Source organism: Nannobrachium achirus (assembly GCF_963921795.1).
Source record: "Nannobrachium achirus genome assembly, chromosome: 14".
Lineage (NCBI taxonomy): Eukaryota > Metazoa > Chordata > Actinopteri > Myctophiformes > Myctophidae > Nannobrachium > Nannobrachium achirus.
The window spans coordinates 42,087,778-42,195,921 of record NC_137821.1 but is presented as its reverse complement, the minus strand read 5'-3'; the positions used below and the strand labels follow the sequence as shown (position 1 = coordinate 42,195,921).

Below are 108,144 nucleotides of genomic sequence, written 5' to 3'. Positions count from 1 at the left end.
ATGTCCATATATGGGCATAAAATGGACGCAAAAAGACAGATATAGATATCTCCATATACTAAACTTTGAGAAAAAAAAGGCAAACAGATGGTCAAACGGGTCCTACAGAGATCTCCATATATGGACATAAAATGGACGTAAACAGACAGATATCCCCATATATGGGCATAAATGGACACACGCAAACAGATGGTCAAAACAGATCCTATGACAACAGGTATAATGGGGTTTGCATTAAAGGGCGGGGCATTCATCCCCTATTTACATTGTTCCCGAGTTGGCCAGGGCGCCGACTAGACGCTCGGCCGAGACAGATAACTCCATATATGGGCATAAATGGACACAGGCAAACAGATGGTCAAAACGGGTCCTACAGAGATCTCCATATATGGACATAAAATGGACGTAGACAGACAGATATCCCCATATATGGGCATAAATGGACACACGCAAACAGATGGTCAAAACAGATGGTCAAAACAGATCCTATGACAACAGGTATAATGGGGTTTGCATTAAAGGGCGGGGCATTCATCCCCTATTTACATTGTTCCCGAGTTGGCCAGGGTGCCGACTAGACGCTCGGCCGAGACAGATAACTCCATATATGGGCATAAATGGACACAGGCAAACAGATGGTCAAAATGGGTCCTACAGAGATCTCCATATATGGACATAAAATGGACGTAGACAGACAGATATCCCCATATATAGGCATAAATGGACACACGCAAACAGATGGTCAAAACAGATCCTATGACAACAGGTATAATGGGGTTTGCATTAAAGGGCGGGGCATTCATCCCCTATTTACATTGTTCCCGAGTTGGCCAGGGCGGGCGGCCGAGCTTCTAGTAAAATAAATTAAGTATATATTTGAAGCGGTGAAAGCCGCTTCCAAGGAGTGGCTTTGTCTGTCCCGTACATGTTTTTTTTTTTTTGAGGATTCCCATAGATTCTCAAGGAGTGGCTTTGTCTGTCCCATACATGTCCCGTGCATGCAGAATTGAGGATTGGTCAAGCTTCACATGACAATTTGGCCCTCCAGACAAAATCATTCATTCAGTCAGAATTCATAAAAATATAGAACTAAAGCACATAGAAGGTATAGATCTAGAACACAGAATGTATCCACGAGTTCCCAACGCCCCATAGTGCATTGCGCAGACGTCTGTACCGAGCTTACGGCGCCGATTTACAAGCTCACAACGGGTTGCATCTGCAACGCGACGTGGGCTTGTATGTCTGCTGTTAAACCCGGAAGTTTGGTCCCGATAGTCTCCAGTAAACTCCCGCGGAAACTTGTGGATAGATCTAGAACACAGATTTCATAGCTCTAGAACACATAGAATAAAAATTCACCGCTTCACTTCGAACCGAGGTTTGATTTTTATTTACTTTATTCTTATTCACACAGAATAATTAATTGTGCTTAAAAATAATTATACTTAGTCCTAAAGAAAATAGACAAGTCTAAATGAAGTGAGCAGAGAATTACTTGATTACTTTATTTAAATGCTACTAAACTTTGAGAAAAAAAAGAAGAAAAAAAAAAGTGTCAAACTATAATCTCTCACTCACCTCCTATATGACCCGGGCCTCCTAGAAAAGGAAAGGAAAGGGAAAACACAGAACTCTCATTATGTTTAGTTTTATATTTGTTTATTTGTGCTTTTGTTGTACACGTCTCAAAGGGAATACTGGTGGATGATTTAGGACGTTGTTTATGCTTTGTCTCTTCACTGTGTTGAGGAGACCAATGGGGTGATATTGGATAAACGTGAGTGTTCTGACAAGAGCATTGTGGGTAGAGAGAGGCCAAAGACATCTGCAGGGGAATTCAGTACAAACATTTCCCCTTACATTCCATGTTGATTTCTATTCATCCTGGTTTTCTGTCAGTGACTTGAGTCCACTCCTCCACAGCAGCACAACACCCCAATAAATAGCAGCAACTATGAATTTACCAAGGTGACAATAAACCTAGGAGCGCAACTCCCCGCCAGAGAGCATTCTGATAAAAGGTTCCCATGTGAATCTTAAAACTATACCATTCAACAAATATAAAACAACTGTTAAAGAAATGTAGACAAGCACTAAGTCTGCCTATACTGGCCATGTGCACAATACATATGGAAAGATCAGCCCAGCAAGACACACATTAGATTCACAAAGACATGCAGACCGACAAGGCTGACAGACAGACTGACCCTCTTACAGATAGATGTCCTCCTACAGTGCCACGTCATCTTACGCTGTATGACGTAACATCACACTGCCTTTATATCCCCCGCTCTTTGTCCCTCTCTAGCTCTGAGGCAACCGTATTTTCAAGGATAAAGCGGTTTTCCATTTGGAATGCATATAACTCAAGTAGATGAATATCTGTCTGGACTCTTCATGATCTGAAGTACTGTAGGACAAAGCCAAACATTGTGTCCAGAAGGTGCTACTTCTTATGTTTCCTATCCTAGTAGAGCCCAGCCAGTGGGCAACCACCAAGATGTCTCCCCCCTCGGTCTCTCTTGTCTATATATGGTTATATGACATCACACATGATGTATACCCAGGAATGGGTGACAACCAAAAACAGACTGGTGACAGTTGGCAGCCTGGACAGACAACAACTTGGGCAGGATGGTGAACACCCGAACAGACTTAAATACGCCCAGGAGAGCCAGAGGTTGGAACGATGAACTCCCCAATAGGACAAACCTACCAATGACGACTGTGGCAAATGGATTACAAGCTACGACAACTGAAAGATGCATTTGCTACAACCAAGTCCGAAGAGATCCACCAATTGTGGCAAGAGCCACAGATGGCGACTGAGGAGAAGCCAACACCTGGCTGAGCTTCATCCATAACATTGTCAACTCATGACCCTGAGAAAATGGTTGTAAATATTTGCTTACTTTACTTTTGTGAATCCCCTCCCAACGATGGTCAGGCCTAAAAGTGATTCCCTGAAATAAAAACAAATGGAGAATTAGAGCCCCTCTGGCTTAGCACTGGCTAGAGGTGTCATCCTTCAATTTTATCATCTCTTAGATGGTGCTGGAAGGCATTAGGAAGCCTCCTCAGCTGCTGCCACCCGTCTTCATAGCAGCTCAGTTGTTTTCCTCGTCACTGTCGTCAGAGCCTTCAGGACTAGTAGGTGAGTATGTTGGGGAAGTGGGGGAATAATTGGGGGAGGAGGGGTAGTACCTGGGTGACTCCGGGCTGTAGGAGGGCAGGATGGGGTTGTAGGAAGTAGGAGAGTAGGAGGGTGAGCTTGGACTATAGGTGGGTGACTGGGAGGTGTGCTCTGGACCAGAGGGGGAGTAGCTAGGGCTGACATTGAGCCTAGTGGGGGAGTTGGAGGTAGGGCAGTAAGTGGGCGAATAGGATGGCGAGGAGGGTGAGTAGCTAGGGCTGACATTGAGCCTAGTGGGGGAGTTGGAGGTAGGGCAGTAAGTGGGCGAATAGGATGGCGAGGAGGGTGAGTAGTTGGGGCTCGTGGGGGAGTAAGAGTGGGAGGTCGGGACTTCACCTGGGGAGGGGTTGTACGGGCTGATTGGGCCAGATGACTCCTCGGGAGATCCAGCAGTAGGCGACCACGCCGGCGAGTAGCCCGGAGAAAAGACACTCACATCCGATCCTGCGCCGGGTGAAAAGCCTGCTGCCTCCGGGGTTACTCCGACACTGGGAGACCACGCGCCGTACGCTGGGCTCACTCCCGTGCGCCACAGATTCGTCATGGGGCTGGGCGTCGAGCCGAGGAACATTCCAGTGGTTTTGGCCACACCAGGGATGTTTGTGGGGATCTCCATGCCATACTTACACTTCTCAGCATCCAGCAGCAGGTCGAAGCAGCCAGTCCCGGCTGCAGCCAGCTGACCAAGCATGATGTTCTCGGACACACCCTTCATCGGGTCATTCTCTCCGTGGTATGCTGCTTCCATCAGCACGTCCACCATCTCCTCGAACGAGCACTTCATGAGGGGTCCCGTGTCCTGCCGGTTGATGCCGTGACGTGTTATAGGCATCAGATGTCCTCTGCATGTCATGGTGTCACAGAGCAGGGCCAGGTGGCGGTAGTTGACGTAGGAACCGTCGAATGAGATAACGTGGTTCAACTCACGTTCCAGAGCCTTGCGTGCAGCCTCGATACCCAGCACCTGGAAGATCTCCACAATGTCATTGGAGGTGGTCCTGACAGGGTCCACGTCCTTCTCACTGAGGACCTTCATGAGTCCCCCTCCATCCGTTTCAAGTATCCACTCCTGCTGGGCTTTGAACTCACCCTCGTCCGTAATGATGATCTTTTTCTTGTTATCCGTCTGGGGCAAGTGCATGTACACCTTGCTGATATGCTCAATGCCCTGTAGTGTTAACTCAGCCAGGTTGTTTTCGATGACCCTCAGTAAAACATCATCAGACATCTTCTCCGCCTCGCCCTCCTGAAACTTGTTATCGTCGCTGTTTACTATACGGATTTGCAGAACCAGCTTCTCTGCATTGTCGTCGTTGAAGATACAGTTTAGGTCATCTTTGAAAGCCTCGTTGATCTTTTCAGTGATCTGCTCCATGGTGAGCTTACGGTCATTCATGTGCTTGCGGTCCAGCTCAATACGGAGAAGCCAAGGAGAGATGCGCGTAACGTCTAAGCCCTCGATGTCATAGAACATGCTCACCCACTCCTGGTCCTCCGTCACCACTGTGGCCTGGGGGTCCGGATCGTAATAGATGGCAGTGTTGGCTGTTACCTTGCGTAGAGTGGTGTGCTCCAGTCTAAACAGGATGTCCTTGGCCCTCTCTGCATCCTTTGCAGCCTGGCCCAAAAGGAAAACTGTCAGTGAGGGTGTCTTGGGGCTCTTGGATATGTTGATCAGCTCTTTCAGACGCGGCACACCCAGCGTGACGTTCTTGGCCGATACACCGGCGTAGTGGAATGTGTTGAGGGTCATCTGGGTGGCAGGCTCTCCCAGTGATTGGGCAGCCAGGGCCCCCACCATCTCACCTGGGTGGGCGATGGACTGGTTAAACTTGGTCTCAATTTCTCCTAACAGCCATTTGAAGGCCTCTGTGGAAAGACGGAACTCTTCCGTCATACGTCTGGAGCAAAGGGTGGAGCGCAGGTGGATGTTGAAGAGCAGCGTGGCATTTTGCTGCGCCTGCTGACTCAGAGGGTTGTCACCATGCACAATCACCAGCCTCTTACTCAGTTCCTCGACATCGTCGACCACTTGAAGAGGATGGAGATCTGTGGGGGTGCGAGTGTTGATTTTGAAGGTCTTCTGAGAATTCCAGATCATTCTGGCAAGATTGCAAGGCAGTGCCACGTTACTGTCCCCAGTGGGGAAGATAGCCCTGAGGGTCTCTCTATCCTCCTTCATCTTCTCAAATTCGTTATCTAAGGCGGCCTGTACATGAGCGTTTGTTGTCACATCCTTCACCACATCCTCCTGCAGGAAGTGCCTCAGCGACTTTTCATTGGTATAGGAAAACTTGAACCTCTTCTCAAAGACCGCATTTGAGGGTTTAAGTGTGGCCATGTTTTGGAACTCCACAGCCTCTCCAGCCAGACCGTCCTCTCCGTAGCGCAGTTGGACCACCTGGTTTACAGAGTTACGTACCGTGGCGTCATACTTCACCATCACTGACTCCATAGATTTGATCAGACGACGTTGGATGTAACCAGTCTCAGCGGTCTTGATCGCTGTGTCGATCAGACCTTCTCTGCCGGCCATGGCATGGAAAAAGAACTCAGTGGGTGACAGGCCGACCATGTATGAGTTCTCTACAAAGCCTCTGCTCTCGGGACCATAGTCATCCTTAACAAAGTGGGGCAACGTGCGGTGCTTGAAGCCAAAAGGGATGCGCTTACCCTCAACATTCTGCTGCCCCACCATTGCAATAACCTGTGATATGTTGATCTTGGATCCCTTGGACCCAGCCACCACCATGGTCTTAAAGTTGTTGTATTCAGACAGGGACTTCTGAGCAGAGGATCCTGTCTTGTCACGGGCATCATTGAGGATACGGTTGACGTGGTTCTCAAAGGTCTGCCTCAGCGTGCATCCTGGGATCGGCTCCAACTGGTTGTTATGGGCTTTTTTGAGGACTTCTATCACGTCCTGCTTGGCTTTCTTGATGGTATTCTGGATGTCAAGGTAAGTGTTATCATGAGCAATAATGTCATCAATACCGATGGAGAGACCCTCAATGAGCAGCCAGTTGTTGACCACAGTCTGTATGTTGGAGAGGAAGAGCCTGGTGATGTCGTGGCCCATCTCCAAGTAGGAGATGTGGACCAGAGAGCCAGCTGATGTTCCAAGAGACTTCTTACACATGATGCCCATGATCAGCTCGCCATTCTCCACTATGACCTTGGTGTCCCCTGGAGAGATGTGCTTGTCAGGCCCTCTGTCCTCCTCGTCGGGGTGGGTGCTGTGCGTTCGGATGATATTTATGTGTCCGGGAATGATGAGGCTGAATATTTGCTTGCCCGTCCATAGGGGGCGGGGCTTGAGGATGGCCGGCTGGGGCATCCTCCTGTCCCACGTGGAGAGGTACATGAGAAGGTTCATCATCTCGCCTCTCTCCAAGAAGACGTCCCTCTTGGTGAACTTGTGCACGGCCGTGAGTGTGTCCTGCACGATTCCCATGACGGGCCGGTTCGACTGGGGCGTGACGATCATGCGCGGCACCATGGCCAGCTCATGTATCTCTGCCTTGGCCTCGAGGGACTGTGGCAGGTGGAGGTTCATCTCGTCACCGTCAAAGTCGGCGTTGTACGGTGTGGTCACGCTGAGGTTAAGTCGGAAGGTGGACCAGGGAAGTATTCGAACCCTGTGCCCCATCATGGACATTTTATGTAACGTGGGCTGTCTGTTGAAGATGACAATGTCACCGTCGCACATGTGTCTCTCCACCTTGTAGCCAAACTGCAGATTTATGTCACTTGGGTTGGGGTGGAATCGCAGGTCAATTCTGTCCCCATTGTCACGGATAATATATTTGGCTCCAGGGTAGTTGCTGTGCCCTCTTCGGACCAGCTCTTGTAACCTGAGAAAGTTAAATGGTGTGACAATTTCTGGGAAGGTCATGTTAGCTGCGATGGATTGTGGAACACCCACTTCGTCAAGTGATAGGTTGGGGTCAGGGGTGATGACAGTTCGGGCAGAGAAGTCCACACGTTTCCCCATCAGGTTGCCACGGATTCGCCCCTCCTTACCCTTTAGACGCTGTTTGATGGATTTGAGTGGGCGGCCCGACTTTTGCATTGCCCTGGGCATGCCTGGAAGCTCATTGTCCACCATTGTGGCTACATGGAACTGAAGGAGCTTGAAGTCATCAGCGATGACATGAGCCGGGGCACCATTCTGCTCGTTTCGTCTTAACTGGTTGTTAATCCTGATTATGTCGGCCAGTTTGTGGGTCAAGTCATCCTGGTTACGGGCGGAGCCCTGCATGACTACAGCAGGCCTGACGGCCAGTGGAGACACAGGTAAAACAGTGACTATCATCCACTCCGGCCGGGAGAACTTAGGGTCCATAGCCAGAATGATGTCATCCTCATCTGAGATGCGCTTGAAGATCTCAAGCACACGCTCAGGGCTCAACAGGATCTTCTTCTCTTGAGAGTCCTCGTTGACTTCCTGCCACTCAGCGTATAGCTCAAGGCCAGAGCGCCGAATACGGGGCTGGAAGCACCCACAGCCACCATGGCCTTTCTCCCTGCGTTTGTCATCCTCTGTCTCCCCCTGCTTGGCCCCAGATTCCATATCAAAATCCGTCTGCTCTCCTCCTTCACAGCTTTTTTTGCCTTTGCACAACTCGTACACGTGTGCCAATCGCCTTCTGGGTTGCCCTTTAGATTTGGAAAGGATGTCTTTGATCTTTGGATTATTCGAATCCACCAATAGCTTGGAGCAATAGTAGCAAACGCAACGGAGAACCGTCTTAATATGTGCCATGAAGCCGACGTGGAAGACAGGTTTTGCCAGCTCTATGTGTCCAAAATGGCCTGGACATTCTGTCATGTTACCGGCACATGTTTTACACCTTCCAGATCGTTCCATGACCCCTTGCCTTGGGTCCATGAGGCCGCCGAGTTTCGGACGGCCTCCTTCTGTGATTACGGGGTGTTCAAGTCCACCTTCCGTGACAGACATGCGTCTGATCTCATCTGGGCTGAGGATGCCAAATTGTACTCTCTTGATGAGGCGCAGTGAGCATGCACTGTCACCAGAGGGTGGTCCATGCATCCTGTCTATTCAATGATACGTGCCCTCCCTCGGCACACTGCTATGTGAGAATGAACTTTTAAATCTCTATTTGTCTTTCTCTTATCTATTTTCTATCTATCTTATATATTATCTATATTTATCTCTGATAAATATATGTATCAACAGTGACTCTCCTTGCTATATCTTTCCGAGTCGACATCTAAAGAGATAAGACACCCAGCACACAGCACACCCCCTTATATAGGCTGGACTGAGCTCTGGGCTGACATCGTCATCAACACACCCCGTTGTGACATCAACACACCCCGTTGCCTAGCAACTAGACACGTAGCCACTTCCTCCAGTTTTGGGAAGAAGTTGCTACGTGTTGCTGAAGGCTGCTAAATGAGATTTTGTTCGTTCGAAAGTTAACTTTATAGGACAGTTGTGATGATATTATGTGATGTCATCATCATGTGATGTAACGTGTCGTGATGTCACACCATATGTGAGAATAGTCTGTTGCCTATTAGTGGAATCACCGACGTCACGAAATGGGCGTTACCGCGAGGCGCAGCCATCATGGCGATACTCTCTTTTGTAAACAAACCAACGTGGGATAATACTAGCATTGGAATGCGGTGATAACGTTTAATTTACGACTTTGAGACAATGCCATTATGTCAAACCCACGGAAAAGCTCCGAAAATCGTGTGGAAGATGCTACCAGCTACAAAGAAGGACTTGGTCTGCAGGAAAGGGCACGCTATTTAGAGAAATTAAGCTTAATATGTGGCAAAGATCCATATGAGCTGGCCCCATCGTCTTGGATCAATGATGACCCAAATATTCTACCTTCTATCAAATATCCAGACATTGTTAACTACCTTATTTTTTCGCCAAGCCCATACACATCTGAAGACCTTAACGCCTACAAAGGTTTGGAAGCTTATAACCAGATGGTGTGTGGATGGGTGAGAGAGATACAGTAGCTCCTCAATGACAGATGCATCGTGAAAGCTAAGGTAGGTAACGTTTTTAGATCAACCTGTCTTTGCCATTTAGACATTGTATATAGTCTTATTACATTTTTGATCATCAGTTTGATATGCATTAGTCCACTCCACAGTCCCAAACTACACTGTTAACTGCAGATTACAATTACTTTAAAATGTTTTAACACTTACAATGTACAAATGGATCTGTAAGAGTCCATTTGGTTCCATTTGTGTACACTATCAGACTTACAAACTGTAAGGGTCCATTTGGTTCAGAGTTCAAATTGCACACACTGAGAGTTACATACCTGTAAGGGTTCATTTGGTTCCAATGGTGTACTGTACACTATGACAGTTACAGACCTGTAAGGGTTCCTTTGTTTTCAGAGTTAAGTTAAGGCCCATTTCCCACTTGGCAAGATAAAGACAAAAAATATATTTTTCTCAATCGAAGTGGATGGTAGCCTACTCTCATCCACTTCAATGGATAAAGATATTTGTTTTCTTTATCTTTTATCTTGCTCACTGGGAATGGGCCTTTAGAGACCTGTCAATTTGGTTCCATTAGTACACTAACTAACAGTTACAGACCTATAACTCCTCAAATATTGAGAGCCATTGGTATAAGCCTACATGATGTCATTTATTTTAAAATTAAATTGATGATTGATTATTCTTAGCTTATATTTGGTTTGTCTTGTCTTTTATTCAGGTCCTCCATTCCCAGTCAATCCGAAATACACCACTTGAACCCTGGATAATTGCAGAGAAGTCAGGCCGGATTCTTGGAGGCCACTGCACGTGTGTGGCTGGCCTTGGAGAAGTGTGCACACATGCTGCATTGCTGTTTCTGATCCAAGAAACTGTGAACTTGAGGGACTCAAAGACAGTGACACAGGAAAAGGCTTATTGGATGTTACCTACTGAGTTGTCAAAGGTGGAGTACAAAGGAATGCCAAAAGATAGACTTCACTGCAGCAAAGAGATATAAAGTAAAATAGCAGAGAGCAGCTGTGCTGGTCATGAGAAAAAAAGTGCTAGTGACCGCTCTACTCTTAGAAAAGTTAGAAAAACACCACAGCCAACCATTACTGAATTAACCAAATTTTTCAGTGCTCTTAGCACAAGTGGATCTGCTATTTTGTCACTGATTGCACCTCATTCAGACAGTTTTGTTCCCAAAGCGATGGGTGAAAACTTTCCTCTGGTGTTGACTGAATTACGAAACAATAATGCAGTTCACATGGACTATAGTGATGTATTGTCTATTTGCAATGATGTTGAGATTTCTGTATCTGAGGAGCAAGCAAAGGCAGTTGAGGCAGCTACAAGGGATCAAGCTGATTCTAAACTGTGGTTTCGATTTCGTGCTGGTCGAATCACAGCATCTAAAATGAAAACTGCATGCTGCACTAATCCGGACCAACCAGCACAGAGCCTCATCAAAAGTGTATGCTATCCTGAGGCATACAAATTTACTTCAAGCGCCACTACCTGGGGATGTACTCATAAGAAATTTGCACGTGATATGTTCATAGATGAACATAAGAAATCTCATGAAAATGTGAAAATGCACAACACAGGTTTCTTCATTAATCCAAGTGTGCCATTCTTGGGCGCTTCCCCAGACGGCCTTGTTTCTTGTGATTGTTGTGGTGTCAATGTAATTGAAGTTAAATGTCCTTTCTGTGTCAAAGGTGAAATGGTAGACAGTGTAACCTACTTGCAGAAGGATGATGATGATGGGAAACTAAAACTAAATAGAAACCATCAGTATTTCTACCAGGTGCAAACTCAACTTGGGGTGTGTAGACTGGAATCTGCTTTTTTTGTTGTTTGGACAGAGAAGGATCTGCACGTTGAGAGACCATTTCATTTGATGAAGAGTTCTGGGGCATGATATGCCAGAAGAGTAAGCACATTTTTGACACAGCCATTATGCCAGAGTTGGTTGGAAAGTTCTACACTAGGATTTCATCTACACACACACTCACTGAGTCCTCACAGCCTGGAGTATCTGTCTCTGCTGAGTCACATGGTTCTGATCTTGCTGCAAGTGCCAGCGGGCTAGAACAAGCATTTTGTTCCTGTGGCCAGGTTGAATTTGGTAAAATGATATGTTGTGACAATGACAAATGTCATATTCAGTGGTTTCACTATGCATGTGTTAATGTTCAGGTTGCACCAAGAGGGAAATGGTATTGTCCCAATTGCCGTAAGCTACCTCAGTTTCTGCCAAAAAGGGCTAAGAAAAGTACAAAAAATTAAAAGGTAAATTTAAAAAAGGTGAGCATTCAGGCACTGTAATTTGATGTTGGTGTTCAAAACTATTTGAATAACTGTTGAGTACTTGTTAATCACTTAGCATTTTGGAATGCTTTTGACAAATAAAGCTGTGAAACTCATGTTATATACTACACTGTGGGTACAGTTATTCAAGTGTTTTGTTAATGGTGTACTGTGCCATTGTTCTCATAATGATATGTTGTGTGTTGTTACACTGAGAGTTACTACAGGGGGTCCTCCAAATCTTCCAATCCTTTTTATATTAACAACTTGAACCCTAGTGTCCATATTCTGAGAACTGTAGCCAAAAATGGCAGATCTACAAGCTCACAACGCCTCACACTGCGAGGTGTTGTGAGCTTGTAGATCAGCTATTTGACCAACAGGTTTGGTGTAGAGGGGAAAAAGAGCAGACTTAAGTACAGAGTAAAAGGTCAAGTGTATTAGGTAATGACAGCATAAGTGGTTAAATATCCAACACAAATTGACATGAATCCAAAATACACTGATTGTGCTGTCAAACGATGAAATTATGGAATCTATTAAAAGGTTGTGGGGGCACCTGCTTCATCTCTCTCTCAACTAAGGGGTCCTTAGCCTGAAAACGTTGAAGACCCCTGCTTTAGGCTATAGAAATAGTCTGTCTTTATTGACATCCTTACAAATTAACCATTTAGTCAAAATCAACAATTGTTGGGCAAAGGTTCACCAGAGCACAACAGACCAGCGCAATCTTGTCTATGGTACAATAACCATCACTATCCTTGCATGATAAGAATTCAATTGGCAATATCCCCCCCAAAATACAATATTTCTGGCGCACAGAACCGATCACACGCTCAACATGAATCCTAACTTGAGCAATTTTCCTTGTGGTCTCCAAGTCAACAGGAGCTAACTGTGACTTCCCCCGAGTGAATGCTGGAATTTGTAACTGTGCCATCATGCAACCTAATGTGGCATGAATATTAAAGCCCCGGTCAGCTAAAACTAAATCACCAGGAAGAATCTTGTCCAAAAAGCCACAGTTTTCAGTTAGATGCTTATCACCAGTAAGGCTCCCTAATCGGGAGATAAGCGACCGTAGGTCACTTATCTCCACAAATAGGGCAAAAATGTGTTTTGCCAAAATCTTCCTGATCCATGTTGATGACATGAGTGTAGACATACTGTGTAGTGATTTTCGTGATTTTAGGGCAAAATCTGTAGGAGCAGTGTCCAAAAATGTGTTTTGCAAGAATCGGCCTCATGGTGGCGCTAGAAGAGGGCCATGTGAGAAATGAGGGGTGGGGTCTCCGCGCCGGCAAGGCGGACGAACAGGTACCGGCCCCGGCTGTCCCGGTCGCTCCTAGCCGGAGTTACGGCATTTTATGTGAGCTGCAGTGTAGGGGGTCCTCCACTGGGGGCGCCACCACTTTTGCATCCGTTCTGGAGCACCAGGAGTCGGTGGTCCCCGGGAATTCCCCGTGAGCAGCCCCGTTGGGGTGGTCATTTGGTCATGTTTGCGCATTTGGTCATTTTTTACATCTGGGGGTCCCTGGAGCTCCGGGGGTCCTTGGAGGTTGTAGTTTGGCAGCCAAGGAACGTGTGTGCAAAATTTGGCATGGATCGGGGCAACGGTTGCGGAGATTAAAGCAGGGAAAAAGTGTGACTTGTGAGGTGTGACAGACAGACTGACAGACAGACGGAGGGACGGAGTTACTTACACTTTGTGGTGGTTTTGATAGTAAAGTGCGACCTACGGTCGCAACTAACTCTTCCTCCCCATGCATTTGATATATGAGACTGTGCCCTGTGGTGTAATTCCAATCAAAAAATGTACAGTGTTATGATGCTTGTAGGAAGACCATGTCTGTGCTCTGGCTCTAAGGTTAGATGGACGGTCAATGAAAACCTCAAAGCAGTCAATAATAACAACACATTTTTTACCAAAATGTTTCCGGAATTGCATTGGCATAGTTTTTTGCAAATCTTCTCTTTCTGGCCATCTAATCAGAGGTTTCATGCAAATAAACATGACATCAGTAACATCAGTGAATATCCTAGAAGCAGTGGATAATGACACATTGAAAAGATAGGCCAAGAAGGTTGTAGAAACATTAAGTCTTAGTCGCATTAATGTCAGCATTAACTGTTGGAATTTACCAAGTGACTTCTTCACAGGGAGGTATGGACAAAGGTATGTGTAGAGTACCAACAGAAGCTGCCAAGTACAGTAGGTAGACCAGTGTGAAATAAAACCTTGTCATCCTTGTCTACAAAAGCACTTTGGTCATAATAGGAGGACAAACGCTCCACATCAGAACGCAACTGAATGTTTTCTGTTCTAAGATTTTGAAGTTCACTGTACAATGAATCAAATAAATCTCCAGTCATTTCAGTTTGAGTCTCTACACTGCACATATTGTCACTGATATGATCACTTGTGGTAGCATCTTCAACAGAGGCAGCAGCATCATCATCATCATCAGCATCAGCAGCAGCCGCCGTAAGCTGGAGTCCTCTCTGGGTTCTGTTCAAACTGCGTTGGTAGCGTGATGACACTGTTTCTTTTGGTGGCTGAAGAGAAGGTTCCAGCGGTCCTGTCATACCAACTGATGGAACCCAATCTGGGTCATCTTTGTAGTACAGCTCTGCCCTTTTACCTGCATGTGATGAGATACAGTATGGCAGATTCTTAAATCTAATATTACATGTGTTCATACTGTACTGTCTCACAAAGCCAAAGTGAAATAATAAGCTTTCAGTTGGCTAGCCAAATGGGTGATAAGTATATATTGACTATGATATTTCAATAATTGATCAATGATCAGTATGTTTAATACGAGGTAATAGTTTTTCCCATAATCATTTAGTTTTACCTTTGAGACCAAAAACAGTGATAACACTATCACTATTTATAATTATATTTTTCTCAAAGGATTTTTGTTTTTACATTGTGGATAATCTAGTGTTTTCAGTAACAATCCTAGTTTACATAATTTCTCAAACCGATTTTAAGTAGAAAAACAAAACATAAAATAACCTCTATGGGTATTATATATTTTAGAACCAAATGGACCTGTACAGGTCTCTTAACTCTTAGTCTCTGAACCTAATGGACCATTACAGGTCTAACTCTGAGTCTCTGAACCAACTAACTCTGAGTCTCTGAACCAAATGGACCCTTACAGCCAGGTCTGTAACTCTCATAGTGTACACAAATGGAACCAAATGAACCCTTAAACAACTCTTTTGTGTCCAAAAACGTTATTGCATTTTGGCTTTGTAGGGCAGTGTAGTAGGCTATGAAATTAGATAATGCACAGATACTGAGCAATAACACTGTATACAGTACATGCGCAGAACAAACTCGAATGTTGTCAAGATTCTTCCCCTTGAAATCTTGATTCAGTTTGGCCAGCCACAAACGTCTCCTTTCTTCTGACAATGTTTTGCAAGCTTCTCCCTGATTTGTAATAACTCTTGGTAATCTGTAATACTCTAAATTCTTTTCACGGTCAGACCGATTAGTGCACCCATAAACACGGCAATAATTAACCATTTTCAGTTGTTCAGAGGTTTATAAGGATACGAATAAGTACTATGCACGCTGGCTAGTAGTAGGCTCTTTGTTTACATCAAGGCAGTGTCGCCGATATGGCCGACGGGATTTGATGACGCGTTTGATGACGCGTCATGAGATCACTATATACGTGATGTCACGTGATGTTATCTGATGTCAAGCTTGCACCGATCCTCCATTGAACTCAGTGGTGACTGATGTCAGACCGGAGCTTGGTCAAACCTAAATATGGTAAATATGTTGTTGTCACTCAAGTCTGTGTATTTAATACTCTTTTCATACACACCTAACGTTTTTGACAGTCCGTTTTTCTTGCTCTTTAATATTGACTGAGGTTTAGCCTGATCAGCTGCCGTCAGTTGTCTTGTTTCTTTTGGTTTTTAAAGGGGACTTTGACAAAGACATTACAAATGAGTGTGCCTCTGGTCGTTATCCGTCTGGAATTAGCAGACCAATCGCTCTGTCCACAAGGTTTCCAGTATTCTGCAGGGGAGGGGACGGCAGAAGAGGAGATGCACGAGAAAGCTCTGGGCCTTGCCAAGGCCACTTTGACTGGGAAGACAGACCTGGAACGATCAACCGTTCTTCACAAAAACATTGGTAGTAGAGCCATGGGAGATCTGGTCATTGAGACTTTTGAACTAAATCCAGGAACGGTTGAAGACGCACTTCAGAACATCCCTGGAAGTCAGTGCCTGAAGCCTGAAACTGATTGTAAGGAGGGCTGTGAGGGGATCAAGTCTCGATACTCAGCATTCAAGCAACTATCAGACCAGGACCAGATCTCCTTCTTCAGTGGAAACCCCTCGGTGGAAATTGTCCACGGTATCATGCACCTCTACAAGACCAATAAAATGACGTCACTTACTGAGGATGTGAGACGTAGTGCCATGCTGTGCCTACTGGCCGTTCCAGCTACCATGACCAGCCATGACCTTATGAAGCTTGTGGCACCTTATAACGATGTAATGGAACACATGAAGATTATACGTGATTCCACCCCTAACCAGTTTATGGTGCTACTCAACTTCAGTACACAGGCAGATGCAGACCGTTTCTACACTGCAACTAATGGCCGCCAGTTCAACGCGATAGAGGATGCAGTGTGCCATCTAGTTTATGTGGAAAGGGCAGAAGCCATCAAGTCGGAACAGGGAGCAAGTCTGCCAGTGATGGAGTTGACCGAGCTGCCTAAGTGTATCGTCTGCCTAGAGGGAATGGATGAGTCTGTTAATGGCGTTCTCACCACCCTCTGCAACCACAGCTTTCACATCCAGTGTCTCCAGCGCTGGGAGGATGCCTCGTGTCCTGTATGTAGGCACCGTCAAACACCGGAATCCGTTGAGGAGAACAAGTGCTTTGAGTGTGGCGTGCAGGAGAATGTGTGGATTTGTTTGATCTGTGGGCACGTCGGCTGTTCCCGTTACGACAGTGTGCATGCTCTCAAGCACTTTGAGGAAACACAGCATACTTATGCCATGCACCTCACCAACCAACGTGTCTGGGACTATGCAGGAGATAACTACGTCCATCGACTTGTGGCAAGTAAGACCGATGGAAAGATGGTGCAGTATGAAAGTAAATTTGATGGAGACATATGCCATGCTGAGAAAATAGAAGCACTGCACTTAGAGTATACCTACTTGCTGACAAGTCAACTGGAGTCCCAAAGGATTTACTGGGAGAATAAGATTTTTCGTCTGGAAAAAGACATAGCCGACGAGATAATCAACACGAAGGCTAAGTTTAAGGAGACGCTAGAGCGTTGTGATAGCTTGGAGCGACGGCTGGCAGAGCTAACCAAGGGGAGACAGGGAATTGACAAAAAATATGCCCAGGTGAACAGTCGTGTGACGAAGCTGAGCCGGGAGCTGACGGAGGAGCAGGAGATGAACCGCTGTCTGAGAGCCAATCAGTTGCAGCTCCAGGCCCAGTTGGCAGAAGAGGAACGCAAGGGAAGGGAGACTGCAAAGCATAAGGATGGGACGATAGCAGAGCTGCAAGAGCAACTGAGAGACTTGATGTTCTCCCTGGAGACTCAGCAGCAGATTGAACGCCTGCCTTCAGACGTTCGTAGTGAAATTCAAGGTGGACAAATTAACGTTTCTGCAAACCCTTCAGACAGCACCTTAGGGGCAGGTCACTCCTCTGTCGGAGGCAAGAAGGCCCATGCCAAGAAAAGGAAATAGTCAGCAATTAAATAAGAACTGACTTACGTCGATGCCCCCTGCATGGACATGCATGTTATGGTGTAGGCGTGCTCACGTTGTGCTCACTTGTTATTGAAATGGTTGTTTAAACATTTCAGATTGTATTCGAAGGGGTCACATATGGCCCACCTGTGCGCCAGCAGAGCGCATAAGTACTGCAATCGGTGCTGTTCGATGCTGTCTGCATGTGGCGGGGAAAGGTGGCACTCTGTTGAGGTGCCAACTTGCGCTCAGGGTTCCAGATCAGAGCACTGAGCAGTAGTACAAAACCATGCTTTACGACTACGGTACGAGGAATTTAGTGTAGTGAGTGTCCGCCAAATGCTATTTTTTTCCAACCCAATGAGTCTTAAAAAAATCCCAAAAAGGGGGCGGAAAAACAATGCTCTGCTTTCATGAACCAGATGAATAACAAAATAGAACAATTCAGTAACAGGAACCATCCTATATGGGAGGGCTGGCCGGCCGGACAGGCAGACCACAATCACATCATCGCGCTCATGTCGTGGAGGAGTTCCCAATGCAGTGTGCCCATATATGTGTGTGTTGCCCAACCTCAATGTGTCGCCATGGCATCAGGTGCAAACAAATCAGTCAACTCCATATATAGAGCCCTAGACCAAACACTACCATAATGGAGTTTGGGTTGAGGCAGCGAAGCGACCCGAATGCATAAATAGGTGCAAGTCCAGACCTCTATATAGTATTGTCTTAAGAATGCATACCCTATAGACACACTTACACATTTAGTAGACAATTGTATAAACACAAGTAGTGTATACCCCTTTGAGCTGGTGTTTCTCAATCCTCTTTTTTTTCTCCAGTTGTATTATCTGCCACCAGGCAGGCCGGGGATGGCAAGTGTCCATGAGTCCGGAAACTACTGAACTGATCAGTTGGGATGATATGAAATTTCATATCACGATTATTGTGACAAAAGAAATCTCAATTTACGATATTATCACGATAATCAAAATCCATTATCCTGGGGCGGAACATTTGCCCAAAAATAGCAGATCTATATTTTGATAGGGTGAAAAAAAGGCTGTACCAAGTACGTATATTATAACTACCTTTTAGCAATTGAGGGTTTAAGTGGTACTGGATATGTAGCTTGGCAAATAAAAGGTGAATTGATCCCAGTGCATGACGAAGGACGATATCACGATAAATTAAATCTCCACCATACGATTATCGTGAGTGTTTTTTATCGCGATAAACGAGAATATTGCGTATCGTCCCATCCCTAGATTGCTCATGCAGGTTACAGGTAGGCCAAAGACGTCCGTCCACCACAACCATTTCAAATTGAACTCTTTTGGTGGTGCTATGCTATACCAGCTCGCTTTACTTTCTGGCACAATAACTAGTCAAACTCGCACCTGTGCCAAGTGAGCCGTGCAAACACTACACACGTGTACGTATATCTCCTTGTATGGGCCGTTCTGTCCGTGACATCAGTTAGGTCTACTTTAGGTCACTGATGTCACGGAACTTGCTTTATGTGTGTGAGCACGGATCTACATAATTATCCCTACTGATACATTTTGGTGAATACATTTTGGCTATCCATACATGGAGATCCGTACTAATACACACAAAATGAAATGTAGGCCCGGTCAAAAGACCGGGCCTAATAATTATATGGCTACCTTGTGGATATTTGACATCATCTACAGTATCTATAAATGCGACAAATCTCTGTCTGCGTGTCTGTCTGTCTGTATGTAATCCACGTATCTCGAGAACTGTTCGTCCCATCGGCTTCAGATTCGGCACGCGCGTTCCCCGCCGCGGCGCGGAGTGCAGTGCCGGGCCTCGACCCGACGCGCAGTTTTTCCAAACCACCGCAAAACGTTCGGAATCTCCTTATGCCGAGCTGATTGTTGACATCAGGCTGTTCCGGAGGAAATCGGCGCAAGTGCTGACTCATTGTGACATCACTTCATAAAAGGCTCTGACATCACGTACGCCACATGAGTCAACAAAAAATGCCATGGTTAAGTATTGAATGTCATCAGTATGACGTGTTCTGATGTTCATATATGGGCTTAAATGGACACAGGCAAACATATGGCCTGTGTCCATAATACTGTATGACAACAGGTATAATGGGGTTCGCATTAAAGGGGGAACCGGCACTGTGTCTGCAACACAGTCGGAGGCACAGACAGATAAAGAGATCTCCATAATGGGAATAAAGGGGCACAGGCAAACAGATACAGAGATCTCCATATATGGGCATAAAATGGATGCAGACAGACAGATACAGATATCTCCATATATGAGCATAAATGGACACAGGCAAACAGATGGTCAATACGGGTCCTACAGAGATCTCCATATATGGGCATAAAATGGACGCTTAGAGACAGTTATCTCCATATATGGGCATAAATGGACACAGGCAAACAGATGGTCAAAACGGGGTCCTACAGAGATCTCCATATATGGGCATAAAATGAACGTAGACAGACAGATATCTCCATATATGGGCATAAATGGACAGACGCAAACAGATGGTCAAAACGGATCCTATGACAACAGGTATAATGGGGTTTGCATTAAAGGGCGGGGCATTCATTCCCTATTTACATTGTTCCCGGGTTGGCCAGATTTGGGCGGCCGAGCTTCTAGTACTGATAATATGGGGAGACAAGAGGGTACGGTCATGAGATCTCAAAATTTGGGCAATGTTTCAGCCGGAGCCAAACCTCATTGACTTCTATCATAAATGTAAAGATATGAAATATTACAAGAAATGACAGTCCTTTTATACCAGCTTGCGCCTTGTGGACTAACCCTGCAGAGGTGGTGACGTCACCGAGAATGCCGCTCCCTCATTGGCCAGAGGGAGATGATGAGGGAGAGCGTTCTCAGTGACGTTACCACCAACAAGTTGCAACCTTAAATAACAAGTCGCAAGTTGGCACCTCGACAGAGTGCACTTTAGAGAAAAGTAACGCAGAACTTCCTGAATTTCTACTATGGGGCCAGCAGCCAATGAGGAGAAAGTAACGCAAAATGACCAAATGGCGGCTAGGTTGGCTGACGACTTTGCAAGCTCGTAAAAATATAAATGATATAAAAATATGTCGTAATTTGGCTTTCCGTGGATCTGATACGACAGAACACAAATCTTTACCTGTTCAAACATATGTTCTCCCACTCACATTGTATGTCTGGTTGTGTGGTACTGTAAAAGAGTTCGTTTGGTGAGGGCAAGGTGTTCAGAACATGACAAAACAAAGTTCCAAAAATGAGGATTTTTATTTTCTGCTTGCAAGATAATAGTTCCAAAAACTACAAAAATGTAAACTTGAAATTGAAATTAGACAAAAAATAAATAAATGAAAACCAATGCCTATAGCACTAAGACACCTCAAAGCAGGCGTGCAGTATAAGTTCTTACAGACTTCAATACTGTTTTCAGAGACAGAGCTCTCCCCGAGCATTGTGCCTCCTCCTCCCTAGTGCAGAGACCATCACTAAATGCCAGAAAGTTTCCAGAGCATAAGTAGTGTGGGCCTTGCCCCAATTGGTCCAAACCAATCATCCCTGATCAGGGAACACTACCTAAACACCTGGCAATGCCTGTGACAAATAAGAAAACATTTCACAGACATAATAAAGCTTAATCGAAATTAAGTATAAAGGTAAGTATTCATATTCTTAACTCAACCCTTTATGACAAACAAACACTTCCTTCATTGAAACACCCCTTCAAAATGGTCTGCTCCAATCACTCCAATCAGGCTCCTCACTATAAATTGAGCAATGGAAACACCTGTGATTCTTTTAAAGCACCATCAGAAGTAAGTGTATTAGACCAAGAATAATCAGTTGAAGAAATACATATTTAACACACTTTTCATTTGTCATATTGGTGAACTGAATGAAAATATACTGCAACATAAAAATAAGCAGTGCATAACCTGGAAATGCTACAATAACCAGATTAAAAGTATAATCAGAAAAACACAACTGAAAATGTGGGCCTTAAAAGTTAGAAGTGGGAATGGCAGTATCTGTCATTGTCACACATCCCCCCCTTCAAGTCCTGTCCCTCACATCTCATGTTGGGACAGCATAATACTCAAAGTGAACTTATATGGCTACAGAGAAAACCACCATGCCATTCAGCCATTTGTGTCACAGCAGGGCATTCAGGTGCAAAAAGGCTGCTTTCACCTGGTTGAACTGCATTGCATCTTCAAGCTCCATGGCCAGGTAGACTGCCCTGGCCTTGCCGGTCAGGAGGGGAACAAGATGAAGAGCCCAGTTGTCCTGGGGCCACCGACAAGCCAGTGCGAATGACTCGAAAGTAGATATGTAGTGTTCGATATCTTCATCCTCCCAGTAGGGCTGCAACCTCGACCCTTTCCAGTTAGTCGATGTTATTGCAGTAGATGCACGGCCTGATGACAGAGACTCCACCCCCTGATCATCAGGACCACCAGGGGAACCAGCCGCCATGCTGCTTTCTCTGAGATCTCCAGGGGCCTCGAGTTGAATCTGGCCGTCTTGGTGTAGAAGGCTCAGCATTCGGTGCTCCCGGGCCTGCTGTTCCACCTGATACACGTGTTATCATATCCTATGGATGGGACTGTTATCAAAATTGTCATACCTTAGCCAAGGCTCAGTAGTCAGACTACCAACTACCAGTAGCTGGGTAGTCCCAATATCAACCTTAATATCAGCCTTGAGAAAGAAAAAAAAAATTGTTCCCGAAGCGGGATTCGATACCGCTATGAGGTGGTTACCAGCCACCCGACGCTACCGTTCACGCCACTATAAACGACGGAGCCGCGCCGTCTCAGGCGCCGATGAGCCCCGAGAGCCGCCGCCGAGGGAGCGGTAGCGACCGAGTCGCCGCGGCGAACGGTGCGAACGGCGCATGAGCCGACTCAGCGGCGTTACCGAATTATGTGCCGTTATGGACAGAATAGTAAATTTTGACCAGGGGACTGCTCCCGTTACCGAGTCATGTGTAAAACCAAGCAAAAAACAAAAGTCCGCCAGCTGCCTTGGTTAGCTCAGTCGGTAGCGTCGGGGACTAGTAATCCGACGGCCGGGGTTCGATTCTCACTGACGGAGCGACCAGTATACTGTTCCTGTGAACGTGCATTGGCGCATGCGCATTGCAATGACAAGTCTATGGGCGATAACGGATCTACCAGCTCCTGGTAGTTGGTAGTCCGACTACTGAGCCTTGGCCAAGGCATGACAGGGGTGAAAACAGACCCATACCAAGGGAGGATAACACGGAGATCGGCTGGCTGTTCACACTCCCCCTTCTCAGCTCTCTGTTGGTGGTTGATGAGGAAGGCTTGTAGGGTCCGGCTCAGGCTTCCCACCATCTCCACCAGTACCCCACCGATGGCTCCTTCCTCCTCCTCAACCTCCTCTACCAAAGAGGTCTGGTTTTCGCCATCGCGGCACATTCTTGGTTTGTGAGGGTTTTTGTTTGTCACTCGGGTTCTGTCAACTTTTAGCTGCCGCTCATCCCACCACTGCCACCATGTGTAAAAGAGTTCGTTTGGTGAGGGCAAGGTGTTCAGAACATGACAAAACAAAGTTCCAAAAATGAGGATTTTTATTTTCTGCTTGCAAGATAATAGTTCCAAAAACTACAAAAATGTAAACTTGAAATTGAAATTAGACAAAAAATAAATAAATGAAAACCAATGCCTATAGCACTAAGACACCTCAAAGCAGGCGTGCAGTATAAGTTCTTACAGACTTCAATACTGTTTTCAGAGACAGAGCTCTCCCCGAGCATTGTGCCTCCTCCTCCCTAGTGCAGAGACCATCACTAAATGCCAGAAAGTTTCCAGAGCATAAGTAGTGTGGGCCTTGCCCCAATTGGTCCAAACCAATCATCCCTGATCAGGGAACACTACCTAAACACCTGGCAATGCCTGTGACAAATAAGAAAACATTTCACAGACATAATAAAGCTTAATCGAAATTAAGTATAAAGGTAAGTATTCATATTCTTAACTCAACCCTTTATGACAAACAAACACTTCCTTCATTGAAACACCCCTTCAAAATGGTCTGCTCCAATCACTCCAATCAGGCTCCTCACTATAAATTGAGCAATGGAAACACCTGTGATTCTTTTAAAGCACCATCAGAAGTAAGTGTATTAGACCAAGAATAATCAGTTGAAGAAATACATATTTAACACACTTTTCATTTGTCATATTGGTGAACTGAATGAAAATATACTGCAACATAAAAATAAGCAGTGCATAACCTGGAAATGCTACAATAACCAGATTAAAAGTATAATCAGAAAAACACAACTGAAAATGTGGGCCTTAAAAGTTAGAAGTGGGAATGGCAGTATCTGTCATTGTCACAGGTACCATGTGTGGTTGCCTATTATGGATAGCCAAATGTGAAGTTTGAATGTGCAGCAACAGAGATTGATACAAATAACACTGGGAAAACAGATATGCCGAATGCTGTACTTACGCACTGTGCTGGCGCAAGTAATAAAATGTATTACATGTATGCTACTACATGTACTAGCCTATATGTCACTATATATTACATGTGACATAACCAATTTGTTTAAACATCAACTGTCACAGAATGCTCAATATGCCATTGTTCAAGCGCCATATAACTTCATACTGAGAGTTTATTGGTATGTTCTGCTTGATTGATGATGATTGATTGTGATTGATTGATTGTTCATTACTGTTTAGTATTTGATGTCAAGTTCTGATGTTTGCTCTGCACGTAAGCAATGGAAAATGACTGAACTATTATTGTGATTCTAAAACAGACATGTCAGAGTCAGACCTCTCAAAATAAATTAGTCGGGTTGATCAATTAGCTCCATCCCAGAAAACTCATCTAACTAGCTACCAATTTCAGTAGCTGTGTAGGCTATAGTTCACTTAACATTGTATTGTATAATAAACAATCAGGCTCAGTCCCAAATAATTGTCATGTATGCAATTATTTTCCAGGGAAAGTGAATTGACTTGACTTGACTAATACTGTAGAGGCATTCAACTGGTTCAAGCCAGGAGAGGGAGCTAAAAGCCAATTGATGGGTATTGTTGCTGAACAGTGTTTTTGTTGATGAATGAAACCCATTGGTCAAAATAATAGTCAAATGGTTTTGGACATGGAGGGCCCTATTATGAACCAGGTCTTATGCCTTAACTTCTTTGCCTTTTTTTTTTACTATTTTGTTTTTGTTTTTTAAATATTTCAAATAGCTGATCTGCATTGATTGATTGATTGATTGATTGATTGAAGACTTTATTAGAAGTTTGCATAGGAAAAGGTACAGTTTCATGACGGTACAGTTCACTGGTACAAGGTCTACTAAAAGGAGATCCATGAAAAGACTAAGCTTATTTCCACTGGAAACCATTGAAGTATCTCATATAACATTGAATGACAGACAAATAGAACACAGTACTATGCAGTAGATATGTAAAGAAAAACAAAAAAGAAAACAGTAAGTCTAAACAAACAGTATAAGGGGCAGGGGAGGGTAGGGTTGGGCTAGGTTAGTTTTTTACCAGTTGCGAACGGCTGCTGCCTGTAAGTGATTTTTCGGTGTCAGGAATATTCGCCTATAACATATTCGCCTACACGCATTTCGTCCTTTCGCCTGGCATTTTCGCCTTGGAGGAGAGTCTTTTCACCTGTCTGAGCCATTTCGCCTACCCTCAATTCTGCTGTCAGACTGTCCATGTTTGCAAATTATCTCTTTGTCATTTAAATATTATAGTGACTGTGACAGTGGTGTCAAGTGAATCTAACAGTTTATTTGACATTTTATTATTTACATCACATTTTATTCCTAAAAAATGGCAAAATAGTTTTTTATGCCTGTTGACAGGCAAGGTTGATTCTATAGGCTATTTAGGTGTAGCATATATCCTATATAGACCTATATAGGCTAATAGCCTACATATATATTTTGTATAGCCTAGTGTTAAAACAATATAGGCCTACAATAGGCTACTGTTCATTTAACAATACTGTTCAATACTGCACCAAAGAATGTATAGTATCGGGACATGGATTAATTAATTATTTGGGCGCACCTGATTCCAATAGCTCTGTATTTATGTGATTACTATGGAGTGCATAGGATAGCAGTGTGTAGGTTTGACATGTAACACCACTGTCACAGTCACTATAATATTTAAATGACAAAGAGATAATATGAAAACATGGACAGTCTGACAGCACAGCAGAATTGAGGGTAGGCGAAATGGCTCAGACAGGTAAGTGAAAAGACTCTCTTCCAAGGCGAAAATGCCAGGCGAAAGGACCAAATGCGTGTAGGCGAATATGTTATAGGCGAAAGTGCTGGTGACCGATTTTTCAGGGCAATTTTAAAGGATGCTAGTGATCCACACTCCTTTATGACCTTCGGTAAGGCTTTCCACATTTTGGTGGTATAGCAGAAAAAAGAGTTTGACCCTTTGTTGGTTTTGACTCTGGGTTGAAAGTGATCTGTGGCGCTGCCTCTGGTGTTGTAATTATGGACATCCTTAATGTTTATAAAGTATTTTGACAGGTACTTGGGTATCATAGTGGTGTAGTGTATCTTGTACACCAGGCCCATTGGAAGTTGCTGCAAGTTCACAACGTGCAGATGTAGATCAGCATTTGAAGTATTTAAAAATGTTTATCAAAATAGTGAAAAAAGGTAAAGAGGTTAAGGCATAAGGCATAAGACCTGGATCATAATAGGGCCCGGAGTGTAGGCTACTGTATAACGTCATGGCTCTAGTAACGATGGGATGAAGTGTGTGGGGGCCGGGGACCACGGACACCAGAGCATTTCTCTGCGGTGACATGCACCCGCATCCAGCAATGCATGGCGTTACTGAGGTGTGTCTGTCTGTCTTGTCTGCTTCTGCCGCCTGCCTGCTTTCCTGGTGTAAACCCATAGCCTGCAGGAATGGGTTGGCTGTGATTGGCTAGTCGTTTTAAGTAGTTATAAGTAGGCTACACTTTAGAGGCATTTGTACTATGTATAAAAACTTTCACTTCTACTCGCACTACACTGGCTGTATCTCGGATCCAAATGTTGTTTACTTTTTCTCTCTGCTACATTTTGAAAACTAGTTACTTAGGGCGGCCCTACTGCTAGTTACATTGTAGATTTTGACAAAACATGTATAAACCGTCTTCGGCCCTAGATATAGGCATTCAAGAGCCTTTTAAATACAAGTTGTATTGTTCTTTGTTTTGTTTTTTAAGGTAGATGTTTTTATGTTATCTAAAAAATAAAATAAAAACATAACACTATGGACCAGAGCTACTCAAGTAACAAATGTGAGTACCTTTTCCACCACTGGCTGGCTGTGTGTGTGTGTGTGTGTGTGTCTCCCCCGGTCTCCCCCAGCTATGGGATGGTATCCGCACTCGATCCGCAGACAGACCGCGTAGTGTAGTGTCGGGGTGCAGGCATGTGCACACATAGACATCAAAGGGGGCTCGAGTCCCTGCCCTTTTTGTCTGTAAAAAGTGCCCTATCCAGATCATAAATGCAGTTTTTACTATGGTGAAAGAAATGCAAATTTCCTCTTTCCATGCCATATAGTGTGGTTGCTTAACCCTGGTTCTTGACATTATCGAAACGAAGCGGATAAAAGCGCCAAACTTTTTTGAGGCTTTTTTAGGACCCTAAAATAATAAACATTAATTTATTAGAAACATATGGACTAACACATGCCAACGAGTGTGCCGGCCGGTAGATAACGCTGTTTTGACAACTCGGTGAGCAACTTATTGATTTGTACATGTTTTGAGCCGAATGTGGACGTTGGGGCTCAACCAGCGAGAGCCATATGACTCTGCCTTATAACTCCAGGAGAGACATAACGTCCGAATATTAGCGCCCTCTCCTGGAAGTTATAATTTATACTTTAATTTAGATTAATAGAGGAGGTGAAAAAGGACAACCTAGCAGCTGTACTGTGCTTCATTGACTTCAAAAAAGCTTTTGATTCTATCCACAGAAGCAAGATGGTGAAGATCCTTGAGGCCTACAATGTCCCTCCCAACATTCTCCGGGCTATCGAGACCATGTACGCAAAAACAAGGGCCAAAGTGGTGACCCCGGATGGCAGCAGTGAGGTGTTTGACATCCGAGCTGGTGTAATGCAAGGAGACACCCTAGCCCCCTACCTCTTCATCATAGTTCTAGATTATGCGCTCAGGAAAGCCATAGGGGGACGAGAACAAGAGCTTGGCTTCACGCTAACACCAAGGAGGTCAAGGCGGCATCCCGCAGTAGTTCTGACAGACCTGGACTATGCGGACGACATCAGCCTGCTCTCCGACAGCATGGAACAAGCACAAGAACTCCTGAACAGGGTGGAGATAGAGTGTGCCAAAGTTGGTCTCAGGCTAAATGCTAAGAAAACTGAGGTTATCACCTATAACCTACCTGATCACTCACCTCTGACAACAACAGAAGGAGCTGTGTTGAAGGAAGTCAAGGACTTCAAGTACCTGGGCGCATGGGTCGACTCAACTGAGAAAGACCTTAAAGTAAGGAAGGCACTCGCGTGGAGGGCCCTGAACGGCATGAACAGTGTATGGAACTCTAACCTCCCCCGCCAAATCAAACTTAGCTTCTTCTTTGCAACGGTGGAGTCTGTTCTCCTCTATGGCAGTGAATGCTGGACCCTGAAGCCAACCCTGCAGAAGTCTCTAGACGGGTGCTACACTAGAATGTTGCGTGCAGTACTCAACATCAACAGGAGTGCACATGTTACCAACAGGAGCCTGTATGAGGGAATACCAAAGGTAAGCGAGAAAATTGCCACCAGAAGAATGAGACTAGCAGGACACTGCCAAAGACACCAGGAGCTTCCAGCCAGCAAATTGGTACTGTGGGAGCCAACACATGGGCACCGGTCGCGAGGACGTCCCACAAAAACATACGTGGACGTACTCAAGGAAGACGTAGGGACACAGAACACCAATGAGCTGGCCAGATGTATGGAGAACCGAGATGACTGGAAACAACGATGGAGGGCTCGTCTGAGGACGACCTAGATAGATATAATTTATGGCTAGAACTAAAGCACTGAACTAAAGCATTGCTTTAGTAGTTCAGTGTGTATCATGCAGAGACCTCCAAGCTCACAACAGCGCGCAACGCATTGTGAGCTTATAGTTGGAGGTCTGCAAATTCTCACCAAAGGCCCTTTTAGAAAGTTCAGCCCCTGCCTCTTTAACATTCTCTGCACGTCCCTGTCGGGGTGGGCAGCATAGAGCAGCAGTAATTACAACGGTACACACAGTCAGCTAGCTACAGACAGCTTCACTACAGAAATGGCGGAGGGGGAGCTGGACGTCGACTCGCTGATTTCCAGGCTTTTAGAGGGTGAGTTTTTGCACTTTTGACACTTTATTCTGTCCTACACAACATGTTGTTCGGTCGAGGCGCTCTGGCCTCGTCACAGAAACTTTTTTATCTTTAAATGTTTTTGTCGCGACTTGTGGCGAGAACAAAACTGTCTGCTTTTGTCGCCCTGTGTTTTGGAGTTTCTGTCTGTTCCCCGTCACTATAATAATACATACTACCCAATGGTGACACTTTTTGGTGGCAAGCCCAACAGTACTGTGTTTAGAATTACCATATTACTCTCATAATCTGTGAACAACGAACATTTTGGGCGTCGTTAACATGTAATAAGGATGTACTACTGTATGTAGCCTGTGTTAACAGGCTGGTCTCTGAGTGGCTGGTAAGAAAAGTTGCAGAAGGTACTGCCTTCTTTCTTTTTGCCTATGTTTGGGAGTGGAATTGTGAATTGTCTCAGACTCTAGTCGAACCCCGGGCCTGTATTGTGGAATGAGGATCTTTTTTTAGGTGACTAGTCTGCGTGCCTTGGGCTATTTTAACAACTAGAAAGGTGCAATCCTGGGAAAATGCAAGTGTGGGTGCCTATTTATAGGCTATACAGTATGTCATGTACGTGACGCTTGACCAATCCTCAGGCTTGTACCAGTCCTCCATTGAACTCAATGGACTTTTGGGGTTTACTCTATGCAGTGTTTTAGTGGTTACTTTACTCTCTAAAGTCGGAAGAGAACAATAGTGTGTTGCCCTATAGTCATTAACTAACTTTTAATTGTCATTAAAACAAAAATCTGTCACAAATAAGCTTAGATCTGTTATAAACTTGTGTCACGAATCACGATTGTAGGCTACTTCAGCCTACTTGTAGGGATGGAAGTTGGTGAAACATTTTCCACAGACCATCGACTGTAAATGCTAGGGCCTGCTGATTTTACATAATAACTTTAGAGGGAGCTTTTTTTAGTAGCCAAAGTGTGATATACCCTACCAGTCAAAACTTTGGACACAGCTTCTATTCAATGTGCATGTGTAACTTTTGACTGGTATAGGGAATACAGGATAAATGCATGGAGACTTTCCAACTTGACAGTGATAATAACTAAGTAGTACATTTAAGTCAGGGACAACTGGGTGGTGAAAGTTGATATTGTTAGAGTGGTTGCCCTAACAGGGCAGCCAGACTATAGTTCTTCTCATCTGACTTTATTTCATCTAGACAACCCCAAAAGTCCATTGAGTTAAAAGGACTTTTTCTGAGCCTTTTCTGATTGGACAATACAATGGATTTGAGGATTGGTCAAGCTTCACGTGACACCACAATTACAAACAATATATAATATATATGTTGCTATAGGCAACAACACACTGTTGTAATCGGTCCGAACATTTTTAGCCAGCAAACTGAACCTGCTTTTTGTAAACCTTTTCACTGCTGTTATCCAGGTGGTAAGGCTGGATATCTTGGACAACATAATGTCCAATCAGACAGGATTGGTCATGCTTCACTTCATGACATGCTTCTTCACAATATATATCACAATATAGAATATAAATGGTTGCTATATGAATGAATGAATGAATGAATGAATGTCTTTATTGCAACATATAGGCAACACACAATAGTTCTAGGTCAGAGACCTTTTCGCCAAAGTGAACCTGCTTTCTGTTAACATATGAAACACAATTGTATACATAAATATATGATATATGTTGTAGTCACCCCCACTCTCCGAGGTGGAAGGGATCCCTGCTCCATCTCCCCATCAGTTTGGGGGTCCCTGGCCTGAAAAAGTTGAAGACCCCTGATATAAATAGTACGACGGAATTCAGCCACTCGCGTCAGTGCAACCACCCTTCTAGTTGCTGTTGTTGTCGTCCTACCCCCCTTGATATGAGACATTTATCATGGCACCACTAGTCGTACCATGGGTAAAACATAATGAAGCCTTTTGTGTTCATCTGTTGTTGTTTCATTTATTTTTAACGAAATGCCTGTGTCATCTATTGGCCCATGCAGTCAACAGACAGGTCATGAGATTATGTAATGACGTTGTCATCATGACCACCATCATAAAAGTTATCACTTTTTTAGCTTGTAGCCTTGTACTGCTTCACTTAAATGGATAGTTAACCCCAAAAAATACTCTTATCGATTACTCACCCCATGCCATGGAGACTGGAATTCATGGATATCTTAGACTTTTTTGTTTTTGTCGCATTCCTAAGCCAGTAATTTGACCAGCAGTGGTTCCCTATGGAGACACAAAAGAACCTGCTTTGTTCCCTAGTATGGAGACACAAAGAGTCTCCTCATATTGGCTTAGGAGGAATGTGACAGAAGTCTCCATAGTGTGAGTAATCAATAAAAAACGTATTTGGGGGATGAACTATCCCTTCAAGTTAATGTCTTTCCTGTGACTGAGCTGGTCATTGAACATTTGGCATTTTTTCCATGTGAGGTAAGGTTAGGAGATCTGGGTTTACTTGATAACTTAATCTTAATCACTTAAGCCCTATTTCAGAATACTTTGAATCTCATTGCAACGCATTCAAAGATCTGCTATTTTTGCCTACATGATGCCCAAATTAGGGATGCCATGTTAAATTTGTTTAACAAGTCGAACAAGCTCGGCTATACTGCTTTATTTGCAATTTAGACTGACACGTGTAACACTGCACAAGAGAGACTTTATTACTTTAGCGGCAAGTGTTACGGTTGAACCCATCATTGTGGCAGCAGGTAGCTAAGCGGGTGATATTGCAGGCAGCTCATAAGGCTAAATATGGGTTATGTCTTACGTGATTTCTCTATATATACAGTATGTCCCCCTCTCTGGTACAAAAACCAAACACAAACAGAGACAGTACCCCTCTGTGCCTTGAGTAAACGTGGACTGGTTCAGACAGCGGTGAACAAACATTATTGATCGACAGTCGCAAACAAACACATGTACACACACATCACAGGCACAGATGTATTCGGAAACTGGATCTGTAACTTTACACGCACAGAAACAGGATTGTGATGATAATGAACAAACAAACGTGGTGTGTATCAACAGACACAGTGTGGATCTACACAGTTGTTAACATAAGAGTTCACTCACCTGATGCGAGTTATCACCAACTAGGGTTGGGATCAGGGGAGGAAGGAACCGGAACCGGAATGGGTTCCATCCGTTTCAGGAACCGGTTTTATCGCACTGTCAGAGCTGATACTGTATGTGGACTTCACGTCTGCTATACAATTAGGCCTACAATAACGGTGGTTCTCAAACATTTAACATTTCATCATCAACCACCATAACTAACTAAGAGTGTACAAACTGTCAGTTACAGAACCATTAGGGTCCATTTGGAACCCCCTGCCGATAGGAATCGTTAAAGGAATCGAACTGTTTAAACAGGGAATCGTTAAGGAACCGAAATTATTAAATCCCAAGGCTGCGTTCTCACAGTAGAAGTACCTCTCCTGTGCTTCTCCTTGGGGGATGAGTGGGGGGGAGGGCGTTGTCCAATTAATTCTCAATGAAAGTCACCAGGTTTCATGCCTCTTCCAAGCCTCTTGGCTTAAATCAAAGCGGCTTGGAATAGGCATGAAACCAGGTGACTTCCATAGTGAATGAATTGGATTCCACTCTTCCCCCTCATCCCTCAAGGAGAGTGATAGGAGAGGTACTTCTACTGTCTGTGGCCGCCACTGGCCGGCCTAAAGGACCCCAACCCTATCACCACCTAATTCTCAATCCAGTGCTACTGGAATTTATGGCCACATCCTGAGCTAAGCCATGCCAGCTAGCTAGTTGGCTGCGTTGTTGGCTGCTTGTACTTTTAATGCCGCTGCTTAGGAAACCTTCACTGTATTGTTTTGGCAGTATCTGACCTTAAAAGGCTTCCAGATGTGCTCTGTGTACATACTACAGTAATGTATACTCCCAAATCTATTCCTCCCCTCATCCACTCTTGCTATGTTTGTTAGCAAGATTTAACCCCCAGTGTAACTTCCTCCAGCCCTGGCAGTAAACCATCAGCGATCAAGCCAAAACGATTTGTGCAGATCGTTTTTTTAGGGGGGCTAGTGAAAGTTATAGGCATGATTTGTGCGATATGAAATGTAAGCTTACCTATTAATCACAGTAATCCTCAATCATATTCCAACATATTCAAGTGAAGTGACTCCAAGTCACTTAAGTTTTTAGAGCACTGCAGACTGTGCAGAGTGTGTGTGTGTGTGTGTGTGTGTGTGTGTGTGTGTGTGTGTGTGTGTGTGTGTGTGTGTGTGTGTGTGTGTGTGTCTGTCTGTCTGTCTGTCTGTCTGTCTGTCTGTCTGTCTGTGACCCAGCTGATCCTTGTTGAGCATCGTTAACGCATCAAACAAGGTAATTATGTGTCTGCAGTGTCAAATAGGTCTATCTATTCTAAGATGGCATCAAAGCCAAGTGGTTGGCCATCACTAGTGTGATGTAGCTAGGCTCTAAACAAGAACAGTTGTTGCACAGAAATTAAGCACATTTACATGAAAAAGTATTCTACTTTGCAATGTAGTTAGATGAACGTTGTGAAAATATTGTTGATCTAGCTTGTAAATCTAATATTCTTCCTCTCTATTACTCCATTTAGTGCTTACACACTTAAGTGATTGCACCTTGCAACTGAGAAGAACATGGCAAATATCTACTGTACGTATTTTATTTTAATTGTCGTGAAACTGGGACAATTTTGTTGTTGAAAAACGAAATATTTGAGTGTTTTTCCAATAATTTGGTCGGGACTCAGGACAACCAGTTTCAAACCAGGACAATCCCAACCAAACCAGGACATCTGGTCACCATAGCATATAGTAGACCAGTGGTTCACAAAGTGGATTCCAGGGACCCTCATGCGTTCCTTTTTAAGGAGGGTCTAAAATAAATTGACCCTTACGTATGTAACTCTGACAGTGTACAAACGGAACCAAATGTACCCGGACGGGTCAATTTTTGGTCGCATTTGTACACTGTCAGAGTTAAGAGGAGACCTTGAAATTTAAAGGTTTGAGAAAAATTGGAGTAGACACACACACACACACACACACATGCAAGATTCTGGACCTTCGGTTCTTCATTAGAGAGCCTGCACTTTCACCAGGACTTGAATCCACCCAGTCTGAACATGGACATACTGTGGTTTTGTTTCCTCTCATTCCAACCTCTGGCCTCACGAGGTTCTGCCCATGGCTTATGTTTATCACTACTTAAAGACAACTCTCTCCTGGGTCAGACTTTTTCAATGGTGCCCAGGCTATCAAGTTGTTTGTTGTTTTGCAATTCTGGGGACGTTTCCATTACCCCAGGACGGCGGCGGGGTCTCCTTACTCCCTTTAGCAGGGGTCTCGTTCATCTCTCTGACCGCTCTCTATTGGTGCTAGTCAGACAGACAGACAGACAGACACACACGCACGCACGAACGCACGCACGCACGCACGCACGCACGCACGCACGCACGCACGCACGCACACACACACACACACACACACACACACACACACACACACACACACACACACATACAGTACAGTACACAGAGCTCTCTGATCTCCCATTAAATGTCAACAGGCGCAGCTGTCCCTGGTAGTAATTACCTACCCTTTCAGTGACACACGCAGAGTTGAGGAAAGAGTTTCAGAATGGCCCTGGGTACAGTAGACATTCAACTCTGCCTTTCTTATAATTTGTTTGCCCCATTATTTTGTTTGGGGGAAATCTCGACATTCCTATACGTCCCATTTGTCTGACTAAGGGTTAGGGTTAGGTTCAGGCATAGTTTTACTGAGGTTAGGGTTCACCAGGTTAGCATTCACCAGGTCATCATTCGCCAGCGTATGACTAATGGGACGTCAGACAAATGGGACATTGTAATATCGCTACGCGCCCGTTTGTTTGTATGCGCTGTCATGCCGGGGCGGCATAGCTCAGGGGTAGAGAAACTGGTATTAGAGCACGAAGGGTATAAATCCCAAAGGGTTCCCAGTTCGAATCCGGGCTCCCCCTGAGTTAATGTCGAAGGGTCCTTGGGCAAGACTCTGAACCCCTAATTGCCTCCGGTGAGCAGGTTGGTGCCTTGCATGGCTTCCTCCGCCACCGGTGTATGAATGTGTGTGTGAATGGGTGAATGTAATGCACAATCTATGTAAAGCGCTTTGGATTAAAAGCGCTATATAAATGCACCATTTACCATTTACCATGTGAACAGTGTTCAAACCTTCTGTTTATCATGGACGAACACATGCACAGATGATGGCGTGCATGCAAATACAGGCGGACAGGCAGACACGTACTTTGCAGATGCACTGACCGCGTTGCTCTGCAGTTGTTTGTTGACGATGACGGGGTTGACAGGTGAGGGTCGGCAGCAGTGAGCCAGAAAACTGTCAATATGCTGCTGCCCTCCTTTCTGACAGACCTAACCTGATCTACTTGCAACACTGCTAGTGGTCAAACCCACTTGCTGACCGGTGCGTAAGCAGTGGTGTAAAGGAACTAAGTACATTTACTCTGTAGGACTGACTGTACTTTAGTACTGAAGGCTACTTAAGTATACTTTTGAGAATTAGTACTTTACTCCAATTTTCAATACTTTGCTTCTACTCCACTACATCTCAGAGTCAAATATTGGACCTTTGTAGATTTTGTACAAAATTTGCAGTTTCATTTTTTTTTCGAACCATTCATTGTTATGTTTCAGCCATGTGTATGTATTTCCAGCCACTCTGACCCGAAAGATTGATTAGATTATTATTATTATTTTCTTTCTTCCCCACACTGGTACTGCCTCAACAAAACAGCCAATGTATTTTATGCCATCATGCCATTATTGTAGTCTACCCTGAGGAAGGGGTTTGTGTGTTTTTTGCAAGACAGTCACGAGAGGAGAGTAATGGTCTATCTATGTATTGTATTCAGTAAGCCAACGCATATTTGTTCACTGACAATTATCCAGTCAATGCGGCATTGATATACATTCATATTGAAATATTTCACTTACGTATATAATAGCATAATAATAATAATAATAAATACAATGGTTTTGTTACTGGTCAAGATAGCTGTCAAGATTCAGGCCAATTGAAATTATTTCTAATCTAATCTAATTCGTTATCCCCTTGTTTGTACCTATTGTTGACATTGTGACAGTCATCCATAGAAAATGTTCAAACTTTGTGTTTATCATGCACACCAAGCCTGCATGGAGATCACACGTGTGCAGATGATGGTGCAGGCATGTACTGAACGGACTGCGTTGCTCTGCGGTTGTTTGTTGACAGGCGAGGGTCAGCAGTTGTTCTGCCTTGGGGTGACAGACCTATCTGATCCACTGGCAACACAGCTAGCTTTGAACCCAGTCGCTCCTGCTTTATGCTTTAAGTGCTGACCGGTGTGTAAGTAGCTAGTCATGTGTATTCAGGTTTCCTTTGTCACGGGCCTGGACCGGGTGCATCTACACATGCTGACGCATGCATTGCAAATAGGCTAAACTGGGAATGGTTTATGGCAGGAACCTAGGACTCAAGATTCCTCGTTTTGTAAGAACAACTGTACATGAAATTCTTCCACTGCATTTACCCATCCTATAACAACTAGAAGCAGTACGGCCCTCGGGGAGCAATTAGGGGTTAAGAGTCTTGATCAGGGACACACATGGACATTGCTGGCCTGGCCTGGAATCATGCCTGGGACGACCATGGGCTCTGGCTCCCCAGGTGGGCTCACTAACCACTCAGCTATGGCCGCCCCATGTTGTCGTTGCTCCAGAAATGTTGACTTGTCTGATTCTCTATCTGGTTAGGACATATTCAGATGTGCATATACGTATGATTAAATCCTATCTAGCGATCTTAGATTGCCCGGAGACACTGTGGGCCTAGTTACATAGTACGTACTGCAGTATGTCAATGTTGTGTAATCAACTATAACATCAGCCTAATGGAATGTACAATTCCCATGACGAGTCTCTGTGTTATGTTGGCTTCTGGTTAGCTCAACTCATCTGTCCTCTCTCCCTGCCCATATAGCGGTATGGTATGATTTATGGACTCGGAGAGACACTCACACCGTGATAATGCTGTGTTAGTTCATAACGGCAATCAACATTTAACCCCTGTGTTCAGCTGACAGCTGCCTTACAAAAAAAGTGGTTTCATGGCTGTGGTACAATGCCATGCTTTTTTAATGTGGTGGTACCATAGGAGAGATAACAGGCAAATGTTGATAACAAAATAACAATTGTTCTACATTTAATTGTGTAGACTTCTTGTAAGTTATGTAGATGTTTAACCATAATGTAAATCATTGAGAGTGTTTCATTTTACGCTCTCAAGAGTTAAAGATCTAATAAGGGTCCATTTGGTTACCAACTCTCTATCATTTAGCCGGGGACCACCTGGAACCCACTCAATGACCACTTTTGTTGTAGTCTGGGATCACTTCACTTTTCGGGCTTGTAACCGGTCTGGAGCGGAAACCACAAAACGTCATGTTGTAGTACTCAAAGGACTACAATTTGGCCGGAACTATCCACCGGAAACAGTTTTAACCCAAAATATTCCCCTGCGCTCAAAGACATACTTTTAGGGCCTACCTAATAAACTCCTTGATGCGGAGTAGTTTTGCTTTTGAAAAATTTGTTTGGTATATGCATCTTTTAGTCCAACTGTTAGCGACTGACAAGACTACACTAGGCTACTCAAGCATTTTAATAGGGATTGGGGAAACAAACGGAGGGAACCAAATAAAAGCGACGCCGCTTCTTCTAGTGGTTTCCGCGCTTTAGGCGGAAACCAAACGGCCTGTTGTGAACGAACACCTGGTGGGCAAGGTTACTTTTGTTGAGAACCACTGTATCTGCGTGCAGGAGAGCCAGGCAGAGCTGAAGAGAGGCCGCCATTCCAGTTGGAGTTCTCTCCAGTGTGTGTGTGTGCCCGGGCACAAGCCCACATGGCCCCAGCTTGACCAACAAGGGGATCTCTGTCCACCCCTGCCCTCACAGGTGGCCCCCTCCGGCCTTCCACAGGCTTAATGTGGCACAATCAACACCACGGCTCCATATACATAAAAGCCAAGGGAGTGGTTGCCGAGCGAGTGGACGATGGAAAGTGGCAACCCCCAGAGCCATTTTTGTTATTTCTTTTCTTTTTTTACGGGGTGATGTTACGGCCTAGTACAAACCCCATAAAGTATATGGGTATTGCTCAGCACAGCAGGCGTCGAATGTACTGCTTTAGCTCCTGAAATGGAGTTATCCCCAAACTGCCAGGAGGAAGCTGTATTTTGGTCACACTCCCAACTCCAGTCTAGTAAATGACTCTTGAGCCATGCTTCACTTATAAAACTGAATATCCATGGGCATGGATATCCTAATTGGATAAGAACATGACATAATACGTAATGAATATGGCATGACTGTGTTAAGAGACTCTTAACGGTCTAATTTAACTGTAGATGGCACATGACAAGTCTGGGTAAATTGGGCAAGACAAGGGATGGCATTATCCAGTTGATGTCATTATGAAGGCACCTTTTGAGTGCATTTCGTATTTCGTAATCCACGTCTGGACCCAAGGACATCCCCCTCCCCATACAATTCCAGCAAAGAGTTCCATCGCCCCCTCGTCATTGTTGTTGTTGTTGTTGGTGATGTGGATTGCCACTGTGTTAGTGGTGCGCTGGGTGCTAGCGTGGCACGCTGTTGTGGAAAGAAACAATGGCAGAGGCTGTTTGGCTAGGAGCGCTCTCCCGCCTGGCACCAAACATGGCACAACAAGAGCTCGACCCGGGATGCCTTCCCAATAAACCACTCTCATTCTTCTCTCTCTCTCTCTCTCTGTATCCCTCGCTTTCTGTCTCCCCCACTCTGCCTTAACCATTATTTTATGCTTTGGCTATTAAAAAAATGCAGATATACAAGCTAGTAGCACAGCACTGTGGCTGAGTGCTGCACTATGAGTTTGTAGATCTACAATTTCTTTTAATCACGAAAATGTGTGCACATTTTGGAATATATATGTTTTTTTAAAGCCAACGTTTCAACTCAAATCTTTCTTTCTCTGGGTCCCTGGAACAAAATATTTTGAGATGGGGCTCCGCGGTCAAATACATTCTATAATTCTAGGGGTCCTTGACATTAAAAAGTTCGAGCACCACTGATATACTGTAGAAACATACGTTTTTTCAGAAAAAAACTTTCTAGAATGGCCCTCTGGTCTCAATGGGTTAATTTTCTTTCTCTCTCTCTCTCTCTCTCTCTCTCTCTCTCTCTTTCTATCACTCTCTGCATTTTCTGTTTGTGCCTTTCCCGTCCCCTGTTCCCCCCTATTTATCTCTCTCTCTCTCCTCTCAATTTCACTCTTTCTTTCGCTCCACAAAGACGGCTATTCAAGTCGTGGCCACTTAAAGGAGCGAAACAAAAAGTCCTCAGAAAACGAGCAGGGCGCTCAGAAATAAATGCCATCGCAAGTGGGGATTCTCTTTTTTTTTCTCCTCCTGCTTTAAGATTCTCTACAGCCCTAGAGTCACTCTGTGTTCCCACTGAGTCCACTGAGAGGGTGGGGGGTCACTGTTTTCCATCAAGACCTGCGTGGGAGAGAGAGAGAAGGATGGACAGATAGTGGGATAGAGGAGAGAGAGTGTAGGGGTGGCTGGGTTGGAAGGCTGCCCAGACGGAATGGTGGGGGGGAGTGGGGGAGGGAGGGGGGAGGAGGAGGCAGTGAGCTAAAAAGGAAAGGTCAGATGGGGCATCTCCATGGCGGTGTGCGCAGCGAACCAGAGACCTAAACAACCTAAAACACACCTGCTTAGTGCCTACTAGGGCTGCATGGTGGGCGATAGGATTTTAAATCAATATCCCGACTGTTTCACCTCGCTTTTGCCTCGATTGCGACCCAGCAAGCACGGTCAGGACCTGGACCAATCAGTGACGTCTCGATTGGGGCCAGATCAAGTCAAACCACGACTAGTCAGATCCGGCCTAGAATATCACCTGATTTCAACCAACATAAATCCTGCCCACGAAAACTGATGTCCTGGTTTTAGCAAAGAGGGTCCGATTGAGGCCAGATAAATATCATAACTAGTCAGATATATCCCAGAATATAACCTTACATGCTCGTATTTCAACTAACATTACAAACAATAACAATAATCCATAAGTCCATATGATGTCAAGATATGGGCTGTGATCTGGCCTAGTTCTGAACGTCACCGGAGGACGTTATCATAACGTCATCATGGCATCATTTGGCTTGCAGGGGAGAGATTGAATGACGATGATTTTAGAAATGGGGGGAAATAGCAGCTGTACAAGCGTAGATCTGCTATTTCACCGTTTTTGTAAGCACAAAACACAAACACTACGGTATGATATCATGTGATGATGGGTGTCACATAGATTGCACTATATTATACAAATTAATAATAATAAGTGGCTAAGTTCAGGCAAAGGTTCACAATACAGCCTTTAAAACCGAGACTTATGCCATATCACAATATTACCACCTCCAAAATTCCAGAAGATAATCTGGTCTCATATCACAACGATATCAACATAATTATTGATATATCGCTGTGCCATTGTTAAAATGTGACACCACATACTGGAGCGTACAGCATCAACTAAAGAGCACATTCTTAAGGCTGACCCAGTACTATCTGTATCTGGTGCCCATCTTGATACTGCACTTACTTCACCCTGTTTACTTGTTGATAATGAATGGACTGACGTCGCTGGCTGCAGCTGGCAGCCGTTTCATTGTTGTGGCCATCACCCCGCCCCTGATGCAGTGGTTCTCAACCTGTGGGTCGGGACTCCAAGGGGGGGTCCACAAATTATTTTTGGGGGGTCCCCAGATGATTAGCTTTCATATAATTGTAGTGGACTGGTAAAAGTACAAGTAATAGTGCTTAAAATTGTTAATACTCCAATAAAGTAAAAAAACTAATACCTGAAGTCCAAATTCTACTACTCAAGTACCGTATTGTCCGGACTATAAGGCGCACTTAAAAGCCTTTAATTTTCTCAAAAAACTACAGTGCGCCTTATAGTTCAGTGCACCTTATATATGGATCATTCATTGACATTGACATTCCCTTTAGCACAGCTCCATCTGTTGGATGCATAACGCAACGGTATCCGGTGCCTCTTATATATGAAAACAGTTCGAAAATAGACCATTCATTGACAGTGCGCCTTATAGTCCGGTGCGTCTTATATATGAAAACAGTTCGAAAATAGACCATTCATTGACAGTGTGCCTTATAGTCCGGTGCGCCTTATAGTCTGGAAAATACGGTACAGTTTTAAGTATATGTACTTAGTTACACCGCTAAACAATCCACCCATGGTAACACTCGGTGGGGATGTTTACTGCAGTTATTTGGCTGCATTAGTATATAGTCTGGCTACGCCAGGCTAAGTGTCATGCACTTAGAATCTACTGTAGCGGCCTTGAAGTCTACTGTAGCGGCCTTGAAGCGCTCCCTCACTTTCTATCCTGACTGAAGAGCCTACTTCCCTATACTTCCTCCTTCCCTTCTCCTTCCCCCCACCGCTACCAACCTTGCTCTTTCAAATTAACGGAAAACACATTGAACTCGTCGACCCTCTTTTCACACACACAGTATTCAGCCTAGGATGCATTGGAAATGATGGCTTGCTTGCACACTAATAGTTCCCCGGCTCAGCAGCAGTTGCTCAATTGTGCTGCTGTATGCATGTTGTTTACTGGATTAAACCAGTTCCAACTGTCGTATAATGGGGTACGCCTACCTACCCCAATTTGCAGATCCCAATGTCCCAATTTTTCACTAAAATGTCTAAATCCTGGACATTTCGGGGGGTTTGAGTGGGCCAAAACTCTCCTGAGTAAAGAGAAGTAGGCCTACAGTACACCCGTGCAAAGCTGAGGTACTGCAGCCCTTTCCGAAATGTCACAGCTCACCTTGTGTTTCCTCTCATTCTAAGCTGCTTAAAGGGGTTCAGAATCAGATCATACCACACTCACTGCCCGTTTCCCAGCCACCATTGTATTGTTTACAGCACACAACCCTTCTTGTTCGTTAAGCTGTGTCTTAATGTGATTCAGCTCCCACCCAGTACCCAGACAATGCCACCCCAAGAATCTTCTCACGCATTTGTCAGTGGATGAACGCTGTATGTTTGCGTAAAGCAGTAGTTTTCAACCAGTGGTCCTTGTGAGGCTTCCAGGTGGTCCCCAGCTAAATGATGGAGAGTTGGTAACCCAGTGGACCCTTATAGACCTTTAACTCTTTAGTACAGGTCCATTTGGTTTCATTTTACGCTCTCAAGAGTTAGATTATCGTTAAACACCTGCATTAGTCAATTTACAAGAATTCTTTACAATTAGAGAATGTGGAAGAATTGTTATTTTGATCAACGTTTGCCTGTTATCTGTCCTATGGCACCAACATCAATGCAGCATGGAATCTCATGGGTCTGGGAGGCTAAATCGGATCTAACGGTGGTCCGTGGCTCAAATGCCGAATAAATAATGGACCTTGATGTGAAAATGCGAGAAAACCACTGGCGCAAAGGCACAACAGATGAACCTTTGTAGTCAAAAAATATCCGCCTTGGTGTGTTAGCCAGAGCCGGTAGGTGCGTCCGCGGTCAGCCCTCTTATAGTCCCAACGTGTGAGCTAAAAAGGAAAGGTCAGATGGGGCATCTCCATGCGGTGTGCGCAGCGAACCAGAGACCTAAACAACCTAAACCACACCTGCTTAGTGCCTACTAGGGCATTAACGACTTGTGATTTTTGCAAGTCGACTCGACTCAGTAAAAAGTTGAGTTGAAGTCGACTTTATCGTTTGATGATCACATCACACACGACCCCCCAATTATTTTGGGGGGTCCCCAGATGATTAACTTAATGTGAAACATTGTTTTCTCACTCAACTGTAAACAAACCAACATAAAGTTTAAGTGTATAGAGGGTATCTTCACATTTCTAAAGTGCCAATTTAAGGACTTTTTAATACCTCTAAAATGACAAATTAAACATTGTCCAAATTGTCAAATATATAGAGGCAGAAATTGTGAAAATAGCCGATCTACATGCTCACAACGCCGATCTACATGCTCACAATGCCTCACATCCCAACCTTCGGAGAGAACTCCTCTTTGGAGGTTGGAAGAGGTTGGAAGCATCCATGGTCTGTGTGGAATGTAGCGAGTCTCAGGGGAAGAGCCACAGGGGAGCGCTGTCCTCTTGACGTCAGTGCCGGTTCACTGGCAAGCAGGGGTGTCGCACCAAATCCTGTGCCCTGGGTACGAGGGTTCACGGACATTATTGTGTGCTTTAACTGTTGAAAAATAGCAGATATACAAGCTCAAATAAAGTGCTTACTAGGATCTCCTTTTAGTTGACCTTGTACCAGTGAACTGTACTGTCACGAAACTGTACCTTTTCCTATGCAAACTTCTAATAAAGTCTTCAATAACTCAAAACTCACAATGCGGCACCGTGCTGCGAGCTTGTAGATCTGCTATTTTTGAAAAATCATGAAAATGTGTGCAAGTCTTTGTTGCTCCTTTTCATGTCAAGGACCCCCAAAATGATATGTATTTGGCCACGGACGGACCCCCATCTCAAAATATTTATTTTCAGGGTCTCCCAACCAGAAGCAAAATTTGAGTTGAAAATGTTCGCTTAAAAAATACATATATTCAAAGATTTGCACACATTTTCACGACTTTTAAAAAATAGCAGATCTACAAGCTCGCAGCGCGGCACCGACTGCCTTGTATATCTGCTATTTTTCAATAGCTAAAAAGTATAAAACAATTAAGGCCCCCTCCACCTTGGGCCCTAGTAACTCAGTCCCACTCCCCCAACCCCCGTGATGCCCCTGCTCTTGACGTCAGTGCCGGTTCACTGGCAAGGCCGGAGCAGCCAGCAGCAAGCAGCGGGACAGGGGGCAAGCCAAGATTCCATCACAATCAGCCAAGGATCCAGCCGAATGACAGATAGTATATGAGAGGAAGGGATGGGAGGAGGGCAAGGAAAAGAGGTGGAGGTTCAAGACGGGAAGAGGGAAGGATGGAAAATAGAGTTATGTCGTTGCAGTGATCTTTGGCAAGAGGGATGAGTGAGTGAGTGAGAGAACGTATATGCCTATGTTCAGTTTGAAAGTGTCAAGACTGTGACCCAGCAGCAGCCCCCCCCCCCCCCCCATCCCACCAGGCACAAGAGCCATGTGGAAATACACACACACGCATACACGCACACGCACACACACACACACACTCCCAAAGCTGAGCAGAGCACTGCCAAATTAGGAGAGATGAATTGGAACGTGGCGAGAATCCCGAAGCAAAGGCTCTGTTGAGACCACCAGTACCAATGCTGCATGAGAATCAGCTGGGAACCCCCCTCCCCCCTCCTCCTCTCTATTCTAAAACTTAAGATTACGTAAAGTGAGGTTCCACACATCTGTTTCAGGGATCTGTCTCTCAGGGACATGCAGAGAATGTTAAAGAGGCAGGGGCTTACATTTCTAAAAGGGCCTTTTGGTGAAAATAGCGAAAATAGCAGACCTCCAAGCTCACAACGCGCCCGCTGCGACGCATTGTGAGCTTGGAGGTCGTCTATTTTCGGTGCTTGATACCACACTAATCTAGGCATAATCAAGTGAATACTGGAGATGTGGAGTAACGGCATGGATTTCTATACAGAGAGGGCAATTATTTCAACATAAGATACTGCATTCAAGTTCAGGAGAGATTGGACAAGGCAATTCTCTTGAATTCTGCCTTCAGGTATGGCATGGAAAGAGGGCATTTGCATTTCTTTTACCATAGTAAAAACTGCATTCATGGTCTGGAGAAGACACTTTTTACGGACGGATAAAAGGGCAGGGGCTCAAGCCCCCTTTGATGTCTATGTGCGCATGTGCCTGCTGTCTCTGTTCTTCAGTCAGCAGCTGTAGGCAAGCTGCGGTGGTTTGGTGAGACTCCCTCACATAGAGGCTGGCTTGTATGTCTGAAAGCGTGTGCACTAGTAATTGCACCCATTAAATGTACGTGAGTACATTAGTGGCTACTTGGTAGTGTCTAAAATTGTGAGACATTGGAGAGTACTCAATTCAATTCAACTCAAAGGAGCTTTATTGGCATGAGAAAACGTACGTTTACATTGCCAAAGCAAGTTTCAAAACATAATAAAAACTGTTGAAAATGGGGAACATATATACAGTTGGAGGGGGTACAGCATTGTTAGACAGGGTATGAAGCTTTTTGGAACAAATATCAGCATTTATTTTCTCTCATTACGCACTCATACCATTACTTACGCTACTACAGTATGTCAATAAAACAATACTATGATTTTAATGCAATTTAATTTAAGTAGTATATGCATTTTCATATGTATTTCCACAAGCAGGAATTATCGGGCTGATATTTTTGCCGCACATCCTTTTGAGATTTAAATGGGGGCATTTTCGCCTTTTAGCCCCTGTAAATTCCTGAAGCCATTGCTCATGCATGCGCACCTGCACGTTTATGGATGGAATGGAAGTGGTGCCTGTTATGCAGAGCATGGGTTGTTGTTGGAGGAAGATGAGATGCCACACATCTACAAATCACTCCCCCATCACAGCTACAACACTCAACCATTTTCAGGGTGGCAGTGACCTGTGCTGGTTGCCATGGTGATCGGCTCTGGTAACCCCCCCCCCCCCCAATATCCACACAATCCACACACACACACACACACACACACTCTTACAGACACAAATACACACACATGAACGGGTGACGTGGCACACTGCCGTGCAGCAGTACCAGAGGATGCTGGGATATGAGCCCCTCAGTGGTACGATCTGGTGTCAAGGTCACTGGATCACGGGGTGTGTGTGTTAGTGATTTTCACGGGACGATCGCGCTGTGAACGGTGAACGGATCATTACTGTTTGTTTGTGTGTTCAGAGAGAGTTAAGACGTCATGCGAGAGAGAGAGAGAAAATAGGTGTGTGGTGTACAGTAACAGACAGTATGTGTGTGTCCAATGGCATTTAGTCTGTCCGGCCATATGGTGAAAGCAGATCCTCCCAGACTGGTGCTACAAGTGCTGCTTGTTGTGGTCAGCCAGGAGGGTGGGTGAGGTGGGTGTCTGCTGGGTGTGTTCTGTTCTCTCCCATATATCAGTAAGGGCTGTCACGATATGACATTTTACATGACGATTAATTGTCACTCAAATAATTGGCGATTAACGATTTAATTGTGTTTTTGACGTTGATAATTACATTTCTGTTTGGCTTTTAGGCTTTGAAGCTGCACATGGCAATCATGACACATAACCTAAATATACAAAAACATTACTGACATATTTGACAACTTTATACTTAAAAAATAACATTGATAGTGGAAATAGCCGATCTACAAGCTCACAACGCGCCGCGATGCGACGCGTTGTGAGCTTGTAGATCTGCTATTCCCACTATTTTTTACATTTAAAAAAAATACATGAACATTTTTCAACATGGAAACGATTATGACAATTATGAAAAATAATCACGATTATTTCAAAAAATCACGATTAGACGATTATGTAGTAATTGTGACAGCCCTATATATCAGGCCTCCCCCCTTCGTCAGCTGAGCCAACACAGACCTGTAAGCGCGTCACCGCCCAGCTGGGAGGGAGGGGCCGAGCTGAGGTGTGAAATGTCTCCCTGGAGGCACTACGGGTGTCTCAAACATACTGTAGTCGTGTACACACATATGGCACACATTTCGGTACAAACTGTCCTTATCTTGTTGTTGTTGTTGTTTGCTGTAGATCCTTTTTTTTTTACTTAAAAGGCAAACGCTGTGTACGTTCTTGTAACAATAGGATTGTTATGTTTTGTATGTGTTTCCACGCGGACCGATTTCAGACAGTGGGAGTCACACTAGTGCAGCCGAGCTGACAACAAGAGCCTCTGTTTAACGTGTGCTATGTTCTATGTGATTCTTTGATGAAAGTGTAAGCAGCTAGAATTGCTTTAAACGACCATTCTTAGTGTATGAGAGGCAATAATTAAATAGTTCTTATAGTGCACAACAACTGCCATCTAAGCTTTCAGCAGAAGAAACGCAAGGCTGAGTGATTTCTCCCTTCTACACGTGGCTTGCGTAAATAATCCGGGTGCATGTTTGCAGGTGTTGCACGGCGCTCAAACCTTAGCCCAAGCTATTGCTGTGTAACCTGTACTTGGGGACATTTCTAGCAGTATTATTTATTAGCCCTGGTCTATGTGTTCAGGTAGGGGCACGTGTGCGACACGACCAGTTTTACAGGACTGGACCCGGGTCCACTTGGCTTAGAGCAGGGATGTCCACACTTTTTTGACTTGAGAGCTACTTTTGAAATGAATAGCTCAAGGTGATCTACCCACCACGCCAAAAAATTACCCGAGGAGGCTTTGGAATTGCGGCACTGGCGTTGCATATACGGAAAAACGCGCTTGGAATGGGAAACTGGGGGGGGGAAAAGTCTTCATCCCATTCTGTAGGCAAGTGGTAGGTTTTCGGGTTCTTTGAAATGCAGTCCTGTCTCTTGAAAACAGAGCATTAGATTGGGGGTTTGCCTACTTTAGAAGCCATGAAGGGAGCTGACAGGCCCTTCTTCATGTCAATTAATCAAAATATATATTGTTTTTATATTTTAATTATGTATGTATTTTTAGGGGCATGTCATGTGGTCTACCAGCACAGCCTTTGTGATCTACTGGTAGATCACAATCAACCTTTTGGGCACCCCTGTCTTGGAGAGAGGATGACAGATGTGTGTTTATCGTCCCCGCTTGAGGCCTCCGGGCAGAAATAGCAGGGTCACGTTGCACATGTCCCCAAACGGAGCCCGTCTATTGCGCATGTGAAATGTCTTTGCGGCCGCAATATGGCACAGACACTCAAGTCACCTGCAGGGAACCTGATCTGCATTCAGTTCTTGCAATCTGTGTTCGGCCAGCATAACCACTTGACCCGTTTAAGACCTGAGTAGATTCTACAAATGCCTTCTGAATCAGTGCTGTAGTTCTCAAACTTTTTTTTAATGTAATTCAAAATGATCAATTATCACTTTTTATGGTTTAAAATAAATTTTCAAAAATAGTAGATGTATACGTTTTCATGTCGCACTGTGAGCTTGCTATTTTAAGGAATTGTGGTGATCAGCCTGGGAATTGTTTCCCTTTGTACTCAATTCATTTAGCCTACATCCTAGTATTAGATTATTGCTCAAAAACAATATGTAAAAAAGAAAAACATATGTAGTATTGTAGTCTTCTTCTGCTGTCCCGTGTTGCCTTTTAGGCTAATAACGTTTGGGCTACTTTTAGCCTGTTTGCGCAAAAAAGAAAGGCAGTCATCATCCAAGTTGTGGTTTTTAGAGGATTCCAAACATACTCCCTGTTGCATCTAGCCAGAGAAATTATGTAATGATTTTCCAAAATAGCTGTAATCTGTGACCAGGGCCAAGAACACTCCCATGTAGAGAAATATTCCCTTTCTAAACACTGCTCACACGATGCCTCCTCTGCCTCTTGTCCTCCCACTTGAAACACAGGAAGTTTCTCTCCAAAAGAGAAAACCCCTCTCTAGTCTTGGAGCTATTTCTGTCTCTCCTGCTGTTGGCTAAACCTTGTCTCCCGTATTTAGTTTGACGTTCATTTCTAAACTCACCCAGAGGCTGCGCTCGACGTGTTGTGACGGTAAACATGTCTCGCGCCCTGAAAAAAAACAAAAAGTATTATTCATGGCACAAGAGACACAGAGTCTAAAAATATCGTCTTGGCTTCATTGTACTCTCTGTAGCTGTTATGGATGTTCCGATAGCGATACCGGTATCGGGGGAAAGTGCCCGATATGGCCTTATTTGGTCATATCGGAATCGCTGAGTACGCCAGTCTATCCACCAATGCAATACAGGGGTTGACACTGTGGCAGGTGAATAAAACATTTGGGTATGTGGAGTTTGCTTTATAGTGGCCCAAGTGTACAAGTTTCAGTGAAGAGTCTGAGGATGCAACAGTCTTTAGTTAGCTATAAACAACACAAGATATCAGTCTAATAAACACCAGTGCTCTATCTCTTATCTCCCCTTCTCTCACTCTCCCTCTCTACCACAAACACAAACACACACACACACACACACACACACACACACACACACACACACACACATATCAGATCGGCAAGGAAAACATGGTATCGAAACATCCCTAGTAGCTGTAGATGGGAGGCTGCAAGGTGTGTGCAGTCAAGTGAACGAAACACCAATGATGTGCTAACACCAGCTATGTATGTAACGTCGACAACTTTGACTTTGGAGCTCGGGCTTGTGTTTGGCTCTGTGCAACAATGAGCTGAGCGGTGTTTGGCATAGCAGCGTGCTGAGCTGTGTGGTTCGCTGAATGTATGCACATATTCACGTAGCAGTGTGAGCCGAGTTGTGATTGGCATAGCAGCGTGAGTTGAGATGTGTGTGGTTCGCTGATTGGTCTACTTTTGTTGGAACAGAGAGATGGAATGGATGGCGACAGACAGATTAAGGCAAACCCTCTTCTAGACGCTGCCATGGCATTGGTTGGTCGGGCAGCTCTTATTATTCAGAGACTGCACATTGGCCTATTAATACGCCTAACCTCACACCCACCTATCATTTTCTTTGGAATAATGGATTGTCGGGCCAATGGGCACTGGGCAGGCCCCCTTCTAGACAGCTTAAGCTCCTTCGGCGCCGCCACAGCGTTAAAATGTCATGCTTTCAAATAGCTGGATTTGTTTGCAAACCTTGTGCTTCCCCTTACACACTTCAGGCATCGCATGAGAGGGCGCTTGCTTTGAAGAAGAGAGAAGAAAAGTTGAATACATGGTTGACTTGCTGCAGCCACAATATATTGTCTGTTAAATGATGTGACTTAGAATGTGAGACAGAGAGCTATATTTTATTTATCCCTAAACTTCTTTTTTACTATTTTGAAAAACATTTGAAAATACTTCAAATAGCCGATCTACATCGAAACGTTGTGAGCTTGAGGATCAGCTATTTTAAATATTAAAACACTTAAAACATTTACAACATGCAATGTATAATCTGATGTTCTGTCTTTCTCCCTTCTCTGTTCTCCCACCCTCTCCCCTCTGGTTTCCCCGTCTCTGTCTCCCCTTCTCCCCCCAGTGCGAGGATGTCGACCGGGGAAGATAGTCCAGATGACGGAGGCCGAGGTGCGGGGCCTCTGCATCAAGTCCCGGGAGATCTTCCTCAGCCAGCCCATCCTCCTGGAGCTGGAGGCTCCTCTCAAAATCTGTGGTAGGTACATTCTCTCCCACACCTGCCTGAAGCAGTGCTGTCTGTGTTGGCTGTTTGTTTGTATAGTAGCCACTATCCAATAGTTTGTTGATTTACTTCTGATGCGGGACCGTATCCCACTCAGACTGCCCACTAATAAGATCCCACTAATTAAGGTGCCATTTTGAATTTGGCCCTATAGCAAAAAATGCCGGGATTTTTGCGAGGGACATGGGGGCTAAATCTTTTATAAAGGGTCCATAGAGGTCAAATCAATCATCAAACCATCCTTCCCAGAGGATGGTCACAGAACCTGGACCATATTCTCACAAAACACATATCATGGTGATTGGAACGAGGCTTTAAACTAGCGACAGGAACCATAAAGTATTTATGAGAATGTTTATTAAGGTAAGAAAAACAAATTTAAAAGTTTGGGAAAATGAATGGAATTCTATGGAGAACATGTTGCTTCTGGTACCAGAACAGCGCAACTTAGCGGCCAATGTCTTTGCTTCATTTTAAATCCGTACAAATGGCCCCCTGGACCAGAGAAATTCTTTGACCCACCCCATGAAGAAATAACAGCCATACACCAGACTCATATCCACGCAGTGATATAGTCTGGCTACGCGAGGCGAAACAGGTTCTCTTGTCTAAAGCAGGGGTTTTCAAAGTGGGCACCCTGGGGTGCCGTGACAGCAGTTCAGGGGTGCCGCGAGATAATTTGATATTTGAAATTTATTTGGACATTTAAAAATATATTTAGTATCATTTTAAACTTGAAGTACAAAGCTATTTTCAGTCAGTTTTAACCAAAATTGCTATTATCTCAACGTTTTCCTCGCAACATAATCACTAAAATATCGTCACTGTCGAGCAGAAACCTTGTATTTCCAAGACTGTCACACAAAACTAGTGAAAACAGCCGATCTACAAGCACAGGCGTTGTGTGCTTGTAGATCTGCTGTTGTCACTAGTTTAGTACATATTTTAGATGATAAATACAAAACGAATGGTTCACACCCGACAACGACGATATGCTATAAATATAAGGTGCTGGGGAGTGAAAATTATAATGTAGGGGTGCCTCGGATTTAAACAAATATTTATGGGGTGCCCTGAGACAAAAAAAAGTTTGGAAACCCCTGGTCTAAAGCATTGAAAGATAATCTTTTAAAAACAAACAAAAGTAAAAACGCTTCCCTCCCTCCCTCCCTCCCTCCGTCCAGGTGACATCCACGGCCAGTACACAGACCTGCTGCGGCTGTTCGAGTACGGCGGCTTCCCCCCAGAGGCCAACTACCTGTTCCTGGGAGACTACGTGGACAGAGGCAAGCAGTCCCTGGAGACCATCTGCCTGCTGCTGGCCTACAAGATCAAATACCCAGAGAACTTCTTCCTGCTCCGGGGGAACCATGAGTGTGCCTCCATCAACCGCATCTACGGCTTCTACGACGAGTGTGAGTGCTAAGCAGTGGTCCTTGAGGGGGTTCCAGGTGGTCCCCAGCTAAACGATGGAGAGTTGGTGACCAAATGGACCCTTATAGATCTTTAACTCTTGAGTGTAAATTGAAACATTTTACGCTCTCAAGAGTTAAGTTATTGTTAAACACCTGCATTACTTAATTTATGGATTTGTTTTTTTTAAATAAACGTTGGCCTGTGTCATCTCTCTTATGGCACCGCATCAATACAGCTGTTAGGGTTAAGTCTTTGTCTTAGTACCCAAAAGCAGAACTCAGAACCAGAGATTGACAAGCTGAATGTCTTTAATTCAAGCGTAGTTCAAGTCAAAAAATTAAACATTCAAGCTAGGATTGGCATGGCTGTAGTATTGGCTGGTGTTGCAGGCAGTCAGCAGGCGTGTGGGCATTGGGCGAGCTGAGTGAGAGACTAGAGACAGGAGGAATTGGTGATTTGCAGAAAAGGATTCAAACAAACTGAGGAGCAGAGGCACAGTGGCTTTTACCGGTCGGCAACTGAACAAACTGGCAAAGGCTGTTGTGTAGAGCCAGGGCTTTTATCCTCTTTGCTTGATGAGGGGATCCACCCCAGGTGAGCAGCCAGCCAACAGCAGGATGATTTGGGAAATGAGAACAATGCCCAGGCAGACCTTCACACGCCCACATACCAGCCAGGCCAGACACTATAGGGAAAAACAGACTAAAACAAAATGAAAAACACCCAGCCCATAACTACAGCATAGAATTGTGGACAAAATCTTATCCAACTACAACAAAATATTCAACGTTTTGGTGTCTGAGAGGTTATGTCTGGTGGTATGAGGCTCAAATGCCTAATAAATAATGGACCTTTATATGAAAAGCGTTGAAAAACACTTTACAAGGGGAATAGTTAGTACTGTACATGTATGCAACAACAACCCTGTATGTGACTGCAGGATACCAAACTAAATAAGTAAGTTACTGAGAGGCAATGAGATGGGCCATTGTTGTCAGACGCGCTCCGCAAACATTCGCTTGACCCAAACAATGAATTTTACCTGGGTTTATTAAAGCAACAAACGGAACTTGGGTAAATGGTGCTTAAACTCATCGCAATAAATAAACTAAAGCTAATAAAGGCGGTCAACAAAAAGTACAGCTTCCCATTCATCCCCTCTCTCTCTCTCTGTGTGCTTAGCAGGTGAATAGGTGGTGCTTTTGAAGTAACCAGGTCCGCCCCTATTCCTGTCACTCAGTCATCCATACACAGCACACACCAATGATAGTGCATTCACTGACCAAATATATAAAACAACATAACCAAACATAATAATCATTACAATAAACCAGGCCCTACTTGACCATACTACAGAGTCACAAAAAAGGTTTTTGAGTGGCACGGACTGCTCCTACAGTACGTTTCACTTTGTGTGTATTAGTACGGAACTCCATGTATGGAGATCCATGCTCATTGACATATAGTAACTGACGTCAAGGGCAGTACGGCCCATACAAGGAGATTTGCATGTGTGTCGTGTTTGCACTGCTCACTTTGCACAGGTGAGATTTTTGAATTTGGATCCTTAAATATAACAGTTTTGGAAATATTCGGTTTCCACCCTACAGAGACTAACTAGTAAACTTGGCTACTGGGAGGGCCGGCCGGCAAACCATGTCATGACGCTCATGTCACTATGACTCGGCCATAACCATACGATATAAGGAGTTCCCATTGCAGCTACCCCCAAATATGGAGTGTGTTGTCTAACCTCAATGTGTCGAAAAGCAGCCCGAACCTCTTTTTTCCATACAAATACATAATATATACACAATTATATTGTACCTAAACCTTTGTATGCAAGTGTAAAAATGTGTGACATATAGCCACGGCCAAATAATTAACTCTTGAATTAATAATTGTTGTGCAGGTAAACGCAGATTCAACATCAAGCTCTGGAAGACGTTTACTGACTGCTTTAACTGCCTGCCCATCGCCGCCATAGTGGATGAGAAGATATTCTGCTGTCACGGAGGTAAGTCACCCAACGTGGTTACTCCACCATTCTGGAACGTGTCAATTTATCTTTTGGACGCATGATACTGTATTTACACCTTGCCTTAAATGTGGTCCCTGGGTATGCATGCATACAGTAATCCGATTTCTCTTTGTCCCAAGCAAAGTGGAGAATATGTAATCGGCGGTTGTCGTTGTAAACCGTCACATGTTAGAAATTACATTGCATACTCCCTTTTATCTGGCTTCTTTTTTGAAAAGTGACTAATGTCTGTCTAATTTTTTATGCAATCCGTAACATTTATGTCCTGTACCGCTGTTGGGGGTGCAAGATGTCACATCTTAACTATCCTAACTATCCTATTACCATCTGATCAGCCAGGATGCTTGCAGATACACAAGTGGTTAATTCCGTCTTTAGGTTTCATACTGTACACACTGTATTTAACCTGTGAAAGTTATTCACAAGCACTTGTGAATAAGTTATGTTCTACCACTTTTTGTGGTCACATGTTCAGATACTGGATTCTGATTGGCTTAAAACTGTGGTAAATCAGTCAACAACCTTGAGTTGGCTCATGGACCCCGCCCACTGAAACAATTAATGATTGTGTAACTAAATAACATTGCAAGTTACAACTGTGTTTTCTTTAATTTATATGGTAGAAGTGGTAGAAAAGCAATTTACCATTCGAGGGTTGCTTCGCCTCGTGCCACAACCCTGAAACAGTGGTAAATCAGCCAACAACCCACTCCCTCTCATGGTAAATGGCTCACTTTTCTATTTCCTGAAAGGTTACGGTTTTGGACCAGACAGTGCCACCATTTTGGTTGTTATTGTTTAGATATCTGTAACGTTGAATATTTATTGGGCCAAGTGGGAGGCTTCACGTAATGTCTGCCTTGCACTCTTGTTTCCTGGTCATGTGTTTGCCCTAGTTTAAAACCAGACTCGCCGTGGTGGACTTTAAAAGATAAGGCCTGTCAAGCAAACCCTGATCCACAGTGGGAAAAAAAACCTTGGGTCAGAAGAGCACGTTCACCCCTGATACTGATATATGGGGGCGAAAGGGTCAAGGAAGGTGTTTGAATTGGAAGAATTGTGTGTGCTGTTTCTGGGTCTGTGTGTCCTCGTGATTTGTTTTGCCTTCTACAGCAGGGTCTCTCAAAGTGGGTGCCGTAACCTACTTTGATAATATTTGTAATTGAGTCAATATCCCCTCAGTTTAACCCACTTTTACTGAGTTGACCTGAGCTGCACTGTATTTACCTTTTTGTCAGCCTACAGTTCACCATGTCTCTTGGATGTTGTGAGCTTGTAGATCGGCTATTATCGGTGAATGTTCAGTTCCCCCCCAGAATAGGCATACTGGGGTTTAAGTGATTAAACGCCAAGTATGAAAGTTATTTTCAATCTGTACTATAATGGAAAAGGATATTCTCTTCTCTCCAGTTTTCCTCGTGACATACTGTATCTTGGGGGGAAAGATTTACAGTACATATTTGACATAAATCTAAGATACTGTGTAAAGTAACAATGCAGCAATGAAAAAGTTATTTACAGGGGTGCCCTGTGCCAAATGCTTGAAGACCACTGTTCTACAGGTCATTCACACAGCCTGGCCTATAGGGTCAAGGAGCGAGGCGCTTGAAATGAGCGAGGCGTTTGAATTGTTAGAATTGTGCGTAACCGTTACTGCTCCTGTGCGTCCTCCTAAATGTTTGTCTTCTTCAGGTCTGTCGCCCGACCTTCAGTCCATGGAGCAGATCAGACGCATCATGAGACCTACAGACGTGCCCGATACAGGTAGGCGACGCGTCATGATCACAAACACAACACAAAAAGCCACAGCGGCGAGCAGTTACTTAGAAAATGTTAATGTTCATTTCACTATTATTACTGACTGACAAACATGCTGGTTCAAATCACTGGGACTGGAATTGAAACGGTATTCGCGTCATTTTCTTTGACATAAACACAATTGTGTCTTTATTATCCATAGAAGAAAGAAATTTGCTTTGGAAAATGGTCAGCAGTAATGAAACATTATACTGTGAGTAATAGTCAACAGGCTAAACATGGCAGACCCTGATAAACACCCCCAACATCATACCACTGTCACACTGAGGAGTGGAATGATCCCTGGTTTTTGCAAAAGGTTCACACCCCCCGTAGGAGAACGGTGAACAAACTGCAAAAAAAAAACGGGGAGCATTTCACTCCTTGCCTGTCACACATGTCTCTAGAGTGACCAGCAGACCCAGACAGAGTCCAGGGTCAGAGGCTGCTTGGAGGGGCTGGAAGGACGCTCAACGGCTGGGTCACAATGGTGGCTCCTTGGCAGGGTCACTAGCCACTAGCAGGCGGTCACTGCACTGCTTACCCACCCACAGTACTGACTGACTCAGGCCAGCGTGACTGCTTAAATCAGCCATCGCTCAGACAGACAGACAGACAAATCAAGCTTTGTCTTTTTTCAAGGAGGCTACATTAAACTCTTTAACAAAAAATGTGCTGCTGGTACCTGTATGCGTAAGAGACAGTTCTGGCAAATAAACCCTTCTTGATTCAGTGCATGTGGCCCAATAACAAACGACTTACAAACTATTAGAGCAACGTGATCAGTCCTAACACAATCTAGCCATGGATGAATCATTGCGGACATGTCTGGCAGTAAAGCACATGATGAGTACAATAAATAATATAAAAAGTTTGTGTGCTAAAGTGCTCAGCTTGGCCTCCTGGTATTGTCCTTTTAAGTTGTTCTGATGTCAGCCTACATCAATTATTCATGTGTAGGTTGCTAAAGAGGAATTGCACAGTTACCTTTTTAACTAATAAAAAAGTCTGACTCACTTGAAGACTCGCATGAACTCAAGCCATTCCAAGTAGAGGTTTTGACCGAGCCTTCCTTCTAGCCCCCCTCGCCTTTCAAACTGGCAACACAGGCCCATATAAGGCCTTCAGCCTCCAGACCAAGGAAGCCCTCAACTCTCAGATCCTGTTATGGTCGTTCCTGCACCTCTTGCTCGGTCTGGTTATGGACTATGTATATCGTCACCTCTGTCGGGTGGAAACCTCATATGTCCAGGACTGTTACTTTTCAGGAGTCGAATTCAAAAACGGCAAAAGTATCAGATCGACAAGCTCCAAACACGTCGCTTCGAGCTTGTGAATCTGCTACTTTTGCTGCTTTTGTGTGATGCTGTCGTGTGATCGAGTAGGGGTGTTAATTTAGATGGAGATGGGAGGTTTCTGCCCGACAGCAACGGTATAGGACAGATATGTCGAGTGCAATTCCAGACTTTGGCATTTATGTGCCACTAGGATCCTTCTCTGTAACTCTAGATTCCCACTGTCTTAACCTATTAAGACCTCAAATATACCTAAAAATCTTCTAAATCCTAATGGTTTTTTGAAAAACATATGTTTCTTTATCTGTGATGCTCAAAGTTTTTAATGTCAAGGACCCATAGAATTATATGCATTTGATCACGGACCCCCATCTCAAAATATGTTGTTCCAGGGACCCCCCCCCCCCCCCCCCCCCCGGAAGCAAACATTTGAGTTAAAAATGTTTGCTTTAAAAGATTAAGATTTCCTCACATGTTCACGTTTAAAAGAAATAGCAGATCTACAAGCCACGCTATGAGCTTGTATATCTACCATTTTTTAATGGCAAAGTATAAAAGTATAAAATTGTATGGTTAAAGTGGTTATGTGACACGTCTCTGGTCTTATTAAGTAAAAACACTACCAAGTGGTGACTTGTCTCTTGTTTTGGGAAAAAAAAGACCTGATTAATATTCGAAGAGAGAGCTGGATTATTTTATCTTGTGACCCAGATATGTCCTCGTTTTATTGCGATGGTTTTAAAAGCACGTTTCATTTCTGTGTATGTAACTGCACAGAACCTAAAAGTGCTCTGTGGTGCGTATAAATAAAGGCATTAGGTCTGCTGAGTGGTTCCCTGAACCCTTTCCATTACATTTATTCTGTCTGGAACAACCGTGTCAGCAATTCCTCCCTCACAGGCTTGCCCCAGTAAATAAAAAATGCTGAAAAGGTCTAATGTTGTTGTTTTTTAGCAATCAGTGCATCGCAAATGATGATGACTGGCAGTTTAGAAGTGTAGACATTATTTGTGAATGGTATGCAGCTATGTGTATTGTGTATTGCAAGAACATTTTTGGGTGTTTGTAAGCAATCTATACTAGGTACGTTAGTCAGATTTCCAGAAAAGGCCCAATCCAGGATTGCTTTGAACATATAAGTTTAAGTTAGATACAGTATATTCATTCACATTTTATTCATCCTTAAAACTTCATAGTTGTAAGGAACTATGGAACTCTTACTTGTATTTAAGTAAGATTTGTCAACTGAAGTAGATTTCATCCGACTTACTATGCTTGGGTAAACTAATACCGGTACTAATATGGTCTTACATCAAATCTCTTTGCCTGCAATAGCTATAGCCTACACAAACTAACAAAGCATTGCGACGTGAGCTTGCGGATCTGCCATTTTCGACGAATGTTCCCCTCAGAATAGGGATGCCACCGTTCAAGTGGATATAATAGACGGTTTATAAAGCCGAGCAAGAGACCGTGAAGGGGACATGAAAGAATTAGCCACAGGCGGGTCGGGATTTGATTCCAAACCAGCCAGTACATTCAGGAGTTTTGAAGTCTCACCCACTGGCAGGCGCTAAACATCAGTGGTTCTCAAAGAGGATTTCAGTGACTCTCTAGGTTCATTTATGGGGTCTAAATTGACCCATACAAGTCTATAACTTTGACAGCGTACAAATGGAACCAAATGGACCCGTTAGGGTCCATTTGGTTCCATTTGTACGCTGTCAAAGTTAAGGGGAGACCTTCAAATGTCAAAGTTAGAGAACCACTACATTACATTGCCGTTGTTGTTTCCCTTCTTCCAGGCCTGCTGTGTGACCTGCTATGGTCCGACCCAGACAAGGACGTGCAGGGCTGGGGAGAGAACGACCGCGGCGTCTCCTTCACCTTCGGGGCCGACGTGGTCAGCAAGTTCCTCAACCGCCACGACCTGGACCTCATCTGTAGAGCCCACCAGGTACACAGACACACACACACATTATTACAATGTGGCTGGGGATACCAATTTCATCCCCACCTGCAAATGTATTTTGTTTACTAAAGAGCTGGAGAGATAGGGAGACTCCTCTGGCCGAATAAACACTATAGCAATGAATACTATCAGAATATAGAAAAAAAAAAAACGTATTGTTTTAACCAAAGAATATCACTTAATCCCTACATTTAAAATTGTGATAGTTCTTCTAATTCTAAACCCAACTTTTAGTTGCTACTCTAATAACTCTATACTTTTTTGTTGTGTGGACCACAAATCATTGTCATCAGAAATATTTTCCATATCGCTGTAAATAGATATAAACTATATATAACCGTAGCCTACACACACAAACACACACGGCAACACATCAGCAGACGTCTATTTAAATCCCACATACAGTGTGCTACACTGTAAATATTGACATGACAGATGACAACTGATACAAGATACCCTGCCTGCTTAACATTCTGTTGTGGATGTCTGTCGCCCCCAGGTGGTAGAAGATGGTTACGAGTTCTTTGCCAAGCGGCAGCTGGTAACCCTGTTCTCTGCCCCCAACTACTGTGGAGAGTTTGACAACGCCGGTGGAATGATGAGCGTGGACGAGACCCTGATGTGCTCTTTTCAGGTACACACTGTGACTGTGGTTGAAAACGCTGCCAAATCAACTGCTGCCTAATAATTGGTCAAATAAATGCTATGCTGGACAAATTAACATTTGGATAACATTCCAGCAATCCTATAAAGAAATACTGCTGAAAAGCTACTGTATGCATGAGAAACTAGTATGAAATGACACACATCACTTCTTGACCATAATCTTCACTCTGCATGGTATTCCATTGACACAAGAGATGACAAAATATTGTGCCAAGCCAAATGAGCATTCTCAAACATAATCTAATAACTGAAATTAGAATTATACATGGAATATACTGCTGCTGTCAACACTAAAAGCATAAAAGTGATAGTTTTTGGATTTTTGAATTGGATAGGAATCAGGTTTTACAGGGTCGACCTTAAACAGTGATCAAAGAATGGTGATGTTTACCATACCAGCACACAGTGAACATACAGTAGCTGGACCGAGGTGTTTACTAAAGATTGAGTAGCAGTTTGTTGACCAGGTTATACTTACACTGACTTTGATTTTCTGTGATTAAAATAGCCTGTGTTCACATAACACAATCTTTCTTATCTTTTTGGAATTCATACTTGGCTAAGTATTTTTAAAAGCAAATAGCCCTGTACACTACAGAGCAACTTTCACTTGTAGTTAAGAGTGATATTTGACCTGGAGTGTCCTGTGTGTGACTCAAGTACTGGGAGTACTTTGTCCACCACTGAGTAGTTGTTTAACCCATTAAAACTGGGATCATATTTTATACTTTGAATATTCAGAAATAGCAGATATAATATACAAGCTTATTTGGTGCCACTCCATGAGCTCGCAGAACTTGCTAAAATGTGTGCAAATCTTTGTATACTGTATATTATATAAACATTTTTAACTCAAATCTTTGCTTCTGAGGGTACCTGGAACAAAACATTTTCAGATGGCTCCGTGGCCAAATACATATCATTTTCAGGGTCCTTGACGAGTTGACATAAAAATAATTTAAAAAAGAGAATGCTTTTTATTATTATTATTATTTTTCAGAAAACTGTTCGGATTTAGAAGACATTTGTAGAATTGGCCTCAGGTCTTCTTAATCGGTTTAACGCCAGTGTTTGTGTCCTCCCGTCCTCCACAGATCCTGAAGCCGTCTGAGAAGAAAGCCAAGTACCAGTATGGAGGAATGAATTCGGGCCGGCCCATCACACCTCCCCGCACAGCCCAGCCCCCAAAGAAACGGTGAAGAAGAAGGATGGAGGGATGAAGGGAACGAGAGAGAGAGAGAATGACAGAGGGATGATTGTGAACGAGTGGCTGTCTTTTCGTTGACTTTTCACAGAAAAACTTGGCGGAGAAGAAAATGCGACGGTTTTTGATTTTAGGACCCCACGCCTCAGACAAACTCTTCCCCCCCGTTTCTTTAGAGGTTTTTATTTTCTTTCTTTTTTTAAATCTCCCTCTCTGAAATGTTCTGTCACATGCTGCGCTCTTCCTTGAATGCTTTACCCCCCCCCCCCACCTTCCTTCCACATCTGTGTAACCTTGAAATGTTTTTAAGAAGAAGTGTTAATAAAAGAAATACAAAAACGCAGGGCTGTCGTGTTTGTCCTCGCATATTGGAGTGAACTGCTTTAAGTTTAGTTTAACCCATTTAGGCCTAGAATTTATTGAATGCTTTAACCAGTGAAAAATAGCAGATATACAAGCTCACAGCGCGGCACCGAGTGCCGCACTGTGAGCTTGTATATCTGCTATTTTTCAACAGTTAAAGCAGTCAATAATTCTAGGCCTAAATGGGTTTAAGAATGCATCTGTGTCACGTTAGACTTGAACCATTATTTTATGCTTTAACTATAAAAAAATAGCTGACATACAAGCTCACAGCGCGGCACTAGCATGTCTATTTTGGGGGGACTATTTGCCAAATAATTGGCAGTGACGCAGTGACGTTTTGTGACTTTGTAGATCAGGGTTCCCCAATTAGTTTTCCCCCAAGGGGCCGAATTATGTCTAGGGTACCAAGCCGAGGGACACAACATTGCAGGGGGCGACGGTGGCGTTCCCGCTACTCCAGCGACTGCGACAGTTCAGATATCCTCGTTGTCGGGTGAAAATCCCCAAAAAAACGTTCGTTTTGCATTTATCATTTTAAAATGTATTTTAACTAGTGAAAACAGACAATCTAGAAGCACACAACGCCTCGCGGTGCGAGGCGTTGTGTGCTTGTAGATCTGCTGTTTTCACTACTTTTGTGCGACAGCCTTGTATGATTTGCGAAAGAACGTACAAATTTGGAGATACAGGTTTTTTTACAACGACGATATACTAGTGTTGTTGCTGCTCTTATACCACCTTTATTACTGGGGTTGGTGGGGGCCAGACAGTAACCCCCCGCGGGCCGCAAATGGCCCGCGGGCCGCCTATTGGGGAACCCTGTTGTAGATCGTCCATTTCTGGCGAAGAGCCACAAGTCAAGTTTACAAAGTGTTGAGGGTTAAAGTGAAAATATACATCAACTTGAATTCCACATAATGAAATGAAAAACGTTAATTCACACAACACTGACAATGGTGTCAAACAAGTATATACTGTAAATATATCCTTGCTTCATCTCTCTCAGCTAAGCGGTTCCTGGCCTGGGAAACATCGAAGAGCTCTGGTTTACTGTATACAACCAGTCCGCTTCTCCATGCCTGTATAGACAACTTGCTTGATTCATGAACCACTTGGGTTTACATACGATGCAGCGATGCATACAAAAGAATAAACGGCCCAAATCCTGACTTGGCAAATCATTAGTGCTGAAACTGGACACCCTTTTGGAATCCAAGTCATTAACGCCGGGACAGAATTTAGAAAAGGAAGCGTTCCGAAAAGCATGGCCGAAAACACCACAAAAGGAACCACCGGTGTATAAAACCCATTTATTGACACAATCAAAAACTATAAACATACATCATGTACTGTACATGCAAAGGCATCTTCCCTTCACTGTGTCTAATGTATGGGTGATTCTGCTGTACAATTGTGGTCACTTGCAGATGAGCTCCCTGTAGGGAGCCGTGATCTTTATCTTTTCAGACAAAGTTTTGACTCTAGAGCCCGACCTGTGTGATTGTGGAGAACAGTGGCGGCTCCGGGGAGGGGGGGAGGGGGGCTAAAGGGGAATAAATACATCAAATATATTTGAATATGTGAAAGACAATTGACTGACTTCTATGTAAACCTACAATTAAATCATACCTTTTTATGATGGAAAGCATCTCACAAAAACCCTATACGCACACCTAGTCCACAGATTTGGACCTGGCATCTGCCAATGATCTGGTCTGTTCAGTTATCAATACTGTACTCTAAGCGAGATAATCTCGTTTGTCGTAAATTAGTATTATTCATTATTGTTTGTTGACTAGATTGATTAGCCCCAGCTCCCCCATAGCCCCCCAGTCACAATTCTCTGGAGCCGCCGCCGGTGGAGACCAAGTTACACTCTTCCTGTTCAATGACTAGCCAACGGTATCAGCAATTATGCAGCCGGCCTGTCATTATATAAGCAAATAATGTCTTTACGTTTTCAAAAGTAAATCTACAGGCTCAGCTTGTTGCGTTGCGTTCAGTTTGTATATTTTATATTTACTCATACTTATTTATCAAAAGGTTTTATAATCAAATCAACATTGTTCAAAATGGTTTGAACATTTTGCACTTTCCGACACGATGGGTAAAAAACATGGGTGATCGGTGGTACAGGAATCCAAAGTGGAGATGGGCATCAGGTCGGGCTCTATTTGACACAGGATCAATGACTGATCGGGATCACAAGCATTTAAGCCCAACAGGGTCACATAAGGCAATCTAAAATAGCAGTAACTACAATGGTCCAAAAACTATGTACATCTAAACGATTCAAGCTGTTGTCTTGACATAATAGCTTGGTAAAATAATACAAATAAAAGGTTATGCAACAGAACAAGCTGTCATCATTGACTGATGATGCCAGTGTCGTTGACAAGGGGTTGAGTTGTTGTAACCTCTCCCCTGATCTGGGCTGCAGTGACTCCCGCCATAAATCAACTCAGGGTAATGTCGTCATTTATTGCTCCATCACAAACGAACAATTCTTTGCCCAACGCAGCCCTTGGTCCAGTTAGGCCAAATTTGCTCACTCACACGAACGCAGACCGAAAATAGTTTCCAACAGTCTTGTCATCATTCATTCTCTCTATTTACAGATAGCTCATAATGTGTAACACTGTTTTTACACACTCCATTCAGGGAAAAACAAAACATTCAAATCAATTGTATAAGAGGGGGGGGGGGGGGGGGGGGGGGTCCAGAAGTCAGGTCACTCATTAAAGTTAAATAAAAAAAAAAGTCAGGGATAGGGTACAATTGTTGTTACTAAGTTGAATGGATGTCGTTTTTAATTTTCTTCATACTGTTATTCCATTATGTAAAAAATATTTCTTGCTATAAATAACCATACATTTAACATTTTAGGTGCTTTACCCGTTCACTACTTGGCACACACAGCTGGCAGCTTCAAAGACATGAATCATCTGTCCATGACAGCAATTTGGCTATTATGTTAGTTCAGTTTTAGAGCACAATTACTTGAGTTCTACGAGACATGAGTGTGTACGGCAGGAGCATCTTCTTTGTTAGTGTGTGAAGCGGCACAAAGCAGAGCGGTTATGAAACCTTGCACATTTCATTACTAGGAAACAATGGGGCATTTGTGGAGGGCTAACAGGCAACCGCACTGTCACGAAACTGGATTGCACAAACGTATACGAATCAACAGCTGCCCACTTTGTTCAATGGCAAAGTCAAGAAGTAATCATTTTCAGTGCCCCGGGGTCATCAATGCGTCCGTACACGGACAAAACGTGTCCATGGTAAAGACTTGGCCTCGTCTGTGGCAAATTTTAGGTCATTCAGGGATATTCTGTCTATGCCAAAAATGGAATTTTGACAAAAATGTGTGCCAAGAGCCAACATGGCGATGACCCCCGTCAGTTGCAGACAGTCGCTATGCTACCTGATACAATGTAACATAGAACCCCCCCCCCCCCCCCCCCCCAAAAAAAAAGGTCTGAATTGAAATCAGACAAAACTTGTTCAATTGAAAAGTGAACATGTACTGTTAATACTGTTCAGTGCCAAGACAGCCAAATGTCACTAAAGATACCTGACGAAACGGAATGAAACGCAGGACAAAAAAAAGAAAGGGGTAAATAAAGGCCTGAATTGGAACCCGACACAAACTAAGTTCATGTAACTTTTTTAAGGTTTTGGAAAAATATCTCCGAGGTCAGGGTTTCTTATCAGCAGAAGGCAGGAAGTATGAATTAGGAGTAGATGAATGGATATCTCTCTTATGCAGTATATAACCTGACATGTAGCCAGCCAGCAGCCACCTGGCCACTGCCAAAACAGGAGAGCCAATAATTAAGTATATCTGACCACTCCTATAAAGCCGGCTTCCTGTTCGTAAGACCAAAACTGCTACTGCGAGGTCATAATAACCCACTACAGGGGAAGGGAATCAACAGAATTCAGTATGGTTTGTCCTAAGTAACTTCAGTCCAATCTGTAACATTTTACTTCAATGTTATGGCACCAGTGTTCATTTTGAGAGTTTTAGTCATAGTCTTTTGAATACATTTTGATTTAACTTTAGTCATATTTTAGCTGTCTGAATTTTTTATTTGACTAAATAAGAGTCGTAATGCCTGATTTTACACTTGGTTGCATGCTGAAAATCTATAAGCTCACAACGCGTCACAGCGTGAGCTTGTAGATCTGCTATTTTCAGAGCACAACACCTGAGCGCAACCAAACATAATTACTTAGTTCTACTGGATGTCTTCTCCAAGTCCCTCCTTAACATTTTAGTCTAGTTTTTATTTGTTGACCAATAATTAGTCTTAAGTCATCATAGCTTAGTTCATTTAATTTGTCAGTGGTAGTCAACGAAAATGTTTCGTCCATTTTACTTCATTGTTGTGAATCTCTCACATTATTTGCAAAACTAAATACTGAATATAAACAGAATACTTTTGGTCAGCAGGTGGCAGCACTAGAGCAAATAAATGCAGGGAAGGAGTTTGGAATGTGGAGCTTTCCTGACATTGCTCAACAGCACATGGCAGTGGTTGAAGTGGGCAGCTCCTACATGTTGGCTGAAAGACCAGTTCTTGGTAACCCTTCCCTCGGTAAATAAACTTTACACAAATAGATCAGTTTGTTCTGGCTGCGTTAGCAAAGTATCAAAGAATACAGAGGTATAAAAACAGGTCCAAAGGTCTACCAAAGGGGAAAAAGAAAATCTAACAAATTAGATTTACTCGTCTGCAATTGTAGTTTCTACATGATGCTTCAAATAATAAACTAAAAAGAGACTAGATTAATTCCATTTCATTTCAAATGGAAGTCAAAGCTTGGCCAAGAAAATAAGGGCCAGTGCTTTTCCTGTCAGAAACCATAATCCCCGAAGTCAACGGGGCAACAAATTTAAATCTACAAAATCTATACTTAAATCAGGCAAAAACAGATCAATGGTAATTTTCCCTTATACTAGGATTCACTGAGAACAATGCCCTAAAAAGGTACTCCCTACAAACCTATACAAAGCATAAACAATAATACAAAATAAGTAGCTAGACACAAAAATGGTCCAGCGAAAAATAAATAACGGAACACAAAAATTGCTTTGAGTCTTTTTTTCTTGGCGCCGTGCCCATGACCTTGTGTGAACGACTCGTTTCCTCGGGCGTTGACGTTTACGTGGAACATTCAGCGTTTATGCAACATATTTTCCCTTTTTCCAATACTTCACAGGGTGTGATCCAGGCCAACGCTCATTATGGTCCCAGGCGCTGTATTTAACAGGCTATATTATGCACAGTAGCCATGTTGGAGAGAAGTGGGTCTCTTCTCACGTCCTTCAAAGGTGTTACCAATGATACTAATCAAGGCTCTGTTCCATTTCATGTACCACAGTGGTTCTCAAACCTTTTATTTCAAGGACCGCCATAATTTCCATTTGTACACTCAGAATTACATACTAGAGCCCAACACCACTAGATGTATGACCGCGCAAAACGGAACAGAGCCTTCATTAGTATTATTGGTAACACCTGTGAAGGAAGAAAGAAGAGACCCAACTTCTCTCCAAAATGGCTGCTGTCCATATAGCCTATAAACAGACTTCTTTTTTTTCTTTTCTTCCTTGTTCTTTCAAGCCATGGTCCTTGACCCGACACATTGTCGGGCCACATAAGAGTGACGGCGTGAAACGGTACTTGACAGATGAACGAAGGAAGTGGAGAAACACCTTGAGACAGCAAGCTATGATCAAGAAAACATTTATCACACTGCCTCTTAAAGTGGATTTGTGTGTGTGTTGTATACAGTAACTGTTTCTACTGTATATACATGCATGTGTGTGTGTGTGTGTGTGTGTGTGTGTGTGTGTGTGTGTGTGTGTCTAGCTAGACCAGGGCACGCAGGGGGAAGGAGAAAGCTGCTCCTATGGACAGGCCCAGGGCCAGGAAGAATGTCATCAGGGCCCCTGCAGTCTCAGCGTCCTTAGGCTGCACCAACCTGTCAGGATTATAGAAGAGGAAAGACGCGTCGTCAAAAACTTGTTTCAGTGTAAATTGGTGAACTGACGAAATATGTCTCCCTTCTTTGTCACGTAAATGCACACTGAGGCCTTGCAATGCATGGCCTAAATATCGGTTGGTCGGTTTAACTGTTAATAAACTAAACAGCAGTGGTTTGCGTTAAAACTTCGAACATTGACGTTATATGTGAAGTCCATAAGATGGCCACATGTTTCGACAGGTCACATGTTTCACAGCAACACTGCCACACTTCTACAGTACATAATATGCGTGTGTATCTTTGGTACAGATAGTTAAGTGCCCTACTTCTGTGTTCACAGCCACCTAATTTGCTTGGGGATTTGACTATGTTGATACCATAACCACCATCCAACAAACGCATCACAAAAGGCCCCCATTGATAGATTACTTACTTCCCATTTCTGTTCATTAAAAAATACCTTTTAACTTCCATTAATCCTTGTCAATACACTTGTCAATACACCACTCTTTCCTTGTCAATACACCACTCTATTATGGTTCATTCATTCGTGTGTTGCACAGCTTTCACTCACTGAGTTGCATAGGACATGGTCAGACAGACACTCACTGCGGTGCATAGGTAGGGGTGGGCGATATGGAAACATACAATATCACAATATTTTCCCAAGCTGTATCACGATACACGATTTTATCACGATTCTTTTTCACGTTGGTTTTGATGGTTCTTTTTCAAGTTACTTGACAAAAACTAGACTCTCTTGGTTCCTTTTGGGAGGTCTTAATTTAACTTTACAAGTATATAACTCTGACAGTATACAAATGAAACCAAATGGACCCGTAAGGGTCAGAGTTAAGTGGAGACCTTGACATTTTAAAGTTTGAGAACCACTGATCTAGACCAAAATGCAGGTTTAAATTGAATTCTGCAATGAATCTCTGTATTAACGATCAAACAGGATCTTTTACAAGGCTCCCTCAATTGTATCACGATATAATACGATATCTCTGAAAAGGTATATCGTGGAGACATTGTATCGTCTCAGCGATAATTATCACCATATCGCCCACCCCTAGGACATGGTCAGACAGACACTCACTGCGGTGCATAGGACATGGTCAGACAGACACTCACTGCGGTGCATAGGACATGGTCAGACAGACACTCACTGCGGTGCATAGCACATGGTCAGACAGACACTCACTGCGGTGCATAGGACATGGTCAGACAGACACTCACTGCGGTGCATAGGACATGGTCAGACAGACACTCACTGCGGTGCATAGGACATGGTCAGACAGACAAAGTAGCCGCTGCTGAGGGAGAAGAGGGTCATGATGGCGGCGAAGGCCCCGTCATGGGGGAACCACACGGGCAGGTAGTTGCGCTTCTGGACGTTGCACAGCATCAGGAGGGGGATGAACACCACGCGGGAGACCACCAGGGCCGGGAACAGCGCAGACTCCTTCCTCGGCTGGACAGACAGGAGAGAAATGTATTTTACATTCCCTTTCTAGGTTGAGGTTACCGGTTTGAACTCGTTATGTGGACTCTACACATTGTACATAACAGTCCCAACCCACCTGATGCGAGTGTCAGCAGTATCACACTGATGATATGAACGTTTGACAAGAGAATATTGAAAAATAGTGAAACCCTAGCCTCGCATCACCAGACTTTCCCTCACAGAGGAAAGCCTGGTATTAGTTTTAAAACTAGCCATGTGATCCGGTTTGGAAAAAAAGAAGAAAGAAAAGAAAAACACTGTGGTTCCAGTGGTTGGTTCCGGGAGGCGTTGCATCGTTTTTGTTCCCCACAATAACAAGAATCAATCAGTTTAGTCTCGCTAATCTCGAAAAACACAGACTTAATCCTGGATTTTAGCCAGTACTTTGGAGTCTTGGCATCTTGACGATTATTATTAGGCAATGCACAAGCTTGACCAGAGAATATTGAACAAAAGTGACACCTAGACTGTATCCTGAAATTTAAGTCAGTATTTTGGAAACTGTATATTTTGTATACTGTGTGCACGTAAACGATTATTATTTCACCTCATTCATTACTGAGCATACACTGAGTGCCAGGGTACAAACAGTACCAGACAGTAACCGCAGGCTGGCTGAGTCTGAAGCAGTGGCACAGATAGCGGAACTAAGGTTGAGCCGGAGAGCAGGACAGACGAGTCTTTCTGGCAATGTGTCTGGCAACGATAGTTGTTTTACTTGGAAGCGTGTCTGGCAATCATAGTTGTTCTACTGTCAAAGTGATACAATCCACATTGTGATGATGGTGATGATGCGCTCACTGACTGAAAGAATGTGAGAGCAAGGTGGAGGGCTATGTACAGAGTACTGCATGTCTAAGCAAAGAGAATTGGAACACAGCCTAGGCCTGCCACAATTATTTCATAATCGCCTAATCTTCATGCGTTTTCAAACACCCCCCAGACACAAAAAAAAAGCAGAAATAGCAGATCTTCAAGCTTACAACACGTGACATGGTGTAAGCTTATAGATCTGCTCTTTCCAACTTCATTGGTCGCCAATGACACCGATCTCAGTCATTTCATATACTGTTTAACTCTTGAGCAGCATTGACGGATATCCAAGTCAATTGGTGTTTTCACTGGTTTACCCTCGACTTTACAAAGTTAATTATATCCGGCCTGCGCAATTTGAGAGTATGAAGCCTAAAACAAAGTACATTTGTATTCATGTGTTCCGACGTTCAAGGCCAAAAACGTCAATGGCAATTATTTGTGTGACAACTTAAATGTGTAACGGTGACAGCCCTAGAGCCATGACATTCTCTCATACTAACAACAGTCCTTAGGAATGAGGAAGAAGATGAAAGAGGAAGAGAGGGACCATTATGTAGTGTGCGTGCGTGCGGCCCCCGCACATAATTCATAATTCAGTCATAGAGGCACAAAATGTTGTGTGTTAGAGATTGTAACAACCTTTTAACATCTGAACTGTGCAGACTGCGTTGTGTGGGTGGGTTTAAGCCATTTTGGCAAAGAAAAAAAAGAAAAAAAACAGCAGATGCTGCAGAAACGCAGTGGGAGCTTCTTGGATGGCAACACGGCCAAGAGGACATTTTCACAAAGACTGTGTGGTAAAACAGCAGCTACTCTACAGATTGTGCACACACAGTGCATACAGTGTGGGCGACACAGAGTGAGACTGCAAATATTAGCCAAGCATGAATAGGCTTGAAAGCAACTGCACAGTAAATCATGAGTCTAAATCACAGATAAACCTTTTACTGTTATGTTCATACCACAGCGTCACACAAAAGCATAACATGTAGCAGATTCACAAACTCTTCGTGCCATGGGTTGAGCTTGTAGATCTGCTACATTTCTATTTTTTGAGCAGTGCTCCTGGAAGGAGCTAAACTCCAAAATCTGGCTTCGTCCAGGCTCTGAAGAGTGGCCTACATCTTGGCACAAAGCGCTCAAAGTTGGTTATACGCCCAGGGTCACATTGGCCAAGCTTTGTGTGACACTTAAAGAAATTAAGTTATAAATAGCACCGCTCAATTCATGATTTTTGGAATTTGAATTCTGAAAAGTAACAAGTGTTGGACAGGTTTCCCCCCCCCCCCCCCCGACAGAGACAGAGATGGTGGTTGCTTGAACCGGGAGACGCCACTCCTCGTGCACCGGTCAGGACACTCACCCACTGGACCCAGGTTGTGACGGTTCTGCCCAGCCAGTCGTTGAGGTTGAAGATTAAGAAGCAGCACACTGAGATGAAGTATCGCTCTGAGGGTGTGGGACGATAAGGGAGAAAGGGAAGAGAGATTTAGGACAATTCTACAACAATGTGAGCCATTCCCTCTACTAACTGTAAAGCGAAAAATGTTAGCTAGCAACATCTTCCCCGCAATCTTCTCGAGTCACACCTTAAAGCAGCAATATGTAACTTTTCTGTATGGTAGAGTATGTTAATACAATATAACTTATACACCTGGAGTGCTTGTATTTTGCCTCCCTGCTGTTCTCTTGAGACATTTAGATCAGGGGGAGAGTTCCGACGATTTAAAATGAGCCCAATACGGAACTAAAACTTCCTATGATTGGCCGCTAGTTGCGTTGTTTTCCCCCTGGCCGGTTGCAAAAGAATTGTTCTCCATTGGATCCCATTCATTTTCCCCTTTCGTGTTCTAACCTTAATTAACATTTTCATGAATACTTTATGGTTCCTATCGCTAGTTAAAAATTGCCTTTCAATCACGATGATATGCGTTTTGTGAAAATAAGGTCCCATTTATGTTAAAATTGATGATAAAGTTGCGGGGGGCGTGGCCAACTAAACTGATACCAGCCGGCTGTGTTCTTTTTCGTGTGCTGTATTTCGGGGAGGCTCCGACCACATTCTCCCATGTATCCCTGCGGTTGCACGTGACCGTTGGCAGCCAATAGCCTCCTCTGATTGCATTTCAATCTATGATGGCAACACCCATGCCAAGGACCCATATTGTGTCATTTGCGCTGCATAGAAACCAATGGCTTCGCTTTGTCCATATCTTTTATACAGTCTATGATTTAGATGCGTCAAATGGCATGTCTCACCTCAGCATGCTAACATGAATACCTGATGGTCCAGATTAAATGTATCCCCTGATCAAGCAGGCATGTTAAAGCGAATGGCATCTGGAGTGTAAATCAGCGTCTCTTACCCCAGTTCCCTGGGTACAACGTCTTGACGTCCACGGTGACGGCGGGGAAGACGGCCAGCGTGACGGTGAAGATGAACACCACGCAAAACGCCATCACCCAGATCTGAGGAGACAAACGAGTGGTTCACCGCACTGGAGACGGAGGAGGGGAAATTCATGCACAGAAATCATTACTTAAAGCCTCACAACCTGTATGGTAGAGTATGTTAATACAATATATATATATATTTTTTTTAAGATTTGTTTTTGGGCTTTTTATGCCTTTATTCGATAGGACAGTAGACTGACAGGAAACGAGGAGAGAGATGGGGAATGACATGTGGCAAAGGTCGTCCGGATTGGGAATCGAACCGGCGACGCCAGCAGGCATCATAACCTAGTATGTGGTATGCGCCTTGACCACCAGGCCAGCGGGCGCCCAGTTAATACAATATAACTTATACAATAATTAGGGTGGTTGTATTTTGTCTCCATGCTCTTCTATTGAGAAATTTAGATCGTGTCAAAGGTCATGTCTCACCTAGACACAGGATCTGACACGAATCTCTTCAGCTCTTTAGTAAACTGAAAATATATTTTATATATTATCAATTTAATCCAATCAGGAGAGAGAATTGGAACTGGAACACAAGCTTATCTTTGTGGGTTTATATGGATGAAATTTGTGACCCGTTCAAAGATATATTTTCTGTTTACAAAAGAGCTGGAGAAATGGGGAGACCCCCCGCTGTGCCAGGGCTCCACTGAAGCCATCGGGTGTTGCGGCGGCATCCAAAAATGAACCCGGGCCGAACGCAACGTTTGCAATAGAACACCTTCATTGATTAAAAAGGGAACATTCCCTGCATTGATGATGACGCGGCGCCCGATGACTGCAGTGGAGCCCTGGTGTTACTGATCAGAATAGAGCTTTAGCCTCCACTCTACTGGGAAACCTTGTTTAAACTAATTTTTGGAAAATTGGTGAAGGGTTTGATTTCATTCAGCCATAAAAGCATTACTGAGTTTCTGAGCACTGTGGTCAAGCAATTATAACCAGGCTCACGGTCTGAGTTTATTAATTCATCTCAGAGGTGTCCTGTGGGGTTGTGTGGTCAGGGTTGTGTGCAGGCCAAGCAACTTCTAACACACTGATCTAGGGAAAGAAAGGAAACCACCTCATTCTAGGATGTCAAATGTGATGGAACTGGAAAGTTCCATGTGCTTTTTATTAATTTTCAAAAGATTATAAATTGTATAATGAGCCCTTTATACTTTTGGTACTTTAAGTCCATTTTGATAACAATATTTCACTCAAGTAAATGTTAAATTCCAGACTTTAACGTGTAACAGATTACTTCTACATTTTAGTAATTGTCACATTTACTTTAGTAAAACATTTTTGTACTTTTCTATGATGATCTATCTGTTGATCTATGCCAGTGGTTCTCAAAGTGGATTCCAGGGAGTGTGGCTTCCTTTAGGGGGGTCTAAATTGACCCATACAAGTCTGTAACTCTGACAGTGTACAAATGGAACCAATTTGGTTCCATTTGTACACTGTCAAGAGTTAAAGGAGTAGTTCACCCCCAAAAGGACTTTTTTCCCCCTATCGATTACTCATGCCATAGAGACTTGAGTTCAATAATATCTTTTGGTTTTTGTCGCATTCCTACGACACAAATTTGATTAGGGCCATGCATTTGGGTCCCCATCCGGAATCAATGGGGGTAAATTTACTATAATCAAATTTTTGTCTTAGGAATGCGTCTTAGGAATGCGACAAATACAATCAATAGAAAAAAAGTATTTTGGGGGAGACCTTAAAACACTGACCTATGCCAATCCAATCTTACCTTCTTGAAGACCTCCATGACGGAAGCCTTGGCCTCTCCACTGTGGACATGCTCCAGGGAGAGGAAGGCCTGCTTGGTGTTGTCCGTGCTGCTGGTCCCAGGCTCTGCCTCGGCCGCGCCGCCACCCGCTGGCCTTCACCTCGCCGTTGCTCACAGAGCCGTTAGCGTGGCCGTTCACCTTGCCGTTCTCCGCCACACTGCTCTCTGGGTTTGGGGGAGAGGGGGGGGGGGGGGGGGGGGGGGGTGGGGGTGGGGGGGAGATGGGGACGGAATCATAAGCAATCAGTTATTAGCCATGCATATTTACACATGATGTAAGGAATTTCACTTGATGTTATCTCACATAAGAAATATGTACATTAACCACTTAAACCTTATACTTGAGTTGACCCCTGGGAGACCCCCAGAGGTCTATACTAGCTAGGCCCCTAACTCTCTCTTGTCTACACCATATAGCTTCACCAAAAATAGCCGGCTCACACAGTGCTTGTACTTCAGATCTGCTAGTTTTGCAATGCAATTTATATAGTGCTTTTCTAAATACTAAAACAAATAAAAACAACTTCTATATAATGGCAAACAGTAATACAGTATATGTCAAGAATACAGATTCCATAGTTAAGAAATTAAGGAGTCCATTATGGTCGCTAAATAAATTAACAAATACCGTTTGTCACACTAGTAAACTTCTTCAACATGCTGTGTTACTTATGTGAATGTTTTCTCTTTCAACTATTGCACACGGTCCAGCCATAGAGATTACGTTGTGTGTTAGTCACTGCAATAACTGGAGTTCATCTCTTTTGGTTTGGGGCTTGTGTCAGCAGCATTCAAACTGCAGCAGAGCAGAGAGAGGGCTGGAGGCTGCGTGGTCCCTCCTCGCCGTCCCTGACAGACCCTGTCTTTGTCTGTGGGCCTTCACCACTCTTAACTGGATAAATCTGGGTAAACAGGACTAATGAGATAATGTCCCGCTGAATCGCCTTGACTCAGCCAGAGTGTGGATGGGGGCGGCGGAGCGTTCGATTATCGCTGCTAAACGTTATGTAATTAGTTACGTTGCATTAATGTTGGCCAAACATTGCGGTTTTAAGGTTGGTGGTGAAAGGTTGACGATATTCTGCTGTATTTATTTTTTTCTATCGTAGAGGTTAAATTAAGCTGGGGATCCCCTGAGGTGCAACATTGTTTTCTCACTCAACAGTTAACAAACCAACATTATCTGCAGATTTCCTAAGTTATTATTTTAGGACTTTTAAGACCTTTTAATACTGCAAAAAATGATTTACATGCTCACGCATTGAGGGGTTATGAACATGTAGTGGAACCAAGTCAAATAATCGAATTGAAAGCCCAAAACCAATAGTACCTTTGAGCAGCTCATCGGTGGTGTCCGCCTCATACCGGCCACTTCTGTCCAAGTAGTGGCGAGCAAATTCCTGTAAAGAACCCATCAGTCAATACCAAACAAACTAAACATATACTTGACAATGTTATCATAAAATACAACAAAAGCTCTGCAAATGTGTTTACAGCCCCATGTCCCAGTTTTCAAAAGCTAGCTTTGTCAAACAGAGAATTAACTTTGTATGTAGGTCACAGCATTACCGCGCGAAGTAGGGGTGCTGGAGGGGCGGCTGGCCCCCTTCCCCCAGGTGCCAGCCCCCCCCCCCCCCCCCCCCCCCTCTATGTTCAAAGCAGTTATCTTCAAAACCACTTGTGATTATGCTCCGTCCTGTGACGGTGAGCTTGTATATCAGCTGTTCGTGTTGCGGGGGTGAGGTATATATGTAGAGCGTCTCTTCACAGTCACCAGCCAACACAGAGAGGAGGTTGAATGAACTCAAAGCAGAGCTCCCAAATACAACAGGTTTGGGGATCTGTTGGGAACTGAATGAGTACATGAAACAGGCATGTGCAGTCTCAATGTTGGTAAACAAGAAATCTGTCTATATATCCTAAAGTAAGGGGGAAGAGTAGTTCTTGATTGTGTTCTAAAAGATTTACTGTGGAAACCTGCTGTGCTTTGTGTTATAATGGGGTTGAATAAGGGAAGAGGAGTGTATTTTCGGAAAAAGGACAACATTTCCATTTGTACATTCAGAACTCAACTCAAGATGTAAACAGGGTTCCCACACATCTTTACCAATTAATTTCCAAAACTTTTCCAGAATATTTAACCCGATTTCCAGGACTATATAACAATAATTCAGCTCAATAACGAGTCGCTTACTCCTATGTGGAGTGACCCAAGAAATAATCATATTGAACTGGGGACCCGGGCACCCTGACGAGCACAATTGGCTGGATTTAGACTTGCAGCCAAATCCAGCCTGAATCAGATCTGTGTCACATCCAGATTGGAATCTGATTGGTTCCATGTGACCATTTAAATAAACCAATCAGATTCCAATCTGGATGTGGCTCAGATCTGATTCAGGCTGAATTTGGCTGCGGTCTAAATCCAGCCTGAGTTGAGGAATTTTGTATAACACGTTTCTATTGTGAAAACTAGAAGTTCGCGGCCCTTCGGGCCGCTCACATCTAGAGATCGCTACGTTGCAGCAGCGATCCACCCACATCCATCCATCCATCCACATCCATCCATCCATCCACATCCATCCATCCATCCATCTCCATCCATCCACGCATCCATCCATCCATCCATCCACATCCATCCATCCATCCATCCATCCACATCCATCCATCCACGCATCCATCCATCCATCCACATCCATCCATCCATCCATCACATACATCCATCCATCCATGCATCCATCCACATACATGCATCCATCCACATCCATCCATCCATCCATCCACATCCATCCATCCATCCACATACTTGCATCTATCCACATCCATCCATCCATCCACATCCATCCATCCATCATCCACATCCATCCATCCATCCATCCATCCACATCCATCCATCCATCACATCCATCCATCCATATCCATCCATCCACATCCATCCATCCATCCACATATCCATCCACCCATCCATCCATCCCCATCCATCCATCCATCCACATCCATCCATCCATTCACATCCATCCATCCATCCATCCATCCATCCATCCATCCACATCCATCCATCCATCCATCCACTTACTGTACTTTACTGTACTCTACTGTACCTTACTGTACTGTACTTTAATGTACTCTACTGTACCTTACTGTACTGTACTTTAATGTACTCTACAATACCTGACTATACCTTACTGTACTGTACTTTAATGTACTCTACTTTACCTTACTATACCTTACTGTACTGTACTTTAATGTACTCTACTGTACCTTACTAAACCTTACTGTACTGTACTTTAATGTACTCTACTGTACTCTACTTTACCTTACTGTACTTTGCTGTACTCTACTGTACCTTACTATACTTTACTGTACTGTACTTTAATGTACTCTACTTAACTCTACTTTACCTTACTGTACTTTGCTGTACTCTACTGTACCTGTCTGTACCGTATTGTACTGTACTTTGTTGTACTCTACTGTACCTGACTGTACCGTATTGTACTGTACTTTGCTGTACTCTACTGTACCTTGCTGTACTGTATCTTACTGTACTGTAAACTTCTGTATCTTACTGTACTGTACTCTTCTGTATCTTACTGTACTGACTGCACCGTATTGTACTGTACTTTGCTGTACCTTGCTGTACTGTATCTTACTGTACTGTATCTTACTCTACTGTACTCTACTGTATCTTACTCTACTGTACTCTACTGTATCTTACTCTACTGTACTCTACTGTATCTTACTCTACTGTATCTTACTCTCTCTCTCTCTCTCTCTCTCTCTCTCTCTCTCTCTCTCTCTCTCTCTCTCTCTCTCTCTCTCTCTCTCTCTCTCTCTCTCTCTCTCTCTCTCTCTCTCTCTCTCTCTCTCTCTCTCTCTCTCTTCCTCCCCCCCCCCCCTGTGCAGCTGACCCCCCACCCCTTCCCTCTTGTAACCTGAGACTCTGGTGATGATAATGACAAATTGCTGTACAGAGGATTGCGCAATAGGTATTGCGAAATAAGCATATAAACACAAACTGTACGGTAAATATGCATTTTGAAAAGATGACACTAAGTGGATTACGTTCAGCATAGCATGCACTATGTATTTCTGCATAATGTGCGGTTGCCTGCCATATGGTTGTGCTGGAATAGGACGCTGGAATTGGTTTTGGTCGTTCTTCATATGGTAGTAAAGATAGCCGATCTACATGCTCACAACGCCTCGCAACGCGAGGCGTTGTGAGCATGTAGATCTGCTATTTTCACAATTTCTGCCTCTAATATTTGACAATTTGGCCAATGTTTAATTTGTCATTTCAGAAGTATTAACAAAATCACTGTGGGAACCCTGTGTAAAGTATGCATCCCCCGCTGTGAAAGACTTCCCACGGCAATGGGTCACAGCAGGTCACCTAAATGAATCTGACTGAAGCATGAATGAGAACTCTTGCCATAAATGAATTAAAGCATTATGGTTAATGGCTTTGATGGAATGTGACTGCCCAAAGCCTGAGTTATGTGATCGACAACACCCAACTTAAGCCAATGTTCTGCTTAACAGCAAAGTTGACTTGCCAGGAAACAAAGGCTGCTGTATAAATGTAGTCCATATGAACAGCTTCACACAAACGTTTGGCCGCCAAAGGAAAATATCAACGTAGTTTTCAGACTTTCCATTACTTCTGAATTATTCGTCTTAAAATCAGTGGTTTTCAACCAGTGGTCTGGGGACCACCAGTGGTCCTTGAGGGGGTTCCAGTTGGTCCCCAGCTAAATGATGGAGAGTTGGTAACAAAATTAACCCTTATAGATTTCTTGAGAGCGTAAAATGATACCAAATGGTGAATAAATAATGGAACTTGATATGAAAAGGGTTGAAAACCACTGTCCACGCTAACCTACCACATAATAGATGCCATCACCTAAGCCTAGACTAAAAGGCATTGGGGGTACAGAAACATTTCACTTTAGATTTAGAGGTCCTGTTGTGCTTTGTATGGAGTCCTACACTGAATCGATACCGGCGGCATGTGGATGGGTATCGAAGTACATGATGTGTGCAGGAGGCATGACTGACCAGGCGAGGTAGAGTCAGGTAGCTGAAGAGCGTCACCAGCGTTCCGACACATGGAGTGATGAAGTATCCCAGCGCAGCCGAGTTGGGCTCTGCATCACCTGTAAAAATACAAACACACACAGGTCAAGCATCTGAAGATGATGAAATTGGGGGGAAACTTGGATGTCTAAAACCGTTTGTTTTGTATTTATCATTTTTAAGATGATTTAAACCAGCGAAAATAGCCAATCTAGAAGCACACAACGCCTCGCGGTTGTGCTTGTAGATCGGCTATTTTCAATGTGGCAGTATTGTATGATGAACCAGGGCTTAACTTTACAAAAAAACTAGCAAATTTGAAAATTGGATGTGAAATTTCTGCCCGACAGTGACGATATGTTGCTATATACTGTAGATAAGAACCTAAAAAGGGGTTCCCGTCTTGAAAGGTATAGATACAAATAGGGGTTCCCATCTTAAATGGGTTAATTTACAGACGTTCTTATTCATTATCGACTTACAAAGTGAGAGATCACAGCAGATGGGAACATCTAAATAACATACTTAGCATTTGTGGACATGCAAACTCTATGTGTTTAAAATGATATATGTGACCACGTGACCAACATACATCTGCATAGCATAACTAGCATCAAAATAGGCAACAAGTAGCAATACAAGGAAATGAGGAGTGCTGCTGGTGAGCCTGAAGCGGTGAGTTTTCAGAATCAAGCAGTCTCAAGCATCAGGATAGAGAACACACGTGGGCATTCGAAGAAAACACTGCTTTCGCTGTATTGCAAGCTGTCACCCATGCTGTGCCCACATACTGTCCCAGTTTTATTCAAGCTTTATGATGAGCCCTTTTTCAGTACATATCTTGTTTCAATACAAAAAGTCTGACATACTGAACAACATATTTTATTTAGAAACTGCTGTGCAATCACTCTCTTGTCTCCTTGACATAAATGACTTAACATTAAATAAAATTGGAAACTAAAATATTGATAATATATACAATCGATTATGTCACGTCGCTGCATCGATTATTCAATTCAGAATTGTGCACGGCTGAATCGCGATGCATCATCAAATCACTACTTTTTTACACCACTAACCTGGTCTAAACAGGATGAATGTGCACACAGCTATGACAGAGGACAGATAGGGACACATGATCAAGGCCAGAGGCGAACAACACAGCACAGCTAACCGTATTGTACATGGTACACAGGTCTCATTGGTTTCCATCAACTTGAGCAGTGCCTTGTGGGTGTGTGGGTGGTGCGACACAGATTACAATTGCTGATTGTTCTACTTACATTATTTATTTTATCAGGCAGAGCTGGTGCGTGCGTGTGTGCGCGTGTGTGTGTGTGTGTGTGTGTGTGTGTGTGTGTTGTGTATGTGTGTTAGGGATGGGACGATAATAGTTATTATCGTTTATAATAATCGCTTTGTGGAGATTTAGATTTACCGTGAATTTATCCTCTGTTGTGAAATGGGATTGATTCACCTTTTATTTGCCGAGCTGCATATCTGGTAGCACTTAAACCCTCTATAATTGGTAAAACAGACCTGGAAATAACGTCTTTTTTCACTCTCTACCAAATCTCTTTGCAAAAAAAAATCACAACGTCGCAACGCGTTGTGACCTTGTAGATCAGCTATTTTTTTGCAAATGTTCCGCCCCAGGATAATGGATGTTGGGGATATTTTTATAATCGCAAACACATCGTAAATATTCAATATTTAATTCACAATTTCTTTGGTCACGATAATTGTGACATGAAATTGACATATCTTCCCATCCCTACCAGGCAGCTGGTGTGTGTGTGTGTGTGTGTGTCAGAGGTTGCGCTAGGATTTTTAACAGCCGGTCATCGTGACCGGCATGATTAAAATTTATCGGACATCTGATAAAAATACCGGACATAATAATTTGAATGCATGGATGACAAGCAGGTGCAAAAACATAGCCAATAACAACAGTTTAAGTCCTGCTGTATAGTTGGGACTGAACTAATTGAATGTAAAGGAGTAGTAGGCTGTACAAAAAACATACAGCTTCCGAAGCTGTATGTTTTGATGATGATCGATCATCTTGCATAAGGAAATTAATTATATTGGACTACTCACGCAGGCTGGGTGTTTGCACAGTTACTGCATGGTTTCATAACAAGTTGTTTCTGTTCTGCATCATATTTCAGGCCAACACATAATAATGTACAAAATAATGAGAAATAGTCTGAAAGTGGGGTCTGCGCAATGTTTCATAGATTGATAGATTAATCTGGCCAGAAAGGAATCAATTATAGACTACTCACTAGTATGGTCGAGTGGTCACGATCATCCTGCATCTCTGTTATGCAACTTTGGGAAGGTTGAAAAGGCTTTGGTGGTGATCTTGTACAGTTTCCATAACATCTCCTCATAAAGAACTTCAATCGAGTGTATAAAGTTTGTTTTATATGGGTTGTAGTTGTCCTGCGTGCCTTCAATAATTCCCATGGGTTCACAGTGCGCATTGCAAAATGACGCTGAAATGGAATGCTGTCTTCTCTCTCCCCCAGCGCCCCGTTCGCAAATTAATGTTTAGGCTAAACAGTTCTGATAATACAACTTATTTTTGACTGTCCATTCATGTACTATAACTTAAACTGCGCGCTCATATTCCAAAACCAAGGCAGCTCATAGAGAGCATAGCGACAACATAACAAACCGACAACTAGGCCTACCCAGCAACAACTATCATTTCCTGTCTTACCTTCACAATAAAGTGTCTCCCGTTTACCTCCCAATGCAGCTTATTTCACACAGGTTATTATTAACAGGAAAACGTGTACTTAACCCGTGTGTGTTTGTGCAACCAGACGTGCATGTGAGAGAGAGTGATGAGGGAGAGAGAGAGAGAGAGAGAGACATTGAGAGAGAGAGAGAGAGATTTGCGGTGAACTGCCGTGTCATTTTCAATCGGTCCTTATGTCCGATGAGGTTTATATTTTCCGGTCTTTGTCATTATAAATCGGTCAAATCCGGCAATTTCCGGTCTAACGCAATCTCTGGTGTGTGTGTGTGTGTGCGTGCGTGCGTGCGTGCGTGTCTCTTACTGGCTATGGCTAGCAGCATGGCGATGGCAGCGAAGGTGCCCGCGAGGCCCTGGCCGCTCATGAAGACGGCACTGTACTTCTGAGGCAGCAGACCCACCAGGCCAAACAGACTGCCCTGCATCACCGCACCGAAGGCTGGCAGAGACCAGAGAGAGAAGCCTTTTCATTACAACATCAAAGACAGAACCTGCACACCCAGAGCAGGTCTTCTCAGGACATGTTTTACACAGCAATGGTCTCTAGAGAAGATGAACACGATCCAGGTTGGAAATAGGTGAATTTGACCTGAAGAGGAGTGTTAAAATGTTTTAATTTACTGCTTTCTCTAGTTTTAGTGATTTTAACAATTTTGATTTCAGTGGTTAAAAAAAAGTTGGCTAAATATGTCAGATGTGACTTATAGTGATGGGCAGATTTACACTTGGTAGTGTAAATAGTAATAAAGAAATCGCCAGTTTATTTTGTCTAAAAATACATATTTAGCCACTGTATATCAAAATTGCTAAAATCGCCAAAACGATAGAAAGCAGTAAATGAAAACATTTTAACACTCATCTTTTCTTTTCTCTAATTACAATCTAAAATATGAACCCTTGTTGTAAAAAAAACAAAGTTGTCCTTTAAACCCCTGCCTTAACACTAATAGTGCCTCTTAATCTGAAGGTTGCTTGGTGCCTCGGTGCCACGCCGTTTCCTCCATAGGCCGCCGCTATTATTTTGAAGGGCTGGAAGGGGGTTCTTTTTGTTTTTTTGGATTATCACTTGACGGCAACGATTACGTCATCTAGTCACATGACAGTGTGGGTCCAGAAGAGAACATGGCTGCGCCCATCGTTTGTGTACAGTATGGAAGAGTGGAGACCATCCTTTGTATAAGAATGACTCTTTTGGAGAAAATTAAGTCTCTTTATGGGCCTCCCAATGGATTTACTATGGAGGGCGTTCACTTCGCGTGCACGCCCGACGTGCGTTGTAAACAAATCGCGGACATTACCGATGCGGGCGGGACCGGAGCGACGTACAGTAAGTAATAATACCTTTACTGTATATACAGTAAGATTGACAGTCCTCACCGTCAACGGCGCCATGGTATTAACCCTTTCAATGACGGTGAGCGCCGTCAACAGCAGCAGAACAGTTAAAGTTGTACCATGTAACTTTTTTTATAAAACAAATCTTAAAATTGTCCTAACTCTTAAATCGCTAAAGTTTTAGAACACCCACTCCGTTATTTTCAGCTTCTGAAGCCTTCTCTTTATATGTTTCCTATGATCCTGACCGGGGTCCGGTTTTCGCGCAAAGATTACGTCATCATACACTACCGGCCAATCACAGCGAGGGTTATACACTGCCGGCCAATCACAGCGCATCTTGAAGTGGGGTCGCTAGCTATCACAATAGGGCGGCCATATTTGTAGGCGCCCGTGTGTCTCTATCTATACTCGGGTGAAACACTCCGTTTCTCCGGAATGCCTGAACGCACAGGAACCAGAGACCCCTCTAAAGATAGATCTCGGCGAGGTGGAGGCAGACGCGGGGGTGACGCGGGGGTGTGAGGCCCGGTCCGCGGCGAAAAACGGCCGAAAGACGCGGACGCTACTGACCACTAGTTGAGCAACTTACACAGTATAGCTTTAACTTATCTCAGCCCCTAAACCCTGAGCTATAACCCTGCCAGGAGAAGGAAGGATATAAAATGCTCACAGTTGATGAACCAAATGGTAGCCATGGTGACGGAGAAGAAGGTGTCTCCTTCCATGGGCACCTTCACCAGGATGGCAGTGAAGATGAAGAGGATGAGCATGCCCACCTGGCTGCCCGCTATACGCACCGTCTCCGATATCCTACACACACGACACAAAGGCACACACCATTATTACCTCACTTGTAATAAACCAAAATATATCATATTTCCTGAAAAACGTATGTTTATATGATCAGTGGTTTTCAAACTTTTTCATGTCAAGGACCCCCAAAATGATATATATTTGGCCACCAACCCCCATCTAAAAATATTTTGTTCCACGGACCCCCCAGAAGCAAATATTTGAGTTCAAAATGTTCACTTTGAATAGACATATCTTTTTAAAGTGAACAGACATATCTTTTAAAGATTTGCATGTTTTTCATGATTTTTCAGAAATAGCAGATCTACAAGCTAATTGCACGACACTCGGTGCCACGCTATGAGCTTGCATATCTGCCATTTTTGAATAGCCAAAGTATAAAATAATGGTTAAAGTGGTTAAAATCTTAAGTGACACAGATGCGTCTAAATGGGTAAAAAAAAAAACTGTGTTCCACTTCCAATGGATCCAATTTAGTTAGTTTGAAAAATCGTGAAAAATGTGTGCAAATCTTTAAATATATATATTTTTACATTTAAACGATCATTTTTCACTCAAATCTTTGCTTCATTGTTGTCCCTGGACATGAAAACGTTTGAGCATCACTGACATAGCAGTTAACCCATTTAGACCGGGAACGCAAAATGCGTTTCTACCTTTCAGGCCGGGAACGCAAAATGCTGTTTATCCTTTCAGACCGGGAACGCAAAATGCGTTTCCTGTAGTTTTTACCCTCTTCTGGTCTCGTGGCCAATGAAATGCATCAGGAGGCGATGACGTATGCTTCCCTGACTACCGCAAAGCATTCTGGGATTTTTTTTTTTTGCTTCACATAACTTTATTTGTCGGAGAATCCCAGTGCAGCTTCTCATAGCGGCGAAATGGAAGACGCGTTGAGCGAAGGCAAACCGGACCCGCTGGAATTGGCATTGTTACGTGATATGTTTGAAAACAACGACGATGATGAAGAAGTGTTTCATGGATTTCATGAGGACTGGATAACTTTTCACGGACGCACTTTGACATGACACGGCTAGTTTCAGAGACCAACACGTTAGCCGAACAGCTAGTCAACCCCAAACTCCAGAACAACAGATTCGCAGCTATCTGGAGGTAATAACACAAATAAAATGATTATGATGATATGGTTCATTCATTCACATACACAGGCGCACACACACACACACGCGCGCGCACGCACATATAATAATAATGACAAATGTCGCTCGCCAGATTTACCGTTATATGGAGCTAACAACTAGAATTGAAATATGTCAATAGAAAGTTTTGGTGCTTGTTGTTTCTTGTCAAAGTGGTGGCCTATGGTGTAAGGCCTATGGTGTAAGGTCTCAAATATTTGCTAATTATGTTTCTATGTGCTACATACAGTACATAGGCTGAGAAATGTATTTTTTATTAAATTAGCAAATTTTGAGTTTGCAGATTTTTTTTAAAGAATTAATAAAGGTCTGGACAATGATAAGTAATTCTCCATGAAAGCCAAAGTTGTAAGCTATCAAACAGTTTTGAAATTTTGTTTCTAGCTGCTACAGAGGCTGAGAAATAAATGTTTTAGTAGACGTTGACACCTCTGTGAAATTTTCCATAAAATCTTAGGTTTTAGGGGGTATTTCTCCAATCGTCCATAGGTTTTTAAGGCTTTTTTCCAGGCGGACTTAGGTCTAAATGGGTTAAAACAAGCCCTCTGAGGCAGGCACGCGCTGCGATGCGTTTTGAGCTTGTAGATCGGCTATTTTTGCTTCTTTTGAATTGGAATCCTGACTAATTTTTTGGGTTATTTTTTAAATGGAATCCTGAAATCTAACATTTTGATTTAATTTCCAACACATTTAGTTATATACTCATGTTAACTTTATGAACCTAAAATACAAATACATTGGACATAAAAACTACTAAGATAGACTGACGGAATTAAAGCAGGTCATGTTTGGAATATTAACAGCTGAAATCAATAATATATTAGTATTCCGGTATTATCCTGTGGGCCACATTAAGTGAAGGTGGGGGCCTCATGTGGCCCCCCGGGCCGCCAGTTGCCCATGTATGCTCTGAGGGCTGGTCCTCCTCACCTCTGGTAGAGGAAGGAGTTGAGCAAGGTGAACAGCAGCAGGGGCAGCTGGGACAGCAGGGTCATCCAATTGTTGAAGTAGTACTCTTTACGAACCACCGCCGTCCCATTGATCCACTCTGTGTTGTTGAGACTGAGACGGTCCTGGAAATACTGTGGAGAGAGAGATGCAAAGCCACTGTAACCAAATAAATGCAAATAGAAGCATATCAGTCATAATTGTATTATTTAGTGTGGTTGCTATAGGCACCCAGATTATTGTTCTAGTCCCAAGGTTTTCTGTCAACTTGTATTCCACCCAGAGTACACCCATTTTCAGACAACTTGTTTCTGTAACCCCAAATCCATGAATTTAATGGACAGATTATTTTCCTGTAACCCCAAAAGTCCATTAAGATCAGTGGAAACTCAGCACTTTCCCAGAATTGCACCTTCTAGCTATTATTATTATATGATGATAGCCTTTTTGTGAATTCTACAGACTTTGGTAGTTACTGCGCCACTTTATTTGATTGAAAATGATAGCATAATGAATCCAAGCTAAAACAGGTGATCCGTTTTGGTAAAGATGATAAGACATTTTACAACCAGACTCGACCGAAAAAGGCGATGTAAAAACGTTGGATTGTCACATTCCCCATGAAACAGACCACGTTTTGTTAAGTGTAATTTTCGTAATTGCTAAAGCTGTGCTAAGTCAATGTTTACGGAGAAAATGCACTTGACCGAGCGCTGACGACGGATATCCATGAACGACTGAAATCCAGCGTGTGCATGTGAAATAGAGGCCTCAGATCCATACACGTGTGGACGCACATACACGTGCGAGGTCAGCAGATACTGTCTGGCTGCATAGCATATACTCGCTAAGAGGACTCATGATAAAACTGACTGCTGGGACTTAAACATGCATAGATCACAACATGTTTTCGCAAAATACAAAGTGTTTGAAAAAACACATGTCAAGTAATTCCATCCTTAAGTTCTTAAAGTACAAACACATGTGCAAAAATAAAAACAAAAAACAGGCTTTGTACATGTTAAATCTTAACTAAAACCAGACAATAACAGCCCTAATTCCCTCAAAAGGGCAATGCTTTGGTGCAACATGTGATTCTTTAAGAAGGCTGAGAACGTCGTAGAGATTAGTGGGGCATTAATCACATGCTTTAGCTCTTTAGACAAGTAAATCTATCATTTGATCATTTAAATAACCCATCTAACAATGATGATCGGGCATGATGACCATGTGGCTTCCTGATGTAGCACGTCAACATTAGCTCCTTTCGGAACCTCTCCCTCTGCTATACATCTCAGAGATGAGGTTCCTGCTCATAACAAGCCCATATGAGCTTTTTCTGAGGATAGTTAGCCACGTTTTTGACCATTCTTACCTTCACCAAACATCGCGTCCTAAAAGTAAAGGTCCTATACCCATCTCTCACATGTCTACTTTTTTTTTACAGCAGAGTAATCCAAGCGATGTGTTGAAACAATACTTCTAAATTGATCGTTTTGTCAAACAGTTCCATGTTTGTCAGCCTGTGGCCATTTCTCGCCCGACCGCTTGGTGACTGCAACACAGATTAATGGCGAGTCACGTGTGCACACATTACCGCTTCCGTAACATTTCACTGGGAAAAACATGGAACTGGTTGACAAAACAAGTGATTTAAAAATATTGTTTCAACATCGCTTGAATTACCCCCGCCTTTAAAAGTAGACATGTGGGAGATGGGTATAGGACATTTACTTTTTGCATATAATGTTGTGAAGGTAAGAATGGTCAAAAACGTGAAGAACTATCCCCGGAAAAGCTCATATGGGCTTGTTATGAGCAGGAACCTCATCTCGGAGCTGCATAGTGGAGGGAGAGGTTCCGAAAGGAGCTAGTCAACATCCAAGCTAGCCACGGATTGCAGACACTCCTGAAGGGACATTCTAGTTGTCTTAATTCTTTACCATGGAGGCGGTCATGAAGAAGTTCCATGGTAGCAGCGTTCCCAGGCCCAGGATGAAGAAGATGATTCCCACCAAGAACCCCCTGGAAACAGAGAGACGAGAGGAATGTTAAGCGGAACCAGTTCAAGTTGAAAAAGCTGCTTAAGAGGAACAAGTTCAAGTTGAAAAGCTGCTTAAAGGTGCCGGGAAACCCACAAATATCGACAATACACGGTACATAATAATACAGGCAGAAAAAAAAAAGCTTTATGTTTCTTCACATCTTGATTTGAAGGTAGACCTCTTTCATTCATAACATGTTAAATAATAATAAACAATCAGGTCTCTTTGTAAATGGATCTAAAGTCTGGCCACACACAATTACAAGGATGTTTTTTTTAAAACATGGCTTTGATCACCAGCACAGTTTGAGCTCGCAAATACGCCTAAAAGCGCATTGAAGCTGTGGTCGAGACGGAAACTGGGAAGTGGCGAATCGACGGCGAGAAGAGATTCTTTTCCTAGGGGGGGATTTAGCCTCGCCAACACTGTTGGACTCACCTGTCCTGCGGAGAGTCCGTCCGGTCTTTCATCCTGATGTAGGAGTTTCTGGTGAAGCTGCAAGGGCAACAGAGACACGGGAAAGTTAATGTTGTCAGCATCTTATCACCGTGAAGTACAGCAGCCTTTACTGAGCTTTCAGAGTTCGCTGTCCGGCAGAGCAGACCGTTCCTCGGTCGGCGCTGCCCTACTCGCGTGTGCAGGAATCCATTCCTGTGCATTCTGGCACGAAGCTGCAAAGTACGTTCCGCAGCGCCTTCCCAGCGAGCAGCACGTCACGGAACACGGACGGAGCATGCCACTGCCATCACCGTAATTGCCTCCTGAGCCTTTGATGTTAAGACACTGGCTAAACTTTGCTTTCCAGGTAGCTTCCTAGTTCCCACGTCCCAAGGAGAAAAAAGCGCTGCTGAGAATTCTAGGATAGAGTTCTAAGTAGTAGCATAGAATCGTGTATACATGTGAACCGTGTACTCAAAATGCGAGAGAGAGACACGGAGAGAGTATAGGCTAACAGACTCTCCCAACTCCTCTCTCTCTCTCTCTGTACAACCCATGACCTGAATTAAAACTCACAGTCAAGTTCCCATTTAGGTTTTTGGCAAACAGCTCCAAATACCTTCTGTCCCTCTTTTGTGAGTAGATTAAGGCAGGAAGGAATCTGAGATTCACTCCCTGGATACTGTACACTGTACAAATCAAACTAGAAAACAAACCACACACACACACACACACACACAACATAGCTGTACAAACTCACCCAACAGCCTAAGGATATTGACCTTGCCGAGAAAGCTGTGTGGTGGGATTGCCATTCAAGTCCCGAAATGGCTTTGCTTTAACAACACAGGCTCCTATAGTGCCTGAGACCAAGTTACTGGCAGCAGGAGGGGGTGAAACCATCCAGCATGTCCAAAACCAAACCACCAAAATATGGCGACTGTTTTGTTTTGACTCACAAAGAGAGCAGAGTAGACTGGGGCAACAGGGGAGGGAGGGGCCTACCTACACTCCTACCTGTCAGTGCTTGCAGACCCTGTGTTATCATTGCAGGTGAAGCCAACTCCCGGGCCTTATTGAAAGCTTGTTTGCTTTACCCGAAAACAATGCCTACTGCCAGTGTCTAGGCCAAGAAATATAGCAGCACTAGGCTTAGGCTAATGTGGTAATGCATATGATGACGTGCAACAATTTGTCTACTGGTGCCATCATGGTACGTCAGTACGGGAAAGCCTGACCCGTTTCCATCCACAGTACTTCCTAGTATGACTGGACGACTCAGGTTTGAGTGTCAGGTCCGGATACAGTTACTGTTGGTGGTTACCTTACATCAACAACGTGTCCTCAAACAAAGGCAGGCGTGACCTCACACATAAACACACACACACGGTCACACGCATGTACTCAGTCACTCTCACTCACACACAATCCCCAGCACAAATACAGCTGCAGGCATTCTCACAATAAAGCCATGATAAACAGAACTGAGTGGATCGATCGTATTCCGTACTAAATACTAATTCAAGATAAAAGCGAGCCATTGGTTATATATTAGTTCTAGCTTTTTAATTTCATGGACCACAGAGTTTTCAGGTAATGAAATGAACCTCTAACAAGAACGACCTGCACTTCAATGATCATCATCACACATAATGAGTGTACGATACGAGCTCCATTCTCACTTTCTCAGGTTGATTCGATGGTTCATTTATGTGCCTACTTTCCCTCCAAGCACATGCATTTCAGAGAAGAGTGCGTTGATAATGCTCAAGGAGAAAGTTATTGGTGCGTATTTTATAGTCACGCTGTCAGGCAAATGTGGACAGCGGAACTCATCAATGGTCGAGTAATAAGCAGCAGCACGTTTTAGGCAGCCTGGCAGAGCGGATAACAAGGCGCGGGTAAATAAATCATGGACGAGGATAACATGAGGTTACCCCACACACACACACACACACACACACACACACACACACACACACACACACACACACACACACACACACACACACACACACACACACACACACACACACACACACACACACACACACACACACACACACACACACACACACACACACACACACACACACACACACACACACACACACACACACACACACACACACAGCCCTATACACACGACACGCATCAACTCCCTTTAAAGTACCCTTAGGCACACCAGTCAGACTAAAACGACAACAAAAGAAAACTCCCACCCGGCTTCCTCTTGGCTCCTGTCCCCGTCTTTATTTGGCTTTCCCCTTATGTGACCTTGCAGGATGATGGAATATTCCCATGACCTTTGGATCTGTGCTTGTTATGTTAATGTTGGGTGTATTGGTAAACCAACCCTAATTTCTGTGGGAGCCACTTCGTGCAAGTTGGGCTGCAGATGCCTAAAACGTTAGAATTCATCATAAACTTTAACTTTGTCAAAAATAATCCAATTCAACCGATTGACTGCTTCTTCAAAGCACCATTTTCTCATTGATGGTTGATAATGGGTCCTTCCTCTGATTAGAATCTGAGGGTTAACAGGATATGGATGAACCAAAGAACAAGTTCGACAAGCAGAGACCATGCTGCCGTTCAACATGCAAACGAGTGTCTTCCTAGTTCCTACTGGTGAACTGACTGACGGCAGTGTGTGTATGCCCACAGGCCCACAACATTCAGGGGGCATTCAAGGTGAGCCCACATGAGAACTGCGCTCAAAATAACAAGTCACATAGGGTCTCGGAAAAAGTACTATGTCAATAAGCACGCTGGTTTGTATAATCTCAGGCTAATAGCGCCACTTAATCTTCTTACAATATAGGCTATGTACTTGCAATGTATGATCATGAGTGAAAAACAGCTAATAATTAACTATCAAGAGGGCCGGTAATACAACCAAGCGAGGACTCTGGGCAAAGAAACAAAAGAAATGCTTGCTCAAGTATATGGTTGCAAGGTTAACAACGAAGTGAATGAACACGGCAAAAAAACAAAAGGGGAAAATCTATTTCCAGTCAACATAACAAGAGACGAGACGAAGAGAGGTTCATGTTGTGTTTCAAATAACCTGACCGTATGAGAATTAGCTAAATTATTTATGCTTTCATTTATTTTCAGCTCGTTCAGGCAGGACAGTAATGGACAACAAGAAAGATGAGAGCTGGGGACAGACGTGCGAGACAAGAGGTCGCCTTCACTGCCCACAGGGTGTTTTGAGGTCAATGCACAAACTAACACCAGGCACTCCCAATTTAGGGCCCTATCTTGCACAGTTCAACTATAGCCAATCTGAATCTACAAGCTCACAACATGGTTGACGTAGATCGGCTATTTTCACCATTTTAAAATGTTTTTCAAAATAGTAAAAAAGAAATGCAATAAGGTTTAAGCATAAGGGTTAAGGCGGCGCACAAGATAGGGCTCTTAGTCTATAGCCAGGCATTGCTGAATGAATAGCTTCATTGTTCGTTCATATTCAAACTTAACAGCCTCTAGGTCTTTATGATATCCCTGATGTCGCAAAGACCAATCTGCACGTAAATGTCTTGTGACTCATTGGCTGTGGTCGGGAAAAGGGTCCACCGCTGTTGACACAGTGGTAATCAAATCAAACGCTTAAAAAATATATTATTTCCATTCAACAGGTCACCAATTTCTACCCATTTTACAGCTTAGTGTATGCCGATTAGTGTGATGATGCTGTTGGATCTGATCTCCAACAACTCACTCACAAGAGAGTCTCAACTGTACATATTTTATTTGGATTGTATTATATTGATTGATTGTATTGTACTGTGTACACTTCTGCTTTGGCAATATACACGTATGTTTTCTCATGGCAATAAAGCCCTTTGAATTGAATTGAATTGAGTGGTGCAAACACAAGGCACTGTGTGGCTCTCCGGTTATGAAAAGCTCTACTCGCATCCTCTGCAAAAGCTGCCTGCTGCAGACCTACTGGAGGTCATTCAGAGAAGGAATGTAGGTGGACTGTGGAGGAGTGGGATTAAAGGCCTTTACACATGGGGGGCAAGTAAAATAAATTATACCAAAATGTGCCGGTGAAACATCGACCTACTTCCAAATAAAAGATTGCATTGCTTTATCGCCTCATAATATTCGCGTTCTGTGTGGACGTATACTCATGAATCATCATGATTACAACTAACAGTTCGAAAAACATATATTTTCGTCCGACTTAATCACACGACTAAAAGGCCCTGGTGTAAAGACCTTAAAAGCCAAGTGGCAAATAGTGTATGCCTCTCAGCTCTGTGGGCCAAGAGCTTCTATTAGACAGAGGAAAACTCTGTGCCTCTCTGTGTGTGTGAGCTGGTCTGCTGGACAGCATGTGCTCAATGGAAATGCCTCAGTCCTTTTGCCAAAGGCACAAGAAAACTGGATGGTCTTCAAGAGAGTCTAGACAGTCAGCTATTCCCAGCAGAAGCTAAATGCTCAGTCGGCATTCAGGTCATGTGTACATTTCAGTCCTTTTACATATAAGAATGTTGATCTTTGTCTTTACATTCATTGTTTTATAGGCTACTGTGGAAGTGCAGCTTTCTATCTATCAAATATCAGAATCTGTTTATTAAGAAACTACTGTACAGCATGTTCACATGGATCCCAGATTCGATCGAAACCACCCTGCACTCTCGCCTATTAGGCAGGGTTCTGTATAATGCTATCATTTTGATTAGATGCTAATCGCCGGTTGGTTAAAGGTGCCTTAATGGGCAAATATCCAAAATATTTAGGCCGGCCTATAATACTTGAGTATATACGGCCAATAAACTGTACTTCCAAAAATGTTGGATCAATAAGAGATAATTTTGGAGCACCTATCCTCTGACAAACAATAAAATATTGTTGTGGCTCGTGTTCGTTACATGAAATAAGAGAAGATTATTTTTTTCCCCCAAATAGAACAGATGAGGCAACTTGGGAAGGTGTAGCCCATATCATTCTTCTGAGATCAGATAACACAGAACAGATATGCACAGTGAGTGCACACAATAATAGATAACGCCCCATGGCATACCTCCTTCACCACACACACACACACACACACACACACACACACACACACACACACACACACACACACACACACACACACACACACACACACACACACACACACACACACACACACACACACACACACACACACAGTTTATTAAGTATTTACGTTTCAGGTGGTTAAGTATCTGAAAACACAAATTGACATGAATCCAAAATACGCTGATGATTGTGCTGTCAAACAAAAATCTGTTGTGGGGGTTCCTGCTTCATCTCTCTCTTGACTAAGGGGTCCTTGGCCAGAAAACGTTGAAGACCCCTGGCCTTCACTGTTGTTTTGCCCAGCACAACCCAATTCTGGGTGGCAATGCCATGTGACAGAGTCCCAGAGCTACATGGAGTGGTCACACAGCTTTGCATGCTTACCTCGCTCACCGTCACCACACACACATGCCTTGCATGCCTACTTCACCACCACACATGCCTCCCATGAAGTGCCACTGCAAAACTGAACAAAACAACCATGCTTATCTTTGTTATCCAAGCCACCCCCTGCAGTTTCAGGAAACAAGAAATGTCATTTGGTTGGCCTGCTCCGTTATAAAAAGTAGGTCAAATCACTTCATTTATAGCCTACATTGAGTGTTGGCTGTGAGTGACCTTCTGTAATACCCTCATATAGTATAGGCCAGGGGTCAGCAACCTTTTTGACATAAAGTGCCATGTTTAAAATGTCTTCTACCACTTTTTCTAGTCACATGTTCAAATACTGGATTCTGATTGGCTAAATTCCGGAGGTTATGGCAGAACAACCGCCGCAGTTGTGTGAGGACGAGATCAATGCGCCTCAGTGTACATCCGGGGACTTCAGGAGGTAGTCGGAACACCTTTCCCCCAACCAACATATGACGGTCGTAGCGGTCCTATGTTTACTAACGTGCGTACGACGTCGCCGATTTATTTGGATCCAATGCAATCCGCCAACTTTAAAGCCCCTTTTCTCTGAACCTATGCCTTTCTGGAAGCGAACAGCCTCTATTTACGGCCGGAACGGTCCTTCTAACTGACGTTAGCTTAGCTGTATGCTAGACATCTTTCTCTGCATGGAGTTGGCGTCATCTGGTGGTGAGTAGAAGATGTTGTTTGTGGAACTATTTGCTGTCGTCGCGGAAGTTTTATAGGCAATAATGATTGTAACTTAATATCCTTGCAAGTTACAACTATGTGTTTTCTTTCATGTATACGGAAAAAAGTGGTAGAAAAGCTATTTACCACTCGGGGTCGGACATTATGCTCTGATAATGTCCTGTGTGAGGGTGTTATCGGACTCGGCTTCGCCTCGTCCGATCACCCCCTCACACAGGACATTATCAGAGCATAATGTCCTCTCACTCGGGGTAAATTGCTTACTTGATAGTCAGTGTGCCATATCAACATTAAGTAAAAATTAAAATGATTTTGATTTAGGCTAATACACATAACCTTTATTTTTGGTTGAGAAAAAGTCTAATGTGAAACATTATTTCACATCAGGATGTAATGATAATTAAACTGATAAAATGCTAACTCTCCCAGAATTAATGGATGTAGAATTGTATGCTAGACTTAATTTAACTTAACTAAATAGGCCTATAAAAAACTCTCCCTCTCTCACTTATGCCAGTGTGCCAGTGATCACCCTCCCCTGTGCCAATTGGCACCCGTGCCGCCTTAAGGTTGCCTACCCCTGGTGCAGGCTATGACAACAGGCTCCCAACGCTATAGCTTGCTTGCTCAAGGCAGACTTTGCTACAACTGTCAACTGACAGTCTTTTGTGGTGACTGACTGGTGATTATGAGGATAACCTGTATGTGAGTCACCTCCTGAAAGGATTATAACCAGGACTGGTAATTCCAAGATGAGTCAGTCTGACCGAAACATGTGCTCGCCAGATGGCATATGGCACAGATGGCAGGTGCCATGTTGCAGGTCAGGATGACCAACGCGCCTTAAATTGCCCGCACTTTACTCTATTCAAGGAAATAAAGTAATTGGATAGCAACAGCACATTTGGCCAATGTTCCAGCATCACTACAGCGGTATGATAATGGTGGATGGCTTATATAATAAACAAAACATAACGGTAAGTATAAAAAAAGCCAAACAATATGTAATTTCAGACACTATAGTGAGTGAAATTTGGACCATCATCCAGGAGAGTGATGCACGAATCAAATCACACAGACACAGCCACAGAGGGCCTAAACATCACCGTTTTCAGACGTTAAATTAACGGTAAACAAACGGGCTAAATTCAGAAAAACACTGATATTATTTTAGCCTTTGAAAACGCTAACGTAATTGACAGTCAGTCAGATAGAGAGCACGCAGGGGACAAGAGCGGCATTGTTGTCAATCCATGATCATTCATTCACCCACGCACACGCAATGAAGGGAGCCGCTGTCTCTCCACTGTGTCCACATTAACGGCGTCGTACAAAGGAGTCAGTCAAATGAATTCATACCAGCGATCGGTTGGCTATATTACATTATATGACGCCCAGTTAACGTTATTATGCATGTTTTAGCCTACCTTGAAACGATGCCCTGGTGGTGCGTGGTGTCACTGGCGTGTTCTCATGTTGCAGCCTGCCTGCGGGCCGGGGAAACAACACGGATCTGTCCTCCTTCAGTGGAAGACACGGCAGCAGCCGATGTTTTCATTAATGAAACGATGATAATAAACCTAAAATGTAACCGCGATTGATCGCTCCTCTCTTGGTTTCCTCGCATCCACGACCACGTGGCGGGAACGCGTCGCGCGGGGAGGACACACAAATGGCTCCAGTTTACTGTATTTGACTCAGCGAGCTTATAGCGACTACTACGTAGACAGACGGTGCGCAATCGTCATTTCCATCTCGACTCGTTCGTGCTGAGTGTGTGTGGAGTGGACGCCCCTCCCCCTCGTGCTGTGCTGTGTAGGGTGAAGAGGTGGGTTTCATCAACATAATATGGGGCAATGGGATCGTGACTTCGTGTATGGGGGTCGTTCTTGAGTTTGTTCCAGTGGTGGGGTCAGTATCCAAAGAACCAGTAAGACTCCCTAATCGGGAGATAAGCGACCATTGGTCGCTTATCTCCACACACTGCTGACATCAGTATGACATCACACCGTACACAAATGACCTTTATATAAGACCGGCATTGTCTGACCTCACAAGCCCCATATTTGGACACGAACAACATATAACTCCATATGTTAAACAGTTGGTTGCTAGGGTAAAAAACATGGTTGCTATGGTAAACAGCTGGTTGCTAGGGTAAACAGTTGGTTGCTAGGGTAAAAAACATGGTTGCTATGGTAAACAGTTGGTTGCTAAGGTAAAAAAAAACATGGTTGCTATGGTAAACAGTTGGTTGCTAGGGTAAAAAAATGGTTGCTATGGTAAACAGTTGGTTGCTAGGGTAAAAAACATGGTTGCTATGGTAAACAGTTGGTTGCTAGGGTAAACAGTTGGTTGCTAGGGTAAAACCATGGTTGCTAAGGTGGTTGCTAACGTACACTAACAGACCAGCAACAACAGACTGTTGCCACAGCAACGTACACAAAGGTTTGTGTACACTAACAGACCAGCAACAACAGACTGTTGCCACAGCAACGTACACAAAGGTTTGTGTACACATCACACTGCTGACATCAGATGTCATACTGATGTCAGCAGTGTGATGTCATACTGATGCGGAGATATGAGCAGGGCAAAGGTGTGACGTGTGACGTGACGGACGGCCGGTGGAGGTTTTGATACTAAACTGCGACCTTACGGTCGCAACAAATGATATTTTGCCTTTTACCTCCCCTTTTCCACTGTAGCCTATATCAGTCTAAGCCCATAGCTCCCCTTTTCCACTGTAAATATCGATTATTTATCTTCTTTCTTTTCTTTTTCTTCTTTATGACTGTTTTTCCTTTTTTTTCTTTTGCTATTTATGTTATCCTCTGCATAGCTACTAGTAGTGTACTGTGTTCTGTCTGTGGTCTGTCATTCAATGTTATGAGATACAAGGTTTCATGTGTGAATAAGCTGAAGAGCTATAGCTATGTTGACCAATTTACCAGTGAACTGTACTGTCATGAAACTGTACTGTACCTTTCCTATGCAAACTACCCTTTAAAGTCTTTAATTGATTAATCAATCAATGTCTTCAGCATTATTATGTGTAAGTGAAAATAGCCTACTTATAACCTAGGCTACAAGGATGGCTATTTTGACCATAGTTTTACTTTTAGGTCTATATCCTATAGCCTACCTAGGCATATGTAGACCTACAGAATTCCTAATGAATTCTGAACCAAATGATAGACAATATTGGGCAAAATCAATAATTTTCACATGCATTGTGTGGCCACATGCATTGTGTGGGATTATTCCAGCAAGCAGGAAGGAACACAGGGTAGTAGCAGGAAACAGGTGTATAGACATGAGAGATTGATCCTTTTTTATAGGCCTATCTCTAGATCTTGATTTGGTTAGATTTAGGGGTTATGGCTGCTAACCTATCAGCACTGCTGCTTTGCCCCGTATTGGCACTGCCAATGACATCACACAGAGGAAAGGAGCTCACCATCTCAAACATGGAAGAAACGTGGCTGTCCTGAATCAGGACAGACATATATACCAGTCCATGGTTGAATAACCTTGGGCAATTACAAAATGGTTATAATCTATAATATATGTTTCTGTTTTCAGGTCCAGGCCTGGCTTTCATTGCATACCCTAAGGCTAAGCCAAGGCAATAGCCATGATGATGATGCCCCTAGCACAGCTGTTGGCTGTCTGCTTCTTTTTCCATGATCATTCTGGCTGAGATATAAAAACTGAACCACATTGAATTGAGTTGTTGTGAAATAATTTTGTACACAAAAAAAGAACATGCCCATGAGACAACACATTTTGTGGTTATTATTATTTTGTGACATGCCCTTTGGCCAGCTATCAAATATCAATACACTGCACTCCAAGTCTCCAAATAAGCCTGGATCCGAGGTTAATGTAGCCTATACCCTAGAGGCCTACTTGTACTGCATCATTGCACTGTGGTTATTTTAATAGCCTGGTGCAATCATTTAACTTTTTGACTCTTTGTTTGTCCCCATGTTTCCCATTGAGCTATTATTACAGTAGCAGTAATGCTGCACCGTGCACACATCTATGTCAGAGGGACCGCTTATCTTAGAAGAAAAACACATTTTACAGCTGAAGATTTGTTTTAGTTTGATGTGTTTTGCTGTTGTTGTAGGCTACAATTATGTAATTGATGATATGTTTTCTCATCCTTCAGCCATATGTTTAACTTCAAAAGTGGCATGCTGCTCTTATGTATTACCGTTAGTCTATATTTTAGATTGTTGTGAGAGAATGCATGCAGAGAATGAAGATAGAATCTTCTGAGATCAGATAACACAATAGCCTACATAGGCCTATACACTGCACACAATAATAGATCACGCCCAATGCATATCTCCTTCAACACACACACACACACACACACACACACACACACACACACACACACGCATGCACCCACGCATGGACGCACACACACACACACACACACACACACACACACACACACACACACACTAGGCATCATGGGACGATATGAAAATTTAATATCACGATTATTGTGACAAAAGAAATCGTGATTTACGATATTATCGCGATAATCAAATCCATTATCCTGGGGCAGAACATTTGCCAAAAAATAGCAGATCTACAAGCTCACGATGCCAGCGAAGCATTGTGAGCTTGTAGATCTTTTTTGGCAAAGACATTTGATTGAGAGTGAAAACAAGACTGTATGATTACGTATATTATTACATTTGACCAATGCAGTAAAATATCGGAAATTGCATCATTTAAAAAAAAATGATTTGTGTTTAGTCAAGGTGGGCTTTAAAGTTTTTTTCCTGCTATGAACCCTACAGGTTTTGTTCACCCCATGGTCTGTCCTATGGCACCACCTTCAGGCCGAAATTTACACTTGCATACAAGAGATCTCAAACCCTAAAAAGCTATGCAGTTTGCTGAGCACAATCATGCTCCCCAGAGGAAGAACTATATTGATTTAGGTGACCCCATCACCTACTCTCTAGCAGTGCAGGTCAACCTTTACATTTTAGCCCTCCTAGTCGCAAGGCTCCAAGAATAGAAATGTAATTTGGTCAGCTGTGGCCCCCCAGGGGGTGAATTTGTTGTCACTTGTCATTTGTTGTCAGCCCTGCCACCAATAAGGGGCTTCTGTTAGTGTGGCTTTTTCCCACCCCTTTTTCCTTATTGGCAATCTTTAAATTTCTTTAAAAGCTTTTTATTTAACAAAGGCCTCTAGCCACTGACCAGAGGAGACTTAGTAAGCCTTTTATACTATTATGGTATTGTTTTATGTATCTTCATGTCATAATATATAATCGAGAATTAATGAGACTGTTCGCCTTGACTGAATTGTCAGATAAATGACCTCATTTTGCTTGTTGGGCAACATATAAAAGCATAGCTTGGCAGATAACAAGCAATCTACTAATGTAACATTGCCTGCCCGTGGTAGGCAGCCAGTAAATCAAGGACTTCAAGTAGGCTCTACTTGGGCTCATGGGTCAACTCAACAGAGCAAGATCTTAAAGTGAGGAAGGCACTTGCATGGAGGGCCCTGAATGGCATGGCCAGTGTATGAACTCAACCTCCCCCGACAAATCAAACTTAGCTTCTTAGAGTAGAGTCTGTTCTCCTACAGTATATGGCAGTGAATGCTGGACCCTGAAGCCTACTCTGCAGAAGTCTCTGGACGGGTGCTACACCAGAATGTTACGTGTTGTGCTCAACATCAGCAAGTGCACACATGTGTTACCAACAAGAAATCTGTATGCTGGAATATTAAGGGTGAGAGATAAAATAGCAGCCAGGATAATGAGACTTGCTGGACACTGCCTAAGACACCAGGAGCTGCCAGCCAGCAAGCTGGTGCTGTGGGAACCGACACATTGGCACGGGTCACAAGGACGTCCCACACTAACATATGTGGATGTAATCAAGAAAGACACATGCAGGAGCGCAAAGCAGTCGGGATGACTGGAAGCGACGATGGCAAAGCAAAGGTTGCACATGATAAATTCTGACACCAAAAGCAAAGAGGAGCAAACTAAAACAGTGATTCTCAACCACACCCCAAAAAAAAAACTAAAAAACAACAATACATCACACCTTAACCGTTCCTTACCTAACGGTTAAGGTGTGATGTATGGTTTGAAGCCCAAAATAACACCAAAATAAAATAAAGAAATGCTGCAATCTTGCCATCAGGGAGGATGTAACCTTGTGTCACCAGGCAGGCTTTCCACCACAGGGAGGATGTATGTACTGTATGTGTTCCAGCTGTTTGACTATGCCTGCAATCAGGAGCCGGCCTTCTCCTTCTTTCTGAGATTGCACCCTGACTTTGTTGAGTACTATTCTATTTCCGAGATAATGCAAAGTCATTCACAAGCAGACTACAGTAGTGTAAAAAAAACAAGTCAACAACTAGCCTCTGTCATCAACCCCGCAACTAATTCTGAATTAGGAGCAGACCATAACCTTGTATAATGCCACACATGTTGTTTGTGTGTGGCATTATATGAGTCATGACAGGCATACACCCCAATCCTGTAAATTTAAAAGCATTAGAATGGGGCTGTTAAGTATGACATCATTTTGTAGGCAGAGGAGAATTTCTGCCCCCAGTTTCCGTGAATCTTTTTACTATTTTTACTATTTACACATTTTTCTTCTCTTTGTTGTTGAAAGGAAAGTGTTAGAATTATACTTTAGTCATTATTTTTTAGTCGTTGTTTTTTGAAATAGCGAGGGACAGAAAATGCTCTGGGGGCAGATTCTCCTCTGCCTACAAAATGATGTCACGGCTTAAAAGCCCCATTTGAATTCCAGGTAAAGTCAGAGAACCCTTTTCAAATGTCTATGAAATGAATAAAATGCAACATTCAACTCCCAAGTTCAACTATTGCTATCCATTGTGTGCCCCATTGTACTTATATACCAGGGTGGGCATTGATAAAACTGGGCACATGCCCACTGTCCTTCTGGGTTCTAGCATTTAGGATGCCTACCTGTTAGAATGTAGTATGTGGCTTCGATAACTGATTATGGCTTTCTTTGACTTCTTCCTGATCTCTGACAGACATATTATGCTTGTTTACTGCTTGTCACAGGATTACAGTTGACATTTCCTGTATGAAGTATGAGATCAAAATGTGGTCCCTCAAGTTTCACCTGAAGCATGCGTCATACACCAGCTACTCTCTTTTAAAATCCCAAAGCTGGGGGATTTCAGAGATCATACTTGTGTTAGGAATAGTTCACCCCCAAAATGACTTTTTTTTCCTATTGATTACTCACACCATGGTTTTTTGTTGCATTCCTAAGAGAATAATTTAATTATAATAAATTTACCCCATTTATTCCGGATGGGGACACAAATGTATTTGGGTCACCATTCGGAATTAAAGAAAGAAAGAAAGAAAGAAAGAAAGAAAGAAAACGTGCACTTTTTTGTATGGCCCAAAGGCCCACTTGTATAGCCTAGACGGCCCACCGGGCATGCCCGGGTATGCCAGATGCTCAGTCCACTCCACTGAACACTACTACTACGGTATGTCATTTCCTAGACTGCCTAGTCTCTCTCTCACCCTCGCTCTCTGTTGACTGGCTGTTGAATGCAGTACGTGGTGTTTCTGGGCTGTCTCGTATTTCAAGGGGAACAATACAGGTCAACAATCAAAGCACCAGAAATTCTCTGTCCGTCTCTCCTGAATTATAACTGACTGTCACGTTAAGGGTAAGTGATATTATCTGGTTAAAACAAATGTTGTTGTTTTTCTGTTGCTGTTTTGTTTTGTTTTTTGCTAAAAGGTTGGGATAGTAATCATTTCTATTGCGTGTTTGTTCAGTCTTTGCATCTCTTTAATAAACAAAATACACTTTCGGGTAGGTGACAGCATTTCAGACAATATACCCATTTATCAGCTTCATTTTTATAGTGTTCCAGTTTGAAGTTGTGTTTGCTCATTTCTGTACTGTATATCATCACCTCCACTGGTTTAATCTGTATCCTGACTGAGTTTTATAAAGATCTGGAGACACATGTAGACTCCCATGTATACTGAACAATAGGAACATATTTTAGGGCTATTTAACACTTATTTTAGCCAAAGAAAATTACCCTATACATTTAACTTAAGGATACAGAATCAAACTAGATGTGACACTGCATTGTAGTCTATCTATCATCTGATTGATTGATTGAGGAAAAGGTAGGCCTACTAAAGGTAGGAAAAGGTACAGTTTCATGACAGTACATTTCACTGGTACAAGGTCAACTAAAAGGATAAAGACCTCAAAAAAGCTTTTGGGCTATTTCAATTGTGGTCCTTTTTTAACTCATAACATTGAATGACAGACAAATAGAACACAGTATGCAGAAAACAGAAAGAAACTGTTGTAAAACACAATGCAAAATAAATGTTATTTAGTTTACAATAGAAAGGTCAGGGGGAGGTAAGGTTAGGCTTAGTTTTCTTTTACCAGTTTCGAGTAGCAGCCGCCTGTAAGTGGCTTTTCAGGGCAGGGCGTTCCATACTTTAGCAGCATAGTAGGAGAACAAATTTAACCTAAGTATCATGTTTTGACTCTCAAGGTTCATTGGCATAAGTCAAGTAACCACAGTGATGTTCCAAGACGTTATCAACATACCTGTTCAGTGTACAGTAATAGAACACGGAACTGTTTGCCAAACAAAAAAGTAGTTTAGCTGGTAGAACATCTACTTCTAGTCTACTTTTTCTTTTTTTGCCATTTGAATAGCTGGCTGCATGCACATTGTGCACTATTCTGAGTCTGACTGTCATTTTGACAGGTTTAATAGAGATCAAAGATGAGTCATTGTGAGGAGCGAGTGGAAGAGGGAGATGACAAACATCACACCCACAGACCAGAGTCTCCATCCGTGTCTATGAAGAGTGAGGAACCTCAACCTGGACCTCCAGATACAAAGTATGTCTCTACAATATACAATATAACACAACAACGTGATCGCATATGTTACATGAATTACAAAAACAAGACAAATCACAGTGTGGTGTTCATTGGTGAAGCTGCACTATACAGACTGGCTCATTGTGTGCATGCACAGTATGCCACAAGCTATGTAAAATCTGTCACCTGTTATTGTACCGTAAATTTAGTAAAATGTTATGGTTTCTAGTATTGAGCACTATTTTATTCTGTTTTCTTGTTGCTGCAATGTTGTGAGAGGAAACTAAAATATTTTACCCTTCTAGACTAGACATAAGATGGAATGTAACAATAAAAAAACAGAGGTGGACGAAGTAGGCCTACTCATCCCCAGTAGGCCTACTTGAGTGAAGAGTACAGATACTCCTGGTCAAATTTACTCCACTACAAGTAAAAGTAGCTCAGTTGAAATGTTACTTAAGTAGTAAGACTAAAAAAAAGTAATTGCTTTTAAATATACTCAAGTATTCAAAGGTACATGCTTTTTCGAAAGTACATGCTTTTAAAAATGCTTAAAGTGCAAGTAAAAGTAGAAGTAAACGTCTTAATTATTTTATCAATTAATTCATAGGACCTTGTAACTCTTGTTTCAGAGAAGTAACTCTGAAACCACCTGCACTGCATGCACTGACTGACATGCTTGCTTGTAGAACCACTACGCAGTAGCGCTTTGGGGGCCGGACGCGACCGGACGCCGTGTGGCCGGAAATATTTCCCCACATGCACGCGCACGGACGGCACCGAACGGTGCACGAGCATGTAAACGCAAAGCACCACTGCCACTACGTCATACGTTTCCTGCAGAAACACCTATAAAAAGACCTAAATAGAAATGACTGAGGAACCAGAATTAAATACTTCCTATATCCATACAAAATGTAACAATGATGCAAGCGGAGGGGGAAGCCCAGAAACACGGCTATAGTGTGTGAGAGCAGAAGTGTGGCCTGTATTTTAGGGAAGAAAATAAAAAATATTACACTGTAAAGCATAATGAACAATAGCGATCAAGATAAATATCAAACATGTTTGAAAATTGATAAATGTCTGTGAGCAAATCAGGAGGCTTAAGATTGGATCTTTTAACCTCTCACTAGAGGATAATCATGCCTGACATTCACTACAGTTCTAGGTTGTTCTAGAAAGTATGATTGTACAGTACTTACTGTAGCTCTGTTCCGTATTGTATTGTATTGTCTGTATGTGTATTACTGATAAATTGAATATAAAGGACAACAATGAAAACATTATCATTGTTCTGTTCTGTGCGTGATGTGGCTAGATGCACACACAGGCGCACACATACCGGTACCCGCACACACACATTTCACAAAAAACATCTGGCGACCCCTTCAAATTATTTGGTGACCCCCTCTGGAGGTTGCAACCCCCATGTTAAGAACAACTGCTATAAGCTATGAAATCTGTCAATCATCAACTATTATTGTACTACATTTTCAGTACAATCTTTAGTAATGTGACATAAAATTACATTGTATTTCACCACAGCTATAATGCATTTAATAGGCCTAATTTAATAGGCCTAATAGACAATTTCCATATTTTGATAATTTCCTGGTTACATTTCCCAGCTCACATACGGCACAGGAGCGCTGCTTTCTTTTGAATATGGTTCGACAGACGAACCAGATTTGAATGAAGTTGCTTGAATCAAACTTTATTCAAATTAGGTCTGTCTGTCAGATACAACAAATTATCCTCGCCGTGTCGTACTCGCCAGGCTGCATCACATGCCCCCATTGAAAATTGATGTGATACGTCAAATGACATATTCGGCGTGCACATGTCTTAAGGACTACAGTTACCATTTGTTGGTTCACAGTCCAGTGTCCTGTGCAGGAAAAGCATGAACTGTGATTGGACTACTTTTGAGGGGACAGACATATCCTGCTGTGCAGAAAACCCTGCAGCCGTACATTATTGCTAGGAATATCTGAGCAGCAAAACTGTATTTCAACTCAAATGATAATTTCATAAACATTTGTATGAATCCAGAAGTCTTCACCACAGACCAGAGTCTCCAACACCCAGCTGTGTGTCTATGAAGAGTGATCAGTCTAAGTGTTTCCCTTTGAACTTCAACTTCAGTAATGAACCTGGACCTTCACACACAATGTAAGATCACTGAACACAAAGCATGTATACACACTAGAAGTTTGCGGCTCTTCGGGCCGCAAAACTCTAGAGTTCGGGCCGCTGCGCGGCCCTCACCGCCATGTTGCGGCGGCGTGGTGTGTAATGGTCAAAAATGGAGATCATACACATCATATTTTGCTGTAGGCAAGTTTAGAGGATGTAGTAGTAGTGTAGTAGTGGGGGTATCAGGTCGACTCGCTAAATTTCAAAGTTGCCAAATTCGCAGGACAACTCGCAAAAGTCAGGTCGCCAACCAGTCGTGGACAAGCGACCTCACCCTAAAGGGAGAGACAGCCGCTGATACGAACGACCTACGGCCTGGTCGCGACCTAGGCCACGACCTGGAGGTCGTAGGTCCCGGTTCTGGAGGTCGTAGTTCGCGGTACATACTTGTTAGGTCGCGGCCGGTCTAGTTTCGCGACCCCCGGCCGTGGTTGCGCCACCTCGGTCGTCCCCGGGCCGTTGTTGCGCGATCGGGCCGTTGTTCAGCGACCTGGGAAGTCCGCGGTCGTATTTAAAAGGTCTTTTTGCAGAATATTCTAGAGCAGCAGCGCTATTCAACCTTTTGAAGCTTGTGATTGGCTGAACCGGAGGTAGGAAGCGCTCCATTGTAGTCACTTGGACCGCGCGAGGTGCACCAAAACCTATCCTTAACCCTAACCCCAACTCTAACTCTAACCCTAACCTTAACCCTAACCCCAACTCTAACCCTAACCCTAACCCTAACCCTAACCCTAACCCTAACCTGCCGACACTGAGTAGCTAACCTGCCGACGCTGTTGAAAACGAGCGCTCCTTCCCTTAGCAAGCGTAGAGTTTCTAAACTCGCGTCCCTTCCCTTAGCAAGCGTAGAGTTTCGATCGCGGCGCTCCTTCCCTTAGCAAGCGTAGAGTTTCTAAACTCGCGTCCCTTCCCTTAGCAAGCGTAGAGTTTCGATCGCGGACTTCCCAGGTCGCTGAATTACGACCGAGATCGCGCAAAACCTCCAGAACCGGGACCTACGACCTCCAAGTCGTGGCCTAAGTCGCGACCAGGCCGTAGGTCGTTTGTATCAGCGGCTCTTGCTGCCTAAAGGGCGAGGTCGCGCCATGTCTTCGCCGTCTGGCCAGTGATGTACAGTATATCGGAAGAGTTACCCATATATGGAGACCCCAGGTACCCATATATGGAGATCCATGTGAGACCCCAAACATGCTTACTCAGTTATTCGTTGTGAAAGTCCTATGATGTCTATGACATCTGACATCATACATACAATCCCTTTTATGCCCATATATGGAGATCCCTGCTGTAGAACCAGCCACACGTGGGGCTGTCGTCCTCCATATATGGGCATTCCCATATGACGTCCTGTTAGATATGGGCTTAATATTGATGACATCAGACTGTAGACTGTAAAAAAGCGTACACAGACGGACGGACGGACGGAGACATGATGTGCCGTTTCTCATACTAAACTGCGACCTTCGGTCGCAACTAGAAATGTCTGAGCAGCAAACGGTATGTTTTCATAAACATTTGTGTGATTCCAGAAGTCTTCACCACAGACCAGAGTCTCCAACACCCAGCTGTGTGTCTATGAAGAGTGATCAGTCTAAGCGTTTCCCTTTGAACTTCAGTAATGAACCTCTACCTTCAAACACAACGTAAGATCACTGATCTCTGTGAACTTTAACTGAAAAAAAAAAGAATGATTCCACATGGAAATAACTGAATGCCAAGTCAAGAAGATATAGGAGAACCCATCACTTCCAATAGGGCAGGGGTGGGCAAATTTGATGATGGAGAGGGCCACTATATTTCCACCTTCACTCCAGAGGGCCACATTGCATATTGCTACATTGTACTTTGTCATTCTAGTATCTCATCTGCGATGCGTTTCGAGCTTTAGATCTGCTATTTTTGCTTCTTTTGAATTGGAATCCTGAATAATTTTTTGTTATTTTTAATTGGAATCCTGAAATGTAACATTTTGATTTAATTTCAAACGCATTTAGTTATATACTTATGTTAACTTTATGAATCTAAATACAAATACATTGGACATAAAAAAAATACATTTTAATACTACTATACTAGTCATTAACTCAATAGCTGCCGGGCGCCGCTAGGTGCCGCTAGAGTGCCAGCCATTCTCCCGTAGGCATTCACTATCACATCCGGGTCGCCAGCCTGAACTGGCTTGGCTTTTCACTCGAATGAGTGCTATGCTAGCGAGCCGGAGGAAGTTAGCTATCAGTTAGCAATCGACTATATAATCTTTTAGAAGAGCGATCTAAAGTTATTCAGCCGCCAAAATAACTTGTCTGCTGGCCTCGGAACACAATCCGGAGAAAATCCGCTGTAAAGATGTGTTTTTCTATTGGAGTGGGCGGCGTGCTGCGGCCTTTTCTTCCCATTACCGGCCGTGTAAACAGAATCGTGGCCTTGTGCTAGGATGCTAAATTAGACCGGGGCTTCGTTGATGCCTCCGATTATTTAATTCATTTTACTAAAGGAACCGAATAATGTCGGTTCTTGTAATCCTTAATACGTCTTGCTGAAACAGCGTTTTTTTGGGGGGGCTCTAAACTTTTTTCTAAACCATTTTCAATGGAATAAATCATCGGGACAAGTAGAATGGCTCGTTGGGAGGCGGTGGAGGAGCCAGGACCACCCACGTCACTACTAGCAGCTCAGGGTAAGCGAAATAGATTAAAAAATTAGTATTGGAATGGAAAAAAGAACCGAGATTATTCGGTTTTCGCACAGAAAGAGTTAAGCTACTAATATAGACTGATGGAATTAAAGCAGGTCATGTTTGTAATTGTAACAGCTGAAATCAATAATATATCAGTATTCTGGTATTAACCTGCGGGCCGCATTAAGTGAAGGTGGGGGCCGCATGTGGCCCCCGGGCCGCCAGTTGCCCATGTATGCAATAGGGCATAGCAGTGGGCGTGGTT

General features: G+C 43.4%; 4 protein-coding genes across 4 annotated transcripts; 2 read left to right on the top strand and 2 right to left on the bottom strand.

Annotated features, from left to right (window-relative positions):
- Positions 1-3,110: 3,110 nt before the first annotated feature.
- On the bottom strand, positions 3,111-8,252 carry LOC308298066 (DNA-directed RNA polymerase II subunit RPB1-like; the record flags this gene model as incomplete). The annotated part of the gene is made up of 1 exon (XM_080741629.1): positions 3,111-8,252. One exon carries the CDS (start codon positions 8,250-8,252, stop codon positions 3,111-3,113), a length of 5,142 nt encoding a protein of 1,713 aa, XP_080597755.1.
- Positions 8,253-15,472: 7,220 nt separating this feature from the next.
- LOC308298064 (BRCA1-associated protein-like) lies at positions 15,473-17,251 on the top strand (the record flags this gene model as incomplete). The annotated part of the gene is made up of 1 exon (XM_080741627.1): positions 15,473-17,251. One exon carries the CDS (start codon positions 15,473-15,475, stop codon positions 17,249-17,251), a length of 1,779 nt encoding a protein of 592 aa, XP_080597753.1.
- Positions 17,252-28,559: 11,308 nt separating this feature from the next.
- Positions 28,560-60,745, top strand: LOC308298182 (serine/threonine-protein phosphatase PP1-beta catalytic subunit). The gene is made up of 8 exons (XM_080741737.1): positions 28,560-28,658; positions 49,853-49,984; positions 51,196-51,426; positions 53,340-53,444; positions 55,161-55,232; positions 58,366-58,517; positions 59,032-59,166; positions 60,293-60,745. The coding sequence occupies exons 1-8, from the start codon at positions 28,607-28,609 to the stop codon at positions 60,395-60,397; spliced, it is 984 nt and encodes a 327-aa protein (XP_080597863.1). The 5' UTR covers positions 28,560-28,606; the 3' UTR covers positions 60,398-60,745.
- Positions 60,746-62,064: 1,319 nt separating this feature from the next.
- LOC308298560 (equilibrative nucleoside transporter 2-like) lies at positions 62,065-95,825 on the bottom strand. The gene is given in 14 exon segments (XM_080742199.1): positions 62,065-66,762; positions 68,040-68,239; positions 70,452-70,537; positions 71,455-71,557; positions 73,290-73,421; positions 73,423-73,493; positions 74,659-74,728; positions 78,387-78,484; positions 81,476-81,610; positions 83,180-83,319; positions 85,413-85,564; positions 87,374-87,455; positions 87,914-87,970; positions 95,512-95,825. Coding segments are annotated over 13 exon segments (1,413 nt in total). The 5' UTR covers positions 87,946-87,970; positions 95,512-95,825; the 3' UTR covers positions 62,065-66,650.
- Between the last annotated feature and the right edge of the window lie 12,319 nt (positions 95,826-108,144).

Coding starts and splice junctions, on each gene's coding strand:
- LOC308298182 (XM_080741737.1), top strand. CDS start 28,607: ATGGCGGAGGGGGAGCTGGACGTCGACTCGCTGATTTCCAGGCTTTTA. Junction 58,518..59,031: donor TCATCTGTAGAGCCCACCAG/GTACACAGACAC, acceptor TGTCGCCCCCAG/GTGGTAGAAGATGGTTACGA. Junction 59,167..60,292: donor CCCTGATGTGCTCTTTTCAG/GTACACACTGTG, acceptor CGTCCTCCACAG/ATCCTGAAGCCGTCTGAGAA.